Below are 107721 nucleotides of genomic sequence, written 5' to 3' on the forward strand. Positions count from 1 at the left end.
TGTTACCTCCCTTTTCATTACTGTTATTGTTATTATTTACTTTATTTTAATTATTAAACTGCTCTTATCTCAACCCACGGGTTTTAGCTCTTTTTCCATTTTTCCTCCCCATCCCACTGCAGGGGCCAGGGGGGAATGAGCAGCTGCCTGGTACTTATTTGCTGGCAGGGGTTAAACTATGACAACACTGAAACAACGTTATACCCAATTCATATTGTATGTGCAATTATATCAAGAAAATATATATATGTGCACATATCAAGAAAAAAAGGTAGCAAAAATATTTTTGAAAGGTTTTAAATTTCTTTATGACCATATCTCATTTCTCTACTTGTAGTACTCCAGTGAAGGTGTACAGCAGTATCAATCCAGTATATTTTCCCATTTAACAGTTTGCAGGCTTTCAGGCCACTTAGAATATTCATAGAATGATAGAATTGTTTAGGTTGGAAAAGACCTTTAAGATGCTCAAGCCCAGCTGTTAACCTAGCACTGCCAAGTCCACTACTAAACCATGCCCCTAGGGTACCAATGGGGTAAAACTACCTTCAAGCTTACAGACAGTCGCACTGCACTCTACAGCATCATGTGCACACATTAATTTTGCCACCATCAAAAATAATTGAAAAAAAAAATAATACAAGGAACAGAAGTAGCATTCTTAAGTTAATTCTGACATGTTCAGTTTGAATCAAGAGAAATTAAGATCAGAAAACTAAGGTAATTAAACAACAGTTGTACAGCACATTGTTTCATGTCTGTCTCTTTAAAATCTGCCTTTTACTAGTGTGCTGTTTCATCAGTGGTCTATCCAGTATAAAGAGATTAAATGAGAATTTTGACCTGCTTCATTGCTTCTGTAAACAAGTGTATTCAATGAGTTTCAGCTTGTCCATTGACATAATTATCTAGGTCATCTGGAGCTTGACCAAAGCCCAGGAAAAATCAATGGAAATACTTCCATCAGCTTTAGTGGATTTTGAATCCTGCCTTTGGGGCTTGGAATAAAGATGACAGCAAGGAAGCCATCTATTTCTGAGCTTAAAAAGAACAGATCATACTTCTATGGTTTTTTTTTATAATTTATTGACTGGCTTTTAAATACTGAATTGAATACAGACCTCATGATGTTTCTAATTGTGTTATGAGTGTCTTGATAGACATTTGTTATAAAGAAAACAGGAATATAAATGAAATAAATTTAGTAGTGGTAAAATTGGATGATGCAGAATGTCAAAGGGGGAGCTGTTTGCACGTCTTAATTTTAGTTCTGAAAAAATATGGTTAAACTAGTAACAACATAGCATTTTGTGTTTTTAAATAAGTCAGTGATGTATGCTAGCTAAAGTCTTTGAAGTTATGTTGGTAACTAAAGAGGTAGATGGGGTCTTGGGGCCATTCAGATATTTAAGCACTGAAAGATTTAAATAAACCATTTTTGGAACTCTTAATAGCCAAAACTAGTGATAATTTAAATGAATCCATGGTTGTTGAATACTGCTCTAGAGTTTTAGTGGGTTCTTTTTTTAGGCAGAACTCCCAGAAACCATCAGTAATAACATGAAACCAGACTAGTGCTTTGCTTCTAGAGTAAAACTTGTAACTGTAAAAAATTTACAAGTCTAAACTCAAGACCTTATGCAGAAGAATAGTTCACTTTAAGGACTGAATGAATTTAATCAGTTTTAACTCAGTCATGTTTTAGCAATATCATTGCAGAATAAAATTCACTATGGTAAAGTAACAGCATGAAGAGTGTCTCCATTGGAATCTTATTAGTGTTAGTTCCCTTTATGTGGAACAGTTTCCAGGAATGGAGATGGATCACTATATTTTTCTTGCAAAAACTACCCATTTGAAGCTGCTAGGAAATGTATTTTAGTCTTGGAATTCTAATTTGACAAAGGATATCCCTGTTGCAAACCTCATTATTTTATGAAATTACTTCCTGCAACTAAAAATATCACTAAGAATGCCTGTTGAGACATCAAATTTACTTCAAAAAGCCAAGTAAGCTCATTAGGTGTATTCAAAAGACTAGCTGCATCCATTATCTGTTCAAAGTCAATTAACTGACTTACTTAAGACCAGAAATCCTTTCTACAACTGTGCACACTTTTTTCAGTGATAATTAAGGGACTAAACATATGTAAAAAAGTAAGAAAATTTCAGAATACGTTTATATCTAGGTCTCTCCCCATCATAAGCTGCTCAAATCTATTTCGTTCCAACATAGCTTGTAGATGCCACAAAAGAAATGAAGTATTTCAGTCCTCAATCCTCCCAGTTTCAGTTGTTCTCTGAACTGTCCAGACTGATGCCATCAAACTAGACTTAGGCAGCTAAATGTTGAGGCCTAAGAAACTCCCTCAATTACTCATCCAATCTCTTGCACAACACCAACTATGTTTGGCCTTTTGAGTTTGTCTATAGAACTAAGGAGCTTTAAAGCTCCAAAGGGGAGAAAGTATGTGGGGCTGAAACTGGTTATACTTAAAAAGCTCATTTTTCAGTCTTACCTAAAGCAATTTATTTTTTTACCACCTTTCTCTTCCAGACACATTTACAATAAAAATATCTATAGTTGTAGTGTATAGGGAGCAAGCGTGATAATATTTAGCAGATCTAATTTCCGATAAACAGTAAAGACAATAACCTGGAATTTATAATATTCAGTATGTCTTATTTGATGGTTAACAAACTGCTTTTCAGATTTGTGAATATCCAAGATTTTTGAGGCTGTATTTTGGATCTGTTTGGTAATGTGATGCAGTGTTTCCTCTCACCACACTTGGGACTATGTCTGGAGATCAAGAAATTTGGTAAGATTTCTTTTGTGACTGTACAAATCTGAAACATTACTTTTTTCGTTCCTTAATATTAGATAGGAGAGAGGTAATGCTTACTATAAAAGAGCAATGAGACTCTTTGAATGGAAATGATACTTCATCACAAAGAGAGTTTACTAGACGCTTGTGACTCATCAAAGGGGTATTCAAAATGCATTTACTGCTAAAGTTGCCATAGCAGCAGGAAACTTTAAACCCCCATGGGTCTCAAGTATGGAAAAATCCATGATTCTGCAATGTTTTCTAAAATTCAGGCTCTTTTGCATCAAATGATAAACTGGGAATAAGTTCTACAGTAGTAGGCTTGCTGGAAGACTGTCCTAAAACCCCCTACACTCTTCTCTCTTAAATTGCATAGGTGCAGGGTTGGCACCCTAACTATCAGATGTCTGAGACACTTTCCAGCAATCTACAGGTTCAAGAAAAATTTAAGCCAGAAACGTATAAACTTCTAATCTTTTCATCCCTTTCTAAGAAATTAAAAGATGCCTCTTAAAAGTGATTTTGATCCAGAATGAGGCAGTTTTAATACCATATTGTGTCTCAGGGTTGTATTAAAGGGCTCATATTTCCTAAAGCACAGCCCTGTCTCGTGCCATTCTCAGTGCTCTGTGCTGATAGAGCAGCTCCAGTGGTTTGGGGTGTTAAGCTGGAGAAAGGAAATTAAGTTCTTAGACTTGACAGAAACATGTATTTACTTATTCTAGAACCCTGAGAATGACTAAAAACATTTCCTTCTAATAGTTCATCCCCCTTACTTCTTCAAGAATTAGACCCCATAAATACAAAACACAAGCAATAATGATGACCTGAATTTCTGGAGGAAAGCAAAGATGGCCCCAAACTCTTATTTTGCCCTTCTTCATTTATTTTTTAAAAAAAGGCACACACTGAGTAGCCTTCTTCTGGATTTACATTACTCTTGAATATTTTCTCTAATATGAAACTAGGATCCTTTTATAAAAAGTCACAATGTAAAATTCTTTTAAATAAAGGAATGTCCTTTAAGACCTCTATAGCTTTAACAGGGTTTAAATATATATAGCTTTAACAAGGATGATCTTCTACCTGTCTTTAATTTCCTCATAGATGACAAAATATAAGCTTCACAGGATGGCTAATTATCTGAAAACACTCTTGTAATAGTTACAGTACATAAAAGCAAAGTCTAAGGCACCTTTTAAATTTTGGTAAGTTGGGGAAGGAAGTTCCTACTGCAGTAGGGCAAATCTGCTTTCATAGAAGTATGAATCCAGTCAATTTCTAAATAAAAAGACATATGGTTTTGTTATCTCACAACAGCTAGTGCTAATACAGGTAGAAAACACCCACACTGATTTTACCACCGGTTTGCTCATTGCTGTTAGGTAAGCCTCTCCTATTTCTCCTAGACAGGTATACTTTTCCTTGTATGAACGTTCCCCTAGAGAATCTGAAATGGATGAATTAAGCCTGAGGAGCCAGTGTGTATGGCAGTGGTTCCAAGGAAAGCACTGGGTGTTCATGAGATGTTGTAACAGGATTGCTGCAAGGTTTGTTTTTACCAGATTATACCATATACAGTAGTAATGGATTGTGTTACTGCAGGTATATATATTTGGAAGTGAAACGAATACCTAGCAGAGTATTTATCCCACTGAAAATGTACTATATCATTGGCTTAGCTGCCGTGTAGCTAAGGATCAGGGGAGTGAGGCTTTATCAGTGTACGTTTAGGGGTGGAGAAAAGGAGATACTGTGAGTCAGTGAGGTCACCAACAAATAGGGACATGAATGGAAATATTAGAAACGTTGGGGCAAGAGAAGATAGAAAAATGCCAGACTTGTATTTTTCCCTCCCCAAGGCTTGAAGTGCAAGTTTCCCTAAACTGAAGGTGAATGTCTGTAGATGAAGTTTATAGTGTTACAGTAATATATATATATATATATATTCTGATAACAAAACATGAAGGCAATCTTTACAGAGTATAGCAGCAGGGTTATGTATTGGCCACTAGAGAGCAATAGATAATCAGTAGTTGTATGTTTGGTACAGAAAACCTGAGCCCTCTATAGCCATGTGACGCTTTTAAAAATACAGATGCAGAAATTAACATAATAATGTAAAATTACCCTCTTGACACTTCTTAATAGTCCTAATGCCCTCCAATCAAACGAAATAGCAGGAGGGAGCACTATGGTAATTAGCAGCAATCTGTATGTAAAGAAACCTCTAGAATGCATGATATAACATATGCACTTTGCTTAGCCACTTGAAGCGGAAATATATTGTACAGCATTAAGATCAGCTGCAGAAATGCAAATGCAACAACTAAGCTAGTTCCTTCAGTTTCAGAGTCCAAGCCTGCGTTATGAGGGGCTGGGAAACTTTCAGCAGTGAAAGTTCTTTTCCTGCTATTTTAAATCCTGAGTATTGTAATTGTATGCAGTTTGTGTTTGTGTTACCAAATTTTGTAACCGGAATGTATGAGCTAACTAACAAATACTATATGGACATATGGTTTTGTTTAACAATCTGCACGTATTCTTGAAGAAACAGAATGCATGCGTTATTTCAACTCAGGATGTCCCATGCAAAGAACTATCAAGGATGATTAACTGAAGTAATTGCTGCTTAGGACAAGGCAACTTTGAAGAACAATTACATCCTGGAAAGTTGGCAAAGACTCTGGCAATTAAGATGTATCTGATACTTGTTAGACAGCCAAAGATGTGTCCTTATGCAAGCTACCTTCATTATAATACTAAAAATCACACCCCCTACATACACCAGGTACCCGGACCCACAGCGAGACCCTTCCTCAATGATCATGCATAGTTAACCAGTAAGATTGCATAACCATTATGTAAATTACCATCCAATCAGTGTTAGAGGGTTGGAAGTTTACAAGTTAATATTCATGTAATTGTATATAAATCTGATTGTGGAAACTACCAAGCTGTGCTAGTTCACCTAGCACCCAAATTTGCACAACTTTGTATTAAAGGCGGTATCTTGTCTTCTTAGACTTTTTCTTCAGTTCTGCATACTGGGTAACTAACTCACTTTTGAGATGACACTTGCACATTTTGGAAAACAAAAGATGGCGTTTTTCTTTTCTAAGTGCTCTGAATACTTACAAAGTAATGTATTTTCACCCTGGAAGCCAAAGTGTTCCATGTGACGTAATTCAGATCTACCAAGTGCATTCACAGCATACATACCCAAAAGCAGCTCTTTCCTCTGTGCTCCCAGAGTTCAATACTGTGCTATTGCATTATTGCAGCCTAGAGAGTGAAAAATGACATCCATGTGACTATAGTTAATGCTAGTGTCCTGAAGGGGGATAGGAGAAGCTGTTATGTGAAGGTACTGCAGTGGCTCAGAGAGAAATTCTGCATGTCTCCAAAAAGCACCCTTTTTAATTTTCAACTTGAGTTATCAATGCTGTTTTTCACAGGTTTTTCCAGTACGTTGCTTGCTTTGTTTTTGGGGAGGGCTTATGAATTTAGTAACATGCAAAGTAAAACTGTTCCAAGAAAAGCTCCTAGAGCACCTGATTAATCTTATAGCCTGTTTACTCACCCTCTTTATTCTCTTTCCTCCCGAGTCTTCTCCAAACACAGCAGTTTCACAGTTTTGCAATTGAACTGCAAAGCTGAAGCTCTACAGCAGCAACTGTCTACGTGTGGGTCTCATGGCTCTACAATCCACAATCAGCATTTCATGTCAGATAATCTTGTTAGAGGGTGGAAAGAAATGCAGGCTGACAGCAGGACAAGCAGTAGCAGCAGAGGAGTCATGCTGAATTCCTAGTATGTTGGTGTCCCACAGCAGATGACAGGACCAGTCTTACAAGGGATAGCAAAAGATACAGGAAGGGCATTGTGCCTTTCCTGTAGAAACTAGGACCCGCTGCGAAGTAAAATAGGCTACTTGCTTGAATGCTGCTTCTATTTGCCAATTAGTAGCATTACCACCAGCATCTCCTACTTAGGTGACAAGTATTACCATTACTAAGTGATGACCCTCCCTTTAGGGCCCTCAGCAGGGACCCTCACAAGTCCCTAACTAGGGTTGTGGGGTGGGTGAGTCACAGGACAAATTGAGAAGGAACAAAAGGCTTCAAGAGAAGTGGGAAATCAGAGGTCATAAAAAAAGACTAGCAAATGGCAAACGAAAGGGGAGTGATATGGTGGTAACTGCAGCAGAATTACTCCCTTTCTGATAGTCTAAATATGTTCAGGGCTGGAGACTAAGAGGAGCTGTGATCTGATCTGGTCTGACTCATCTCTGCTAAGACAACACTCGCATGATAGGGAAAGGAATAGCTTTGAATGCAAGATTAGAAAATGCAGGGAAGGGACTGAGTTTATGTAGCTGGAAAACACTGAGGAAGATGCAAATTGACTCTCAACCTTTCCATAACAAAGCCTCTTCTGGATGATGTTTAGTCTGGCCTTATTTAAATACTGAATAACGTATTCGCATTTGTTACAGGCAATTGCCTTTCTGAGTTCAGAACAGGCTAGCTACACGTATCTACTAAAGAGTGGTAAAAGTCCTTAATGTTGTGTGTCAGATAACTGATTCCATTTTACTGATATGCAGTATATTTATTGCTCTCTGGACTGTTGCAGATAAAGCTAGACGAGCTGAAAAGTAACAATTTGACTAGCAAACTGTTTCTTCAGTTATCACTTGTGTTAGAGAATATAATTTTTTAATTTTAGGAAAGTCTCAAATTTTTCAGGTTTTTAAGAAAATTATCTGCTAAGTGAAGCTCACTGTTCCAAAAATTTGCAACTGCCCCGTGCTGACCAAGCTAGGAAACAAAGTATAGAATTACATGGGTAAATATTTATCTGCATGAGGTGTCCCAGCCAAACTGGGTCACCTTGATGGTGGTTTCATACAGGGTTCTTACACCCTTCAACCATTCAGGTACAACAAAATTTGACTAATTACTAAGACCCACACTATACCAATTACTAATCCTAGTAAAACTTTGTAAAGCAACTGTATTTCTGCAGCATTCTTGCTGCTTTATCTATTAATCCAGATGTCCCTGGAGTCAATCGTGCTACAGTTACTTATCTATGATGCCAGATGACAACTGGGAGGGTTTCAAAGACATATTATTTGGGCTAGGATCCTGGCTTTATCTGGGTTGTCTATGGGCATCCTTTATCCTTCCTGGACAGCTCTGTTTCCAAGAAGCAAAGTCCTTTTCTCCAGGGCTGGGTTATCCTTTAGTTTGTTTTAGTTGAGCATGTCTCAGTAAATTCTGCTACCTTATTACATTGCAATGTATAATGTGAACTAATACTTATTAACAAAGTGAATACACTTTCACGTTATACAGACTGAGTGATATAATAGTTAGGGAAGTCAAATTTTCTAACACCACATAATCACCTTTGCAGAGTAGCTGACACAAGCCAGTAAGTGCAAATTGTCCCTGGTGGCTTTCATGGGGTTCACACACACAATTCCCACCTCTAAGTGTTTACATTACAATATACACTCATGATTTTTAGCCCTTTGTTATATCAATAGTCAGCTTTTCTCAGACAGAAGCTTATTTATATGAAAGGTGAGTAAAGTACCTTTGATCACCATTTTTACCTTTCATTGAACCTTTTCCACTACTATTCTTTCCTGAGCTCAGGGAACTTGAAACCACAAACAGATTTCAAGATGTGGTCAAATCATATATTTACGCAGCAGCATAAGGATGCTTTATGCTCTGCTCCTTTTCAAATCTCAGCATACAGCTTGTGTTTCTGAACTCCATTAACCATTAAAGTGAAAATTTCACAGAAATATATTGTAATTCCAAGATTTTGCTCCTGCACAGTACATCAGCTTGGAGCTCATTATTTTATACTTGATGTTAGGATGTTCTTCCCCACTGTGCATCACTTCTACCTATCCAAAATGTAATCTGCCATTTTACTACCTAATTATTCAGTCTGATAAAGTCGTTCTGCAGATCTTCAGTGGGCTTTTGTCCTTAAGTCCCTGAATAGCTTGGTATCATCAGAAGGTTGTCACTTGAGTGTCTAGCTTCTTTTCCAAGTCACTTATGAGTATGCACTACAGCAGTGCACCTGTGACATGCTTACAAGTACTGCATGCTCACTCTCATCCCCTGTGCACCATCTTTAACCAATTATTCATTCCAAGATGTTTGGTCTTATGTAATTACTGCTTAGTTTCCTTGACAGTCTTTGCCAAAAGCATTCTAAAAATCCAAATGGGCTCTATCAGCAAGATGACATTCTTCAGAAATTTAAAAAATGTTCAATAAATTCAATGTTCCAAACTCCACCGTTAACATTGTTTTCTTACACTGCTGATCAAATGATGTAACATCGAGGGCAACATTTCATTTTGGAACAAAAAAATTCATAGCTGAGAGGCCTCTTTTTCCCCAAAGTTCCCCCTCTGATAGATTTAGCTTTCCCTTTTTTTTTGTGACCCGAAGGGCCTATCCCAAAATCTGAGATCCTTGAAGATCTGTGTTCATGTCTAGACAATGGTACGGATAGGTCAAGCCTGGTTTCTAATCATTCCAGTACAGAATTAATCAGAAGATGTAAGTTACTAGTGGTTCCTCTTATCACACAGAATCCATGAGAACAATCAGCAAAACATGGTTTTATGTCTAAGCCACATACAAAAATAGCTTCATTTTAAAGATGCCATCTGGAAAGACTCTGGGCCCTGTGTAAAATACAGTTTCCTTTTGAAGCAGAGTGGTTAGATATTGCAGTGATGTTAAAGGTACTTTTAGAGGGCAAGATGCTGGCAGTTAAAATCGTATTTTCTCCCCCTTCAAATTTTACTAATAACTGTTTATTTAAAGAGAAATTTGGATTTTATAGGAAGCATATGAAAATGTGCTATTACATCACTGCAGTACTTAACTGAGAAACCCCTGTGGTATGTTTGCTGTGTTTGCCCGCGCCATATGCTCATGAAACGTGGTGGTATCAGGGGTAATGCGGAGAGATTATTGGGAACAGCAGTTCTTCCTGCGGCCTGTTGTCCCGTCAGAATACTCGCGGGAGGGCTAGCAGGCATCAACACAACAGCGCGTCTTATACACCCTCGTCCGCCATCCTGTCGTGTTTCAACACCAACCAGCTTCTCCCACCATGGCTCGCCCTGCGCTCCCCGCGCGCTGCTGGCTCCCACGGGGGTGACAGGTCCCCACGCGGGTGCGGACTGCGCTCCCCGGGTCTCCTCAACGTGTCACCCCCAGCGCCGGGGCCTCCCCAGCGGGGCCCCCCCCAGGCCGGGCCGGGCCGGGCCGGGCCGCTGTGCGCAGCGCGCATGCGCCGCCGCCGCCGCCGCGCCCGGGGCGCCTCAGTAGAGCTCTACACGGCGCCGCTGGCGGGAGCGGTGGTGCGGCGCAGGCCAATGGGGTGGCGCGGCAGCGCAGCGGCCGCTGAGGTCAGTTCCGTCGCCGCGGTGGGCGGTGGGTCGTGCTGAGGCGGCGGCCCGCTCTCGCTCGCTGACGCTGCGGTAAGTACCTCAGGATGGAGCGGGGGGGCGGGCGCTGTGTGCCGGGAGGATGAGGACCGGCGCTGCGTTTCTCGTGCGGCTGGAGACGAGGGGAGCGATGGCGGCTGGCGGGGTCTGCCGCTGAGGCAGGCAGCCAGCCACCCACCCACGCAGCGCGCCCGCCCGCCCTTTTTTCAGTTGGTCCTTCTCCGAGCCAGGTAAGGCTCACACACCTTCTCTGTGCCGGCCAGGCCAGCGCCGCGGACGTCGGCTGCCTGGAGCCGCCCTGCCTGCCCGCCCGCGCGGCGGGCCGAGGGGTCCGAGCGGCGAGCGCGGGCTGCGGCTTGGCGGGCCGCGCGGTGCTGCCCCCTGCGGGCCGGCGGCGGCACTGCGCGGCGGCGCGGGCGGAGCCGCCTTCCCGGCGGCGGCGGCGGCGGGCCGAGGTCAGCGTGGCCTGCGGAGGGTCCGCCAGACGCCCGGCAGCCTCTGCTTGGGCAGAGGCGGGGCTCGGCCTCCGGCGACGGGCCCTAAGCGCGGGAGGACTCTCATCCCTGGAGAGGCGGCAGCCACTTCTGCGTGGGTGGGCTGGATGCCCAAGGAAAGGGGAATTTTTGGTGCTGTTGGGCGGGCGCTGCTGTCTGCTACTGTCTTGTGGACGCCATCAAGCTGCTTCAGACTCGTCTGGACTGTGAAGCCGTTGTCCAGGTTTGTCATCTTGGTCTTCTTCCTGAAGGAAAGAAGCTTATGGGTTAGTGACTGTGTTACTGAGCAGGGTAGGGTATCCTGTATTTTGTGTTTGAATTGACTAGTTAGGCATAAGATACACTTAATTAATACTAAATTAAATTTTGTTGCAAGAGAATCGGTCATAAAGTATTACATTAGACACTTAAAATAATGTAGACGTGTAATATGACTTAGATTTTTTCTAAATGAATGATCCAGTCTTATCATAGATGTAGCCGAAGTGTCCCAAAATGTACGTTTAATGAAAAAAGTCAGTTTCATTATTAAGGCCACTAATGGCATTTTGCAGGATTTTGCTAGCATTCTCTTCTGCATTGTTGCTACAGTAAATGGTTATAGTCGAGGCCATTTTCTTGCACATGCAGATTGTATGTGGCTAATCTTAGCAGGAATTAAATCTCTAGAAATGAATTTCAGCATCTACATAAGTGTTTTAAGGACTGGACATGGAGGGATATGTACTTTTAATGGGACTCTCTCCTCTCCCATTTTCTTCAGTGCCATACTTCCTTGCTTTCTTGCTTATGCGCCTTAAAGCATAGAGTAAAGTAATGCTTAATATTAGTATGTTTTGGATATACAGAAAGATTTTGAGAATGGTTGTAAATTGTGTGATACGATGAAATGTGCAGAATAAATTTAAAAAATGGTTTATACATGTAATGATAACTGTATAAACATCTCTGAGCGCTCTCAAATACTATTGATACAGTAGTTATTTGAGAATGCCTTGCTTAGCTTATTGCAAGAAGACACCAAGCAATTGAGTGCTATGTTAGAAATGTGTATCTTTTAGATACAAATAAAGCTAGGCCTCAGTCCTAGAGCCACAGAGAAGCAGACCTCCTTTTCAGTAGAGTACTGTATAGTACATACGTGTACCTGCCTTCATACAATGCCAATAAATGTTAATGGCTGGACATTTGTTCACCTATGCATTTGAAAAATAGTGATTTAATCAGCATTTTGCATAACTTTAAGTAGTAAAAATGTTGAATGTAATTATTTTTTTCTGTAGAGTGAAATAGCTGTATATTTTATAATAAAAATAAGCTCTAAAAACCTAATGCATGGTCTTTGCTCTTTTTAATCCTCTGCATTGAGATTCCTCATTCATTTTCATGGAAAAACTTTGTGTGAATTTCAAATACAAAAAGTGTTATGTTAGCTGTTATTGTGAAACAATGTCTTTTTAAGAAGAAATAATTGTAGATAAAATTTCGTTGGTGTATTTGACTGACTTGTTTTTCATACAAACCCAATAATTTTAATTAGTACAATATATTATACTTGAGTGAAGCACTTAAGATCTCTCCCAGTCACTGGGCCTAAAATTAGTGACTAATAATCGGCAGCTGCAGTTGGGTCAGTGGAACAGATAACTCTGCTTATCAGAGGTTGTCAGTTGATGTTCAATGTGTAGTATGTTGCATATATATAATTGTAAATTACAGGCATGATGATTTTAAGCTTACACAAATATAAGTTTTTCATAGACTCAGATTTAACACACTGCATCTTCCTGATACAGTGATGCACAGTGTCTTCCAGGTCTGTTTAAACTCCTATCTTAGGGAATGACTTATGTGTGCTTTTCAGTACAAAGCAAGTGTTCATAGCTGGGTGCAGTCTGTGTGAGGTATTTGCTTTGCCAAAGTAAGGTCTTACTTATTTGATCCCATATGATAAATGCATACTGCTTTTCACAGCCATCTCATTGATAGCAGCATATAATTTGAGATAAGAAAGGAACTAAAACACTGGAAAATATTTTTCTTTGAAATGATGAACAAAATATTAATGTATTTCAAGTAAATGGAAATTTCAGGCATATAGAATAATGGGAAGGCACTGGCAGTTCTTGTCTTGACAGTGGCCACACCAGTGGTTTGTAATCTACTGCAGTGCAAAAAACCTTGTAAAAAAACTTGAAGTTGGCATAATCAGGCTGCAGAGGATGTTTCTTCCTATTTTTCTTGGTTTTAATTGATCTTTGTTTTCTAACCTTTATGTACTTTATATCCACTGTTTGAAATGCATTTTGACTCCTGCAGATCTGTTGTTCTCTGTGTGTTGAGCAGCAAGTTTCAAAATACACTAGTGGTGTGTGAAAGGCAGGATTATTTCCTTTTATTAAATGCCTGACTTTTTAATGTTGAATGGCAGGTGTTTGAGCAAGGTTGGTTTACCTTCCTTTTGTTGTCCTTTTTCCATGTGCCTCTAAATCTTTGCTGCTTCTTCCCCCCCCCCCCCCCCCCCCGCTCCCCACTAGGGCTCTAATTTTTTTCATGTCTCCAAATTCAGGTACCATATTGTATTTCAGAGTATTTTTACCAATTTTTTTCTGAATCCATTCCTATAAAGCCAGTGACTGGTATTAATTTTAACACTACTAGTGTCTCTTACTCATTCTTCATTCATCCTGTTCCTCTTTGCCATTTGGACTTCATATAGACTATTAGGTCTTGCTTTAATGATATCTTTGGATTGGTCTGTGTGCTCTGCATTTGATTGTAACTGGAAAATATCGCCTTTTAATTAAATATTCTGAAGCATGTCTTTGTTAACCCTTTAAATACCAAAACAAATTTTCAGGGGAATCCCTCTGGCCAGCCCCCCCCCCCCATGGAGGAAATGGGTGCTGGATTTTACCACCCCTCTGTCTACATTGATGACCTCATTTTTCTGAAGTCACCAGAAAAAGCAAATAACTTTTTAAAATAAGAGTGACATTACAGTGTACTGGTTGGGCTTGTTTTATCCAAAATAATGATACAGTGGACCTGTTTGCATCAAAACTTTTCTTACTAACTATTCAATGTTCAGGAAAGATTGGTGAATAACTGTGTAGGGCGACAACAGTGATTTCACTTCAGCATCAACTGGTTATTCAGTTCTTTTTTGTTTTGTGCTAGGTCTGGCTGGGGTGGGGTGAAATTTCTTCATAGCAGTTTTTACCGTACTGTGTTTTGGATCTGTGGCTGAAACAGTGTTTATACCAGTGTTTTGATTGTTGCTGAACAGCAGTTTTACAGCATCAAGGTTTTTCCCCCCCCCCCCATCTCTGCCTCGACTGCAGGGAGTAGGCATGCGGTGGACAAGAGTTTGGGAGGTCATACTGCTGGGACGGCTGACCAGAATTGGTCAAGGGGATATAGTCCATACCATACAGTATTACGCTCGGCAACGAAAACTGGAAGTAGAGGAAGATGGGGAGAGTGGGCTTGTCTTCCAAGGTGGCTGTTGCTCAGAGACTGGGGCATTGGTCTGCTTGTGGAACATGGTGAGTGATTTCCTTCGCATCACCTCCCTGCTTCTTTCCTTGACCTGTTAAACTGCCTTTGTTCTGACCCATAAGCTTTCTTGATGCTTTTCTCCAGTTCACTGCCCTTCCTACTCAGGGAGGGGTGGAGAGCCAGCGAGCAGTTGTGTGGCTGCTTGGCTGCTGGCTAGGATCAACCCACCACACATCTGAAACGCAGTTACAGTAACTCCAGCAACATTCAAAACCTGGGTTCTAGCAATATTGTATTTGTCACAGGTGTGAATGAAAGCTTGGTTCTGGGGTTAAAACATGACAAACCTGTTTGCTTCTACTTTCATATATAAAGCTGTTTGAGTTAAAAAAGTTTAGAAGGATTACTATCCTGTTGTTTGAATTATCTCTGTTACGCTTTTTAGTGTCCTCTTGGGCTGAGCAGCAGCCCAGATCTGTCTGGTAAATTGGAACATTCTTAAAATGTTTGACAGCATTTCTTGAACTTTCTTGCTCTTTAAAGGTGATGGATCCTTCTTCATACTGTCCCATAATGTGATGTTTATAGTCATATAAAAATAGAAGAAAGAGTAATTAAAAAATACAAGAAAAAGGGTTTTAATATTGTTTTTTTGTGGTCAAGGTTGTTGATGGCATAAAATGCTCTATGCTTATCAGTTCGTATGGAAGGCCTTTTCAGTATCAATGGATAGCTGTTAACAGAAAAAAAAAAGGCAAATATTGATCAAACTTTCAAATGCAATTTCAGTTTGTTCTTAAAGCTGTATAGAACTCTTTGAAGACTCTTTGGTTTGGATCTTGAGCTTATCGAGATCTCTTATCTTTGTCCCAAAATAAAACAGTGAATCTCCTGAACATAGGCTTACCGTCACACTTGTGTGTCAACAAGGTTCATCTTAAGTCTTAAGAAGTGATGTTAGTAGGGGAAGAATAGTCCACCTGAGTCTACCAGAAATGTATGTCTTCTTTCCTCTTTAGAATCTGGATAATAGAGGACATAATGTTACACTAGAACATTAGACTTGCTTAAGACAAGTTTTCAGACCATGATGTAATAGTCATGTATACTTGCTTCCTTCTTGGGAGCCTGCCATTGATTTGTTTTTCACATGGGGATATAAAGTTTTTTTTACATAGGGATATACAGCTGTCTGCGTTGCAATGAAATGAAGTTGCTACGCTCTTTAAGAACTACCTGCTGAGGAGTTTTGCAGGGGTGCTGGCTGCCATCCATCTGCTAAAGAATGAAAAGCCCATTATGTTGTCCCTAACCAGTTTTGTAACTTTATTTTTACTGTTGTTTGGGATTACATCGGTATACTTGCTCTTAGCAGAGCCTTACCTTTAGGGCAGCATTCCTATAGCAGTTAGGGATTTTTGGCAGATGAGCACAGAGGGAGATGCAGGAAAAACTTTCTGGATCAGATGCTTACTCCTGTCAAGCCATTGTGGAGATGTACCATAGTGTAAAGCTTTCCTCATTCATGTAGGATTATTTTAATAGGTTGCTGCTTAAGTGATCGCAGTGCTGTGCTTGTGGAGCCCAAGTCAGGTCCTGATTTCTGTAGAACAGATGTGTAGAGGAACTGGATTTCAGAAGTAGAAGCCTTCTCTAGGATATATTGTTATCTAAAGGAACCTGGAAATAACCTCATGAAATAGGGTCACTACATGAATGCAGATGGGTGCAACAGTATGTCTGTAAGTAAGAATGTTTGAATAAGGAAGAGGTAATTTTAGTTGTTGCTGTTAGCTTTGGACTTTGTTTTGTGTGTGTCTGACTACTATAGTTGTTCATTTTCCAAATAACAGTGGCCTCATAGTCTTGGCAAAAGCTTAAAGGCTGAGATCTTGTTCATGTTAAATATAGAAGAGAGACAGTTAGAGTGCTGGAACCTGTGGGGCCAAATCTACTGCACCAGTTAATGTGGTTTTACACTGATACACTGGTATTACTGTTCTCCCTCTGCCTTCCGTTGCATTGTTTATTTTGCTTGATTGACACATTCTGTATTGCCAGGATGGAATGAATTATTTATATACTTGTCCACATACATAGAAGTGATTGCACTGTGATATTTATAAAGTGAAAGTAATTAATTTTGCAGCTGCAAAAGTTTTGACTTCATTACTTTGAACACATGTGAAGTATAAATCACATCTTGTTATGAATTAGTGTTCAAGACTGTTTGAGTCTGAAACATGGGCACTGATTAGAAAAGAACTTCCTTCTGTACTTCAGGAATTTCCATGCTAACTTAAAATTCCTTATATTTAAAAACAAACTCACAGTTGCCTGTTTCTAGTAACTATTGTAAGCCACTCTCCCTTTTCCTGCTGAGATTCACAAATGAGTGGCACTTGGGAGTGTTTCATATCTTTTCCCCGAGTTAAGGGCTGTACATGAACTGAAATCCTATTCTGCTGCTCAGTTCTGTTACCAGGTGTCTTTCCTGTTAGGTTTATAAATACATGTCTTCAATGTAAAATATTTCATGATTTGGAAGAAGTAGCATGAACTCTCTAGGTTTTGATGCATAGCAAATAATTTTATGAATTAATGAACATTTTGAAGAAAAGCAAATGTTGAAGGATTATTTGATTGGATATGTTTTGCTTAGAGTTATGGTGGTATGTGTAGAATACAGTCAGTGGTATATTAACAGTAGACTTGCACTCCATAATTCAACTGTAGTCCACTAATAGTTCAATTATTAGTTCATTGTATTTCAGCAATTGGTGAATCATTAACTGACTTATTTTTCTGCTTTTTATTCTTCAGTGCTAGAAGCTGATAAAATTAAGAACATGGAATATAATACGGATACAGTTGCTTGAGCACCGTTTCTTCCAAGGTCTATATTCTGCAGATTGGTGGCCTGAATGATTGATTAATAAGCAGCATACACAAGGCTAATATCAAGAAAACATTCAATCTGTTGATGCTCTGTTTGACAAAACTGGTGCAGAGTAACGTCTTCTGAAATGCAGTTGAAAAAAATGAGGGAAATTTTACCAAGATTGTACCCTGGCCAAGTCAACGATAAAAATAATTCTTTAACTACATCCCCAAAGCAATCTCCTGAGGATAAAACAAATCCATCAAAAGGGGATGATGACCAAAACTGTTGCTACCAAGGGACTGAGGCTGAGAACAATCAGTTGTCACTGATAAGCTGTATAAAATGCAGAAGTGTTCAGAAAATTTCAATGCAAGATACAGAGAAGCATAAGAAGCTTGGGTGGACTGAAGACAAAAATTTCATCTGCAAGAAGTGCAGTCATATTACACCACCAGTTTTCCATTTTGTTCCTGAGGGTGCCAATGCTGTTGAAAAACATGAAAAGAAATCCCCAAGTAAAGCCCAGAGAACGTTTAAAGTTAAAAACTTTCTGCCAGGTAAATACTACTGTGATAAATGCAGGTTTTCAACAAAGGATCCTTTACAGTATAAGAAGCATGTAGGTCAACATGAAGAAATTAAATTTATCTGTTTCCACTGTAGTTACATATCCTACACCAAAGGAGAATTCCAGAGGCATTTGGTAAAACACACTGGGGTTTTTCCATATCAGTGTGAATACTGTGAATATGGTGCTGTTAGACATGACTATATAGTAAAGCATACAAGAAGAGTACATGAAACACCCACAAAACGGCTGTCAAAAAATATCATAAACCACAAGCAAAAGAAGCAGAGTCCAAGCATTTTATTTGAAAAGCAGAAATATGATAAAATTCCTTTTCAGAATGAACTTCCAAATTCGTCTTCAAATATGGTTTGTGAGGTTCCAGGTAAAGCAACTAAAACAGTCTGTTTGTCTCGTGATGTAGAATGTAGTGTAAACATGGCACCAGTCCAGGATAAAACAGTATTGGAGCCATCTGAAATAAGCGTATGTGAGAATCAAAGTGTGGAAGTTGAGGTTTATTCTCCAAAAACAGAGCCTTTAGAACCTGGGATGCCTTTAACAGTAATTGCACCATCTGAACTTGTAGTTCCTTCTAACTGCTTAGCCCAGATAGTAGAGATTAAAATAGTGAATGGAGCACAACAGCTGGTTCTTAAACTAATTCCTATGAAAGAAGCGACTTATAAACCTGTGAACAATCCTGAAGAGGAACTTGAGAATCAAGGTATGGAACGATCTGCAGAAGGACGAAAAACATCTTCTGTGTCTCAGAATGAGTTACTAACCATGGAAGTGAATGTTGACAAACTCTCCAGCGTTAGTAACCAGCTTAATTTGGATAGTACCTATGACAAGAATTCTGAATGTCTTTGTTCTTCTGATTCTCAAATCTCAGATTGTAACTCTGTATCTGTACATAGGGAAGATGCATCAAAATTGTGCTTTCATTTAGTGAAAGGTATTGATGTCCATTCAGGTGTTATAGAACTTTGTTCTCAGTCTCTGGTGATAAATAGTACCGAAAAAAAAAATAATCTCAAATCCTCACGGTGGGAAGTAGATGGGAAAAATAATTTACATTATGACTTGTATTGTTATGAAGAAGGTGTGGATATACCCTGTCCAAAATATGCTGCTATTTCTGAAGATAAAAGTTATAAGAACACTTCAGTAGAGGCTACTCAGGAGGGCAAAAAGTCTTCTGTAGTCCTTGAACAAAAGGATCCATTGCCTCTAAAAAGTGATGACAAAGAGTGTAGGAGTCTGCCAGTCAGCTCTACAGAGACACATTTAGCTGGTAACGGTTTTGATAAAAAAAGTGTTACACCTTCTGAAGCAAGAAAAAACCTGAATGTTACTAAAATTCCACCTTGCAAGGACCTGACTTTTGACTTCAGCAAAGCAAAGAGAGCTGAAACAGTAAGTCAAAAGAACAGTCATCTTGTGGAATCATTAGAACTACAGAAGATGGAAAATAAAGGCAATCCTCTTGAAGGACCTGTTATTTCGTCTGTGTTTTCTCTTAGCTCTGGAGCTGAAAATGTTCCAGAGGGTGTCAGATGGGATGACACAACATGCAGTAAGAAGTCAGCATCATTACTGTGTAGAAAGATTGCTCAGCTTATGTCTGCTGCTGAATCTAACATGAAATCTATGCCTATGAGATGTCAAGCTTCTAGTAGAAAGGTGCTTTTCCATCAAGAAAATTCATCAGGCTGTGAGAGAATTTCTGCTGCTGAAGTGGAACAGCCTGCATCTTTGCCTCCAGGGCATGGTGGAAACAGTGTCATTAACAGTGAAGAACACAGTAAAGATCAGTTCCTTACATTTGCAAGAACATCTAAAAGCAGGGTAACTAAAAATTCCCATGTTGCTACTCCAGTGTTTATTCCCAAAGGGACAATGCTGAGAGTGCTGAATGCTACGAGCAGTCAAAACTCAAATGGAATAGAAAACAGGAGTGAAACATCAGCTTCTATGTATTGCAATGAAATGTTTCTGCCTCGCCCAGTTCCTGTCAGTGTTTCTGAGACAGTTAGTAATTTGCCATGTTTGCCTAATCAGAGTGAATGGAATGCTGAGTCCCGAAGTATATCACTCAGGCAAAGACCAAGGCGAGAGGCAGGTGTTAAAAATAATAGCAAACAAACTGGTGTACCATTTCAGAAAAGCAGTGATTTGAATAAGCAAAGCAGACCCTACTCAAAAAGTCAACTAGGTCCCAGAAATAAGGCAAAACAATCAAGCTTCAGGGAACTTTCTAAGAGGAAAACAAGAAATCAGTCGGACACCAGTTCTGACATGTCTTATCTGTTGACAGCAAGACGTCTTCGGCTTGTCCCTCTGAGAATGAATCAGTTGATAAAATGCCCTCGTCGTAACCAGCCAGTTGTGGTACTAAACCATCCTGATGTTGACTCACCAGAGATAATTAATGTCATGAAGACTATCAACAAGTATAAAGGTCAAGTCCTGAAAGTAGTTCTGTCAGAAAGGACAAGTAGTTGTCTGGGTGTCAAACGTTACCGAAAGCGTCTTACTCTTCAGAATGTTGAGATAGGAAACCAAGTGAAAAAACAGAGTATGCTAAAAATGAAACTAAAAAAGACCCATAAAAACAACTACCAAGTGGTGGAAAATTCACCAGCTGAAACACTTCAGTGTCTGTTTAAGTGTTGGTTTTGTGGAAGAGTATATATGGACCAAGAAGAATGGATAAGTCATGGACAGAGGCACTTGATAGAGGCAACGAAAGGCTGGGATGTTCTTTCTTTTTCAGCAAAAAAGCACTAAGTGAGAGACTAGGGGTGGTTTCCCCTCTTATGTTTAATGAGTGCCACTAAGTTACTTGGAAAGGAAGACTGAAATAACTGCTTTATTTTGCCAAAAGGTCTCCACTGTTAGCAAAGTGCAACAAGAGAGCAGAGTTATAGAGATACAGAAAAGCTGATAGTGAGGATTAAGCACTACTTTGCACTCCCGTGTGTGAAATTTGTATTTGAGGTCAACTTCATCTGTTTTGTAGGAGAAATTTGTAAAAGATTTGCTATGCAAACTTCTTTCTGGTTACCATTTTCTGTGCTAGTATACTGTGCTGTAACTAGTTTGTCCTCAATCTGTATGAATTAAAATCTTAGACAATGAGATCTTTGTAAATTTAACAGGGTTTAGTTTGCTTTATTACAGTGTAGTGTTTCAGAGATCAAGTGTATGTGTACTGAAAAGCACCTTTGATCCTCTCTGGGCAGCAAGTGTGTATCATAGGTTTTAGTGGCAAATTAAGCACCACACACAAAAAGTAAAACTTAAAAATGTAAGTGGTGTGTTTCAAGTACTTCTGCTGACCTCAGAGGAGACAAAAGGGTGTAAATGAAGAATCTGTGGGATCAGTTACTCTCACTAGGTCAGATAGCACTAAAAAGTTTTTACTTTGATTTAGTACTTGAATTTTTGAAGTCTTTAGCTAGCCTGTATTGAGTAGATGTGAGAGCAGCACACTGTCAGCTTTCTGTACCGTCTTTGTTCTGAACAGGCAGATTTGGAGATACCATCAGGCTTGGACCGACAGAAGAGAAGCTTTTCTCTAGATCATCTCAAGGCTGTTCTGAAATGTAAGGAAGTAATAGCAAAACATAAACCCTTTATCACCGTGTGTGTAGCTTGATAGAAACACGTTTGCAGAATTAGGCATTTGGTTAGAACTCTAGTCTGTGAGGTAATACATATTTACAGGGGGAACTTGCTGAAGATGAAGAACTTTCAAAATGGACAAAACATGTTGCACAGCTTTTACATTGACAGTGTTGAACCAGATTCTCAGTGCAGTCTTTCGTCCTCCTTAATGTCAAGAATTTAGATGTTAAAATACACTTTTTGTAGGCCTCAATTCATACAAGCATGTGCCTAGTTACATACCTATGTCTGATTTGTATCTGCTGACTTCAGTGCAGTGTGAACGTTGCTCAGTTGCTAAAACACTTTCCTAAGTCAGGGCCAAATTTCAGGTTTTTAGTAAAGAGGAGGGATGGATGAGACTGAAGTCTAATGTTTCTGTACGTGAACAAAAGATGTTTTTCTTCATTGTGTCAATTTTGTGTAATTTTAAGTAATTTTAAAATCATATGGAATGAACTATATTGAAGCACATATTTATAATTCAAATCACTTCGCATTTTTACAGATTAAGAAAATACTGACTAATGCTGGATGTTTGTTCCATGTTTGAACTTGGACTACTCTAGAAAAACTGGTAGTCCCTAATTCTTTTCACTGTTGGTGCATTTTTGTAAACAGTTTAAGCTAGGAATATTTTTTTATATACTCCAGCAGATTATACATTGTTTTGATAAAGTATGTATTTGCATTGAAATGTAAATATTTTAAAACTGCATCTGATTGAGGCTTATTTTCAAAGCCAGTTAAAACATAGCTTTCCCACCTTTTTGCAATACAGTGTTAAAGTCCTTCAGACAGCTGGTGCTTTAAGTCAGATCTTTTTCATCATATACACATAGAAAATTTTTGTATCATTTGTATCAGACTAACCTGTTCCACAAAATAACCTTCCTTTTGTCTGTTTTGCCAATAATAATGAAATGACAGTTCTCATTTTATATTCAAATGGAATTATATTTTTTTAGATGGGTGCACTAGAGGGTTTTTTTTCACTTCGTATACTTCAATGCCAAACCTAACAGTACCACTTGCATTTTTGATTGTGAAAATAGCATCCATTTTAAAATTGTCATATCACATATAAATGTTGAGATTGTTAATGTAAGAAAATATGGTTAAAATTCCTCCTTTGTTTTAACTCCTTCAGTCCAGATTATGGTTTGAGTTAATTTTGTTTCTGTAGAAGCTACTAAATAAATAGTTTTGAATTTGCTTCTTAAGAGTTGTCACTGGCAAAACTAGAACATTCCTCATGAAAGCTGTACTGGGCAGGGCAGGGGAAGTGTTGCTGCTCAGCTTTATGAAATCTAGGTGGTTTAAGTGTACTAGTAATGCTTGTCTTCTGTAAGCAAGTTTGCTGTTTCAGTAAACATCTGCAATGCTTTGTATGTCACTGCCTTAATCTATCTGAATTGTTAAGCTGTGGGTTTTTTTCATGTGTTTAATTTAGAAAATATTTTTTTTGTTTTAACATGAAAACCATTTGCAAGTTGAATTGTATGATGGTTACAAAACTCTTAAAGCATATTGTCATGCCTCTATGAGCTTTGCCAAACTACTTAGCAGCTTCTGTTTTGTTGATTTTCATTCTTCTTATTAGATATGTCATGTCAGAATAATTCCCTTCAAGTTTAATAGTCTTAGTGGTTTGAAAGAAATAATTATAACGAATGTTCTCTTGCATTTTGATGCAGCATTAAGAAATAAAAGGTTATGAGGAAATAACAATGAACTGCTGAATTTTTTTAGAGCTAGTTTGTGCCACTACACACTACATCATAAATTGGGTTGGAATGTCATGTTTTGGGCTTCAGTGTTTTTATTAGTCTTGTTTTATTCTGTAAGGATAAAGTAACTGAGGTTGTTTTCTGGGTATATTCCAGTTACCTAGTCAGACTTCTGGGTGTGCTTAGAAAGGAAGATTATGGACGCTTTGCTGAAAAATACTGGTTTGCCTTTCATATCTTAATTAATTTAGTTAAGCCTTCCAAAACTCAAATTATATGACTAAATAATACCGTAGTTTTTTGCTGGAACAATACTACCTTGTCGTCTTTGGTACACACTGGAACATGGTGTCTTGCTGAGTTTGAAGCACGTCTGTTGTTCTTACTAAAGATTTTTATCTCTGTGTTTGCACATGGTATGAATTCAAAGGGACTGTTTGCGTAATAGTCCTGGTATGTGTTTGAAGGCTCAGATATGGAATACAACTATCTGCTACTTAAGTTGAAGAGTAAGTGTCAGTTAAGTAATAGAATTCACATCATTAAAGCTAGCTTTATAATCTGCTGCAATACCTGCGAACATCAGTTGATACCCACTGACCTCAGTAGCTGCTGAGCACAGCTTGTTACTCTGCAAACAGACACAATGGATGAAATTCTTAAAACAGTGAGTACTTAGATAAATAGCATTTCAAATGTGTTTTTAAAAGCAAGAATATTTTTTTTTTTTTATATGAGTGTAGTATGCTTTATTAGGTTTTGCTACTAACTGAGCTTCAGTGACATTTCGGTAAGGAAGATGGAGTCTGTTTTTTGTCTCATGTTAGAAGGTAGAGTACAAGATAATTCAATCATTGTCAAGATACCAGGGGTCAGTCCTCTCTTAATACTTCTCTGTGAATTACTTTAGGCATATACTATACCGGTATCCTCAAAGTTAGAAAGAGATTAGAAGAATCAAAAAATGGAGTAGATCTGTATTCTCAGTTGGAGTCAAGTTTGGTGGAGCATTTAGAATGCTTTGTAATATGGGGAGCTTCTCAATCAATGGCTAATCAGATTTTTGAGACATGTCAATTGTTCTATTTACATCTATACAAACGAATCAGTGACATTAAGGCAGAAAACATCTTCTGTGAGATTTGAATGGATATGTGAGGTAGCACCGTTCTCTCTGGATTCCTGACTTATCCTTTCCGTCGATGAGTGTAATAGGAACATATTTGTAGAAGTCGATGATCTCTTTCACAGAATTAAATTTCTGGGGGAAAAACAAAAATTATAATCAGTGACTGAAAACAAAATTGCTAGATGGTTTTATCTATAACACTGACTTGCAAATAGCAGTGTTAGAAATAGCTAATGTTTTGCATAGAATTATGATTTGAGTAGATGGAAGCAACCATAAAAGGAAAAGCACCAGATTTTAATCCTCTTCCTTTGTGTGTCTCTGTCTTGTGTAGGACAAAGTAAGTGGTAGCTTAGAGCAAAAGGGGAGCATATCTAAGCCCTGAGAGTGCACTATCACCTGTAAGAGTTTGTGATGCCAGATATGATGATAGATTTTGAAAAGGTGAAGCAACTATAAATCATTATTACCTTTACCCTGTCAAAAGCCACACTTACTTAGCAGTACATGAAATTTTACACTGAAAGTTCCTTTGTAGCTTTTATTTTCCCATTCAGTTTACTGAGAAAGTTGCTATAAAATCCCTTTAATGTATAGAACAAGAAGGGTTTCAGCAGGGTTTTAGTCTTGTTCTCTGGTACACAGAACAGTTACATCCTCCATTCCTAAAATGATAAAGGTGTGGTTCAAGATTCCTGGGTTTGATCAAACAGCAATGGAAAGGTATCCAGGATATTTATCCTCATCTGTCCTGCTGGGAGTCTCAATTGTACTATTCCAATGGTTAGCAGTCCTTCAGTTTAAATAGTTCTTCCTTGTGTGTAACTTCCAAGCTCTCATCACACTACTAAGTTGTCATTGCACCACTGTTTCTCCTCTTGAACTATTCTTTGGACTCACTGGTATTAAGAACTGTACGCAGTAATGCAGGCTTACTGTGACATTTACACATAGCCTGTATCTACATTACTTCACATGTACAGTAAGCATGGTCATTCACTGTGTATGTGATGGGATCTCATGCCTCAGGTAGCCTCTCATCTCTTGATCCACACCTAGTTTATAACAAGAGAATCTGATGAAATCTGTGATTCAGTGAAACTGTTCCTGTATTATTTTAAGATGAAAGTTACTTTATTTCAAAACCAGTGTGCTAATTTTTTAAAAGTGTTGTTTTGATGACTTTTACTCATATGCATTTTCTCTGCTTTGCTGTAATTTCTTTGCCTTATGTTCAAGGCCCCCGTTGCTGCCAGAAAGCTAGGCAAAACTGGTTTGCATTTCATGCCATACCAAAGTAATGGTAACTTTTTTTTTTATTCTAAAGTTACTCCTTATCAGTTCTTTTCCTGTTTTCTAATATTTTTTGTTGTTTGGAAAGTTTAGAAGTCTTACTGTAATGATTTATTTGCTTCAGAAACTTTAACTTGGCTTCACTTGGCTAACATCCCATTATTCATCACTGTACCTTCAAGGTGCAACTGGTAATGAGGGAAAAATGGCTCAGATGTTACTTAGATATTTTTCCTGTTCTATTTCATCCTGTACTCTTTTATTTTTAGCTAGAGATTTGAAATACTGAGCTCTGAATCTCTTCAGGGCTGCTAGAACATGAAGTTGACTTGGACATCATAATGATGAGCACTGATGGTCCAGAATTTTATGTCTTCAGCTCTTTTAATGCTACCCCACACTTTGCTAGATGTAAAAACACCTGAAGACGTAAAGCTGAAGAAAATTCAGTACTTCAGATGTGTTCATTTCCCTTCACTGTCTGAAGGGACTCAAAGTGATCTCTGCTGTCACAGGAATGTCTTATCTGCTGGTCTCCAAGCTGGTCTGGGAAGATAGCAATTAGGGTCTCAAGGATTGCTTGCGAAAGGTGTAGTTTTGAATTGTGTTGGGGTGGTGGTAGGACTCTGGACTGTAGGTCACGCTTCCTGAATGAGAGCAGTTCATCCTTGAACTATCATTTCAGCTGTGGACAAGATGTTTAAAAGGTAAAACATCTGTCTTGGTTAAAAGTATTAGAATCCCCTGAGAGATGTTCACTGCACCCATTTTCCTGGTGGTAACTTCTGACAACACTTTCAGTGGAAGGCATTGTAGAAGTGTTTCCTTATCTACTGTGATGAGTCAGGCCAGTTTAACAGCTGATGAGGGTAGGTGGAGCATATCCATTTGACTCACATTGAGATGAACTGAGTTGAAAGGATGTGACTTTGAATGACTGGTGGTTTGAAAATGAAAGTTAGTTGCAAATGGTGATAGGGAGTGGTGAGAATGGAGGAAACACCTGTGGCCACAGCAGTGAAATCCAGAGATACACTTTGGCCTGTGCTCTTAAGCTTGTGTGTAGAACAGGCAATGAGAGAATCCTACTTCTGGCTTTAATTTTTAGTTACTGCATTGTGAGTTGAGCCTGATGCTGCAGGCATGCCCAAAAACATGTATTTTGTGTATGGCAGTTTTGCAAAGGAGGTAAAAAAATTTACATTTTGTCATAATCAGGTTTAAATGTGAGCAAGGTTTTGATTTCTTTGTCTTCAAAAGAACAATGTACATGAAAAGCAGCAGCGTTACGGGTATCTCTGGATCCTTAATATTGAAACTAACTGGAACAGAGGAAGGCAACAGCCAAGTAAAGGGTGCTCAGGAGAGCAGTTTTGAATGTAAATGCCTAAATTCCATGTATGTCCCATTCGGGGATCTAGTCTTTCTTTTGTAGCTGTATGTGTTTTGGCCTTTAGTGAGCTCAGTTTAATTTATTAAATATGTATGTAGGTGTGAACATCTGTGGCTAAATTGGTAGCAAAAGATAGAGCTCCACTAACAGAATGGTGTTGGTTTTTTTTTCTATACATGTATTCATTATATCCCAGTTTGATACTAATCTAGCTGCATGGAATTTCAGTTACTTCTAACATAAACAAAAGTCTGATGATCAACACTTCCCACCCCCACCTTATGGCCTTATAGGGCTACATGAGAACTAATGATGGAAGCGCTCATAAAATTTGAATTATATAATTAAAAAAATGTTAATTGAAAATCTTCTTTGATACAAAGTGTTAAGAACTCATAAATGGTATATGAAAAATCAAAAGGTGGAATGGTATGGAGAAAACTTGGAAAAATTATATTTATGTGTAAGGAAAATCATGTTTTTAATGGATGCAAAGACTAATCCAAAAGTGAAAACCTACTGCATAAAATCTGTAAGACTGAACCTTTGAATAAAATCACTAACTGAGAAATGTAATAGGTCTGCACTTGTTGTCCAGGTTTCTTTCTCTTTTGCAGACGAAGAGGGAGTATTCAGCTAATTTAGATAAAGCAGCTGGTCTGTCTGCACTGCGCACTGCAAGATTTAGTGTAACAAAGGGTTTCCCTGTGGAGGAACGATGCAGAGTACTCTAAAGCATTCTAACAGGCATTGGAAAATTATAGGCAGCAATTTTGCTGTAATTCACAGCCTTACAAATCGTTTTCACCCTTCTGAGATAAGAACCTTAAGTGAGGTGCAGAAGTTGAGGTGACAGTTTTCAAGAAAGGGCATTTTGGGGAATCCTTTGAGACTGCCTGAGATGGAAGTAGCTCTTCTGAGCGAGGTTGATGCCACTGATTTTTCATTATTGCATATGTGCTTTGTGCCTAGTTAATTCTATGTTCATGTTTGCTGCTGACAATAATGCACAGAAGTAGGAGGCTGCTGCCTCTGTGGCTCTCTGGTACTACACATAACTGACGAGCAAGACAAATCTTAAAAGTTTTTGGTTGTAGTTGATTTATGGGAGGATTTCTGCGTTAAAGAGAAAAAAATATAATAAACATAAGGCTTAAGGTAGCCTGGTAGAGCCAAGCCTTAGACATACTGTTGGTTGTTAATTAGATGCTTGAAATCTTTATTCCGGAATTGTAACTTTCCAATTTGACTGTTGCAAATCCAGGCGCACTGTTTAAGATGCATACTTTCTGTGTACAAGTCATGTATTTTGGTGTTTCCTGAGAAGGGAGGGATTGTGTTTTCCTTCCTTTTAGTTCAGTAAAAGTTGTTCATGTATTCAGGTAATTTTCTAGTTGCCTTAATTGTTAAATCTGTTAAAATGATGACAATACAGTTTTATGTCTTTATTCTGTAGACCACTAAACATGTACTACATTATCCTGTAGTGTACCATATTTCAGTTCCATTCTTTTAGTGACTCACTACTTCTGATATGAGCGTGTTTTTTTTTTTTTTTTTTTGAGGGCTGTTATAGGAACCATGGGAAACTAAATCTCCTGGAGTTTAGGAGAAAGTATAAGTTATCTGGGAGGTTCAGTTCAGAAATGTAGCCAATGTTTTATGGAAGACTGATGGTTCACTACAGCAGTGCCGGGATGATGGTACCTGCAGTACAGTTCTTGATTTGTTATACCGTTTTGCTTCCCAAACTGTTTCAGTATGCTCGAACAATGGAGGATATTTCCCCCCCTCATTGTTAAACCAATGTTCTTGAAGAACAACTTGCCAGTAAACCTTGCTCCCTATCTCTGAAAGCTCGTGGATCCTATTCCATTGTCCAGTTTTCAGCTGGGACGGACTCAATTCTTAGGAGCTAGTGTGGTGCTGTGTTTTGGCTTTGGTGTAGAGACTTTTCAGTTCCTCAGGCCTTGCTAGCGAAAAGGCTGGAGGGCACAAGGAGCTGGGAGGGGACACAGCCAGGACAGCTGACCCGAACTAGCCAAGGGGATATTCCATACCATGGGACGGCATGCCCAGTATATATAGCTGGGGTCTGGCTGGGGTGGGCAGGTCATTGCTCGGGGGCTGGCTGGGCACCGGTCAGCGCATGGTGAGCAGTTGTGTTGTGCACCACGTGTTCCTTTCCTCCTTTCCCTCCCCTCTGGATGTTATTCTTTCCCTTCCCCTTTTCGTTATAACTGGTATTGTCATCATTGTTAGTGGTCTTTCATTTTCATTCTCTTTCAATTACTAAATTGTTCTTAACCCTCAAGTTTTATGTTCCTTTCCAACTCTCCTCCCCATCCCTCTGGGTGAGGGGGGAGTGAGCGAATGGCTGCGTGGGGCTTAATTACCAGCTGAGGTTAAACCGTGACATCCATGGTTTTTTTAATAAAAATCCAAACATAAATCTTGGACCTGCCAAATTTCTGAAGTCATCTTGGATCAGTTTTGATTTCAGTTTTTTTTTTTTTAAGTCTATATATAGAAAAGATAAATTTTGAGAGTATTGACATGAATGAAAAGGACGTAATTGAAGATTCAGCTACAGAGGCTTTGACACTTCACCTTAGCTGCATAGCTAATAACACTCATAGTAGGGTGTTGCTTTGCTTTTTTTGCTGTACAGCTGAGCGTTCTTTTAAATTCTTTTTTTATCACATCTTTGTAGAGATTATTCAGTTTTATCTTTTTTTTTCCCTTTTGTGAAAGACCTGCAGATACAGTATTTGTTATTTAACTATATAGGTAGAAAAATAGTTAGACTGTTACTAATATAATTGAATTTAATTATGTAAAAAAGCATTGTTAATCTAAAGGAATTTTCTAACTGGAATGTGCCATATCTGGAAGACTGATTGGTGGTGACTCACATGATTTGATTGCTTCTGAATATCCATTACAACTTTTGTCCTATTTCCTCTTTTTTTTTTTAAAAAAAAAAAAATCTTAATTTGCCTTTTGCTGCATGAGACACACAGTAAAAGATATTACGTAGCAGTAGCAGCAACAGGCCATGCTGTCAGATATGTGGAGTTCTATATATTTTAAAATATCTGCTTATATTATAGCAAGTTAAAAAATATGCTAAAATAATATGTGTACCTGGAAGGGGAGGACTTTTTTCTTTCCCGTTTGCTTTGCAGGTGCTGCTTAGAGTAGGTAGAAGCATTGCAAGTACTTAGGAAATTTTCACATTGATTTAAATCTGAATGTGAGCATGGTATATGACATTCAGTTTTAAATTACCATCTTGAAGTCGCTTGAAACTTTGAGATATACTTGAAACGAGAGTATTGTAAAAGAAACTTCAATGAAACAGCCAGTTTACGTGGGAGAGTTTGTAACTAATCCTTAGTGTTAAGAACTTGTGAAGTGTAACATAAAAGCAATAGACTGTTCAGTGGGGTTTTACTTACTACATCTCCTCTGAGGCCTGTTCCCAGCGCATATTGTTGACTCTCTTCCAGAAAACGTACTTTAATATTGTATACTCTTCTTCCATAATAGACAACCAAAACGTATGGTTCAGCATTTGATTTCTTTGAACAATCTCTAACCAAAAATGTCTCATCCTGTATGACACAGATTTGTTACAGATTGGTTAGTTTACAACAAAACTTGTAAGCAATCACAGACAGTTTATAGACATGTTGTCCAAGAATTTACGTCCCAGGTTTTGAGATAAATTGTACTTACAGTGTTTTCCTGTAACAGTGCCTTCTCTGCTTCATGGCGATCATATTCTCCAAGGTACCATTCATATTTGCTTAAATCCTTAATTTTAAGACAGCATAATCAGTGTATAGAAATTAACCACAGTTGGCAGAAGCAAAAGCCAGTGAAAACAGATTATATCTGATCTGCATTTAAAGGAAGTTTAGCACAGTCTATAAAAGTAGTAACGTATCTAGTGAAAGTAGTTGTAATGTATCTGTATCAGGAAGTGCTGTTAGGAAGTCTGAATCAAATTAGACATCTAAATCCTTCTCTGTGATTTTAAGAGCTCATATTGGACTGTTTTCAAGGGTGCTGAATACTCACAGCTTTCAAACTATTTAACTTCTTGGGGGAATGTTTTCAGTAAACAGCAGTTCTTACGGTCTGTGTGTGTATGTGCCTTACAGGGATAATTCTGTTATCTAAAAACCTGTCTCTCTATGAAGTGAAGCGTTCTTTACCTTTTCAGTGGATGGGGTAAGAGATTGCATTTCCTGTTTTACAAGTGAATGTTTTGATTTATTTTTGCATGCTGCATGTGGTGTAGGAGATGGTGACCTCTTCACTGAGAAATTCTCTGTGTTTAATGTGGACCCTGTAAAAGTAAATTCAGAAGAAAAAAAAAGTATTTTTTAAACGAATTACAATTTCATTTTGCCCTATCAGTTTTACTTACTCTGAGAACAGCATTTACAGTTTAGAAATACAGTATTGTGATATTAACCTTTTAAAGTTGGAGCTGTCAGTTATGAGTGGTCTTGGGCTAATGAAGCACGGGTGATTTTCAGATTCATGCGCTAAGAGATTTAACACATTAGTTTCCTGATGTTTTTTAATTGACATCACACTGCCAGGTTCTTGCACGTATAGTAGAACATTAAACTATTGATAATATAGCAAGTGCTAAATAAAATAAGAAATATGGGACAAGTGTAATGGTTCATTCTGTTCTGCTTTCACTTTTTGAGCCCCGTTTATTTGTGTTGGATCATATTAAAGCCCCTTATTATCCCATTGCCAGCTAGCATTGTTTCTACCAAGCTTTTGAAACCTTAAAGGATTGAATTTCGGTCTGCTGTGTGATTTGTTTCAATTAACAAAATTAGGACCAAGAAGTGAGGTTGCCCTTGCGTTAAGGAAAAGGTGAAGGTGGTGGTCCCTGGCAGCATGTTCCTGCGCCATGCTGCACTGCTCAGAAGGCAGCTGGCCAAGGGACCTTATGTAGCTGAAAACCATCCTCCCAATGCAAATGTGATTTACTATCTTTAGATTTAGGACTGCCATTTACCAGCTGGACTCGGCTCACCATATCACTGGGGAGCTGTGCGAGTGCAGGGGCTGGGGCAGGAACATGAAGCATGGGGTAGTGTGTGAGGCTTAGGCTGAGGCAGATTAGGATGCAGCAGAAACAGCCTGAGAAACGTAAGGGCTTGCTTTCAACATCCAGGTCAAATGCAGTTTGCAGGTACATTACGTGGGTAAAAAATGGTTAATAAATACCATCATATCCTGCTCTACAACAGAAAGCATTTTTGTTTCATGCAATGCTGGTGGGAGAAATGACCTACTGTATTGTAAGAATAAACAAGAAAAATGTTATTATCAATGGCTTCCATCTTTTTCTTCTGGTTACTGTCACAAGAGACAGCACTGTTTGCCAGAGTGGCATTTCATTATATTTTATCTGTTCATGCTTTATCAGTTTATTATTTTTCTGTCTATACATAGCATATGACAGAATATTAAAGAAATGTAACTTGGAAGACATTCTTTTACAGAAGAAGAATAGTTTTCACTGTTTCATGCATACATGTACTTTGTTCTGATTTATAACAGCATTACATTGTTTTTTAAGACAGTAAACAATGCCCGTTGATCTCAGTAGAGAGACAGCCATGATCTTCAGCAGGCAGGCAGTCTGTTCAGAAATGAAATCACTGTTCAAAGGCTCTGGGGCTAGACATCTATGTTTTGTTTCTGCTGTCAGTTTGAGTTGTCAAAATGAAAATATGTCACTGTTCAGCTTATCGGGTCCTGATTTTGGCATTTGTGTTCACATTACATTTTTGGTGACTATGCCTAGATACTTTATTTTAAAAAAGAGACCCCACAGCTAGGACCAGGTTGGCTTTGTGACTGGTACCGTGTATGTTCTGTGGAATTTTCCTCTGGTGTGTCTTAAGCTGTGGGACAAGAAGCAGAAAATTCTCTTGAGATGCTCAGGTATTGGGTCTGGCAGGGATGGACTTAACAAGAGCTTGCTGAGAAATTGAAGAACTTTGAGTGTTTTAGATTTCTACACAAAATCATTTGTTATCAGGAATAAAAGGTAAAACTACCAGAGAGAAATACAGAGAATCATTTAAGTTGGAAAAGACCTTTAAGATCAAGCACAACCATAAACCTGACACTCTTGTTCTTATATAGGATAAGAAAAAGATATTTGTATAAATCTAATAAAGTTAATATTACTACTTAAAATATTTTAAAATCTAAATCGGGACTTTAAAGACAATTGCAGGGTAGCAGGGGGAAGGCCTCTTCTTTGTTATCTTCCTGTTGTTCAGGGAGGCAAGGAATTTGGAGGGAAAAGGAGATTATGCTATACCAGAGGGCCTGAATGACCGAGAGCAGTGTTGGGTGTGGTAGGAAGTGTCTGAAGTGGAGATGGGTATGGAGCACTTAGGAATAAGACTGAGAGGCTCCTGAGAACAGCAGCAGAGTGTACTGGTTTCAGCCGGGATAGAGTTAACTTTATTCTCAGTAGCTGGTACAATGCTGTATTTTGGGCTTAGTATGAGAGCAATGTTGATAACATGCTAATATTTTAATTAGTTGTTGCTAAGTGACACTTACACTAACTCAAGGACTTATCAGTTTCTCAGGCCCTGCCAGTGACAAGGCTGGAGTGGCACAAGAAGGTGGGAGGGGACACGGCCAGAACAGCTGACCCGAACTGGCCAGAGGGATACTCCATACCATGGAGTGTCAAGCTGAGTATATAAACGGTGGGGTGGGGTTGGTTGGGCAGGCTATTGCTGCTCAGACTGGCTGGGCATCGGTCATCGGGTAGTGAGCAATTGTCCATCACTTTTTTTTTTCTCTTTTGGGTTTTATTCCTCTTTCCCTCTCTCTCCTTTTCATTACAATTGTTGTTACATTTCATTTTATTTCAATTATTATTTTTTTCTTATCTCAACCCTCAAGTTTTACCTTTTTCCCCATTCTCCTCCCCATTCCACCAGGGGAGAGGGGGCAGTGAGTGAGCAGCTGCATGGTGATTAGTTGCCAGCTGGGGTTAAACACAGAGACCTAAGTGAGCTTTGTGGATTCTGTGAATAAAGATTATTAGAAGGTATGCAGAGGAGGGTGTATGGAATTGCACCCCCAGCACAAGAAGGATGTTAGTAACCAGAAGTGGCTCAGTGGAGGGTCACCACCAGAACCGGGAAGCTAGAGACTGGGAAACAAAGCTGGGGGAGATGGGCTCGTTTAGCCTGGCAATGACCAAAGTTAAGGTGAATCCTGCTTGTATCTGAACAAATAATGGAGTCCATATGTTCTTCCTGGTGGTGGTATTTGCTTTTGCCGTAAATTCATTTTCTGCAACTCATAGGTTCTTGTCACAGTGCAGAGGTTGGGTTTTTTTGATACTAAAGGGCATTTGCAGAGGCAGTTAAGGGAGAAAAAGGTATGGTAACTGTAGTCAAGGACAGTGGGAAATTACTGGTGTGGATTTTTCTTATAACCCTCAGTATTCAAAGCCTCTGGATCTCCCCAGACATGAACTGTCTTCTTTTTGAGGAATGAAGACACAGTATGAGCCAACTTGGCTGGTGCGTTCTAATGACATTCAAAAAACCAGAAAGACCAAGGTCGTTATTTATATGTATTCCATCTAAGGTATAGATACACCTCTACCAATCAATTTGTTTAGGAAAGACAAATATATCAAAGAGTTTCCTTTCTAGCATCTTACATTTTTAGTATGCAGTTCTGCAAAAAGAAATCATATTTGCAACAACAGAATGATAAGTATTTTCTTTTGCTTACATAATTGTTATGAAGTTTGGCTAATAAACGTATTTTGCTTTTCAGAAGTCTGTAAGTATATGCTGACATGTTTTTCTGTCTGGTGTGTTTATGGAAATACTTTTTAAAGCAGGTGTAAGTATTTTGAAAGGTAGGGATGAGCCACCTAGCAACTTCAGGTTAAATACTAATGAAGCCATATTTTTCTAAAGGAAAATAGGTAGAGGGGTTGGTGGACAACAGATACAAGATAGTATGACAGCAAAAAGCTAACAACATTTAATAGTGTTTGTAGAGGTATTGTCTTCGAGAATAGAGGCTATGCATATGAATCTAGTTAAATTACTCCTGTGTGTTGGATTCGGTTCTGGCAATCTTAAATCTAGGGAAAATCAACAGAAGGATATTGCCATGGTTCCTCAGAAAGCCATTCCCCAGACTGTTTTTTGGCAGGGCACCGCAGCAGTGTTAGTGTTGGCTTCTAGTACTTTCCCTTAGGTAAAACCACATAGTCCAGGGGAAGCCCTATTTCCAACCATCATTTTTTGAGACCTGTTTGATAATGGCACCTACAAATCCTTCCCTCTAGGAATCTGGGATAAATCTAAAGCAATTTATTCAAAGATTAGTTTATTTGTTTACACAAAGGCATTAAACCCATAGTATCTTCTCTATCATGTCCTGAATATCTGTCGTTTCCATTTAGCCCAGCTGATCGCATCTCTGCCTGGAAAAGCAGGAGGCCATTGTGCTCACAGCATGCTCTTTCTCTATGGGCATCTCTTTATGACCAAGCAATTTGCCTTCTCTTCCTCTCCACTGTCCTTCAGTAGCTTGTCCAAATCTCTGTCCTTTTCTGGGTGTGGGGGTGTGCAATGATTTCACACTTGCATTCTAGGCTGGGCGTTTCTTAACTTGAGCCAAGCATGGGATATAACTGAGCAAGTAACTCTGCTTGTTTCTTCACTACTATTGACTGTGCTATTGTTTAACTTGTTTTCTGTTGCTTTCTTTAACAATCCCTTTGCACTAACTCTGTGCATTGAAAATCCCTAATGCAGACATACATAGAAACATGGATCCATTTTTTATTCTTATTTATAGACGCCCAGTTTAGATTTCAAAGCAATCTGCAGTTCTTACCTGAGCTCCAGACGTTTTTAGAGGTCTGCATACATTGAAGGCTAGGAAAAAGCAATAAATGAAAGTAATGTCAGAAAACTATTTCTGTTATTGGCAGTATTTAAGAAAGAGAGCAATGCATGTCTGTGCTTCCCCAGAATACTCCTTCCTCTACTGTCTGCAGCTTTGAGCCTTCCTGGGTTTTGGATGACAATTTGGTATTCAGCATTTTTTTTTAACCGAATTTTCTTTCATTAATTTCACTAGCCACTTTTTGAAGTTATGTAAATTTTTACTCTCCGCAAGAATATGTGGCGAGTTTCACATTTTATTTGCATGTGTAGTGAAGCACAATTTGCTTTTGTTTGTTTTAAGCCTGTTCCCTGCAAATTTCACCTGATGTTCCCAGTCCTCCTATAGGAAGACCCAGGGAGCAGTTGTTCCCTGCCCTTTCTGATTTTCTAGACTGCTGCTGAGTACCCAGCTGGTATTTTGTCGTGCTATTAATTAGAACAGTTACACTGGGAAGAGCACAGACCAGATAACTTCACATAACAGACCCACTGGTACCACACAAGAAACAAAATACTAGGGGTCACAAATACTGTCACATTTACTGCAGACAATCATTTTTATCTTGGAGAAATACCATCATTGTAAACAATGCTAGATGAGAAATTCAGTATTTGTCTGGGAAAGGTGTTAAATCATTCATATACTTTCTATACTTTATACTTTTGGGTTTTGCTGAGTACTTTAGGAGACTATAGATTTAAAAGCATACTTAGAAAAGAAAGATTTGTGTAGGTTAGAAAAGAAGAATAGGAGCAACTGTGGCAGATTTCTCTGGAAGAATAATCGGTCTTTGAAAGACCTAGAGTGTATTCTTTGTATATAAAAATAGAAAATAAGGAGGAGAGGAAATGCTGAGGCCAGAGATGGCAGAGCTTCTTTATACAGGATATTGAACATCTTATCATGGAAAGTGAGGCAAAAATATAATACAGTAGTATGCTATTAAAGATAAAAATGGAATGTGCAATTACAATAGCTTGAAAGCAGTTCCAGAAATGGTTCTTGTCATGCATAAGGACAAAACATAGTATATCACTACATGGCATCAGAGAATGTTATCATTTTGCTTTTATTGCATAGGGAAGTATAATTTTCTAGGGCAGAATGTTTAGTTCTTGAAGCATTTAGTACAAACTCATGAAATTCTTATATTCATACCTGGGTTCAGGATGATCCTTTAGTTTATGCTGCTGTGCTTGAAAAGATGTTTCAGGTTTTTTCCCAAACTTTGTAACTATAAATAAAAACAGAACTTATTTCCTTTTGTGTGTAATTTGACAGTATCTAGCAACTACCGTGAAGTGAATTAACTAAATTCCATAATGAGGGGGAGGCAGTTCAGTAGAAAAACCTAATAGGCTGCAGTCAGTCTGGCTTTAAAGTCAGCTAATGGTTTCAGTGGGAAACATTTATACTAGTACTGAATGTTACATGGTGAACATTACAGGTTTTGCTGATGCCAAGTATGGTTTAACATAATGGTAAGTAATGTAGAATGCTGTACTAGAAATATATGGAAGGTTCATAAATCCTTTTTATAGGACAGGATAGATAGGCATTGAATGTATTAATGGAGTTAATACTGTTTCTAGATGAAAATCAGGAAAAACTGTGCCTTAATCCACAAAAGGAAATGCCAAAGGAAATTATGAACTCATTAACACAAAGTTGTAAACAGCATAAAAATCCTGTATCCTGTATCTATCTTCAAAATATTTAAGTGTAACATTTTTTCATGGACATTCGTGCATGCAGACACAGCAAGTGGCTTAAGCTGTTTTTTCAAAGCTGTATGCACATCTAAAGAATTAGTGTTTTTAAAACTTCTTTTGAAGAAAACTTGGGTTTTGTAACTTTAAATCCTAAAACTTTTAAAAAATCTTTCTTTCAAAATTCTTACCCTTGAATTATGAAAGAGGAGAAAGATGGAGAGAAGGGTGATGTTCTCTGTGTAGATCAGATTAATCCAGTTTTTTCTCTTCAGGATATCCTTCCCTTCACTTGCATTTTCCATGGAACCTTGGATTTACTTAGAACAAATGTGATACCCTGGTTCCCCACATTGCTGTAGTTAATGCTAAGTGAAATTCCTTTTTTCCACTGTGTCTTCCACGACTGTTGAGGTCACTCTGAATCTCTTTATTCTCAGCAGATGCGTACCCATGTCTCTTATTCATTTAAATATAGAGCCAGATGGCCTGATGCTACATAGCAGGATAGATGTCAGGTTCCTATACTGATTACTTCAGCTGGAATTTTAATGATAGAATATTTTGTTCTTGGAATATGAAGGAAAGATATATTAATATTAAATACTAACCTTGTTCTTCTCCACGTGCCTATATAAAATGATAACATAGTAAATATTTTTTTTTTTATTACCAACTTGAATTTACCCCAACAGGCCCAATTATCTTTTAATTCTAAACCAATTTATAGACATTCAATCATTAGTACCTCATCACTTTGTCAGAAACTCGGGCTGAATCCTTATCTCTGTCCACTGGCAACAACGAGAACTCAGTTTTAGGGGTATAAGTAAATAGACAGTTTACTGCAATGATCACCATTTCATGATGACTGTCGTGCATCAGATTAATTTATAATATGGTTTTCCTTCACTGATCTTGTATTAAATCAAGAGATTGATTTTGATTGACTGGAGATACACTATCCATAGGTTAAAATCGGTCAGTTCTTTTCAGGCTCCTTACCTGACGGTATGGCTATTTTTACTGTCATGGCAGATACATCATTCAAAATCACTGTGTGGAGAGTCTTAATTCAGCATATTGCATTATAAAGAGCTGAATGATAGGCGTCTAAAGACCAGAGTTTGACTCAAACTTTCACCGTATTTCTGTATTATTTTGATTCACATTGGAATAGTAATTGTTTGTTACTGTGATTCAAGACTAAAATAAATATTTAAGAGAAGATTTGTTTTACTCTTGTACATGTTGCAGTTTGAGTATGCCTTCGAAGGCATACTTCCCCAATAATGTTTAGCCATTACTTAGAAATTCATAGTCTCATTCAGGTCAGAAGGGACGTAGACAGGTCTCTAGTCCAAGCTCCTGCTTAAAGCAAGGGGAATTCTGAGACCTAGGCTCAGAGCTTTGACCAGCTGGGTCTTGCAAACCTCCAGAACATAGATTTTGCAGCCTCTCTGGGCAACCTGTTCCAACATCCCCATAAATACCCTCGCTTAATTTTTTTGGTCCTTATTTCTGGTTGAAACCTCTCATTTTCAGATCATTGCTTCTTGTACTTCCACTCTGCACTCTCTAAATTGCCATGCTCTGCCTTCTTGATAATGATCTCTTATGCATTGGCAGCTGCTGTTGGGTTCTCCCAGAGCCACCCCCCCTCCAGGCTAAGGGAGCCCAGCCTCATCAGCGTCATTTCCCAGGGCAGGTGTGGCACACCTGGTGACCCTCTGCTGCCCACTCTCTGTCAACTGCAGCCTTGTGCAGTACTTCAGGTTTTGTCTAATGAGTGATGAGTAGAAGTGTGTTTCCTTCATCTCCTGGCTACGCTTCTGTCAAGACAGCTTGATGCGGTTAGTCTTTACGGCCACCAAAGGCATGCCAGTGGCTTGTGCTCAGCCTATGGTTCCCAAGTCCTTGCTGCCAAGGGGGTTAGTCTGTCCTGCGGCAGGATTTTGCATTTGTCCTTTCCAACTTCAGGAGGCTTGTCTTGACCCTTTCTACAGCTTGTCTGGGACCTGGTGAAGGGCAGTCCTGCTCTCAGACCTCTTAGACCAGCTGTTTGGTGTCTGAAATTTGTCTTGTTTCAGACACCAAACTCTTGTCTCCTTCTCCACGTCACGCTCAAACTATTTGTGTCTTCAGATCTATATGAATGGGAAGTGATCCAAATTAAATTTTATCTTTTCCATGTTATGAGATATACAATATTTCTCCTTAAGATATTGCCAAACTTAGAGCCTGTTAGGAGCTGCAGTATTTGTGCAGCTGTACAGTGCCCAGCCAGAAATATTAATTACAGATGTAAGATATTTATTGTTCTTGGGTTGGTGATGGTGGTGTTCATATTTGGTTTGTAATGGGTCAGTATCTAGGCCAAGACAAAGCTTTTTTGTGTTAAAGTATTATCTTGCCAATATGTAATCTTTTTAGCATTAAACATTAATTACAATATTGCAATCAAACCATGTTTCGTACTGATCTTTCAAACTAAAAGAGTTTCTAGCTGTGGAAAGAGTGAGGTTTGGGACAGCCTTCCAGTCAGAACTGGGGGGAAGAAAAAACTCAAAGGACTTGAAAGTTAGAGCTAGACCAGTCTATAGATTTGTGCTACAGCCCACTGTGGGGGGGAATGGCTGGGCTTCACTAGTATAGAGATTCCTTTCTTTCCTTGCAATGAGATTAAAACCCAGCACAACAGAAACATATTAGTGCGTTAAACAGAACATTCAGTAAGAAACACAAAATGTCATAAATTGTAACCTGTCTCTGAATTTTACAAACATCCTTTAACACTGCATTGTTGTTGGGACTGTATCTCTTAATGCATCTTATAGGAAACCACTTGTCATAATTAAACCCCTTTATTGTTAAACCCATTTCCTCTGCTTGACTTCATTGGGCTGAGCAGAAAGTGAAGGAACTCATTAAAAATTTTTTATAGAAACTGGGATTGGAAAAAAAAAAATATCACTTGCTGTTACCGGTGTCTGTGTAAAAGTTACTGCTTTACATATGTCTATAGGTGCATTTCCAGCATCACCTCTCTCAGTGGGGCTGGAGGTGGCCATGCTGGGAGAACTGGTCAGCTTGGAGTGGGGAGGGAGGGAAGCGCCCTTGTAACCTGTCGGACAGGGGAACCCAGAGCTTCAGCTTCAGCATTGCTGGCACTGAGAGAGCATGTGTCAGCGGTGCCTGGAGCAGAGCCTAGAGCTCCCTTGGTGGATGTACTGAGGCTTACAGGGCTGCCTGTGGCCCAGGAGGTTTGGGGACATAGGGGAGTGTGAGCTCAGGCAGGCGGGCTGTGCTGTGGGGCGCTCGGCAGGTGGCGAGGGCCATGCATCACTGTGGCTGTGGTCCCCACCTGGGACAGCAGTGAGGAGTTCTGCTGGAGGAAGCCATGGGGCCACGCAGGCACCTAAGCAGCAGTGTGTGGCCCCCTCAGTTGCTGCTGGGGCTATTTTGCAGGCAAAGCTGCCATTTGTCTGGGGTGATGGATTTTGCAGGGCTTGTGGGAGGCCCTAGGGAAGGAGTGGGGGGAGGAGAGGGTGAAGGGAGCTGGGGGATAACAGGTGAGGTTCATTCTGGATATAAAATTTGTTGATTTTTATTCCTCTTACTGAAAAGGGTCATCCTATTTTTGAGGTAGCCTTGTATTTACATCACAGTAATACTATTATACTCCTCTGTTGACCTTATAATTTCAGTTTTCTGCTTTTAAAAATGTGTGGAATCTCTGCTTCTCTGAATGAGAGTGTCTGTCCCACTGCTCACTGTTCATAGGCACCCTAGACATAGCATCTGTCAGTTGTAAGATGCGCTTTTATGTGGATGCTTGGAAAGGTAGCTTTGCGCTGTATGTATGTTTTTGTTTCTGCAAGCAACTTCAGGAACGTACCTGCTATTCAGAAAGTAGCAGTAGTGAAAATGCTACACACATTAAAGATAGATGCGTTTATGACCCAAAGCTAATATGATTCTTACAGTATCTTTACCTAGTAAGCTAAAATACTGTTACAGGAGAGGCTATGCAGCCATGGAATGAGTATGTTTTTTATGGTCCTGATATATACAAAGATGATTACTTACTTCATTTAGTTCCTTAACAGATAGATGTCTGGAAAAGAAAGAATTATATGCAAAACATTTCATTATCATAAAATAGAAATCACTTTGAGTACTTAAACACTTTGATTACATCATCACTGAAAATTAACAGCCCTTAGCAGGGGAAGGATTTTATTACTGCTATAGAAGTTCAGAGGCTGGTTATGTTTTTACATAAATTATTTGCAGGAGAAGGTTATAGACTTCCATTAAAAAAATAGCATTCACTGAATTCATTATGGTAAATGAGAAAAGTCTTTGTTAAGGATTTATTTTGGGAGGAGGGGAAAAGAGAGATGAATGATTATCGGCTCTCTTAAACACTTTTCATCTCATACCAAAAAGTCTTATTATGAACTTTAAAGTTAGCTATAAATAGAGGTAAGTTCGTTGAAGACTGAAGAGTTTCAAAAGAAACATGCACAGAGGCAGAATGGAAAGGGCAAAGGAAAGGAGGTGTGAACCAAGAAGAGGAATGGACATGCTCCTCATGGTCCTGATTCAAGTATGTTATTTGAGTTATTTTTCTGCCTTCTCCTGATATGCCTGATCAACAGGGATATCTTTCTTTCCTGAGAAGGTTTGTCAGAAAATATTCTGCCCTCAAACAGGGACAATGTATTGAGTCTGACATCTTTTGTTAGATATCCTGGATATGATGAACACTCATGCTTTTTAGCAGCATGTATCTCATCATAAAAGAGATAGAGGACCAGATTTTAGAAGTTACTTAGCAATATAAGGTGTGGATATCTAGCAGTTTTTTGAAGGCTCCAGGATGTAGTCCCTGCTTAGCTTACCTCCTGGACAGAGAAAATAAGACACCAGGTTATTTTGCTAAATCAGAGAGAATGCAAAAGGACAATACATCATAGAAAACCCTGGGAGCTATTTTTCAACACATTTTCAGTGAGAAGGGGTCTTTTGCTTGTACCTGTGCTGAAAACATCAGCATGGAGGCTTAAAGAGGCAAGAAATTTGGGAATTGTCTGTTAGGGGAAAGTTTCAGGAAGGCTAGGAGGAAGGAGAGGAACTGTTTTGAGTTTGGATAGTTGCTTTTGTGTTAGCTTCTGCAATTTGTTAGCTTGGTCTCAGAGGTCATTATTTCTTGTGTGAAAGCCTATATTCAGGACATTGGATACATGGCAAAGAAGCAGCAATAAAGGTGTGCTGGCAGGGCTGGCCTCCACCATGAGATGACTTGCTACTCACATGGCCTGCTTACCACAGGCATGTAGAAGTTGAAATCACACCAAAGCTTCTAAAATACATTCCAGGATCCTGCACATGCCTATTTTTTATGAGGCTATTTATAGACTGTATAAATAACGACGTGTTTAATTTTGTAAGTCTTCCAAATCTTGTTGGAAAACAGGACTCACACTCCTAAATCACATCTGTGGTTTGACAGCTTTGCTTGGAGTCTTGCAGGTAACGGTCATAGTGCCGTACTCCTCCACGATCCAGTTCATACGTATGCTTTCTCCTTAAAAAGCTGTGACTGGACTGAAGATGGGTGAGAAATATTTTGAGTGAAGTGCTTGTGTGGGAAATTTGGGAAGTGTCTTCCCAGATCACATGTGGTCTTAGTGTGTGCCACTCCTCTCTTACTCATGTGATTAAAAAGCCTAGTACAATCAAAACACCCCAACAAACTATTAGAATTATTTTGATACCTATAACTATAATGAGAAGTGGAGCTTTGTGGTTATGGTTTTTGCTGCTGCCTTTTACTTCTAGAACAAGAAATGGTAAGTATTTATATTAAAGAAATTGGCTTTACAATAGGACCTTTCAAATCCAAGGGCTCTGTATACTGATGTCTGGCTGGCAAATGTGTTTATAACAGTTCTCACAGAGCTTTCAATGTATGTACTGTCCTACCAAGGGAGGGAATCAGTCATAGGACTTGGAACTTTGCAGCTATAGGTCAGGTCACACATCTGACTATGAAGCTACTTCATGTTAGTAAAATGTCTTAGCAGCCAGCAGCTTTTGGAACCTAATCCATGAAAGAATTTAAGCACCATTCAGGAAAAAAACCACCACAATCCATACTTAAGCTCACTCCTTAAGTATATACTTAAGTTTAAGCAGAAGATTATTTCACTGATTTGTAAGCTCCACCCCCCCACACCCCCCTCCCCCCGGGATTTGTAGCGACCTTTGTAAAATGAAGCAAAATTCCATCCTGATGAACTGAAATTGAAACCATTTAAAGAGGGATGGACAGGATTGACACTGCTCAGTTGTGCTCAGACTTCTGGCTGCAATAGGTTTTCGTTGAGAGGCTTTTGAGCGTTATACCCTGTGGCCCCTGGGTGTGTGTTGTTCCTCTTCCCAGCATGTGCCCACCACCACCCCCATGATGAATGTGCATTTTGGTCACACAGCAAGAGCGCATTTGCATCTGGTTACATGGCAGTGAGCAGCAGCAGCGCACATACGTGCTCGTCTAACTGGGTAAGAGTGTTGTGTGAAAAAAGCAATCAAACTCATAACCTGACATATGCATATGCTTGGTTGTGCAGCTGGACACAAGAGGTTTGTGCTTCAGGACTTGGTGCTCATCCACACTGCTGTGTCAGGATGCTCAATGAACATGGGTGTGGTATGAGGGAGGACGGCAAGATGGAAAGAGTAAGAAGCAACTCGTGGTCTGGATTCATGGTCTCATGGGCTGGAGCAAGACTTCTGGCTAAAGATTAGTAATTTCTTTTGCTGAATGGAATGTCCCCGGGATATGGAGTGCCTTTCTGTATCTCTGCTGCAGTCACTGTATTTCCCTGTCACTTGATTTACCAACTGTGCTGAGCAAGCGCTATTGTTTCTACTTAGAAGGGGTTGCAAAACCTCTAAATGTTACTACAGAAAAGTAGGAGAAACCTTAAACAAAGTGTTCGTGGAAGTTCTGCCTACTTTGTTACTCCTTTACCATTATTTTGGCAGTTTTTTCTTTAAAAAAATGCCTGTGTCACATTACGCTAAATACCACTTCTCTCAATTATTCACAGCTGTCTAAAGAATAACTTTTGTTTTCTTAAGTAAAAGCAGAGGTGTGATGGTAGTAAAGACTTGTGGTTTGACCGGAGGGAGTGTTTTGGTTCTCAGGGAACGAGGATGAGGAATGCACCCATACCTTGTTACTTTTGCCGATATTGAAAAGGTGTGAGTTTGGCTGAGTGTGTTCCGCATGTAGAAGAACTGTCTGCTTATCTCTGGCTCTGGAGGAAGTGGCTGATACTGCTTTGGCAGTGTCTTCAGAGGTCTAGGGGAGTCAAAGGGGAATGTTAAGAACTGTTAAGGAGTAAAAGAAGTGCAGGGACTGCTATAAGTGCAAGCTCAAGGAGTAAACCACTGGAATTTTCCAAGGGTATTTCAATGTATTTGTGCTGAGCTTAGCTCAGGTCCAGGAGCTTCTTGGGGCCCTTCAATAGCAACAGTAATTTTGGATAATATTCTACATTTGCAAGACATTGCTGTACTGTGTTACATGCCATTTAATGCTGCTTTCATGCGCTTCACTGGTATGTGCCAAGTACAGCTCTTGGCTGTTGATATTTCTGGGTGGATATGGCTGTGTATAAGGCCCAGCCAGGGAACACACTGCAGTTTAGACGCACAGGAAAAAATGCTCTTTATCCCAGAACACCCACTGCTAACACGTGCCCAGTGTTTTCTGGCAGACATGGGCACGCTCTGCCTGTGCTCTGAGACCAGCCAGTCAGCCCAGCTCCAGCAGGAAGCTGCAGCATGGGGAGCTTGGGTCAGTAACACTGGAGGTGCCTCCATGCTACCCTGCAGACCTGCCCTTCTGCAGCAGGCTCCTGCAGCATGTTTGTGTGGTACAGACCAAAATTAAGTCAGGTGAGAGGATCCTGGCCACTGTAATACGAACAGAAACAAATAGTGAAATTTTGTGGAATGGAATGAGATTTCTGTGCTTTTACAATTTTGAATTTGTGAAGCTACACTATCCTTTTATATTCTTATTCCTTAAGTTAAAATCTTAAATAATCTGAATATGTCTATAATGCCAATCATATTTTAAATTTCTTTATAGCTTTTACAGCAGTCATTGCAGGCACAGAAGGATAAGCTTGTCAGGCCTGGATGACCTTTTGGAAGGATGTCTTAATTGTAGCAGTTAGTGTTTGGGGTTGAAAAAATGAAGAAACAATTAAGTTTTTTGTTTGTGGGCATATCATAGAAACATATATTCATGGAACAGAGCTTGGTCCACCTTCTGTGGGAGTAAATGGCAATATTCCAGTTAATTTATATGGACCATGGTTTGTAGCAAAGAAAACTGGCAGAAAGATTTAAGAGGCAATGAAGTCACTATTATCACGGTAAACAGAGCCTAAGGCACCAATACAAATTGATGGAAGGTTCCCCGCCCCCCCCCAAGGATTTGTATCTGTGTTGAACAGGATTCAACATTTCTAGACTCTCAGCTTGGTGGTAGGCTCAGCCAAGCTGATTCTGAAGATGCAGCCCTGAGCTGTAGAGGAGTGAAGGCAGTGGGTTGATTAGCACTGATAACGTGCAGCTGTGGCCTTGCCTCAGAGGCAGTGGGTTGGCTGACATGGATGATGTGCAGCTGTAGCTTGTTCCTGGTAAGTAGTTAAATAGCATTGAGGATTGTGGGGGAAGGGGTTGGATGGAGGAGTAGTGTGTTCTGACCTCTGGAGGAAGGAGAAACAGCACGGACAGTAGAATATGACCAACGGCAAAAGCCTTGTTGCGACCTACTAGTTTGTTAGTGCTGCAACACTGAGCTGCTGCTGTGAACGCTCAGGGCTCGTTTTGTTCTCTAATTTCATATCAGAACCTAAAATAGTCCAAACAGAGCCAGGTGGCAAGAGGATGCCAGCTCACTTCCAGCCATCTCGTTGCCATGGGCGGTACAGATGGATGTGAGTGTTCGTTAGCATTGAGTTCCCCAAGGACAGCAGGGGAGTAATCTCATAAGTAATCTTACCGTGGGGGAGGTATAGGGTCCTGGAAAACAGAGGAAACAAATATCTGTGTCAGTTTTTGATTTGTATTACTAAAAGAAATGTAAAGAGTTTAAATCAAGCAGACATGCCTGTGTCAACAAAGGGTTCATGTGCTCTACAGCATATGTCATAGTTCAATATGCCATTTTAAAATCACTGAGTGGTAAAGGACATCTACGTAAACCATGAATGCAAGTAAGTGAGATAATTTTGGACTGCAGATGTGAGTGCTCTTACCCTTCAGGTATTGCTAGCAAGATTGTAGCCTGCCTTTAAAACTATATTAAATGGCAAAACTACCTGTAAAAATTTTAAATGACTGTCTACTTACCTGGGGTCCATGTATTTTCATTCTTTCTCCTAAAAATAATGATTAATAATCTTTAATACAGTGCTATCCATATAATTCATAAATAAATGTATAGCTTTATGCTGGTATTGTTGTTATTATTTTTATTAGTATTGCAGCCCCTTCCCCCAACCCCTACCAGCTCTACTTCCAGAACTTTTTGCTCCAAGGTTATGTTGTATCTCTGTATCTTTGTAACTTTTCCTGTTACTGAATGGGGAGCGTTAATTTATGTGAACCTAGAAGAAGCTGGAAGCTTTGGAAGTTCGGTGGGAGTTTGTTCTGTGTGGGAATGACGGCAAGTCACAGTCTAGACCCAAGAGAGGTCACTGAAGCGCGTATTTTCTCTGTTAGCTGTTCTGTGCGTGAGGCCAATGGGCTTCCAACAAGGCGTATTGGAAGTGGAGAGGATTTTGTTTGACCTGTACTTTATTTAGCCTTTGTTATGGATGGATTCACTGATGGATGCAGGTGCAACTTATTCTCAACCATTTGTGCTTCTCTCCATATAAACCAGACTAAATATACCTAGATAATTATGGCAATCATAGAAGTGTTGAGAATCTTCCTGTGCTGTAGCCAATAAATCTTTTTAATATCACTGACATTCATTTCATAAGAGACATAACCCAGAATCAGTTAAAGCAGGAAAAAACATGTTTGATTTTTTCAGCTTAAATTCTACAATAAAGGAGTAAAATCGTCATGATACTTGATAAAACAGAGTGATCTTTGGTTTTACCTCTGGATTTCAGAATGAAAAATTTGACAGTGATATTTATTCAGGTATTGTAAATTTAAATATAATTCAGAGACTACATATATGCTTATCAAGTTATTTGGGATGCATTTTTTGACTGTTTTGATTTTTATATAGAAATTTGTAAAAATCTTGACAAACAATGAAAGTAAACCTACTTTTTGCTTTCAAATTTATGAAAATGACTGATTATGTGAATGAACATAGGACATGTTATTAATAAAACACCCTATCTTACTCTTTTTGCATTTGATTTTGATTTTGAAAATATTTTCGTAAGTTCTACATAATGAAGTCCTACCAAATGCAAAAAGAGATGCAATATATCTTAAGTTCTTCTTAAAGTAAACCATAACAAATTACTCTGAATAAAATCATGGTACCTTAAATATTTAACAATTCTAGAAAATAACTGTTGATAAAAATTCTTCTGTGCTGTTCATGCCATCTTGTGGCAAAGCCACTTAATAGCACTGGGCATAAGCATAAATGTTAAGAGACAGTTAGTAAAAGTGTAGTTATATGCAGTGTTAGCTAAGGAGGTACTAAAAATATGTATAAGTTGCATTCTCAAACTGCAGAGTTTAGTTTACCTGCCTGTACTATCTTTGGTTCATCTTAATGTCAGCACACATCTCATGGAGGCAGACAAACACGTAAATCTAACCTGCTAAATCCTGGTGGAATTTGAAGCTTTATATAAACTGGCAAACTGTCGGTGGGACCTTACCTAATGATTTCTGCAGCTTTTGAAGCTGGTTCACTTGATTCTCACTCAATTCAGCTTTTTTACAAACTACATCAGGTTTTGCTCACAAGAGTCAATCTAATTCTAACCTTTCATTTTGCAGGCTTTATAGTCCTTACTTTCTCACAGTCTGTAGGAATTATTTGGCTCTATGTTTTGTATTGTAATATGAACTAAAAGGAAAAAATAAATTATTTTACATGGAAATCTCTGCATTATTTTTCCGGCAAATATTTTCTGATCAAATATAATACGTACTCTCTGAAAATCAGCTGTTAGAGCAAACATAGAAAGGATCATATTTTCCTGGCTTGGCAATTGCATTCTTTTTGACCATAGTCAGCATATAGTTCAAAGATTTGAAAATGCTAAGAGAAAAAATATCATTCTTTTTCAAGGTTAATCAGATACTTATCCCTTCAGTAGTTGACTTCATGAGATACTGCTACATGTAAAGTATATCAACTATTTTAAAAGCAGCTTTCTATATACTTTAAAAATAATCTTATCATTGAGTAACCATCAATTGAAGGATTTAACAGTTGGACACCTCATTCGATTCTTGAAGAATAAGGTATTCTGTTTCTGATTTCACCACAAGAAATGAAACTGAAAAAACCCAAAAGTTAAAGGTACACTTGTGACTCAAAATTAATGGATTTTGAAGCAAATTTACAGTGAAAGGTAAAACAATGGAGGAAAAATATATGCTAGGTGATATACCACAGAATTATAATATTTTGGTAGGAGAACATTGTCAGGTAGCTTTTGTAAATAGTTACCCTGGGATGTAAATCCTTAATAGGAATTGCTAAAATTGTTATTACTATTTAAAAATAGTTATTAGACTATGCTTTACAATATATTAATAAAAAATGCCTGAGAAGGTTAAGGAGCCAAAAAGAACAAGATTATGAGAAGGAGAAGCAAAGCATAGCAGGGATCTTGCAGCCTATTGGTGGAACAGTTCAGGAGACACAGGCTTCCCCATCCCCCTCCTTATAATTGTAGGGAAAAGGAAAACCCAGTTTTTAAACGGAATGGCTTTTTTTCCTGCCCCTTGAGGAACAGAGACCTCATGAGATAAAATATGTTTCCTTTTGTAAATAATTACTTTGATGTTAGAGAATTGAAACAGTATTGCAAAATTTGCAGTATGATTATTTTGGAAGGCAGCTGCTGATCTGAAAACCATGTCTAGTCTATCATCTGCAGTCTTTGCTTACAAAAGCTAAATATGGAAGCAACAATTTCTATTTCTGATTGCAGAAACAGGTCGTCTTATTTTTATTATACCTCTAACACTTGACATGCTCCTCCCCTCCAGAACAGGCGTGTGTTTCTGTTAATAAAACAAAATAAAGATGTGTTTTAGTCATCATCCTTGAAACTATGTGTAGTAGAAATGGTGCTGCTTCTGACTGGGATTCCTCTAATTCTTGGTAGATCTGAGCAGTCAACAAGTGAAAGCAAGTGGCGAGAACATTGGTGGAAAGTGAAACAGGAACAGCTCACAGGACCTTGTGTGACCTCATACAATCAAATGTTGTGTGGCTAGGACTTTAAATAGACTGCACTTAACTTTAAATGATATTACAGAAAAGGAGAAACCTGTTTGTGTATAAGGTTTTAGATCTTTACTTACAGCCAAGTATTGAGGGGGCTGAGATGTGTCCTGGCTATTCGTTGGGGAAGCGGTGCCTAAAGGCCTTAAACAATGTTTATCTGTAAAAGAGGAAGAAAAATCAAGCCTGAGTAATTCAGCAATGCTATGTTTTAAGGAGAAGTGGGTTTAATGTTCAAAATATGCTTTTCAGGTCAGATCTTGCCATTTTTTGTAGCAATTTAATTTTTTCCTTTTCAGAACTCAACCATTATTTTAGTAGCTGTATTGAGGGCATAAGCATGACCCTGGTAATAGCTTTATGGTTAACTTCCTCACTGTGGTTAAAAAAGAAAAGCCTTCATAAGCTGCTACAGAGTTAAGAAATTTGACCTAAACTGTGAATAGATTACTGAATTTTTCATTCGAACCTTTGTTCTTCCCTTGCTGTTGTGGTAGTCTGGTTTGGCAAGGGGTGTGGTGGCTTAGTCTCTAGAGAGCTTTTTAATTTTACTTCAGCTTCTAATAAATGCTGCACCCATGGCCATCTAAAAAAAATGCACAGCTTGTACACTAGGATGTGTTTTCGAGTCATTAATTTTATGTCTCAAGGACATTGTTATTTGTCTATGAAAGATGACAAAATTGGATGTTAGCATTGAGTTTTGCCTTTCTGAAATAAATTTTCAGAACTTTCTTCAATCTTGTATCCTGCCACATTATAGTTACCGGGCATAACACACAGGCAAAAAGTAGCTTTTTGTTTAATGTTTTTTTTTTCTCTGAAATCACACACACAAAATGGTGTCTTTTTGCTATTTCAGGACAGTCTTACATAAACAACCAAAAATTCTGACTGCTAACTGGAAGTCTTTACCAAGATCAAACAAGTATTTGGAATTTACTTCAGGTTTCCAAATAAAATGCACGAATGAGTCTTTGGAACATAATGTAGAATATCTGGACGTTGAGACTGATTGTGATCTGCTCACACACTGCTAAGTTTAGTCACATTAAAAGCCATCTATTTAGACATCAAACTAACTCCCACAAAAATCAGTAGAAAAATCTGTGCCGCCTCTGTGAACTGGAGCAAGCTTTCATACCTGTATTGATCCTGTATTTTCTGACATTTTTGGTTTCTGGTTTCCTTTCTTCCTTGTTTAGGATTTCCCCCCAGTTTTTAAATGATTTAAAACCTCCATAGAGTGTTTATAATGGCTTAGGGCGATGGATAGCTAGAATGATATTTCACTTCTGTAAATGGGATATTAATTGGCTATGTATGTTTGGGCATTAAATGTGACTTAGAATGGCTTTAGTAAACCAAAACTTGATTAATGCAGCTATCTTGCAAGGTTAAGAATGCCTGAGAAATAAGCTCAAAGCTTGTTACAGCTATTGAAACTGGCAGAGAATGCCTTTAAAAACAGTACTACCTTTCTTGATCTGCAGTTATCATCTGGAGGAAAGTTTCATGTGTTCTTTAGTAAGTTTTCCATCTTAAAGATTTCTAGCCTTAAATAGCACTAGGCTTTTCTGAAACTGTTGTGGATTTGAGCAGTCAGTTTTTTGCACATTCCAGGTGGAATAGGGTCATAGAATTTCTCCCATGAAGGTAATGTTGAAATTACAAAAGCAGCATGTAATTATTAATAATAATGTAATCTAATGGAAATAAGGGTAACTGTTGAATATGAAGGTGCAGACAAAGCTCTTCTCTTGTTCCCGCCTACTATTTTATTTTTCAGTCAAACCATTTCATTTTAAAAAATATCCAGACTGAAAACCCTGTCTGTACTGTTCCTGTTTACCTCTAGGTTTGCTCACTTTCTTTCTGCAGACAGCAAGAGTTACCTGCATATTCGGATTCTTGTTGAGGTTTGGCTGGAAGGATTCTCAAAGCATTCATGGCCTCCAGAGTGGAAGAACTTACAGTCTCATAGTCACCTTCTTCCTCCTCAGATACCTTGGAGGAAGATTGTAAGTCACTCTTGCCCTTCATTGTCAGATCTTTGTTCTGGATAGAAGAGGAGATACACAAATAATACAAATAAATTTAAGTTCAAGATTAATACTTGATTACCAGAACCAGACATTTGGTGCATAGGAAATTTTCTGATGGAAATCGAAGGGTTGGAAAGTAGTTGAACAGAAGTTTTTGGGGATTAAATTTTTTATTTAGATTCATAAAATAGCCATTTGAGAGCCAGTTTAGTTATCTCTGAATTTGGCCTGTCACCACTCTTGAAAATATGATGAGTGTTTACTTTTATGATCATTGCAGACATTTGAAATTGTGCCTTGCATTATAGTATTTTCCATGTGGTGTTTGTATTGTACTGACTGTTTGCATATGTTACTTGCAAGAACATATTAACTAGCTCATCACAAATGTTATGCTTTAAAATAAGAACATGCACTGTTTTTGGGAATTTGTGCTAGCAAATGTGCAGTCCAAGTGAACACAATAACAAGTATGTATTGAATAGTGGAATCCACAGAAATGTGGTGCTGAGAGTGACTCAGGATGTCTCTGGATGTCTCTGTGCACTTGTGCTAGGCTTGTTCAAGATTATTTTCTGGAGTCTTGCTCTGCCCCACATGCTAGAACCTAACTGCTGGCTTCCTTCAGGAGGAGACTTGTACAAATAGTGCAGAGCTGAGATTAGTGCCGAGTGAACTCAACTGGGGGTACCCAGTGTCTTTGTAAGTTGTATTTTGCTACCAGAGACAGTACAGATGCATCCACGCACTTGCATCTTCCCTGATGTTTGTTTTAATCTCTTCCTGAACTCACAAGTAATGGTGAATCAATAGCTTCCAGAGATGTCATCTTCCACTAGTTAACTGTCCTTTCAGTTTGTGCTTTTTGAGTGCTACAAATTAAATCAATTTGTTTTACCCTCCAAGGACACTAAAAAAAATTATGACCCACTTTTTCAACCTTTATTATGCTTAATGCCTATAATTATATTTCATTTTAACCTTCTCACTAAACAGGTACAATTCTTTAAAGCTTTCCTGAATTATCAACCAACTTAGAAGACTTTGAACCTTATATCCCCACTGTTACTTTCCTGTGAACTCTCTCCAGGTTGTACATGTCTGTATTACAACATCAAGCAGACCTTCAGGTGTTCTTGACAATACATTTCAGGGTGAGGTTTGCCTTTTTATAAAAGTACATAAAAAATCCCACCACACCGTAGACAGACCCCTACATAATACATGGGTTTGAAGGCTCTTCTGCCTCCTAATGCTCTCCAGTTCAGTAGCAGATTGCTGTCTGAGGGTGGGTATTTTTTCAATCACTTGTGCAAACACTTCACACGTTTTCATCTAGACCAGGTTTCCAGATTTCTACGTGTGAGACCGTCTTCTGTGAAATGTCAAAGACCTAACAAAAATCAAGGCATGTCACATATAATGTTTTATTTCTCCCTGCTACGGTTGTATTTCTTCTGAGAAGGAAATTGCTTTGGGTTGAGGACTTGATGAGACGTTCATGTTCACATTAGCAATTTTTTACATAATCAGACTTATTATTTCCAAAAGATGCTTTCAGACTGACTTTGTTTAACGGTGTCTCTGGCTATGTAATATGAACCCTTTGGTTAAGGATTTGCTTGCTTTCTTGTAAGAAATTTAGGTTACCACTGTTCTTTTCCATTGCTGTAGGAACTCAGGACTCCTTGGAAAGTCCACAAAGATAATCAATTAATGTCTCAGAAATTACTTCAAATACTTCCTTAAGTGCTTTATCATAAGTAAATATTCTCCTGGCTGTTCTTTCCCTGTTCCGCTCTGCACTATTACTGCCTTCTACTTGGTATTAATCCCATATAGCATCTGATTGTAATTAACCTTTCTATGAAACCTGAAGCAGCCAAAGTATTGATTGCATCAACCTTCTTTAGTCCTTCTTTACTTGTTCCACTTGCTTATTAGGCACTAGACCTGTGCTTTCTTGTCATCTTTCTCTGGCTTGTAAGGTATTTGTCTTTTCTTACACACCTGAGCTGAAATTTAAACCCAGCTTTCAGATACAAATGGGAAGACATTGAAATGTGTACTGTTAGCTTTTCATCTTTTTTTTTCATCATTACATGTGAAACCTTGAAGTTTATGACTCACATACTTGTTCAGCTTGACTTCTGTTATTTTCACATAATCTTGTGATAAAGGTGTATTTTAGATTCAGACCATAAATGGAGAATTGATTAGCGAGCGAGTCACTTCTCTAACCTCCCACTAAAATAAATTAAAAGTTCTCATATATAATTCAGAATTCTCATGCTTTATTTTGCATTAAAAAACAGTGAGGACTGCATTTTCTGTTACCAGTGTTATAGCCAAGATGATATTAACAGATCTCAGGAAGTGAAAGAAAAGTAAAATTTTAAGAGGAACAGTGTGATACTTACAAAACGGTAGGTATTAGTGAGAACAATTCTTCTGTTTTCTGTATGAAATGGAGAAAAAATGTCAGCAGGTGTCATTCTGTAGAAAATGATGCAATAATATCTTATATAAAGGAATAAAAATCTGCCAACTACACAGTATTTTACAGATACTAAAACAACGGAGATGAAGCAAATCCACCCATGAATTTGTTGACCTGTGCAATGCATGAGGAAGTAGCTGTGTGGAAATGGGATTCACAACCACTAGCAAGTCTAAGCCCTCCCACAGAAAATACCCAGAGAGGGATGTGCTTGAACTCCTCTCTCTCTTCTGAGTTTTGCTGCTTGGTGCAGAACTGTAAGGGCTCACCCTGGAGAGCTTTGGGATCCTGGTCTGGAAACCTCTCTTCTGAATAGAAACATCTTGTTCTTTTAGTGACAGAAGAAAATCTGACCTCCTGCTTTCACGACTGAACTGGAAAATGAGTTGTGCTGATTTATGTTATGTAGTAGTAGCACAGCACTTACCCAGGCAATTGGTATCCTGGTTTCGGCTTAAGAAGCTCCAAATTCTTCTCTCCCAAACCGAGAACGCTCCAGCTATTGGGCTATAAACTACTCTAGGTAGTAGCTGCCTGGCTATGGAAGTTGGCTCATGGTATAGCCCGGACAGCATGAGCTACAGGGCCAAAGAGCTGGGGAATAGGAGAGTGAGTTCACTTGAGAAGTTCTGCCCTTAATCTGATTTACACATTTAATGCAGTGACTGCTTAACGTAAAACCACCGTGGTATGTCCTTGTCCAGTATGTGTCCTTGCTGAAGGAGTGGCGGAAGGACTGCTGAAGCAATCCTTGCTTAGGCTGCCGGCAGCCTCACAGAGCTTGCATCTGTGGCTACATAATAACCTGATTTCAAAAGCAGAGCATGAAGGTGCTTCTATTAAGTTTAACCTATAATATACAATTGCAGCATGCTCTAATGCTTAGGAGGAAGGAAGAACTGTGGACTGAAACTGTTTTATGCCAAGGAGAGAGACTTAAAACTAGACCCACATCTTGCTGAGGTGTTGTACCCCGTGTTGAAGTGTGTGAAGGATGGGTAGCATCCCAGAGCCCTGCCTTCCAGCTGTGTTTTGAAAAAACCTCAGTCTTTACCTAAACAGCCTCTTTATAGTTGTCACCATTGTTCTTTTAAGGTCTGAATACTGCATGAGCCTGATATTGCAGAGTTTTGTATACCCCAGCAGATGGCATTGAGTGTTCATTTATTCAATATACATAGTACTTTTATGTCTGCTCAGAGGGTCATTTGTCAGGGGTGAGGAGGGAGAATTATTCATGCAAAATAGTTGTCTGATATTCTGTTCAGTTAGGCCAGTGCAAATCAGAAGTGAGCCCAGTTAAATCAATGACATTACCAAGGAAAACTGATACAGGTGAGGATAACTAGGTGGTACCAATATAATAATGATACAAGGCAGCCAGTGTCTTAAATTGCAACTTCTGTTAATAAATAAATAGTTGTTCTACCCTCAACAATAAGAAATGAATAACAGTGGTAAACACCTAAGCTATTAGCCAGGCATTTCATGGCTTAATGCTAAAAGGGGACCATTTGACACAAGCCTTTGGGGTGATTTATTGCTATCCAACATTCATTTATAGTTTGATGTCCAGGTTGGTTTAGAACATATTCTGTTACACAGGATTCACCAGAATTCGGAGGAACTGCAGCCCTCCCCCTCCTTTTCTTCTAACACCTCCTTTGCACAGTGGGATGAAGGGAGAGACACACGGGTGCTGCTCTCCTGCAGGCATTCCTTTTACATAAGGTGAATGCCCAAATATTTGCTTTGTGATAGCTGAGGAGTGTGAACCAGCTAGAAACCACTCCTCCTGTTATTTAAGGATGACATTTTGGTAGCGAAGATGAATATTTCACTTGTCAGTTCCGTGGTACATATCAGGCCTTCAGAATGAGATGTGCTGCGTGCCATCTGGGTGGTGGAAGGCTATTGAAGAGGCTCAGCACTTGGGGGGAGGTTATTTCTGCTGTTTACTATATATATCACCCTGAAACATCCAGTTTATTACAGAATCATAGAACAGTTTGGGTTGGAAGGGACCTTTAAAGGTCATCTAGTCCAATGCCCCTGCAATGAGCAGGGACATCTTCAAATTTCCTGGTTTCTGGTACACTGGCTGTTGTACAGGGATGGAAGAGGACAGGATCTTTGTGCCAGGTAGTTGCAATCAGCTGGACCTTCTGGCATCAATATTTTTTCCCTGCAGGCTAAAGACTTAGAGCTGGCAGGAGTCAGAGTCTCCTCAAGCTATAGGGACCGATCATGTTTTATTCAGTCTGAAATTTTTTGTTGCTTTGCTACATCCTTTATGAAATTAATAAATGGAGTATATAAATTATAACAATAGTCAAGTGTTATATTTCTATGGCATATGCGTGGGTGTGTTTCTGCCACTTGACAGAGAATGTCTGATGTCAAAGGAGAAAAGGGAAGAAATTAATTTCTCTTTAATTTGCAAGAGAATAAAATGGTGTGCATTTTGCAGCAACCTTGCCTGCTTTTCATAGTGACCTAAAAAAAAAGTCTGTTCAAAAGCATGACAGGTTAGCAATTTGTATGTGAAAACCCAATGTCAGAAACATAGCCCTTCTTTAAATGAGAAAGCAGAAGTTAAATCTGTTCTCATTGACTTCTGTGAGTCTGTGAACACACAGTGGTTTTTTAGTCACTGTTTGTGGTGGTTCAGCCAGTGACAAAAAGCAATAGTCTTGTGGGTTGTATTTTAATAAACCTTGTGATCCTGACAGAGTGTCTCCTAATCACTTCAGCAGAAGAAAATAAGGCTGGAAAAGCTTCAAGGAAGAGCCTGCATGGGAGGTTTCAGAGTCACTTTCTCTGTCTGGTCCAAATGTACAGTGTAAAACCTTGCCCTGTTAAGGAGATGGGCATCTTTGCCTGGCCTCTAGAGGGGTTCAGGAAGCTTCTACTTGTCTTAATTGCATTGCTTTAATTCCAGAACAAAGCAAAATGCTAGGCAGGCTTTGCTTCAGAGACTGTGAAAAAGGCATGCGAATAAATGCCAGTTATGGTGAGCTTTTGTGATATGGCCAGCTATCCACAGAGAATAAAAGATTTGTAATCAGATGATAGACTGCTGGGTGTTATTTTTCCAGAACGGCTTTTTCTAGCCCTAAATCTAAATCTTCTATATTATATGGATATTGCATGCATTTAAGCAAATTTCACATAACATAATAAACATATGGTATCCCAAATAAATTTGTCTAGTTGTGTCCCTATTTAGTTAGATAATTTTGTATGCTTTGCGTTAAATGACTCTTAGCTCAGCTACAGTTGTGAAATATGGTATCATTTTCCACTGTCGAAGTAGAAGTGTTTTACTTTTGAAGTCAATGTGATTGAAACACATGCTTACTACTGACCATAATCTGTCATGGAATCAGATTTAGAAATCCTGTGTCGTTGTCCCATTGTTTTGGAACAGCAAACAGCAAAAAGAGGAGAGTCCTTCATGACTGGTAGCAAAGGTAAAAGGAAGCTTGCCTCAGTTGCTTTCTGGAAGTCATCAGCCAACATAATGTTTTCAGTCCCCAACAAGAAGATGACTTTTATTGATGGCTTTTTGCAGTGTATAACATCATGAAGCCAACATTTTTTTGGGAAGTCTGTAAGTAAACACCTTTTTGCTTTCTTCAATAGTGGGTTTACATTTTCCACTTAGTGGATATCAATTTCTTTTCCTTTTTTCTTACAATTCATTTTAACTTTAATGATCTTACAGTGTTCTGATCTGTCACACTTTGCATGTTACAAACTATCACTGAGTAATAAGTATGGTAAAAAGACATGCTATAGTACTTCCTTTTTCAGTACTGAAAGAATTTTACCTTTTGGTTGTATATCCAGATTCATTGCTGCACATATGTTCGGACAAGATCTAAAGACATAAAAAAAGAAAAAAACCCAATCCACTTAGTTTAATATTAGAAATTGCTATTGTTCTATGGAACTTTTCAAAAAGTGTAGCTTAACAGAAAGAGCGAAAGCTGCAAGAATAATAATTAAATTTGAAAAACAGTTTGGCAGATTTGGAAATTCAACAGTCTTGGGTCAAACCCTACATTTTTGTTCACTTACACCTCCAAGTTTGGTGTAGTTACAGAGAGCTCTACTTTGCAAACATTCATTTGAAACATAAATACTGTAACGGCCTTATTGATGCTTTAGCATATTCAGTATATTGTTCAAAGGGATGAATTTGCTTAGGGAAATAGGAGCTAAACCTGTCTTTTAGCATGCAGCTGTGCCACTGCACATGGCTCCCATCCCATTCTGCCAGACAGCAGAATAAGTATAACATTTCCCATAGTCCTGATGTGATGTTCTTCCATCCTGCTATTACTCTCCCATGTGGAATACATGAGATATATTGTGTGGAAGAAACAGATAATAAATGGATCTTGACTGTACTCTGGTGTCCTGGATGATGGGCATCCTGGATGCCATCACCCTCTTTATCCACTGGACCTTAGATCTGTATCATCCTGTCCAGCAACATTTATGGATCGTTGCAGTAGTAGCACTTAGTATTCAGAAACCACAACAAGAAATATTTTGCAATGAAGATGTGGCCAGGGATCACAGTAGGACTGCGTAAATGCACACTTATTTTGTTTAGTATCTAAGCATCCACCCTTGGAATAGCCCAGAGTTTGAAATGCCAACACAAATCTTTGAGTTTCAACTGTCCCACTATCAGAATTACAAATTAATTCAGGTTAGCAGCAGCTTTTGAACAAAGAGTGAAGCTGAGTGGTTTCCTATTTACTGAGCAGGCTAGTCATCTGGCCTTTCGCTGTCTGCTGTTTAGAGCATGGACACATCAATAATAAAACTTCTATTGATGTTACTTGTCAGTGCTTTAAAAAGTAATTTATTTACTTACTTATTTTTTGGCAAAGTTGTCTTCCTGCTGTTTGGATCTGCTGGGTGATGTATTATCATTTTCCTGTTAGCTCTGACAGAATTGAACAAAGTTTACAGTTAGTAAGTGGGGAAGAAATGCGAATGTGAGCAGAATTGAAAAAGAAAAAAGTTTTCAGATCTGGGAAACGCATATATGTAAATTATTTCCTTCTTCTCTACCTCAAATATTTCCATTCTCTGAATATTTTGCTGATTTTCTTGTTTCAACTGTTTGGAAGAAAGAACGATGGCTTCTTGCTGAGAAAATGTAAAGCTGGAAACTGAATCCCTGCATCCAGTGTTTTGGTTTCTTTAGAGTATGGTACTTATTAAATTTTTATACAGCTCAATAGGAATTAAAACCCAAAGACACCTAACCAAGGTCTCTGTTGCTAGTAAAATACTTGCTAAACACCAGTGATGTATGTAGCTATCAAAGCTATAGAGATAAGTTCTCTTGGCCTCTCTACCTCTGGTTGCTCGAGCCCCACTTAGAAACAGATCTCCTTATTTTACTCATGGAAAATAGTACTGATCTGTAAATCCTGGAAACAAACACTGAGATGATTTTAATTTTTACCCTTTGACCACTAGAGACTTCAGTGTTTGCAGCAAGAGTTAGGATTATCTCACCAAATAATTCCTACAAATTTTAAAGATGGTCACGTTCTCTTAATCAACCTAGTCCTGCCCAAATTCCATTAAATTCATAGATCCTACAATCATGTTGCCAAATCAAGTTTTAATTTTTATTTACAAACACAGCCCCAAATCTTATTAAAAAAAAAAAACAACAACAAAAGATCACTAATAAATATTTGAATGTCCACAGCGATAATTGATTTTTCTGTCAGTGTGGAAATATTGGAAATAAAGGGCACAAATGCAAAGATGCAAATTTTAGGAGAATGAGAAGGTAGTTACTATAACTATAGAGAATTTTGGTTAAATGGTTAAATATATACTGCTGAATTATCTCTCTGGAGCACCAGGATACAAACAGGTAACTGATTTCTGTCATCTCTTGTCACAGCACTCTCAAAACTATCAAGCTGCAACAACATCTTTTACCATAGCATACCAACATACTCTTCATGCTAGTCCCTCTGCTGCCTTCTCCTAGTCTCTCCTCATCCAGAGCACACTTGCTCTCTCTTCTCTCTATTTCTTCCTTGGCTGCCCAACCTCTTAACAGAACCAGCCACAGCTGCACCTTATCCACATCAGCCAACCCACTGCCCCTGAAGCCAGCCCACAGCTGTGTATGATCCATGTTAATTAACCTGCCTTCATTCCTCTACAGTCTCTATGGTCTTTATCATTCATGTATAATCTTTTTGTCCTTTAAAAGAACAATTTCATTCTTCTCAAAACTATTTCCCCAACTCCCCCTAAGGCAGTATGTATTACAAATACAAAAGTTTATTGCATATGAATGTTATACATACAGTGAATGCATTTTTTGTGTGTCTGAATTTACTGCATTCCTTCCTGACCCTTCTGGTGACAAATTTCCCAACATGCACCTGAAAAGTGACCTTCTGCAAGTTCTTCCTTGCCTGTAGCAGGGAACTAGTTCAGTTTCTTTAGTCTGGTTCTGGTCTGTGTGAGATGCAGCACTGAGATTGCACACCTCTTTTGCTGGCTGTCTCCATGCGTCCTTCAGAACTACACACGTGTTACTTGTAACTAGTGGCATAAAACACTCAGAAGTACAAGATTTGTCTGAAACTTACCGTGGGTTCAGACTCTGAGGACAGTTGGCACCTTTTGGGTGATCTATGTTAATAAAATCTCCCCCTTGCCCAAAAAGATTACACAAAGCCTTTTTCATCATTTTTGCTTTAAAATACAGCTATGCCGTTTTTTAAATCCCTGTGTCTAATTATAGGGCCAAAGCTTTCTTCCTTCACAGGATTTTCTTCATTCTCTGGTCAATGCTACAGCAACATTGCTCTTCTGCAAAAAGGTGGGGTTTTTTCTATGCAATTTAAGACACTTTCACCTCTTTTAAATTAAGGGGAATGTGGAATTTCATTTATCTTGCTATGCTCTGTAACTTTTTCCATTTATGATATTTATTCCAGACCAACCAGATACAAGACCCTAAATTGTGTCTGTGATAGTGCAGTTTAGTGGCACAGACAGAGCAGTGGTACCCATTCAGCTTAAGATTCAAGTTACATTATGTATGGCCAGAAGATATACTGGGGAGAAAAATCAAGGGTAGGATTCATTTTAAGTGATGATTTACTGATATTTAACTGCAGACAAATTGTAATGGAGCACCTACAGAAATATGGATGACATTTACATTAATGTCAACTGAATTAATCTTGATGGGTTCTGTTGCAATAAATTATTATTAATTTATGATGAATTGGATGTCTGAAAGTTTCTGTTTCAAAAGTCTTGAAATTTCCAAGAGTTATGAAATTATTAGGTAAATTGTAAGACACTCCATTTGAAAGTTTGTTTACTTCACAGCATTTAAGGGGATTATTGCTAGGGTAAATTTTACTTGCCAGGAATAAAAGGTGGCTAAGTCAATAGCTGAAGTACAGATGGTTAAAAGACAGAAAAGTAATTTCATCTGATCTTTATTCTCTCTCTTTTCTTCTGTTTCAAGAGTGAAACAACAATAAGGACATAAATAGCTATTATATTAAATAGCTCTCCTCTGACTGCAATACTTTACATGAACCAGTTAAATATTGCCTGACATTTTGTTTAATCAATTACTACATTCCAAAGGCCCTGCCATACTCATGTGTCACATTACTCTTCATGAGAAACTCTAAGTGGCATCATTTGGCTCAAAATATTCAGAAGCAATTCCTTATTAGTTAAACATTATTGCAGTTATCTGGTTTTGTAGTTACTTATTTTTGTCATTATTTGTGTAGTTATTTGGTTTTGCAGATACGTTTGAGAGCTCCTACCATAGAAGACCTCCTCATTCATGATTCACAATTGTAAAGTTGGTCCCAGTCCAAAGGATGCATAAACGAGAGAAAACAGGTGGATACAACTAACAAACTGGGGGTAGAACAGCAACTGAAGGTAAAAAAAAAGTTTTGCTAGAAGGAAAGGAAGAAAACTGGGAGCATGCAACTCTGTGCTGACTGTAGACATCTGAAAGGGGTCAGTCACTCACTAGTTTGAAAGTCCAGACACCTTTCAGGCCTGTGGAGAGAAAAATCCACCTTTATATCATTACTGCTCTTGAAAGAGGTCAGTATCATATTTTATGGGCTACTTAATACAATGAAAGGATCCTACTTTTTATCATCCTGATTATCCCAATCCATGGCTTAAAGCTATTTTTTGAATAAATGGTTACCAAGGTGATTATTAAGGGATGCTGTCTTTCAGAAACCAGCTTGTTTCCTGAAATGGTGACTAAAGGTATGTGCAGTGCATATGGCAGTGTGACTGGATTCCAGGGGCCTTTGTAATCACAAGGTCATTCTCTTACAGGTGGTTTGCAAGTGCATTGTACTGTTCATTTTGTTTTCTGGTAACCTCTCTCTGTAGATACCATTATAAATAGCAGGGTTTGGGTTGGGGGGAGGCTTAGCCACATCTGCTGTGGCCCTGATTAAGCAAAACTCAAGTCGGTAGAGCAGAAATAATTTTAAAATAGTTTAAATCTAACAACAGATAACATCATTGTCCAAAAACCCTAAGGGAATGCACAGAAGAGAGTTCAGTTTTGGAAGTGATACAGGCAAGTAAGAGAGATCACAATCTTGGATCGATTGGGCTATATCACTACTGAAGATCAGCTCAGATTTCCTGGTTGCCTGAACACAGGTGTGCCATGCCATTGTGGGTGCCTGGGTATATCCTGCCTGGCATCCAGGTGCTGCTCAGGAGGGATCTAGGTCTCTTGCAGATCATGGAATGAACTTCTTTGGCTGGTGCCTGTAGAGTTAGACATCTGATAGCAGAGTCCAAAATCTCAAGCTTGCTGAATGGGGAACTGCTGTGAGCTAGAGCAGTTGCCTGAAATCATAGCTCCAGTGACTGCTCAGGCTGCAGGGGATGTAAGTCCCTGTACTTGTAGTATGCAGCTGGGAGCGTAGAGCAGACTCTTCCCAAGGAAAAGTGAAGGATAGCTATCCATCACCTTTCCTATTGAATAATCTAGTGATCAGAGGAGGTATGTAGCTTAGTATCTCGATCATTGCTGTGTTCTGCTTATATTTGTTCTCCACTGAAGAGAAAACAGAGGTTCAGGAACCCGGCTCCCACGCCCCAGCTGAGCATGTGCACCTCTTGATCTTCACTCACAGCCTGCTCTGCTGCATGTGATGGAGGAAGGGTGGCTTTTCTGCATGGCGTTTCGCAGTCCTGCAGTTCTTGTTCTGTGGGTGCTTTCCAAAAAGGGGGCCCCCAAAATGTGAGCCCAAATCTTCCTTTTCCTGAATACCATAACTACGTGCAGAAGGGCAGTGGGAGAGTTTCGCTACTCTCCCCATTCCTCCTATGGGGCAGCAATGAGAGGTGACTTTGGGACTGATCCTGCTGGTGGATGGGAGGTCTGCTTGGGGAGTACGCGTTTGAGCAAGCCTGTTCCGGACCTTTAACAGGCTGAGATGGAGCCTCCACACCCCGACTTGCCTGTGGTACCTGCTCAGCTTTTAAGCCCTTTTGAGGTAGTTTTGGACTGGCACAGAGTTGCCTTTCTGTGTATGTGAGATAATTTGCAGGATGCTGTACGGGCTCTGGCTGGGGTAGAGTTAATTTTCTTTAGAGCAGCCCATATGGCATTGTGCTTTGGATCTGTGAGCAGAACAGTGTTGACAATGCACCAGTTCTGGCTGTTGCTGAGCAGTGCTTGCACATCATCAAGGGTTTCTCTTTTTCCTGTTCTTTCCTCCCAGTGAGCAGGCTAGGGTTGGGTGAGGGGTTGGCAGGGGACACAGCTTGACAGCTGACACCAGCTGACCAAAGGGATATCCCGCACCATATGACATTGCTCAGCAATAAAAACCAAGGGAGTGTTTTTTTTGGAGGCAGCTACTGCGCAGTGATTGCCTTCAGACCACTTGTTTGGTTTAAATTTTTTCTTTCTCTTTCCTTTGTTTACTAAACTGCCTTTACCTCAACCCACAATTTTTCTTGTTTTTGCTCTCACATCTTTCCCTGTCCCATGGGTTGGAGAGAGTGAGTGGCTCCGCGAGGCTTTGCTGCTGGCCAGGACCTGCCCACCATGTGCACACAGGCAGGCAGAGCTGGAGGGAAGGCAAGGCAAGGCAGAGTCATTTGACCTTTCAGCTGTCACAGAGGTTTCAGAATCACAGTTTTGATGGGGACATATAAACATTGTCCAGGTCTGAGGCAAAGGCCTAACCACTTTTCTGAAATATGTTCCAGATACTGCCCTAAAACAGAACTTTTTTTTTTTTTCCTTTTAATTTTTGAAGGTCAGTTTATGACTAAACTGCAGGGGATGTGCATCCCTGTACTTGTAGTATGCAGCTGGGAGCGTAGGGCAGACTCTTCCCAAGGAAAAGTGAAGGATAGCTATCCATCACCTTTTCTATCGAATAATCTAGTGATCAGAGGTCAGTTTAGTACTTAACTAAAGTCTAACTGACTAAAGTCAGTTTAGTACTTGGTGTCATGACATTACAAGAAACCTCCATAAAACAGATGCTCAAATGATTAACATATTCAAACTACTAGAGCTGTGGTCCTTCAAGTGCATCATGTAGAAGGGGACTTGCTCTTGTTTTTTTTACCTAAAGTAAATGTTAGGAACATAATAATAAATATTAAAGGCTATATTCTCTTAGCATAAATAAGAAAACTTGAAAAACTGTTTAAAATTATGGCTGGCACAATTAATTTGAATGATTTTCTTCAAAAAAGAATGTTCTAGGTTTCCCTGGCAACCTTTAAAACGATATGTATAAACACACCAACCATTCTACATAGTATAGTTCAAATAACCCCACAGAAACACAAATACAATGAATGTTAACTAATTATTGTACTGGTTAAATGCAGGTTTTAGAAATGTCAAATAGAAACATTTTCTTAGTGCTAAACTGCATTAACAAGCTGCAAAATGCCAGCTTTTTGCAAGTCCACATACAAATTATTAGAAGATATTAAAATTAGCTTTTTCAGGAAAACAGGCCCCCTGGCAAATGTGTTATGAATTCCACTTCTCTAGTACTGGTTAATACAGGTATCCAGGCTGACAATTAGGATATACAGAATGCACTGTTATTTGTATTACAGCCTTATCTCCTTAGGAATTGCTTAATGAATCCAAGCCAGGTGACTTGGCACTGGATGGGACAGATTAAGAGGAGATAAAATGATAAACCATTGTAGTTGAAGAAAAGGATAGCCCTACACGAAGGCATCTTTCAAGTCAAATGTGATCTTGCAGGAGAAAAAAAAAATATTTACTCAACCTGAACAGCAAATACTCACAGAAACCAGCCCTTTTAAGCCATTACTGTTGCAAAACTGAGATTTAGTTTTTGTTGTTGCGTGTGACACTATGCTGTACAGAGAAATGCCTGGAAAAGATTTGGTGTTTGGCATGGTTTTCTTCCCATAACTCTTGTGCGGAATCAGAGAAAACATATTCACACAGCAAGAGAGTGGTTTGGGACACTTCAAGCCAAATGCTGCAATATAATCTGAACCACATTGCAAAGATTCCTCGGGGAGGTGCGGCATAAAAATTTTGCCCCTGAATCAAATAGCATGAACCTTGAGCCTGCCCAGTCCTTGTGGTACCTTTCTTGTATATCCCCTTAATGGGATACATTGCACAAGACAGTACAACGCAGCTTCATTAATAATATGTACTTATGTAAGTGTAGCATCTGCCACCTCAGTCCACACACTTGAGACCAGCATGCATTTAGTCATGTTTGTGTACTTTGAACTACTAATAAATTGTCAGGCAGTGACTCGCTGGCTGAAGAGATACTATCACGAGAGACAGAGTCAGTGAGTACCTGAAAGGTAACTACAGGCATTTGACTTTTAGAAGAATGCTAGTGGGAGGCTTTGGTACCCATGTTTACTGTTTGTATTACTGGGCATGTTTATGCCAAGAACTTTCTTGTCTACAACAGCAGCTCTGCCATGGCACAGTATAGAGGGGGAAGATCAGACAAACAGTGGGTTGAAATAGAAATGCTTATTAAGTGCAAATAAAAATGGTCTCTCCATAAGTTTTGCTAAACTCACCTGAAATCGTATATTTTATGAGAAGATGAGAAAAACCAGGAATGAACCAAGTCTGTCACGTGGATAGGCTTTTCACATTTTTCAGTCCAAGCAGCTAAATACTAAAGTGAGTGGGCATGACTGAGGGAAGTCTTTAATGCATGTAAAATGGTTTGTAGTAACATAATAATAAAAAAAAGATGCTCTTGAAGCACTGGTTTGTAAGCGTAGAAATGGGAGTCATTCAATTACAACACCTCATCTGAATTTGGTCCTGGGATGAGAGTAACACTTTGTAGAGGTTTAGGGCTGCATCACCGTGACAATTTTAATTTTTACATTTCTTAGCTTCTGTGCAAGCCCTTGGGTTTTTTTACATCTAAAATGGTAGAGAGTTTCTACTGGAATAAAAAGCAAAGATGTGAATGCAAAATGAATGTGGTTTACTTTTTCATGAAAACCCTGGTAACACAGACACTCTCAGAGGACATGCAAAATTTGAAAACGTTCCATCTAAAGATAATTCTGCCTGCAATATCTGTCTTTCAGAATGTTCATATATACATATTTTAAGTTATTCTCTCCTCTGCCTCTCTTAAAAGCAGTACAGTTTTCAGACTTGTTCTGTCTGTCACCTACCAAGTGATTTTTACTGGCATTTTAATTCTATACATCAGGATACATTGCTTATCTCTGCCCTTGCATCTTGTAATGAAGAGTGCAAATCCTTATTCACCTGGGGAAGTCAGTGAGGAAAAAAAATTAAGTTCTTAATTCTCTGACTAGTGCTTGAAATCTTGGGGTTGCCATCTGTCAGACCTTTTGGGGACTGCTTGGTGTGAAAAAGGAAGCTAAAGACTTCTAGCTTTCCGCTTGCCTACCAAATGCCTAGGTATCCCAGTCTCAATGGCCACAGGAGCTGAAGGTTTATTATCTTCCTTCTCCTCCACAGATGAGCAATATCCTGGGAGCAGACAAGAAGCCAGGCAGATGGTATCTTGTCTCGGAGGATGTGGTGCTGGCTACAGCTACTTGCCAGAGAATCTGGGAAGGTGTTGTGTGACCCAGCACTGCCCAGGGTGTTGTCATTATGCATATAGGTCTTCCTAGCATATACCAGAGTCTGGCAATCTTCCCCATATCCCTAGGCAAGCCTGCTGTTTCAGCAGACATTTAACTCAGACTTAAGTGCCTGAATCAAAATTCCCTCCTTATTCCTGTTATGCTGATGGTTTGCTGCTTCTCTACAACAGCAAATCATAAAACAACTTGAGCAGACCTATTGCACATGACAGGCAAGTAACAAGACAGAACTCAAAGAAAATGCCATTTCTGTCCTTCCTTGCTATTTGCTGTCAGGAAGGAGCTAACAGGTAAGCAGCTTTTAATTGAATTTCACTCAGTCTAGTCAAGGTGGAGTAATCTGCATATAAATATAATAATGTAAGTGCTAGATCCCTCCCTCACTGACACAGTCTAACCTGAAATATAGCTCTTAGTATCCAGGGAGAATAAAATTACCCTGCCCAAGGTAGCTGAGAAATTATGCACCTAGAGAACAGTGTACACTGAAGCACTCCAGTTTACAGCTACTGCAGTGTAAACCTATATCCTTATCCGTGAACCCAACAGCATTACCCTGTAGTTACAGGTTGCCAATGAAATCCAGTTTATAGATGGATGAAAATGATTGCTCCAAGTATTCTCACAGGAGTGATTTCCATGCTGTATTAGAGGTAAGTACAGTAGCCATTCTTCCAAGTAAAAATGTAAGCAAGCAAGTACCTTCATATTTATGTGCATAGTGTTTGAGGTTTTGAATCATCAGCAAATAACAAACAAAAATAATTATTGTGATGAGTTATTTTTTTTTTTAATTACCTATTTGTGTTTTGTTAGAAAACCATCTCAACATTTCCCAAACACAAAGTTCTTCATGGAGGATAGCAAGTAGTAAACCAGTGGTGTCTGCAGGGATCTGACTAGAAAACAGTATCTATTAATTACCTGAAAATTTCACAGAATATTTTGGTGTTTTGATTTAGCAATCTGTAGAACTCACACTGAAAAATCTAATGTAAGAAATGCTACAATATGGGAGAAAGAGAAGGGGCTTTGCTGAGTAGGTTACATTTGCTTATTTAAACATTTCTATCACTCAGATTGGGGTCCTGAAGTATAAATTACATGTTTGAATTAACCTGCTGTTGACTCAGTGTAGGTATTCATGTTTGAAAAGACTGGCTTTTCTCTGGCTGTAGCTAAGTGCCCCTAAAAATTAAAAAACCCCTCCACTTAAGAGATATTTTTTTCCCCTCTTTTTCTCTCTCCCTTTCACTTACCCAACCTGATGCAAAAACTCATGTTCTTGACAGTCCTAGATTGCCATCTGGTCTGAGACTGACTAATCCCAGATTAACCCTTTTCTTGCTTTTGACCACTCTTCTACAGTTGTACCCCACTCTGGAAGGTATAAGCTCTACAGAAGTCATGGCTGGCTATCAGCTCAGCACTGCCAGCTACCCAATCCTAGGGCTTCCTGGGATTTCAGTTCACACTGCCTGACAGCTACAGACATGTACATAGGTGAAATGCTGGTGGATGTCTACATGAAAAGCTTACTAAAGGAGAGGAACTGGGGCAGAGTAGACCTGCTGTTATTGATGCCTTTGTGAATAAGTGCCTGATTCTGGTAGCTGGCAAAGATGAAAATCAGACACATTTCACAAGCAGCACAATGTTCCTTTTAGAAAAGATTTCTTAAATCACCATTTTCAAGTGAGCCTCATATTTAATCCTTGTCCTAGTTCTCTTCTTGAAGGCTGTTAAACAGAAGCCAAGTCCAGTTACCACAAGTAAACAAACTATTCTGTGAATAACTGGGCACTCTGGATTTTCATAGTGCATTAGCACAAACTTGTTAGGTCAACTTTGTCTGTGTTGCGTGGGGATTTGAAGGTGATAAAATGTCAACAATCCCCAAGTTTTCCATCCTTGGTGCATGAAGTGGTCTTGGAATCAGACCAGATATGGGGCTTGGCTCCACACTGGGCTAGTTAATGTCTTCCAGTTATGCTCAATTGTTTATTTTATTTCTGTGTTTATTTCTGGCATGTAACAACTTTAGTTGTTGTCATTTACTTAGAGGAGCATAGACTAAACATAGTGTTTTCATATCTGGGAAGAGGACAGTGGTTAGGCTACTTGCTAAAAATCAATAGTGCTAACAATGGCATAACTTTTCAAAACACCTTCTTGACCTCTACTATTTCTGCAGTTAATGGCAGAATCATTGATATTACATAATTTCATCAGCAAGCTCATTCATAATCTAATGAATGACCTAGAGTCAAATAAGCTTATGGGAAAATTCCCATTGATTTCAAAAAGGTCTTGATCAGATTCCTACAATGCCTTTCTTTGCAATACAGGTCTGTCAAAAACCAGGATTGTAAATATACTGCTTTTCCAACTTTTCCATTTTCAATAGTGGTACCGTTACTGCTTGCCTTTATTCTTGCATACTGCAGAATATTGTTGTATGCACGTGCTATTGCATAGATATACATACATTCTGGCTAAATGAAGGAATATAGCAAAAGGAACTGGAGATTCACCATACAGCCATAATGTGACACTTAAAACAATGCTATCCAAAATGTCTAATGTTCAGATACTGTGCCTACTGAAACCAAACTGACCTCCATGCCCAAATTAAACAAAACAAGTTTAAAGGTCAAGGAATCATATCTGCAAATAAAAACTTATGCTGGGAAAGGCAGTCAAATGAGAAATAGTAGGCTCCACTGCAGGGAAAAGGATACTTCAGCAGTATCTTTAGTGAAAGCTGAAGAGTTATGCTAGGTTTTAAAGTAAAGCTTAATCCATTTACCATAAATTAAAGTTTCATTCAATAACATCTGTACATCCAAAATGACCATTTTTAGTATTCATACCTCCGTTAGAATATGGAACAGAACCTAGAGAAAGAGGTCCAGGAGAATCAAAAGGAAAGCAACATTTATCCTAGTCTGTCTTGGCCATCACTGCAAAATTGTTCTACAGCTCCGTACCTTGCTCAGTATGCACAACACACTTTTTCAAAGGAATTACTTTCTGTTAATAAAAACATCTGTTCTCAGGTTGTTTGATTTTGCATTTGTATTCATGTGCATCAATATTTTTTTTTCCTTCTTGCTGTCAAGGTGTCAGTGATAGCCACAGAGATATTCTTTTTTTGACAGCAATAGAAATTTGATGTTGGAGACAGAGGGCTGCAGAAGTCTTATACTTTTTTCTATGGATGTCACCAGTAGCAGCATTGGGATGCTACTGAAAGGAGAAGGAATGATTTGGCAGCTTAAAGGCTGTCAAATGTGAGCATGTGCTGGAAGAAGGAGAGATTATTTTATTAACATGAATTAACATACTGAACCCCAGTTTATAATAATGCATTTTTGCACTATTAATCCTGTAACAGTCCTGTAATACAGTTGTCCTTAATGTTTCTATAATATCTATTACAGTAAAAAATGAACAAATTGGATTTTCATGATGCCCCCATAGGAAGGCTAGATTAGTCTGAGGAGCTACTCCTTCCTTCCCTACTGGACAGTACATTATTTGCTTTAAACCACGTTTTTTAAAAATGAAAGGCTTTGCATAATTTGATCAATTTTTCTTGTTGTGACAGAAGACTCAAAGGTTCTTCACTGGCTATATAGGGCTCTCATACTTTCAGTTAACCCACTGCCACAGTATTAGCGCAGGCTTTGCTGCTTGCCCTTGCTGACTTTCAAAATGTTACCAGTAAAATTACTTTCAAGGATAAGGTTAGTAGCTGTGCCCAGGCAGCTTTACTATGATGGTGTGCCCAAAGTGGCGGACCTAAGAAAAGTCCTGCAAAAGACTGGCCAATTTTCCATCTAGGTCAACAGATCACTAGAACTGTTAAAACTCAGATGCTTTGGTTTCAGATTCAAACATACTATTAGTAAGACCTAAAATTCAACAATTTCAATTACAACCAAAACCTCTTCAGAAGAGGGATCCACATTCAGTATTTGTCCATGGTAAATTAACAACTGACATACACACAAAATCGTTTGTTTTTCTGAAGGAATAAATTTAGCCAAGACTGTCATCCTTGTTTTCAGTTATCTGCAAGTTATTCCTGTTCACACCCAGAAAAAAACCCACCAAAAACCATTTTCAGGATTTTTTTGCCATTGCTATGGTTTAACCCAGCAGGCAGTTAAACAGCACACAGCAGCTTGCTCACTCCACACCCTGCAGTGGGATGTGGGAAAGAATCAGAATAAAGGTAAAACTTGTGGGTTGACATAAAGATATTTATGTATAATAGGACAGAACAGGAAGGAAAAATAAATTATAAAGGGTATACAAAACAAGTGACGTACAATGCAATTGCTCACCACCTGCTGATGTCCAGCCAGTCCCTGAGCAGCTGGCTGCCACCCCCTGGCCAACTCCTGCCAGTTTTATTGTTCAGCATGACATCCCATGGTATGGGGTATCCCTTTGGTCAGTTTGGGTCAGCTGCCCTGACTGTGTCCCCTCCCAGCTTCTTGTACACCCCAAGCCCTCTCGCTGGCAGGGCAGCATAAGAAGGTAAGTCCTTGACTTGTTGCTAAGCAGTGCTTACACTAAAACATTATTATTATACTCATCCTAAATTCAAAACACAGTACCATGCCAGTTACCCAGAAGAAAGTTAACTCTATCCCAGCCAAAAACAGGACAGGTGTCTCAGTAAGCTCAACCAATACCTGGATTTTCATTCCAAGTTGGCAAAAAAATGTGTCAGCCCCATAAAGAGTCACTGCAAAACTATTCTTATCCTGAAACCAAACACAACTCATTCACTCAGCCAGCCACAGCTCTTATCCTAGTCTTGACCGATCCAGCAGTAAACCGTGCCTTTTACTATACCACTTACCTATCTCATGAGTGGAACTTAGCCTTGACTACACTTGAGTGAAAGCTTCCATAGACCTAACCATGCTACTGCTGTCAGCCCATATCCTAATTCTGTGAAGTTTGTCTGACACAGTTTAAAGCTGTCTCCCCAGTCTAGGTCTTGAGCCTCAGTCCCAATTCTCAACCTTGAAGGTAGCTCAGGGACTCCTGTTAACTTACTCGTCATCACCTACGGTAGGGCCTTGAGAGCACTAATAGGCTTTAATGGCCCTGACCAGCCTCACCTGTGGCCTCTCCCCATCCTGCCCATGGCCCAGGAGCCCCATTTCAGCTCAGCTGGGGACCGTCAGACCCTACCCAATGAACAATAGCATAGAAGTTTTAGACCCCAGCTCAGCCATAGCCATGGTTATGTCTGGCCGTGGACCCTGTTGATTCAGACCTCAACACACAAAAGAACTTCCCAGCTTGACTTTGAACCTGTCCAGCAATGACTGGGCTGTGTTTGAACCTGATTACCCTAATCAGGCATGATCATAATCCTGACCAGCTAACTAAATGACTTCCCAGCTTTGTCTTGGCCTTGCCTCACTGCCATGAACTTGTCTGATCTGGACCCTTGGCTGAACCTGGCTACCATCCCTGTGTGTGCCCTGCTTGTCCCGTTGGGGTGGTGTGATGGATCCCCTCCCCCAATGGTTCTATCATCCCCCTTAGCTCCTAGCTTTGCACGCCTTGGGGCAGTTCTTGTCCTAACTCCTCTAGTCCGGTCAAATCCACAGGCATGTTAAATTCAGTTCATGTTCATCTAATTCCCTCATCTTTGCCCCAGATGTTACTGTACCTCAACAAACTATATCCATCTGTCACCTTCAATAATATGCTTTTGCTGGCCCTGTGGGTCTTACTGGCATTTAGCAACATGACTATCTTTTCAGTTCTTACTCTCTAAGAACTTTACACTAACTAGTTCTAGTACTAATTTTAATATAGCCTCAAACAAACATCAGCTCTTTTTCAGTAACAGCAGCAGCAGCCTTCATCTAACCCCGAATGCCTTGCGGAGTCCCATAATAAGCTCTGGCTGCTTTAGTCTCAAACCCCGGTCCTAGATCTGATTGTGTCCCAAATTTAAACAATGCTCCACAATCCCATCTCCACCCCCAACCCATCAGCAACAGGATTCACACTTTTACTGACTGTTTTCATCTCATCACCCAGTTCTTTCCACGCAGCTACAGTCGCTTGACAGAGACTTGTGGATACTTGGCTCTATTTGAGACATTTGTCCAGAGTACTACTGCAAGGGAAAACGGTGAGGTCCACCTTGCCCAGTTTATTGGATTCCTTGGAGTGATTAGGTCCCTGTTGTGACTAATTCCATGTTTTTAATAATTTGTCCTGAAATAGCTTCAATTTCTAAAAATGGAACTAGAGTTATATTGCATGAAATAAGGGAAGCAGAATAAAAAAAAACCACAGGAAATTCCAATTCTGTGCTAAAAGCATAAGGATTGATACCTGCTAAAGCTTTGCTTTCCCAGCCAGGGTTCCTGTTTTACTTTCCCAGGGGCCAGAGATGGTATAAGCACCTTAAAAATAAAAACTTTTAAGTGCTTCCATGTGAATTGAAAGGTGAAATTTTAAGCATACAATTTTTGAAATATGTTTAGTATGCAAGGGAAAGCAGATGAGAGGGAAATCATGAGTGTGTTCAGATCAAAACCACAGGAGCATGAGATGCTTTACCAGTTGCTGGAACATTGACCTTAATAAAGCTACAACAACTCTCACAAGCTGGGCTCTGTACCACAGAGCAGGGAGAGCCAAAATGGCTTCGAACTGTGTTTTCCACTCCTCCCTAATGCAGGCTATAGTTGTGTTAGATGTACATAAAATGCTCAGAATGAAGATTTACAATGGAAAAGAATATTGCATTGGGAAAAAATGGGTAACAAGCATGTCTTTGCTGTGACAAAATAAAACAAAACTAATGTTTAGTACCAATGTATTATATTTTTTGCTGGCTCTCCCAATCATGTACCATCTAGAGGAGCATTTTCCAACATCTCATAGCGATGCCTTACTTTAAAACTTTCAACATTAACTGGAAAATCCAACATATTTTAATAATAACAGATGGCTATGAAGTGAATACAGAGCTGTATTTCACTCCTGGGGCTTTGTGGCTATTCAGAAGCCACTTGAGTTACACGCTTATGGTTAATAACATCAGCAGAGCCACTCCAGTTAATTACAGCATTATATTTACTCCATAGCTCTCTATTATGCTTTAAGTTGCAGTAAGTTAAGGGTAAGCATAAAATCCCTCCAAAGACATTGTACTGCCCTTGTTAAAATGACTGAAAAAGCTTCATAGCTGTAGACAAAATGTAAACCCCAGCATGGAACAAGAGAGGCTCTTTAATGTCTCTTGCACAGAGCAGCTTAATTCACAGTAATTCCAGACTGGGCAGATAGCAAACATTGTATTGCTTCTCATCTAGGCTGGTGAAATGGAGTATTGCTTCAAGCCCAGAGGAGGAAGGAAGGAAATGGGAGGTGTAATAAGTACATACAAAGGACTCTCAGGAAACATCGAGCTATCTCAAGTTTGATTTAGTTTTTCATCCTGTTTTCACCCCATTCTCTACATTTTTGTCCTTTTTCAGTTTTATTTCTGAAGGAGAGGAAACATATAAATAAAACCAAATAAATTATAATGCTTTGTTTGTCAAATAACTAAGACAAAGTAAAGTTACTTCACTAAGAAAATCTTAAGAAGTTTTTAAAGACTTTTTCTGTCAGCAAGGCTGTAAATTATTCACTTAGCTTTTTCATTAAAAATAAAAGGGCAAACTCTTAAATGTAGAGTTTCATTTCAGAGGAAATAAACCCCATGCCTAAAACGCGGAACTGACAGCCCCCAAGAAGCCTGTTCTTAAGATACTTTTCTATTCCTCCTACTGGCTCAATACCCCCTGTAGACAATGGACCAGCAGGGAGTTTTCCTTTTGTGTCTCTTGCCCACATCTAGATCCTCTCTTTAGACTCCAAACTCAGGAGAGAAAGAATGGCAGAACTGCATATCTATGGATCAGGGATAAGATAGGTGGGTTTGTGGATTAATCTAGAAAATACTATTAAAAAATATATCATAGAGATCTTTTTTTAAGAAAAACCCAATATTGTAAAATCTATGCTTTTTCCCAGCATGAACCGAGCTTCCCCTGGATGCAGTGTCTCTGTGGTTAGGAGCTTGTTCTCATCCACCTTGCCACCTTTAAAGAGTAGCAAAAGCTTCAGTCTTGCTCTAAGTTCTCCCTTCAAATGCCAAGCTGTGTGCTTAAAGTGTTTTGCTTATTTCTGAACAACATCTGGGGAATAATGTTGTCTCTCCATGTAGTAGCACTGGCCTTTTTTGCAATGAACACTGTACTTGGCTAGGTTGTGAAGTCATTCCTCAGTATACTGTATAAATATCTCAGAGGCCTTGATTGATCACAGGAACAGTTCTACCTGACATGCTAATAAAGGCAAATGCTACTTTCAGCACCTTACAAAACTACAGGAGGTATATTTGTAGTCCTTTGGAAAGGAAAGCCTCTGACAAATGTAAATAATTCAGAAGTGCTAAAACATCTACTTCATCTAAATAATACTTTAGAGTGTAGCTATATTTAAAATTGCGTATTAGTGTTACAGATGACTTCTAATTTATTAAAATGTGTACATTCATAAAACCGATGCTGGAAAACTGAATCATAAAACCTAGTGGGTGTTGAAGCTAGCATCTTATTTCTAGCTCTAGTTTGAGCTGTGGCTCTATGCCTTTGAAGCCCTCACAGCTGGGGTTGAAGCTCCTCTCTGCAGACAAAGAAACCCACTGTCTTAAAACACTGGTTTTAAATTTGCTATAGCTTAGTTGGAACTTGACTTAAAGACTTGCTTCTCAACATAGAGACGCATCTCTGTATCTGCTTCAGAGGTGATACTACAGCATCTGCAGTCTCAGGTGTGGTTAAGAACCCACTCTCATAGCAAAGGTAAGCCATTGGCCTTAAAACAGGTTAAAATTCAGTTTATAGCTATGTTACGGCTAGATGCAAAGACTTTATCTTAAATTTGAACCTTTTTCCTATGCAAAATGTCATTTAATCAACTGCAATATTTCTAATGTACCTGTCACGCTCCTATTTGACTGACTTTGCCTGCAGCTCAGCATGAATTTTTCCAGAACAAACAGAAAGTAAGCTCTCCAGGTTCAGGCTTCTTGGTTTAAAACAGCAGGACTTTCCCTGCTGAGCTGCCCCTACCTGCGAGCACTTCAAAAGAGCAGTCGCAGCAGGGGACATAGCTGAAACCGAAAGTGGTAGTTTTGTCTAGCACAGGAGGTTTCACAAGTCTTCATCCTCGAGGGCAACTTGTTCATTTAAAAAATACTTTTTTTAAAGAGGTACATTGCATGGCTGTTATAAGACCTTGAAGAGGATAATAGTAGTACTTAATAGTTCTTTCCCTCTGGTCAGCTTTGTAAGAAAATGAAATAAACAGAAAAGAAGATGAGTGCACTGTTCCACAAACTCTGTGTTAACCCGATTTCTATACTGCACTCGCTGGGTGACAGTATGTCAAAGGGTGAACCACAAAGGTTGTTTCTTTGATGTTATTTTATGATGTACAAAGACAGTACCATATCAGACATTATTCTCCTCCATGGTCTTAGTTAAAATTATCAGGAATACTGGGTTATGCCTTTGCTTTTTGGGCTAGCGGACTGACTGTGGCAAGGTTTTGAGAGATTTAGGGAATGCCTTTGTTTAAGGATGAAAGAAACTGTTGACTTTAACACATTTTAAGCTCATGGATTTGCAGGTGTTTATTTCACATTGATTTCTAAGTTAGAATAAATGGCATTATTTTCCTTATGATAAGAGAGAAAAGCATGTGCATCTCATGTGTTTTATATAGTTTTATTGACTATAACTCTGATAAAACAAGTGCTAAGTGTCTTTATACACATGGGTTTTTTCCACAAATATACTGGTCAGGTCCACAGACATGTGCTTTAGTGCCAGCAGATCTAGGGACTGCAGTAGTTCATTCAGTGATTACTGAATTTCTGTATGTACAGAATGCTGTGCGTCATGTTCCAAATTCATACATTATCATAATTTTTGAATTTTTGCTTTTTTAAACACCTTCAGAATGATAGACTCACATTGGATGATTCCTGCCACTAATCAGTCAGTCTCAAAAAGGTAGTTAAGCTAGGATGGAGAGCTGATTAGCTATGTACTTGACATTTTTAAAAGCTATAGCAAAGTATATATCTGATAAACCTGGGAAGACCTCAGGAACTATCCTTAATTTTTTAAATCAAATTTACCCTTTCTTGCTCCTAGGTCCAGTGCCTCATGAAAGTCTAACCCCCTTAAAATATGCATTGTGTGTTTTGTGATAGCTCAGAAAATAGATATTTATGATGTCTTCTCATTAAGCTAAGCTTGAGCACTGATAATTGAAGAAGTCTCCCTTTCCCCATCTGAATAAGAACAAATTCTGGAAGTGGAACATAGGTATCATTCTTCAGACAGGATGACCTGATACTATCTATTATACATACAACTTCTCTTTCACTGTAAAGTTGACCAGAGTTACCTGCCAGAACATGAATTTGTGCTAGGTTATTATGTTAGTGCTCCTACACACCCACAAATTCAACCCCATACCCCATGCGTAAAACCTAACTGCATATCTTCAATTTAGTTACTAGAGGTATTCCAGCCAAGGTGTATCTACTAAAGCTAGTTTTAAACTAAGAGCTGCAAGCCTTGCCTGCACATGGGGGTAAATACTCCGGTTCTTCGTTTTATTGAGCAGTGAGCTGCTATCAGTATGTTACTATCAGCAGTGAGCAAACTAGTTTAAGCTAAGTTAGCTATTTCTTTACAAGATCTAATAGCCACAGGATGTTTCTGCAGTAACTCTTTTCTGGTGGCTGGAGTACCTAAAAATAACCACAACAGAAAATGAAGTAGACACTGAAATTTTCTATGGAGAGAAAATACTTTTTCATAGATGCTTATGATTTCTACTGAGGTGGTAAGCAGAAGCTGCAGGCCCCCTGCTCTTTGTGGAAACATTGGGAGGTGATTCTGACTGATGGATCTAAGCTTGAACAAAGGAGTGCCATGGCTTAATAAAAAATCTACACACACACCCCCCATCTGCTGCCCCTTTCAAACCATAACCTCTTGCTGCTGCTGAAAATAATGTCTTCTGAAATATGGCTTCTGTTGCAGCCTCTGTGACATGCAAAACCAGAGCCTGTAACTAAGAAAATGCATGGCTTTCTTATGTTCCCTGTGAATTTCAGTTCTATCCTGCCAACAGATGAAAAAAGTAAAATGTGGTTGTGTCCCTGGGAGAAAACTACTGATTAGCAAAACTCAAAACCTGAAGCAAAATTAGACACTCAACTATTACTGCCCTCTGAACTGCACAGCTCCTACACTAGTCACAGGGTGGATTCCTCCATCCACACATACCCACCCAGCCCAACTCTGGGAATAGCAGGGGTTAAAGTATGTATGGGGTGTGATGACATCCCTTCTAATATGCTGTTAAAAGAGTGGGAAAACAATAGGAAAAAAGAGCTGCAGCATAATAGGATTTGCATATGTGTGTATGATTCATCCTCATAGAGGAGCTGTGTCTGGATTAGATAAGCAGACAGTGAAGACTGAAAGCGGGCTGAATAGCCAGGCCTAGAGGGTTGTGATCAGTGGCACAAACTCCAGTTGGAGGCCATTCATTAGTGGTATACCCCAGGGGCTGATATTGGGGCCAATACTGTTTAATATCTTCATTAATGATCCACACAATGTAGTAGAGTACAGCCTCAGCAAATTTTCAGAAGGTACAGACCTGGGAGGAGTGGCTGATTACAGCAGCTGGGTGTGCTGCCATTCAGAGTGACTTCAATAGGTTGGAGAAATGGGCAGAGAGGAACCTCACGAAGCTCAAGAAAGGGAAATGCAGAGTCTTGCACCTGGGGAGGAACAACTCCATGCACCAGTCTGTTCTGGGGCTGGAAAGCAGCTTGACAGAGAAAGGCTTGGGTGCCCTGGTGGACATCAAGTTGAACATGAGCCAGCAGTATGCCCTCGCAACAAAGGCCAACTGCATCCTGAGCTGCTTTAGGAGTGTTGCCAGAGAGATTAAGGAAGGTGACTCCTCACCACAGGTGAGACCACACCTTGAGTAGGGAACTTCAGGCTTACTAGTAAAAGACAGACATGGACTTGTTGGAGTGAATTCAGTAAAGGGGCATGAAAATGATGAAGGAACTGAAGCATCTTTTATACAGGACAGCCTGAGAGATCTGGGACTGCCCAGTCCAGAAAACACAAGACTTGGGGGTGTGTCTTGTACATGTTTATGCATACCTGATGGGAGAGAGTAAAGAGGAAGCCAGGCTCTTCTCAGTGTATGCAGACAAGAAAAAAGTACACACCAAAATACAGGAAATTCCATTTAAATACAAGAAGAAACTTCTTTACTCTGAGTGTGGTCAAACACTGACACAGTTTTCCCAGAGATGTGGGGTCTCTGTCCTTGGAGATATTCAGAACTCAACAGGACACAGCCCTGAGCTACCTGTTCTAGCTGATCCTGCTTGAGCAGGGGGGTTGGACTAGTTGATCTCCAGAGGTTCCTTCCAGCCTCAACCATTCTGTGATTTGTCCACTTATATATTGCAGCAAATTAGAGCTTTCCAACTGTTGAAAATACATTTTCATGTTAGTAATGAGAGGATCTGTTAAAGGAATGGAATTGTCTTTAAAGGAAGGCCCTATATGGTGGCCTCCATCATTTGGGAACACTGGAGGAAACATGGAAAAACCAATGGAGAAGAGGCAATGTGGGAAGACAGACAAAGGGTAGAGCAGGAGAAATATACAGGAGAAGGAAGGTAAAACTATGAAAAGTCTGAAACACAAAGATCTAAAACTAAAGACTAGTTTGGGGAGATGTTTCACACTGACAATTTTAGTAATTACTCTCAATTGCCTTAAGGCATGTTTTGAAATAAAAAATACATTCCTGGCAGCATTTGAGTTGCTCCGTTCCTTATAACTTAATTGGTCTGCAACAAAAGGAATAAATTGAGTTAAATTTAGTTGTGAACCAAAATGTTTTGTTTCTCAGTTAATTGTCAGTGCTAAGTATTTCCTTCCTGTGTGCTGTGGAACCTGATGCAGCACATAGCACTTCCAGGAAGCCTGTATGCTGTTAGGTGTTCACTACAGAAGAGAAGACGGTGGGATTGGTAAGAGTAGTAAATGGACAGTGATTTTGTGATGCTACCCAGAAGCAAAGTCACCCTAAAATGAAGATAGATTGCAGTGGTACAACGCTGCAACATCAGTGTAAGTGTTTTAAGTGAGGTAACCTGAGCAGAAGTTCAGATACTCACTATGGGTAAGAGGCAAGATGTCTCATAGTAGAAGAAAGATGGGTCTCCTTATTAGAGAACTAGATTTCCTATGGGGAAAATATCTCAACAAACACAGAAGCTCCTTTCAGTCTTTGCCTCTCAGTTCTGTCTTAATATTTTTTGCAACAGGCAGATAAACATTCGGAAAAGTAAGCAAGGGGAAAAAAAAAAACCCGCATAAAAAAGTGAAGAGTTATTGACTTCATCTCCCAGACGAGTTGTTCACTTTGGATGCTTACACAAGATAAATATTTTTAGGGATAATTTATGGCACAATAATAACTTTAAAGTCTGTTTAAAGTCTGTTTATTACCCATGGAAGAACCCATAGGCTCCAGGTTATTTAAAACATATTAGAACTAGCCACTAATATATGACTCTGGAGCTGCTTTGAAAAAACTTATCTTCAAATATCTCTGTTGAAACAAAACACAGGAGGCAGTGTTTCTCAGTGAAGGACATCAGAACGAGATTCAGAAAGCTTGCATTCCTTGCAAGGATGTGCTACTAAATCTCTATATGATCTTGCCATGCATGGAGTGTATTTTAGCTGGCTTCAAAATCAAGCCTAGACATTGTTGCTCATCCACAATGTTACTACTAAAGGCTCCTACAAGCTAAACCCAGAGCGCTGCAGCTATTTTTCCCAAGTATCAGAGATCCTTAGGTTTCATTTTCTCTTGAGGTCTTCTCGAGGTTGCATATGTGTAATTTGTTCATGCCTTCACTGCCTCCCTGCATCCCATCAACCCTGGTAGTAGCATTGTATGGCTAGCATCAGGATGATGGGTCTTTAGTCTTCTTTAAAATATCTGAAATGCTCTGGTAGAAAGACAGATGAGGTTTATATGCTGAATACTAGAGGTAAGTGTAGTGGAATTAAGGACACCTTTCAGAAACCATCCTGGAGGAGTGATTTGAGAACTAGGAGAAGCAGGAGAGGGTGGTTTCAGAAAGGAAAAAAGTAGAAGGCAATAACAGATTACCGAAGATGTGGAAAGGTTGTGAGACTGCCATGTAACCTTTAGCACAAGTGTGGCGTAATATTAGCATCAATAATCAAATGCAGAGTATACAGCAGAGTATAGCATGCCAAAGAGAGGTTGGCAAACATGCAGATACAATACTTACTCCTTGTTCATGATTCCTGACTCATGAAAATGCAAATCTTCAAAAGAGTCTGTGATGAAAAAGTAAATATATTGTGTATTTAGAGTCTTAAAAATCTAGATGTATGCCTTTGTAGTCCCTTTGTTATTTTCTGAGTACTTTTTGCGAAATAGAAAAGAACTTAATTTGAGGTATCTATTCTGAGGAGAAAATGCTTCAATTTTGACAGGAGTTATTCAGTCTGAAGATGTGATAATGACTATGACCAGCACCAGAAAGTGTATACCATAGTCATGTTTTTAAAGGTGGCCTTAATGATATCTCCATTTGTACGTGAACAAATTTTCATTTATGCATACATTGTTCTACCATTACAATCTGTGCAGTCAGTAATGGAATTTGTACATATAGACTTGTATTTATGTAAGAATTTGTGAAGTGAGATTTAAGTTTTACAAACAAGCTTAAATTTTTGGAAAGGATCTCTGAAAAATCTAAACAATATGGGTCTGTGAAACTCCTTGGTCACAAATGCGGGAATTAAGATAGATGTATGTATATATATATACACACACACACACACACTTGTTAAAACTTCAGTTTTGCAGTTGGAGAAATCTAAAATTCTAAAAGCTGTTTCTGAGTTGTCAGCTATTGTATTGCCAAGGCTTTTAAGCTGGTTATTCCATCAATTTTCCAATTGTCTGCTTGTCTCTGCCTGATATTTCCTAATAGAAGCCGCAGCAGTTGCATAATTTGGACATAAAAATGGAATTTATAACTTTTGCATTTACTCTGTATCACTGTCCACTGCCATTGCTTTCAGCTTAACAGCCATGGTGAGAGTGAAAAATAGCCTTCTTGTCTTCTAAAGTACAGGTACTTGTTAAATGGCAGGGCCTTGCAACTGTGTGTATACCAACTGTTTCTGAGCTTTCTACTATCCTCACCCTATTTCACATTTTCATTTTAAATTGGCCTTAAATTCACAGAAAAAAAATTATGTTTTCTGTTTACAAGGGAGTGTGCACATTTAGTTCAGTTTAAAATGTCTTAACCCAATTTTAGCTATAGCTGAGTGATATTGGTTGTGAACCAAAATGTTTTGTTTCTCTACAGTTAATTTTCTCCTGCTGTTTTTGTGTACTGATTATATTTATACAGTGTTTGTGGAATTCTTGGTAGATTTCTATGGCAGATTGCTCTCTATCTGAAATCACAATAGTGTGTTTGTGACAGCAGAAATAGCCAACGATGGCTTGTGGTTTACAGTAAATGGTCACAGCAGAAACAGATGGACATCTGACTGAGAAAATGGGTTCCTTAATTACTTTTTAAAATTAAGACAGGATTAAAATTCTGAAAGATGCACAAGAAACAGTGCTTTTGTCTGAATGACTGCTTTTTAAAAAGCTCATCAGAAGGTGTTGACTTCTTTTACCATGGAACAAGAGAATAAAAACTGTTTTTCCTGCCTTAAATATTGGATGTTATGCTTCAGATACCTGAAAAGAGCTTGATATTCTGAAGAAAGCAACCTGAAAATTGGCTATTGAATGTGAGATATAGGATCAAAAGATCATTTATGAAAAAGTTTGGCCCGCATTTTCTCTGTCAGGGCATTTGCACTTGTTAAACTTGTTTCAAAATATTCAAAGATAACATGATCTAAACTGTAGATTTATAATAATTTCAATAATTACCAGTAACTTGCACTATTGCAAATGAGGGGATTATTAGGAATTTAAAAATTACATAGAATTATGTAATACCCTCTCTTTTTGAACATTTCCAAGCATTTTGGTGTAGAATGGAGCTCAAAAGTATAAGGTCTACATTGGAGGAAAAAAGAGAAAACTCACATCAACAAAAATCAAACCATACAATTTTTCCAAGGCTTGCTTGGAGAGTATTGACATTGAAGTTGTAAGTAGAGGGAATGTAAGATGAAGTAGGGCGAGAGCTCCAAACAATTAGCAAATTCAACTGAGAAATATGCTAGGGAGCACCAAGTAGAACTTGGCTGATTGATCATCCAAATCCTATTCAGCCAATTCACAAAAATAACTCTTTATTACTTGTAACTAAACCTAGCTGGAAATCACTCACAGCACAGAAATAAGACTATACAAAGTTCTGCTATACAACTGTAGTGATAAACCACTTTTTTGGCAGTCTACACCTACTGAATTTGGGTGGCTGCCTTTATTGTGGATGTGGGGGCCTTTGGAAATAAAATTATTGTAATAAATACAGTTAGTCAAACTACCAGACATGTCAGCTATTGATTGAGAAAGTTTTTCAATCATTTAGACTAGAAATTTGGTCCAAATCATAAATGTAGAAGTTCCATGGATTAAAAGAGACAATCAACAAACTGTAGCCGTGTATCTGCCTTTCAGCAGGACCACAAAAGTGGTTTGCAGGCAACCAAAATGCTTTGGTTTTTACATTTTACAAAACAATGTGTTTTACAGTGCCTTTCTCCCTCTGTCCATCAAACACAGGGACACAGAGACATGAAGCACATTGTGCAGGAGTCAAGGAGAGCGTCTGTTTCTTTTGGCTAAAACCCTGCAGTGCAGAGGACCCTTGCCAGGCAAACTGATTTAGAGGCATTTGCCAGTCACGTCCTTGTCCTAAGACCACCATCTTAGTCAAAATAAACAAAAAAATCTACTCTCCTAGAAGCTAAGCTCTGATGAGGTGCTTCCATTCCATTTAAAAAGAAGCAAGGAAAATAAAAGACCCCAGCCACCAACAGTTTGCAAAAAGCATAACTAAGCATAATGAGAAATCGAGAATTAGCTTTTATGTACTGTCTGAAAAAAATAACTATGTTCAACATATGAAGCACAGTTAAAAAGCCAGCCAAGTACTATTTGCTGAGAACAAAAAACTTTCAAATATTGCTACTTGCATGGAATTTCAAGATGAAAGGGGAAAAGAATTTGAATACGTGTATCCTTGCTTTTGTTTTAGCTGTGTTGCACAAAATGCAGCACATTTCCTGGGGCTTTTACTTTCAGAAGAAGGATGTGCAATGCAAACAGATTCCAGGCCTCTGCAGGAAATTTCATGAGTTGTTTGTCCAAACCTTACAATGGAGCAAACCACAGCAACCTGCAGTATCCTTGGGGTGACCCGGTGTCTTAAAATGCTGAGCAGAGATGTTTCATTTTAGAACTGAGAAGGTCACTGTTGTCACTGTCTGTTCATGTGGATAGTTAGTGCTAGTTTGTTCTATGAAGAACTTGCTAGACAACATGTTCTAGTTAGTACTTTAAGGTTTTATGCCATTGTTATTTGAGTAAGAAGAAAAGCTACAGGTTCTGCAGGGCATTTAATTTTTTCTAAAAAAACCCCAAAACCCAAACCCAACAGAAAACCAAAACAAAACCTACATGGCATTAGTGCGGAAAAAAATGACTTTTTTCCCTAATCAAAAGTGAGTTATCAAGCACTTAAGTGCTTCTGAAAATAGGAGATAAGCTTCTAAATCATTTAGACACCTTTGAAAACCGGATATGAAAATCCAGCCAACAGCATAGCCAGATTCCTTGTCAGGCACCACTGGAGGAAGAACTGAAGAATTTGGGTTTCAGTTCTGTAAATAATTAATCTGTCTCTCATATCAATTCCTATAAATAGCTAAAAATGTCTACCGGAAGTCAGATCTTCATGCAGAGACTGCAACACTACAGAGGCATGGTGTAAACTTCACAATAATTATCCTTGCTTATTTGGCCGTCTGTATTCTCACAATAAAGTTTAATGGAAATGGATAAAAGTTGCTGCAGACACGACTACATTCCTGGTTCAGAAAATCAGTTGTAAGACTACAGTTAAGGTGCAGGTTGTTTGAGTTGGGCAGCTTAATTTTTATGCTGCCAGTGTCTTGCTCTATCTCCTTTTGAAGTGCTTTGTAGTACCAGGCCAATTTTATTTAGTACAAGAGGGAACAGTGGTAGAAACTGAAACAATTATTTTACCAGCAAGTATAAAGCAGTTGTCAAATGGCACTGTCAAGATTATTTTCAAAGTCTGTCTTCACAACAACAGCAAATAGTCACATGTAGGAGGAAGCACTTATTTATCTGATTGAAATGAATACAATCTGGTTTCACTAATTTGTTTCTGGCAATAATTAGCATGTTGCTCAATTTATTTTAATAGCACACTAATTTGATTCCATCTCTTGCCAGTAATGCAACCAAAAGCTTCATAATAACAAAATATATCTCTAATAGGAGCTGCCAAAGTTTTCTGTAAAGGCAGTTATTTAGGAAACTATTTGCATGGGTTTATTAAGTGTAACTTTACAATGCAGTTCTAATACATTACTTCTACCTGGAAACATGAATTAGTAATGCAGAAAACACATACAGTGGAATTAGGCAAAAAAGGCCAGTTGCTTGGTAGAGGGTCTATTGATTTGCTTAAAGGAGAAGGGAAGTAAATAGTTTAAAAAGGCAGACATGAGCTTTTGCTGTATGCCATGAGACTGCCCGGGGGGACAGGGTATCTCTCAGACCTGCCTCCCACCAATCCGCATTTCAAGTCATAGTAGATACCTGCTGGAATTAAAGCAGACTGTGGAACACAAAATAACCCCTTGGTTAAAACTCTTTTCTTCAGCAGAAACCTTTTAAAAGCAGAAAAGCACAGGAAGAAACAAGGGCAACTCACAGATGCTTTCCTTCAGGGCATGTGGGTTCAGCACTAGCACAACGCCAAGTTGGTTTCCTCTGTAAAGCAATTTTTGTGTGCTTTTGCTAAATTCTGTGCGAAGCTACCAGGTCAGTGGTAGTGATAAGTTGAAACAGGGCAAGTGGAAGAATATTCTGCAGGTTTTTGATGGTTTCCTGTGGACAGCTACCACGTGCCCAGGCACCAATCAGCACTATTAGCCCTGACCAGTGGATACCCAGTGTTTCCTCTCTATGAATCTGCCTCAAAGCAAGATAAGATAGAGAACATACTCACTCTTGTGTACCTTAACCCATATTCAATAACTCTTGTCTCTGTAGAAATAGGAGTTTCCAATGTTGGCATAGAGAAAATTAATTTCTTTTGTTAGGCTGCTGCTTAATTTTGATGGAGGAAAATAATTACTACTCCTGATTTTAAATTTTCTCATCTTCTCAAGCTTTTCCAAGAGCTTATAAATTACTTTAAGTTATGTTTAACTATTTTCATTATCTCTTTCTCAAAAGAAATTAATATTTCTGGAACAATGTGCTTATTCTTACACTATGGTTTCAAGGGATTTCAGTAGATTTTTGTACCTATGTATAGGACTACTGTGTAGAACATGAAGAACGTTTTTCCTTGTCTTAAAACAGAAGACCTGTATGCAAAACCAAAATATGTATGTGATTTCTGAAAAGATATACATTCCCAAATATGATTTTATTCATATTTATTCCCAAATTTTATAAAAAGAAAAAAAGTTGCTATGGGAGAAAGCTGTACATCCTGAAAGCATCTGTCCATAGTATACAATGAGGAATGGTGTCCAGCATAAGAGCATGGCACCATTTCAGAGAGTTTAGAAATTCACATGCGTGGGGCACTCACAGTAGAGCCCCAATAAATCTTTGTAATGGGATTTCCAAAACAAAGTCTTCTGTTGTAAGCTGACTCCCCCTACAATAGCTTGCTGCAGGCTTGTTGTATTTCTCAGGAAAAAACAGTATTTTTTCTGAAAATCTGCTCTTCATGCAAGAAGTCAGTTAAAAATGAAGTAGTCCCAATTCTCAATTAGTTCAGCATATGGCCTCAAACCCAATATGTATTTTGGCTGTATTTGCAAAACATGTTATGTTTTTATTTGGGATTTTTAATGCAAACATTTGAAGCCATAGCATTTATGACACTGTGTGTATAAAAAAATTCCATGTGCTGTATGGAACCATCATTATGGCAGATGGACAAATTTAAAATTATATGTTGCAAAACTACACTGTCTTTATTTAGCATCAAGTGGAGTCAACAGGAGTCCTACTGATCTCTTTCATTGTTCTTTTAGAGAACGAAGATGAATCCTATGGATTGCTTTCTAAAACAACCTGCATGTTCAGTTTTCTTCTTTCTTACTGTGCTACAGGCAGTCCTAGGTATCCTGCTGAGGGGGAGTGACTGCAGGAATTCCTCGGAAGAGATTTAGTGGAGGAAGAACAATGGTGTGATGGCACTAGTACTGTCCATTGCAGGACACACCTTTCTGGCTGCATATTGCAGGAGTGCCTCCACAGCTGCTCATCCTTTCTTCTTGCTTTCTGTTCAGAGCAGGGTTTAATTAATGGAAGCAATGCTAACATGACTTTTGGTTTTGTTCCAGAAGTCTGTCCTTGCTCGTGTTTTATGGAACAGAAAGTTCTGGAGCTGTGAGGCAGTTTCTGGTGGGATTGTGTCTTGTGCTGTGCTTATGACTCTATGACAAGAGCATTTTCTTTGCCTAAATTTATTTCTTTTAGTCACTGATAAAAATAATTTCAGTCACGTCTGCTTACAGACTCAGTATACCACTGGGTCCCATGAATAGTTCAGCTAAAGAAAAAGTGAAAAAAAAAAAAAAAAGTGCCATTTAAAATAGTTTATTTTGATATTTCTGAAAGCAAACATTTGTCTTTTTCAAACTATAGTTCACATAGGTACATTTTAAAAAGCACCATTTCATTCCAAGGAAACAAACCTTCCTTTATGACTTTGTGGATCACACAAAAGTATTTCTGACAAATGTATATCTTTTTTAAGGCTGAACAGCAAGGTACATGTTACTGCCATGGAGTGAAAAGTCTCAAAATTTCTTTGTGTAAGTGTCATCCCAGAGCAACGGACATTGACAAAAGCTTAAATCTGTAAGGACTGAGCTCCTATTTCAATCAGGGGAAGTTGAAAAATCTCACTTCCTCAGAAAATTTCTCAGCATCTTAAAGTGGTTAGCTGCTAAGTTCCCTCAAAACCTCTCTTCTTCAGAAAAAGTTCTTTTAACATTATTATTGACATCAATATTACTTTGCCTTTAGTAAATGGTACATTACTACTTTAACGTCCAAGCTGTTCACTGTAAGAAAATGTCTCATTTACAGTGGAGGGACTCAATGGCAGTATCATGCCTGTGAAAAAGCAACATCCCAGGACAGATGTAAACACAGCATGATTCATCCCCCACAAGCTTTCCATCTGCATGGCTGCCTTGGTACACAGCCTGTAGACTGCCTGCGGGGTAGGCTTAATGCACACACACATGCTGGGCTTCCTTGGACCTGCAAGTTCTCGTGGATTGTGGAGGATGCTCTCCTGTCCCATGTAAAGCTGCTTTTGCAGGTCTACAGTACTGAAGACCTGAGACTTAATAGGGCCAGTAGAAGTGCCCTCTACTGAACTATGGAGCATTTTTCTCAACAAGGTAGAGAAGAATAGATTGTATGTTACCTTTCCTGTTTTGGAGGACATTGCCTTTTCTGTTTTGCAGGACAGTATCTTTTCTGTTCATTCCCTGTAATTCTTGGATGCACAACTAAAAGCCCTACATTTGGATATGCATTTTACTTACCTTTCATTTCTGCACCATTTATTTTCCTTTTTAACCAATAATTTTGTTAGTCATGACAACATGGGGACATTCCTCACATTGTGAAATGCTACAGGTAGCCATCAACATGTGAAATGCCAGAATTGCCAAACTCAGTTTCTAACAACATAATTATTTTTGTGTGTGATTGCTGATGAATTGTGATGGGAAAGTAAATACAAATAGACAACTTTTATGACAAAATTTAGAGGGATCTAGAGAAATTAGAATTGAGAATAAACTCAGCTTTGAGTTATATGGGATAAAAACTTGTTGCCTTTGCTGTGTCAGTGAAAGGGCTAAAAAAAGCGTTGAAGAGTAGGGATGCTTAGGAGGAATCTTCCATCTTACCTGGGTACATCCAAACCCTGCACTGAGGAAAGCTGGAAAGAGTAAATGGTGGGGCAAGATCTATTATTTATACATAGTTTGTTTGCATGCTACAGGGGAGATCCTGTAGGGCAGACATTGTCTATGTCTTAAAAAGCCTCCCACAACATTTATCCATTCCTTTTTTTCCTAGTTTATGTTGTGATGATGGATATTTTTAAGGATAAATTCTATTCATAATAATGGAATTTCTAGCATACATAGAATGTGTATATTGTGGCTCACTTCCCTGAATTGATAATAAGTTGCCTGTAGCATGACAGAATTCTATTTAAACCTTTCTAGGAAGGTTATTTTTCATTCACTTATAGATTTTTTTCCCCCAGTGTTTCTCATAATACCACTTTGAAAAGTAAAGTACTTCCCTCTATTTACAATGCATTTTGCTGACTTCTTGGGTTTTTTTCCTTATCTATTTCTCAGTGTCACTTACAAGGCCAAACTAAACAGCAGTAAATCCTTTATTTTATGCTAATATAAATAAGGCTGGCCTATCTGGCTGGGAAGCTCTGTGTACAGTGTGCCTTTGCTACTTTTTGAATGGAGGCCATCTCTATATTAAAATGTTTATGTGTTATCAAGGTCACGAAGTCTGCAGTAATAGATCAACTCTGCCAATATAAATGAGGAAAGAACATATCTTTATAATCTAAATTTATTCTTCTTCCAAGCTAAATTAAAAGATCACAATGCCAGGAAAGGCTTATGGAAACCTTTGCTTAATTACTGATCAGGTGAGGATGCAGTACACTACTGCTACTGTAGTTTCATATAGTTTGTTAAGGAAATTATGTCAATAGACATGGAAAACCACTGGGTTTTGCTTTGGTGGATTGAATGATAACTGGAAATAAACAGGACAAATCTTGCATCGGTTCAGGTCAAAATGTAACTTATTTCTGGAAAAGTGAAAAAACTGAAATTTTGGTGTACAAAGAGGTGTTTAGATTTGTTTCAGTTGATAACTCTGTTGAACCTTTTTCATTTGTGCAGTCTAAGCTTTAGATCTCAAGCTTGATGATCAAAGTAGGCAACTGCTTGCTCTATGGTCAATGCAAAGAAACTGAGATTTTCTTAATGATTCAGAGCAGCATCTTTTTATGCCCTCTGAAGTGCTTGATTTCCATTCTCTGTATAGGGAACCTGGAGAGAATGTGAATTTCCAATGTAGGTCTATATGAATCCTTCCTACTCATCCCCCTAGAGTGCTGAAATGTTTCACTTTATTGTGTACATTCTTTTTTTAATGGCAAGATAAATTTTGCCATTTTTGGACCAGGACGTCATACTTTCATCAAATTTATGAATATTTGTGGTCTCCTTTTCCTTACAGTTATCCACTTTCCTCCAAGTTGACTAGAAGTGTGGTATTTGCATATAGAAAAATGTCTGTCAGGTACAAAAATTTACTGAGACAAGCAATAAAAGATTTGAGTGGTAACAAATTAAGTTTTCCTTGATATTAAGCTGATTAACTCATTTGTGTGGGTTTTGTTTTGTTTTGTTTTTCCAGAGAGACAGTATTTAATATCTGCACACTGTGCTGCCAGGAAGCCTGACTTAGATCACATGGAAGTTTTAACACTGCTTAAGAAATAAAAATTTATCAGGCCTGCTGAACAATGAAAATAGTCTCCATTCATATTTTATTCTAATTCAGCTACCTCTAGAATATACTAATTAAAAAATTACCACAAATAATTAGCAGCTTAGCTCCTTTCAATTTAGGTAGTTGTTTGTACTCAACTTGGTCTTTTATATAACACAGCTGTCAAATATGGGCTTGGGTAAAAGTTGCTGAAATCAATTCCTTTGTGGAAAGAAGGGTGTTTGGGTTAGTCCATGTACATCACAATAAATCTCTCTCTGATCAAACCTGAATTTGGGGAAAAGGGGTTTAATTTTAAATTTCAAGTAAACCCAGAGATACCTTTGTGAAATATTTTGAAATTCCCTATCAATGTAAACATGCTTTTGGGAGCAGGATGCACCCTGTCACATGGCTGCCTGGTGTTAATGTTGGACTGCCAGAAGGATCAGAAAAGCATTACTGATTTATCTGCTGTTAAAAAAAACACCCTACTTTATTTCTGTCTCTTCCAGTTCAGCTGATATGACAAGATAACTTATTCAGTGCCTTATGTCTAATTCGGGCATGAAGGAGTAACTGAGCAATTGGGGCAGTTGCTGTTCTCTATCTTTTCACTCATCTATGTTTCAGTGTCACTATCACACTCCCCAGGCATTAAAGTAACATGTCATATTCTGTCTTTTCATTTTTTTCTAAAACAAAGTCGACCTAGACTCCAAATTTTAGAGGTGAGAAGCATGGTTTCTACCCCCGCCCCCCCTTCTTTTTAAAAATTTTGTACTTCCTATTCAAGCTCTGAAATGGTTTCATATGAAGGGTTTTCAAGCAGTTAAAATCAGCACACCAGTACATTGTGTACCTCAGTAGCAAATACTGAAGACATAAATACAACTTTCCACCAATATAGCACTGATTGTTGTCCAGCATAGACACACAGCTCTCATTAGGCATTATACCTGTGCAGCTCAGAGGATGAACTGACAGTAGCTGGCTAATGACTTTTTGCCACCCTGAGGAGCACGGGCTTCTGGCCTGGTATGCAGTTGAGAAAAAAGAATTACGCAGGACTTGCTGCCTGTCCAAAAGGCAGTGTCCTCCCTCAGCGTAACAGATTTTCTGTTGATGCTAAGCTCAAAGCTCAGCAGGAAGCACAAGCCAGGAACCAAGAACAGGATAACATTGACCAGGTGATCACTTATCTTTTCCTTTGTGAAATATAAGGCTTGATGGACTGAGCTGGCCTGTCTTATGAGAATTCAGTACCTCTTGTTGGGTTCCTGCACACATTCCCAGTTCAGGTGTTTTCCACCAGAAGTAACTCTTAGCTGATGTTCTGCTCAGCAAGGATAAGTCTGACTGAAACTGAATTCTGAGCACTGCTTCTGTGATATATGATTGCAATGTAATTGCAGAGTATTTTAAACAAAATTTACATATCTTGTGCTTGAGTCTGACCCAAGACCAAGTACTTAAAAATTTTACTGGTGATAAATTTAAGCAGTTAGAATGGGAGTTGACCAATTTTAGAAAGACAGAACTTGGTAAAAATTCACACTGTAGTTAAAAAACCTTGAAGACCTCTGCATATGTTCATGATTTTCATAGGTACTTTTCTTTCAGTTTACATTTTTTGTGGTTGGTCATGTATCCTGGAACAGGTTATTAGAACTAAGCTCTCAGTTATTATAAAACTACTTGCTGAATGAGCATTTGATGTAGAGCACGGCAGCGAGATTCTCATTTAGGTAAACAGAGATTAAAACACATGACTGGATGTGTGATACATTGAATAAATATATATAGTAAAACACATCTAACAATGTGCTTTAATCTCTGAGAGATTATACAAAGGTTCAGCACTACAAGATCTTTGTGGAGGCTGAATAGGCAGCCCTCAGAATTTAAGTAATGCTGTAATTTCTGTGTAGGCAAACCTATTCTGATTTCCTTTTTCCCAGTGTAATTTCTTGTTTATATTGAAGAAAAGCATCAAGGTGCCTTGCTAAATACATTTAGTTAGTGGGATCTGCTCAGAAACAGTTTATTCTTTTTTCACTGTTTTACTGTATGTTGTTGGAAACCTGCTTTGAAGACAAAGTAATTACTTTCTTTGCAGTCTTGACAGACTTTCTTATGGCATCATCACTGTGGTATCTGAGTACTTCATAAACATTAACTAATAAATCTTCACAGCACCCTTGGGAGGTGATGGCATGATATTATCTAAACATGAGTGATGAGCAACTGATGGATTCAGGTAAAAAGCTTCCATTAATTTTGGGAGTCCACTCTAAGGTGACAAAAATCTGATTTTTCAGAGTGCTTATCCTTCTATAGCGTTCTATTTATCCAAAGCACTGGTCTCTCTGAATTCAGTTAACTAGCAGTCACATTTTAATTATTATTTTTTTTTAATCAAAAAACCCTGTTACCCTAAGGTAAAGGTTTCATTTGAAACCTCTTACCTTTGAGAAAATATCAGTGAATACAACAGAAGGTAGACAAAATCTCCACTGCAATTACAATGGGTTACACAGTGGTTCTGCCGCTGTGGGAGAGACCCACACTGGATGCTCTGACACAAGAAAACTGGCAGCTCTGAATCTGAAATCCTTGGGTACCTAATTTTCCAAGGGAAACACTGCATTCTGGAAACACTGGTCCATTCTGCCTGAAAGAGATCTCAGAAGCAGGCAGCCTGGGAACTCTGGTGACCCAGCTCTCGGGCAATTTGGCTAATGTGACTCCAGAGGCCACAACCTTAGGCAGTACCATTTAAACAGAGCTTCTCTGACTGAGGATCTCAGGCTCTAGCCACACAACTCAGCTCTCACCTTCACAGACGTGAGCCTGGGAACACTGAGAAACTCAGTCCAAGTCACATTTCTCTGTAATTCTTTGCTGTGAAGTCGGGACTTTGGAGGACTGTAGAGTAGTCTGCAAGGAGGGGATTTCTCACAGTCACAGCAGACAAGATGCCCCTACAAGTCACTCAGAAAACTTGCATCTCAGTTTATCTAAGCAACTATAGATTTCTGGGACTACTTAGATGGCATAAAATTTTGAAGTATAGGTGTTTTTTCACAGTAGAAAAAAATTTCTGTACACAAATATTATTTCTGTGTCCCAGACTTTCTTTAAAGACTAGGTGCTGGAATACTAGAGTTGTACATAAAGTGGTGAAAACTGGTTTTACACAGCTAAATTATATTTAAAGGTGTTTTTACATGGGTAAATTATTATAATAATCCTTAGAATACATCTTAGAAATAACTGAGTAATTTGGACCAAGGCAGGAAATTACAAAAATTTTTTCTTGGTTTGGGTTCTGAGTTTCTAGATACAGTAGGAACATAAAAATTGGTAAGAAATGGATTAATAATAGTACATACGGAAATCTGATCATATTTTAATAGCACAAGGAAAATGAAGGCTATGTTAGTAAAATTGCTCAATTTAGGCATATTAATAATCTTTGCATAAGTATATGTAGATATTTTATATATAAATCTCACCTTTGTTTACACTGTCCAGATGGTAAATATGTTTTCTAAATTTTAAAATTACTTTTAATTAATTTACTTTAAATTAATTAATGAGGTCAAAGACCAGTAGTCTATGACATCTTTTTTGATCTTGTTGATATTACAGATCATCAGGTAAGACCATGTATTTCATTACTTGGAAAATAAGTTTACCACATCTAACAATATAGTGAGTTTTCTGCAGTGATAAGGACATGAAGAGAGTAGAATTACTCCTTTTAAGTCAGAAATTGTGAAAAATGAATGTTTCTGCCATTCTCACTGGAGAGGATATTTATTTCCCTACACCAAATTCAAATATTTTTGTTTATTTAATTATAAAGTATACTGTATAGGCTCAGAGATTCATACTTCTCCATGTCTTATCCTTCCCCATAGCTAAACTCTTGTTGCTTCTGAAGGGGGTAAGAACCCTTGCCCCTTTGGCACTAGACAAGGTGCTGAGGAAAACCTGTTATTTTCAATTCTTTACAGGCATTTTCACAAATCCCAAAGCACAAAATCTGTAATCCTTATCAATGCAGAACTACAGAGCATATGGGGTATGCGCATGCAAGTCTTGGTCTCCCTGGGGCTCAAAATAAAAGACATGACTGATATTAATTCAGTTTGAAGAGTTCAGACCCAGATTCTCCAGCCTTACTATTCCTTTCATACCATGATCACAAGCCAAGGAATTTTTTCCAAAGGAGAAATTAATTCTGTTTGGGAGAAATATATCTAATCTCACTTTACAGGCTAAAGGTGTTAGTAAAGCTAAGTTGTTGAAGTATTCAATTGCTGTCATTTCTCTGAAATTTCATCTTTTGTGAAATTTCAGCTACTTTGAAGTCAAGTTGACTAATTTCCATTTCCAGTCATTGGATCTTGTTATGTCATTGTCAGCAAGGTTCAAAGACCTCCCACTATCAAGAAGCTATTTCATGTATTGATGATCAAGCACTTATTTTATAAGTTGAGCTCTTTAAGTCTCATATCATGGGGCTTATTTTTCCTATCACTTAGTTCATTATTTTGGCCATCCTTTGAACTGCCTTTGAATTTTCACATCCTTCACTTGTGGGCAGCTGAGAAGGTACAACATTGCTAGCAGTGGTCTTACTAACACTGACTGTTAGTCCATAACTGCTTGTTGACAGTGCCTCTAATTAGCCTGTCACTGTCGACAGAGGTGTTTAGTGTTGTCACCTACAATAATTTCCAAGTTAACTTTTTCTATAATATTCCTCTTTTAAAATATAGAGGAAATACCATTCTAGGGGTCTAGCTATATAGAATGTATTCACTATTTTGCAAGCAAAGCTACAGGTTAGCTTTATGTATTTATTATTGCTTTGCATATGAATATTTACATAAAAAATTTACATATTTAATATGCTAAAATGAATCTGTAAATTATTTTAATCGCCAGTATATCATTTCATCCTGTATACTACAGGAAAGGTAATTTTTCTAACATGGTAGTACAAAAGCTAAAAATGCCTACTATCATACTAAATGAGAACAAAAGCATTTAGCAATCCATAGGAGAACGAGCTCTTCAGTATAAACCAGAACACTGAGTGTGTCGATGTCATCTTATGCTCATGTCACATATGTGGTTTCAGCTTTATATTTTGTTCTTTTATAAGTTTAGTCATTCAAGACACTGAAGGACTGCTTATCACTACTAATCACATAAGACTGCTTCTATGCAGTTACTACAGCAGTTTTCATCTTGGCACATGCTGCTCAGTGTATACATGGTCAATCCTGCTGCCTGTGTGAAATTCAGCAGTATCCTCCACCGAAAGTGAAGCCTTCCCAAAACCCAAGCAATTTCTGAACCTCACAAGGCTGCTGAGAAGTCAAATTTATTGAAAATGTTTTCTAGGACTTTGATGTCTGATGTTTTGAATTGAATGATTGTGTCAACTAATTGGTCAGTGTGTTTATGTATATGCGTGTCAGGAATGCACAACAATGAGCAGCAGTGTACTTTGCCACTACATATATAGTGTAAATGCATATGGTTACTTCAAATAGCCCAAGGAATGATTTTTAAAAGTGCATGGAATGAAATAGTGATAGAAAAGGGCAGGTGTTTTAAGTAGATGACTCTATGAAGACTTCTCTGAAATAGTTTGCAGCAGGAGAACTGATTTAAAGCAATCAGCGTTACTGGAGGAAGCTGACTTCCAGTAAATATTTCATTCCACTACTGCTGCATGTATGCAGGAGACTGGTTTGGATAATACCAATTTTTTCAGTATATTTTTCCTAAACAATGTTTATTGTTGCTGGGCACTCAAATGATCACTTTCATAAGTGGCTGGAATTCCTGAAACAACAGATACATCTGTTTCAGATAAAGTAATATATTTTATTGAGATTCTCAAGTATAACCTAGTTCAAAGCACACTGAAATCACTGAAAAGTAAACTCCTTAGATGTGTGCCAGAATAAGGCATCATAGTGTTAAGTGCTGTAAGAAAAACATCATCATCTTATTGACATATAGATACAGTGTGACTCAATTTCTTCAAAGTTATGGCTTACAATTATTATTTTGTGGTGTGACAATGTTTTATATTATGAAAAGAAGCATAGCAAAGCCTCACATTTCTTTTTTGTTTTAACATGCTAATGCTGCTGTCTTTAAAAATCCATTTCTACAGCTTACTAAATAATCACCAGAGATAGATGACATGAAGAAAATAAAAAAAGAAATATTATTTATCTTGTCCCCAACAGAATTACTTTTATTGAGATTCAGAGAAGCTTGTGCTTAAGCAAGTATTATTCCTATTTGTCTACAACTTTCTTCCTCGTTCTGGTTTACAGGGACTATGCCAACTTGAATTTGGCTTGTACACTGCATATAAACAGACTTTTATAGAACTAAACTGATAGAAATATTTATCACATGTTATTCTGATTTTATAGATTTGATTCCAAAAATTCTATTACGATGATTGTAAGATCAGCATTGCACTCACTGCTGCCAATTCTCATGTACGAGTCTCGCAATACACATTATTTTTCTCTAACAGGTCATAGCCCCAAAGTCAAGTGGTTATGTGAGGTTCAGCTTTCCTTTAAAAGGGAATTATGTTTCTAACCCTCAGAGGAAAGCTTGACTATATAAAGCCTATATTATTAAAAAAACCACAAACACTCCCCAAAATAAATAATGAAGGGTTTTAAATAAAGAAAAGATGGATTTTTTTATTATTATTATTTTAAAGGCAATGGAATACAGTTTTAGTGTTGTTTAGACATAATTACAATCATGAGGCTAGAAACAGAGAGAACCTAAAGGTGGGGAAAAAAATGGAAAAGATTGATTTGCCTAACTACAGAGAAATCTAGAAAATAAACTCACAGCAGAAATAATACTCTTTCAACTTAATCTTTAAGGTTTTCTTAGTCTAGATAGGTGAAGAAATCTGGGATATGTAGCTTGATTTTCTGCTACTTTATATCTCTTAAATAATTTCCAGCTGTGCAAAAGGGTAGTAAAATGCTGTATGCAGATGGGTAGAGCAGAGAATCAGGCTACTGGTTGTTAAAGGGACGGTGTACTATCTCAGAGAGGCATGAATTAAAAATCTGTTTAAAAAACCCTCAGCAAACTATTTTCTCTAAGTGAATTACAAACTACTCCAGCAACCTTGAACATTCAGTGATTTTTTTTCTCTCCATCCAAAATCAGTCTTCCAAATGCTTCAGTTCTTGAATGGCCTCATTTAGCAACATTGCTTTAGATGTCCAAGTATGAAGATCAGTGAGGCTATCTAGAGACATGTACTGTATACTCCCTTACTGGGCTTCATGTTTGTCAAGAAAGTGAGGCAAGGCATGGGTGGTTGATTTCAGTGCTAAAGCTGAGAAGCTGAGGTTGGTGTGGGTTTTCTGTCAGTGTTTTTTAAATAAAAGGGTAGGGATAAGCAGGAGTAAAGGTTTGGAGAGGGAAAAAGAGGATGAAGAATGGATCTAGGCTGAGCTGGAAGCTGAAAAACTGGCATTGGGAAGATAAGATGTTGTTTTACCTCTACTAAAATTAGCCAGCCTTGACATTTTGTTGCTTTTATATATTTAAATGAAACCTATTTCACAGTGTTCTCAAGTGTACCTAAGGAGTTTTCAGAAAATAATAAGGTTCTGTTGAGCCAGCTACAAGAAGTAGTCTTGCATTCCTGTGGTTGAAACTTCTGTACTAAATTCTCCCTGGAATCATAACTTGTTGGGAAGCTGACTTTAGGAGGACAACTAATTGAAGAATGGATAGAAAACAAATTCATAGAGCTACAAATCAAAACAGCTAATGTCTTAAATACCATGATATACCTTCACCCAAAAAGCTGCCATATTACTCAAATTCATATGAAGTGAATAGTAGGGGTAGAAATAACCCATATACTACAATCAGGAAAGTGGGAAGCATCTAGGAGGAATATATAGAAACAAGACATTCAGCTTTAACATTCTTGTTAGTCATATGTGAATGGGGCTTACGCTGAGTAAGGTTTATTTGAACATTCAGCCTATGTGTACATCACAGGAAAAATTAACTTCTGAACATCATTCTATAATAGATTCAGAGTCCTGCAGTTTGTGGTCCTAGTCTCAGATCACTCTAACACAGACACTTCTTTGTGCTTGCATGAAATTTCATTGGCTTTGAGTCGCAATGCTGTACCATGACTGAAAAAATTTAAGCATATTATTTTATCCTCCAGACTGTGGGCTATATTGTAATAATTTATTTTTTTCTGACAGCTACTCATTCAGCAGCAAAGTTAACTACCTGTTTAACTGCTAATGTGAAGCAGATAACTTGTTGCTTGTGAAACAGGAAGACAGATGTGAAACTGGGCATAAAAAGGTCTGGTAGGAGACATCTGTTTGTCTTCATTTGGAATAAAAATCTGGAGAGTTTCTCTACAACAGATAACATGGTTATGGTTAGAGGATTTAAAAAAAATCTCACCTTCCTATGGAAAACAGAGGTTACTTTCTTATTCTAAAGAACCCTCACTTTCACTGTGAATTTTTTATCAGAATGTCCACAGGATTTAACTTTTCATAACTCTTCCTGATCATTGATAGTACTTTGCTAAAGTTTGGCCCAAGAAGGATTTGGGTGTGTTTGTGTTGCCATTAGACACTTGCTTTTTGAGTAATTTCAAGTCTGGGTTTCCTTGGGAATTAAAAAGAAGAAGAGAATTACAGTGGTCAACTTCTGCTTTCTCATGAAATGGTTTCCAAACACGGACCCTTAAGTGAATATTGTAGGTTAGTGGGGAAAAAGAATGATTCTTAGCATCTTACCTGGAAATAAGAAATTGAAACACAGCATGTAAGGAGAAGATATACCAAAGATATACCAAGTATACAAGATGCATATGATGAAAATAAACAGGAACAGCTTGTATAACAAAGTCTGGGAAGAGATGCTCTGTACTAGAAGGGAAAGCAACAGGGAGGGAAGAGTTATTTAAACTAAACAAAACTGTCACAGGAACAAGTGTGTATGAGTATATATATTGGACTAAAGTTAGAAGGTAACCTCAATCAATGAAAAGAATTTGTGTAACTTTTTCAAAGGAGAGACCAGCCGGAGGGAGAAGCTGTCTTTTAAGATGAAGAAAGAATGGTGTTTCACAAGAATCAGTTATCTGCTTTAGAGGGGGAAAAACCCCCAGTGTAGTGCTATGATGTACCTAGGAGCTGGGGATACACAGAGGTGGCAGACCCAAATCCATCCTCTAGTGCAGAAGAGGCAATGCCATATATTGCATTTCATAGGAGAGAGGCCACCAGCCTTTACAATTTTCTTACTCTCTAAACTTCCCTAAGGTCTGCTTAACATCAGAGGAATTAAAGTATATGAGGGTTTTGTTGGCAATACAATAAATATCTCTCAATGCCAATAAATACCTCTGATAAACACCATTTTTGTTTTTGTTTTTGTAATACTAAGTAATTTTGAAATATGTAAGTTTTACCAAGACAGTAAAGATGCTGAGGTAAAAAAGGTGTCAAAAATCCAGTATCTTAATAGGAAACTCAAAGTGAGAATAGCCTATTTTAAAGTACGGGAAATAGGTTCATGATTAGTATAAACCTAATAAAGCTTAGAAAAGCTTAGCTGAGTGTGGATATAGCACTGCTGTGAACTTATAACTGCAGAAACTTATGAAATAAAATTTTCCAAATTGGAAAAAAGGGCACATGTATAATCACTTAAATATTAGAGCTATTTAGGTGGGATGTTTTTCATTTGGTGTATTTACTCCAGGGAGGTATTTGGAGAGAGGCAGAAGCAAAACAGAGCACAGAGGGAAAACCTGAAGGTGCCAAAACTTGCTACAACTACAAAGACACAAGCCTGGAGAGAGTTTGTGGCAGAGAACTGACTAAAAGTGCCTTGTAGCTGTAAGACACAAACCCATGTCTATTTCTTTACCTCTGAAAGGTATAGTAATATAACAGGATTGTACCAAAGATCCTGAATTCATTTACTGTTGTCAGAATCCAAACTAGTTATTAAAGTAAAAAAGGGTAATATTGGATTAAATAATAATAATAAAAATGTTTATTTATCCAAATCTATTTTTTTAAAAAAAGTTTTAGCTTATGCCCAGCTTGGTTAAATATTGATGAATTGCTCAGGGTGCTTTTCTTTCAAGAAAGCTCTCTTGGATCTGATAACACCAGAGTGCTGAGTATCACTTTCTTCCCACTGGCTTCACCTCAGTTGTCCTCAAGGAAGAAGTAACCTTTCACATTTTCCAGGTTTCCTCGACTCAGAGTGCACATGCTGGGGCAAAGAAGATGAAGCAGCTTTTCTACCTGCTGCCCACCTATAACTACATGAAGGACCAAAATCATGTAAACTTGTAGTATCTGTGAATAAACAAATTAAAGAATTACACAGTCTGTAACAGAGAGTGAGGTTGGAAAACCTCCTATCCTTCCTAAGTGTTGTAGCTGGGTAAATGGAGACATAAAACAGCTGAGTGATTTGCTCAGGGTCTAATCTGTGCGTATGAAATATCAGTGCTTTGGGAGAGGTTACTTTTGCAGGGAGATCTGTGTGACATTTAAAAATAATAATTTATTTTAATAATATTTCCAACAAACAGGTTTGGTCCCTTTCTTCCTTTTGAAACTTGTTATTCTTCCCTTGTTTTCCTTCTGATGTCAAACTAGAAATTAGGCTGGCATTATAATCTTGAAACAACTAGAAACTGTAAATCCAGAAAGAAGAAAGCCTTCTCTTATTCTGAGCAATTAGGAGATCATAAAACTCCTGAAGGTTGTTGTTTTACTTTGGCTTTCATATCTGGGAAGAAAAGGATTTTTATGCTCTTTACACCCAGGTGACACAATGTTCTTGTGAGGACATTCCTTCCTACCACTTTTCTTCAGAAAACTTACCTTATATTATTGATTCCAGTTTACCAGAAACTATATTTGCTACTTAATCACTGACTTTAGTGTTAGAAGACTGGTTTCTTGAAGTGCACATCCCTGGCTCCACCTGTGTAGGACACTTTGATCCTGCTGCGTTACTTTGAGCGATCTTTGCTAAAACTGATGGATTGGATTTGCAAAAGAAGCAAGGCAGACTTAGATGTAACCTCCCCATTATTTACAAGGAAATATTGCACTGGTATTGCTATTTTCTATTTTAAAATCTGTCTTAAGAAAACTGACAATCAGCAGTGCTTTCATGTGCTTAACAGCAGACTGGCAAAAAGCTTAAAGCTTAAATTATTTCCATTAGAAAGTAGGTATTAGTGGAAAACAAACACTGGCACAGTAAACAGAACTATAAAAAATACTGGAAATACCAGTTTTAATGATTGATAAAAATAAACTGATCTTGATCCAGGTGCAGATATAGGCTAGACCTATGTTAGAGGGATAACAGGGGCTGCATAATCCCAAGATTAGGTTATCATATGGCATTGGATAGTGGGGTTTTTGGGCAGAATTTTAACTCTCTCTCTGAAAAATCCGTATCTCAAATTCACTGCTGGTAAACATTTAAAAGTGCTGAAGGATTCATATGGAAAACACCAGTCGATCTGTTATACCCCCTTCTAAAATGCCTCACCTTTGGAGATTGATCAGAAAGGAATTTTTCCAAGAATCCAACAAATTGACTGACAGTATTTTTTGACAAGGTTTGTAGCAATCCAATGTTCAATGCCATATTTGACCATGTAGTTCATAAATTGTTCTATCCTAGCTATTAATGCTTGATAGGAGATTGGTTCATCTCATAGTTGAATTTAACAATCAAAAAAAGCATGATCATTTTTCAAAACAAAAATACCAAGCCTCTTCAAATAAGTGACTGCATGTTCCCACCACAGCTTGTGGTAAAACTGCAAAAAGGAAAAATGTGATGTAGGAAACATATTTAGTAAGAGCTGTGTATCAATAATAGACCTGAATTAACAGTGAATTAAATCAACCTGTTTATCAAGGCAATCAGAGGTGGGAGGTGAGGGAAAGAGGGAGCACTTCTTCCTGCTTACAGTATGCTTGTGGGAGTCTGAAATTACGCACAGGTATGAACAGAAGTATATACATAACAACTGTCCTTATAGTATGCTAAAGGCTAAAGCAATGTGCCCTGGAGTTACACAGTAAATCTCAATCTGTTCTGAAGCATTGGAACAGGCTGCCCAGGGAAGCAGTTGAATCACCATCCTAGAATTGTTTAAAAAATGCACAAGTGTGGTGCTCTGGAACATGGTTTAGCGATGGACTTAGCAGTGTTGGGTTTACAGCTGGACTTGATGATCCTAAGGGTCTTTTCTAACCTGAATGATCTATGATTCTATGATTTAACTACATTATAGTCATATAAATGTGCTATATCAACATTACAACTGTTTTAGAATGGCAAAAGGAAGTCTTAGAAGATAATTTTTTTTACTGAAGAGGGTACAATAGAACAAACTGGAAAATTGAAAGCTATATTTTAATAAGAAAAACGGAATTAAAAATTCTGATGCTATCACATGAAAAGTTCAGTTCTAAGGATGGTTTTCTGACAAGCAAAGGACAATAAAATATTTGAGCTCTGTCACCTGATACGTTTGATATTCTGGCTTTAGTTACTGCCTGGCATCTCAAAATCTCTCATTTCATTCTCTTCCTTCTCCATTACTTACTTCTGTTATGTCGCTGATTTGTCATGGCGCTACAAATAACTTTAAAATCATCTTCATTATTTACCAAAGGGTCCTCACTTACCTGCAGTCTTTGCACTGAATAATTCTATCCAAGAAGTTCCTTGAACAGCCATATGGATAGATTCTGGGACAAGTATGTCTATGGAGGCAACGTCACCACTTTCTAAAATGTATATTAATTTATTCCTATTTTTAATTGTATGCTGATTTTAATTAGCAGTAGGATTTCATTGTGTTCAATCATTCTTCAGAAAAGAGAATCTGAAATTCAGCTATTCATGCAGGATTAAAGGTATTTCTATTTATTCAGCTGTTTCAGAATAATAATAATTTCAGAATAGATGAGTATTTGTCCAGGGTATAAGGAATAGCATTGGAAACCCCTTTGAAAATTAATTAAAACATTTTATAGGTAATTTAGTTGAATCAAGTAATGGACTGTGAAGACCCAGGCTTTTAATGCATGTCAGGAGCACTTGGATATTTAAATGCTGTCCCAATTGAGTATTCATTCATTCATATCTTCCATTTTTATAATACTTAAAATTGCCTTTTAGCCATGCAAGAGCACTCTACTCTTCATTTCCACCGGTAGGAGATTTGAGCATATTTGAAAGACTTTGAGTCAATTGTTATTGCAAACCCATCAGAACAGAACTACTTTTTTAATGGAATCACTGTAAGCTCATTGTTTTGTGTTTTGTCTCTGCAATACATCAAAATAAAAGGCAGACTATTGATTTAATCTAATTCAATCCATTTCTAGTGACACAAAGTTGAGTTAATACAGCAATGGGAATCACGCAAAATTTTCAGATTTAATTATTAGTTATGAAAGTACAGGCACATCTAAATGTCATCTGATTGACTTCTGTGTTATAATAGTTTGTCTTTAGACTTTTATGCCAGGATGGAATGGCAAATGTAAATAAAAAAATATTCTTGGAAGAGATACTTCCATTTTAATTTCAAAGGCAAATAGATGACATGTAGAATAGACATTTGCTGGCATCAAATAATTGTTGAACTTTTAAGGTCACATAGTTTCAAATTTTTCAATCTGACAACTTTGTAAAACTCTGGAAAATGTAAAGGGGTTACAAAAACTGTCATGTACTACAAAGCAAATGAATTCTAATTAGTGCTAATGGAAACCTGTGAAATTTGTGTCAATTGTTGACAAGCAGGACTGAAGGAACAAGTAAAACTCTTCCATTCTGAGATCAGGGCAAAACAAAGACCCATTCACTAGGTTGTGTAGCTATCATTGCCAAGTCTCTTTTGTGATCAAAACATTCTGTTTTAGGAGTTACACATAAAAGATTTTGAATGACAGAATTACCCTTTTTCTTTTGTTAAGAACTTACCAAACTAGAAGGTGAAGCCAGTTCTTCAGTAGCTGTAATGCACAAAATTCGTAAAAAAATGATACAATAGAGCATTGTTTTCAGGTCAAAGTTTTAAGGCCTTTTTAGTCCTAAAATCCATTATGAGGAAGACTGGCATTCCGCTGGTTAAATAAAACCAGAGTACAGACTGAAGTAAGGTATTTTTCTCATCTGCAACACTCATTAAAGAGGACTGAATATTATCATTGCTTTGACAAACCTTGTTGATTTCCTCCCCTGAAACTGGAATTAACATTGCTGATTTTGTTGCAGAATCACAACTTTAGCTGAAATGGCACTTTATCCTGCCAAAGCATATTTGCTCATGTAGTGCACCTGCTTCATCACTGATGTCAGCTGAGCCCCTGAAAGGGTGGTTTCTAGATAAAAACCACTGTAGAACCAGCCATAATACTATAAAACTTATAGGCAGTTGCGCTGTTTCTATAAGGAAAAAAGAAAGAAAACAGCGGGCATGAGCTAGTGAGACTGTTAGCGCAGCGTTTAGCAGCATTATGGGGAAGATGTTAACAACCCCAAACACCAGTATTAACATTTTTTAACTGCTGAAGCAGCCCACAGGAAGCCAAAGATCTTCTCTGCCCTCTCATGCACCTCACATATGTGTATCTGACAGCTTCCTGTGAAAGCACCTGGGGCCTGACCTAGTTTGCAGGGTTCAGTTAGAAAAATGTGTGGTATGAAAGGCCTTGCAGCTCTCTGTTCATACACATGCTAGGTAGTCCCCAATGTGAGCTGGCTAGCAGGAACATGATGACCATTCTGAGAGGTTCTAGCAGAACCCTGCATACAGTGAAAGGCAGGCACCTTATTCCAAAGACCATTTATTTCTACTATCTTTGGCAAATTCTCAACAATAAAAAATACAGTCATTTAAACTCAAAGAAATGTCTTTCAAATCTTATCTAGTGAAGTAATGACCATATTTACAGAAGTTCCACGGATTATCAAATTAACAGATTTATGTTTGAAGATATTAAAAATTATTATAAAGCATTGAATTTTTCTTTAAAGTATCAAATACTTTCTTCTTTTATCTGTCCTTTGCCTTTCCCATTCACACTGCTTCTCGTTTACCTTTCTTGTCTAATTACTTGCCCATGTAGAAGTGTCACCAAGTACTGACAAGAATTGTAAATGTAAAGGTAGTGACTCTAGCCTACTTAGTCTCTGTAGTGACCCACATTCAGGTATAAGCTTAAGGAGACTTTCCTAAGCATCTTAACATTAGGCTCCCTTAGACTTGCACCTAATTACTAACATTTATCAAGTGTATATTATTATGCTTCATCCCACCTCATCACCCCCTGCTGTTGTCCAAAAAGTGGAATGGGGTGCCCAGTGTGTAAGAGCCAATGGACACACAGAGTCAAGGTATTTTTTCATTACATTACATTACAACACAAAGCTGGGGGCTAGGTGGTATTCCACAAAGCAAACTCAAAACAAGAATAATATTTATACAGTCTAGTTACACATATGTATTTCCCAAACTCTTCCTAAAATATACTATTGGTAATTAATTATCCATAGTAGTTTTCTATTGGTCTGTATATCTCTTACTTCTTAA

At 38.4% G+C, this 107721-nt stretch overlaps 2 protein-coding genes across 9 annotated transcripts; one reads left to right on the forward strand and one right to left on the reverse strand.

The window, feature by feature from the left end:
* Positions 1-274: 274 nt before the first annotated feature.
* ZNF518B (zinc finger protein 518B) lies at positions 275-22667 on the forward strand. 4 transcript variants are annotated; one of them, XM_080387574.1, is made up of 3 exons: positions 275-10362; positions 14168-14371; positions 17148-22667. In XM_080387574.1, exon 3 carries the CDS (start codon positions 17351-17353, stop codon positions 20570-20572), a length of 3222 nt encoding a protein of 1073 aa, XP_080243700.1. In that variant the 5' UTR covers positions 275-10362; positions 14168-14371; positions 17148-17350; the 3' UTR covers positions 20573-22667. The 4 variants fall into 4 exon arrangements, with proteins under 4 accessions (XP_080243700.1, XP_080243699.1, XP_080243701.1 ...); XM_080387575.1 differs by lacking the exon at positions 275-10362 and adding an exon at positions 10375-11046; XM_080387573.1 differs by lacking the exon at positions 14168-14371.
* A 651-nt stretch (positions 22668-23318) lies between these two features.
* Positions 23319-87872, reverse strand: CLNK (cytokine dependent hematopoietic cell linker; the record flags this gene model as incomplete). Of its 5 annotated transcripts, none has more annotated exons than XM_080387611.1 (19): positions 23319-24442; positions 30458-30613; positions 30738-30815; positions 31220-31353; positions 35934-35974; positions 37146-37221; positions 38308-38326; positions 41786-41813; positions 44943-45071; positions 46788-46807; positions 47138-47166; positions 49960-50005; positions 50309-50388; positions 52124-52286; positions 54694-54731; positions 58607-58656; positions 59665-59736; positions 82462-82510; positions 87130-87872. In XM_080387611.1, the coding sequence occupies 18 exons, from the start codon at positions 82470-82472 to the stop codon at positions 24296-24298; spliced, it is 1317 nt and encodes a 438-aa protein (XP_080243737.1). In that variant the 3' UTR covers positions 23319-24295. The 5 variants fall into 5 exon arrangements, with proteins under 5 accessions (XP_080243737.1, XP_080243738.1, XP_080243736.1 ...); XM_080387612.1 differs by having other exon boundaries at positions 59665-74419; XM_080387610.1 differs by lacking the exons at positions 58607-58656; positions 59665-59736; positions 82462-82510; positions 87130-87872 and adding an exon at positions 55201-58592.
* Between the last annotated feature and the right edge of the window lie 19849 nt (positions 87873-107721).

Source organism: Falco punctatus (genome assembly GCF_963210335.1).
Source record: "Falco punctatus genome assembly, chromosome: 1".
NCBI classification, from domain to species: Eukaryota; Metazoa; Chordata; class Aves; order Falconiformes; family Falconidae; genus Falco; species Falco punctatus.

What these genes read in the sequence shown, in the direction of transcription:
- ZNF518B (XM_080387574.1), top strand. Translation starts at nt 17,351, where the DNA reads ATGCAGTTGAAAAAAATGAGGGAAATTTTACCAAGATTGTACCCTGGC.